Below are 144,179 nucleotides of genomic sequence, written 5' to 3'. Positions count from 1 at the left end.
GTGCCTACTTCAATATAATATTGCAAGGATAAATGAGATGACACATGTGAAAATGGCTGGAATGGTCTGAGACCTTGGGGGCACCCCTTACTTTGCCAGTTATGGGATAGAAAGTACTGGTACATGGACAATGCAACCTTGTATTTGTCAAACTTTTGGACAAATTAGGTTCATGGGTTCCTGTTGGACTCATCCAAGGCCAGTCTTTGGAATGTATGTGTATGTGTCCACATCGGCATGCTGTTTGGGAGAAAAAAAGATTAAATTGTGATACTTGGAGAAATGGTTAAGAGCATGAGTTCTGTAGACAGACTACATTGGTTTAACTCCTTGCTCTGCCTTGTACATGCTGTGTGGCCTTGGGCAAGTTCCCTAACCTCTCTGTGCTACAGTTTCCTTATCTGTAGAAGGGGAGAAATAACTTAGGGTTGTTGTGAAGAGTCATTGAGTTAATTCGTATAAAGTACTTAGTTGCAGCTATTTTTATTTTAACCTTATATTTGTGATTGAGCTGGAAAAAGAGCTCTCTTTGGCTTTTAGTCACCCAAGTCAACAGCTATGTTCTCCATTTTTTAGGATCAGCAGGACATGGCAGAGGAGAAAACTGGGACAATGAAAGTGACAGATTCCAGGGAGGCTTGTGCTCAAGGAGGTGCCAGGACAATGATCTGTGGTGGGCACAGGCAGTGGGATAGAAGCCAAGTGCCTGCAGAAGTACCACAAGAGTGGGGGAGAAAGCAATGGTATAGGGCAGCATCCAGGACCCGTGGGCTGGGGTCACTCTCTGCCTCCCACCGATGACTCAGGATTTGAGACTCGGGGTTTGGGAATATGGCAGGTTTCTAGGGTCACCCACATGGAGACGTATTTAGAAAGAGTGGAAGAAGATTGTAGCTCCTCCTTGATGTCTGTAGATGTGTTTAGGTCTCTTCCTAAAGCATTGTGCTCAGGGTACTGGCTAGTGGGGAAGGGAGAGGACTCCAGGGGGTGCATTTACCCAGGAGCTGGAGGAATGAAGCCACTAGAGCTCTTGGTGGTGACCTGGGTTAAAGGCTCCCAGGACAATTAGCAGGTGACAACCAGGGTTAAGACAAAGGAGAAGGGTGATTACATAAAGCTACCCCTGCAAAGCTCAAATCTGTGTTTATAGATTTACTGCAACTTAGACCATTAAATGTGTGGAGTTCTGGGAACTGGGGGCTTATTGTCAAGCTAAATTTATTAGAGATGATAACATGGAATGGAAACATGGAATATGCCATGTTTCATTCCCTGGACTCAGGAACCAGACTTCTGCTACTTCCTCACTGTGTAGTTTTGGAGAAAATTACTTCTCTTCTGATTCAGTTTCCTCATTGCTATGGGCTGAATTGTGTTCCCCAAAATTCATATGTTGAAGCTCTAACCATAGTACCTCTGAATATGACTATATTTGGAGATAGGGCCTTTACATAGATGATTCAATTAAAATGAGCCCATTAGAATAAGCCCTAATCCAATCTGACTGGTGCCCTTATAATATCAGGAAATTAAGTCACAGACATCAGGGATGTGCAGGCACAGAGGGAAGACCATGTGAAGAGGCAGCAAGTGGGCAGCCACCTGTAAGCCAAACAGAGAGTCCTAAGAGGAAACCAACCCTGTCAACATCTTGATCTTGGACTTCTAGCCTCAGAATTGTGAGAAAATTAATTTCTGTTGTTTAAGGTACCCAGTCTGTGTTGTTTTGTCATGGCAGTCCTAAGAAATTAATATACTTGTCTATAAAATGAAAGTTTAAAATAGTACCAACCTTGTGGGTTTGTTGTGAAGTTTAAATGAGATATTCCATGTAAGACACTTATTATCTTGCCAGGGATATCGTTAACACTCAATAAACGTAAGCATCACAAAAGGTGCATCTGCAAGTTCTGTTATATTGTGGGGGTTGGATGGGATGGGGAGAGGTTCTCCAAAATGCATAGGTGATGACTTAAGTGACACTTATCATGTACTAAGTGGTTATGATGTTTAGGGTCCTGTTTAGGAAGAAATTTGACTGCAAGCAACAGAAAAATAATACAATACTTAGATGAAATGTATTTCTCTCTCCCCTGCCAACTTCTGGAGGCAAAAAATCCAAGGCAGTTATGGTGCTCTATTATGTTAGGGACTTGAGCTCTTTCTATTTTGTTTAATTGTCATGTGTGGATTTCATTCACTGAGTCTCCTCATTGTTTAAGATGGCTGCAGGAGCTCCCACCATTGCATCCCAATTTTATACAAGACGAAGGATGAAAGGATAAAGTACAAACCCATGACTTCCCTGGTGGCACAGTGGTTAAGATTCCACCTGCCAATGCAGGGGACATGGGTTTGAGCCCTGGTCCCAGAAGATCCCACATGCCACAGAGCAACTAAGCCTGTGCGCCACAACTACTGAGCCTGCATGCCACAACTATTGAAGCCTATGCATCAGAACCCATGCTCTGCAACAAGAGGAGCCACCGCAATGAGAAGCCCACGTACCGCAATGAAGAGTAGCCCCTGCTCGCCACAACTAGAGAAAGCCCGCGTGCAGCAACAGACCCAACACAGCCATAAATAAACAAACAAACAAACAAATAAATAAATAAATTTAAAAAGAAAAAAAGAAGTGCAAACCCTCAACTTAAAGACACTTCAAGGAAATTACCCACACCTCTTCCACTTGCGTTTCTTTGGCCAGGACTTAGTCCCATGGCCACACTTAGCTGCCATGGAGACTGGGAAATATAATCTTTATTCATTCCAGACAGCAAAGAAGCCAGCTGAAAATCCAAGATTCTATTATGGAGGATAAAAAGGGGAAGAGATATTCAGTAACAAAAATTGATCTCTGTCACAATGGAATGTGTGTGTACTTATGAAACAGCCATCATTATTATGTTACCTATTTCGGATGAGGAAACTGAGGCTTGGTTTCTTCTTCAAGGGCCATAACAGCTAGGAAGTGGCCGGGGTTTGATCTGATCCCCAATATTTTTCTGCTACAATCTGTCCTCTTAACAAATAAGAGCGACTGCTTCTCACACAATCAAGGGTCCTCAAGGTGATGACAACAAGCTCCCAAAGCCCCACTGCCATCAGGTGGGAGATTATCAAGTTAGACGGCCATCACTTGTCAGACATGAAGAAGAACTTTCCACGTCTTACCACAATGATGCGTGGAAATTGGTCTTGAAGAAAAGTCTAACATCATCTTGCCCTTCCTGGGAGATGCTCAGAGATGGGCAAGAGAAAATTGCCTGGGATCTGGGAGGCCCTCTCCCCTGAAAGTTAGACTGCTAGTGAATCTGTGATTAGAAAGAAAGGGGCATATATACATGAAGAAAAAAATAATAATAATGATTGCTGGATCTGGTTATCTTAAAGGTTTCCAGGGAAAAATAAGTCTGACAGAAAAGCTGAAGGGGTAAATGTTAAATTGGAATAGGAAAAAAAAAAGGCTTTCACCAAAATGTCAGGGGAAAAAGAAATGCTGGGAAGTGAGGCCATTAACAAATGAACGCGGGGTAAAGTTGGCAACAGTTCTTCAATGGGAGAGCTCCTGGGCTACTTTTCTTGAATTGCTCATTTCTTTTGCTTTTTCTTCAGTTCATTTATAGGTGTCCATTACAGAACATCTACTCTCTTACAGGCAAATAGACTAACTGGAAAACATGAAAGAAATCTCACTCTGATGAATTAAGACAAGACTGCAGCTCCAGGCAGCCCAGGAGACTCTACGGGGTGTTGGGAGCGAGAGTCTCAGAAAAAGAAAATCTTGCCAACTCCAAAGCCATCAATGAGGGCAAAAAAACCACAACAGTGATGCATTGGACTAAGGGAGGATGGGTGGGGTGGAGGATGACTGAATCCAGACACTGTCAAGGTACACGGACAAGAAAGAACAACCAGAATCTTGCCGGAAAGCTAAGATCTTTGTTGGACTTTTGTTTTACGGTTTATTTTATTCTATTTTATTGAGGTATAGTTGATTTACAATGTTGTGTTAATTTCTGCTGTACAGCAAAGTTACACATATATGTATTCTTTTCATATCCTTTTCCATTATGGTTTATCACAGGATATTGAATATAGTTCCCTGTGCTATACAGTAGGACCTTGTTGTTTATCCATCCTACATATAATATCATTTGCGTCTACTAATCCCGGCCTCCCAATCCTTCCCTGCCCCCTCCCCCTTTCCCCTTGACAACCACAAGTCTGTTCTCTGTTTGTTGAGTCTGTTTCTGTTTCGTAGATACATTCATTTGCGTTGTATTTTAGATTCCACGTATAAGTGATATCATATGGCATTTGTTTTCTCTAAGGGGTTCTTTAAAAAGGCCCTGACTAGCATATTCTTTCATTGGCTCAGAGGAGAGAAAACAATGCTAGGACTCATGGAACAATGTCTCTCATATGCCAGGAATCCTTCAAACGGCTAGGTGGCCCCGATGTGGTCTGAGGGATAGAGAGCAGCCAGTACCCCACACGGATCTGTCTCTGGCCCTGCCCTAGTGTCTGATACCTTCTTGTGCTAACCCTCCTTTGGGGTAAAGTGTTGTTCATTCAAAGCGCCTGTTGAAAGGCAACGATTCCCCAGGAGGCTAAGCCATTAGCCCTGCGGGGCATTTAGCAGGCAACTGTTTCTGAGATTAGAGGGCTACAAAGGCCTGAAGTTGGGTGAGTTGACCTGATTGGAACAGGTCAAGAGGTTGGAGGGGTAAGGGAAGGGTCCTTACAGGGAGAAGCATTGAGCCCTTGAAATGGGAGGGACTGGAAGAGGGTGAGATCAGTTATAAATGGGAATATGTGGGGTTCCTAAAGGTTTCCTATTTCTCCCCACAAGTTCTACCAGGGTTAGAGCTGTTCTCATCTAAGGGCTCTTATTCTTCCTCAAGCCCACTTATGAATTCACCTTGGGGTAGCCCCTGGAGAGGAGATGCCTCGCTTTCTTTTAACTATTAAAACAATAAAATAACAGCACAATCATTAAGCATTGGTTCTTAATTGGGGAGGGAAGTGATCATTCAACTCCTCTGGGAATCTAATGTAAGTTATGCTTCCACTTCTCAAAAAATGCATTTTATGCACAGCCACACAAAATATTACATATTTTCACTTGATTTATGGACACTGTGGGAGCCCATCTCTGGATCCCATAAGAAGTATAGTCCCCTGGTTAAAATGCTCTGATTTATTTTTTAATAACTCTAACAGAGATTTCATTTTGGCACATTTCTTCTAAGTCTTCTTCCATATGCATGCATAACTGTTAGCATGCAATCATAATCTACGTACAATTTATGTGTTCTACTTTATAAAATCTAACATTATCTTGTAAACAATTTTCTGTGTTGCTATATAGTCTTCATAATTATAAATTGAATGAACGCATAATATTATATTGAATTGTGCAGCATACTTTTCTTAACTGTTCCTCAATGATTAGGTGTTTAAATGGCTTCTAATTTTGTAGTAGAGATAACGCTGCTTTGAATATCTTTATACATTTATCTTGCTTCTGTTGAATGTTTCCTTAAGACACATTCCTGGGAGTGGCTTTACCGAACCAAAGATTAAAAGCGTTTATACAGCTCTTGAAATATGATGTCACATTGGTTTCCAAAGGGGTTATAAATTTTGCTACTGCGAACAACATAGAAGTGTCCCGGTTTCACTATACCTTTTCCTATAATGGATATTTTTTGGGAAATTTTTTATTCTAATTTAATGTTTGTCATACCATCAAGGGGACAGCCTGATGTTAGGTTACCGAGGGGTGAAGAGGAGAATGAGAAGAATGGGTTGAGAGAGTGGGAAAAATCTGAGTCTATAATGGGAATGGGTAAAACTTCTCTATTTTTAAAAAGATCTGGATCCAGGCAGGAGGCGTGCCTTAAGGAGAACATCTACTCATTTAGGAAACAGTGTATCCCCTTCGCCTGCTTGTTCAATCCCTTCTCAGGCCTTCATTGTAAATTCCACCAGTCAGAATGGAAACTGGGAGCTGAGGTTCAGGCAGGACCAGCAGAATTACCCTGGGTCATTTTATAAGGCTACTGTGATACAGTCCATGTTAATGGTCTATCCTCATGGGTATGCCGTTCTCAAAAAATTGCCTTGTGCTCGATAGCAATGCTGTCCAATAGAAACATGCAAGCCACGGGTGGACTTTTCAATTTTCTAGTAGCCACATTAAAAAAAAGAAACAGGTGAAATTAACTTGAATAATATATTTTCTTTAACCCATCCTATCCAAAACACTATTGTTTCAACATGTAGTCGATGCAAAGATTAAGTGGATATTTTACATTCCTTTTTTTCATACTAAATCTTTGAAATCTGATGCATATCTTATACTTACAGTGCATCCCAGTTCCAACCAGCCACGTGTCCAGTCCTCACCACTGCACTTGATGCTGACCTGAGTGCGGCTCTGAGTCTCAGCCCATCATGGGTATGTGGGTTGCACCTTTTAATGTTCTGAGCTACTGGGAAATCAGAACCATGCTCTTTATTAGGAAGGAACACTTCATTAACAGTATAAAATATCCTGGATCAGAAAGCTCACAGTGGTTGTAGGGGAGACCCCAGGAAACACTGACCATGGACTGTGATACTGCAAAATATATAGACTCAGGTCCCACTTCAGACACTGAAACAGGATCTTTGGGGGTGTCTGGAAGTCTGTACTTCTAAAGCAGATTTTTAACTACAGATTTTAACATGATAATACATGGTGCCTGTTATTAATAGGAGGAAATAGAGTCCCAGAGAGAGTGAGTGACTCACACGTATTCTCACAGTTGAGGGTCAGCCAGCCCTTGAACCTCAATGCAAACCACCAGGCTCCTTTCTACACCACCAGCCCACCCCTGCCCCGCCCACTCTTCTGCCAGCACAGATCCTGCCAACAAGATACCTGCTGGCGTGTGACAGGCATCAGTGGTTTTCAGAACAGTCAAAATAACTTTCTGGGAAGGTAAAATATGTTTACCCAATTAACCCAAATAAGAGGAGGAAGAATGAATTTCTTCCTCTAATCTGGCTTTGTCTCCGGTTGAAATTGCTCTCTTGTCAAACAGTAATAAACAAATCACGTCATAAGATTAGTGGGCCAAAAATGACTCTCATGGCCTGTCTCAAACAAAATCTATAGCCTTAGCCCCTCTTCTTGTTTTCACTGTAGAAATACCCAGTTGTATACTTAGATCATAAGGTATAAATGCCTCAGAGAAGTTTCAGTAACAACCTAGCCAAATTGCCTCTTTAGCTAGGGCCATGTGGGAAAATGCTCTTCAGACCCAAGTGTGATAATGAAACAAGAATGGCCAGAACAGCAGGTCTGTAAACATCCTGAGGACAATGGGGAACAAACAGCTGGGTTGAGACCAAATCAGTTCAGGCAAATGTACTCATGCTTTTGATCCAAGTGCAAGATGAACGGATACAGGGGAGGCGGCAGCTGCAACACAGCTGGACTCGGGATACATGTGATAGCGTGACTCAAATCATGCTTGAAAAATTCATCCTACTGAGCTTGGACATGAACATGGCCACACGGGCCCCCAATCAGCTTACACACTGCAGCCAAGAGGGAGACAGAAATGCAACTAGGCTGATGAGAAGCATTAGCCCTCACTTTGGGTTGGACATGGCTGTCTTTCAGGGAAGGAACTGCCCAGGAAATGTACTATGTTTGGAAATGACCCTAAATTTAGAGTAATTTGAATGATGGACTGGCTTGGGTGGAGAGAGAGCTTGACTAAGAGATGCTTAAATGCATTCCCGAAGCATGTAAGGCATTTATGGGGGTCTCTATCCCAGGGTCTGAAGTGAAAGGTGATTCTGAGCCCTTCTATTGGTCCAGCACTTGGGGTTTGCAAAGAGCCTCACATTAACTTTCACTTCACAAATGAGGAAATGAGGCTCAGGGAGATTAAGTAAATACTGGATGTTGTGTTGGGGGGGTGATATGCACACTGTTATATATTCACCCCATGAATACACACACTGTATTATACACACAGTTGACCCTTGAACAACACAGGTTTGAACTATGCAAGTCCACTTGTATGTGTTTTCTTTCAATAAATATATTGGAAATTTTTTTGGAGATTTGTGAGAATTAGAACAAACTCACAGATGAAATGCATAGCCCAGAAGTATCAAAAAACTTTAAGAAAAAATTATGTCATGAATGCATAAAATAAATGTAGATATTAATCTATCCCTATGTAGGCATAAGGTGAGCGATATTTAATATAAAATGAATAACATTTTAGTTTCCTTACTGTTTTATAACTTTGCTTTCAAAGAATTACATATGCCTCTCTCTCTAGTAACTGAAGAAATTGCATATCAGCCTATCATCACAGGTAAATAGTTTTAAAAAAATGTAACAATGTTTTCAATACTATATTATGAATATGACTGTGATGCTGTATGCCATAAAAGTTTTATAGTGATTCATTCATTAGTATATAGGCTAGGCTACCATGAAGCAATCACATCGATTACATAGGCTACCATAAAACAATCATATTGCTGCTTCTTCGTTATCAGTGCATGAATGTTATACCTGTAAATATATATGAATTTCTTTCTCATATTATCTTTTTATTTTGATGAGTAGTGTTAATAATACATATGGCATCTACAGTGTTTTGTATCATATAGGACAATATTGATGCAGGTACTGATAGACAGACGATTCATCTTGTAAACGGTATCAAAAAGACAGTACAGCACTGAAAATGTATTTTCTCTGCCTTATGGTTCTCTTTATAACATTTTGCTTTCTCTAGCTTACTTTAAGAATAGGGTATACAATACGTATAACATACAAAATATGTGTTAACCGACTGTCTATGTTTTTGGGTAAGGCTTCCTGTCAACTGAAGGCTATTAGTAGTTAAGTTTGAGGGGAGTCAAGAGGTATACACAGACTTTTCAACTGCTTGGGGGGGGTTGGCGCCCCTAACCTCCACATTGTTCAAAGGTCAACTCTATTTATGCCTCCTACAGTATAGGACTATGTGCATACATGCTTATGTATAGTAGTATAGCATTCATTCAACAAATATTTATCAAACAATTACTACGTCCTAAGACCTGTGTAGCTGCTGTCTCAACAAGGGTAAGGGATACAGGTATGGCCGCAGCTCTCATGGAACTTGCGATCTAACTGGGAAGAAATCATGATATAAATAATCACAACTTAAATATATAATTAGAGTCTGGAGTAAATGCTCCAAATGAAAAGCACAGGGGTCCTGAGAATGTATCAGTATAAGAAGAGGGGTCTGGCCCCGCCTGAGGGAGGGGCCTTTGAGCTGAGATGTCAGGATGAGCAGGTGTTAACTACAGTCTCTACCCTGTGTCTGCTGAGGATGTGGAAATAAAAACCACCGGCTCTGGGGTTTCACCATGGATGAGGCAGGAGATTCTCCACAAAGTTCCAGTTTCGCAAAGCAAAATCATAATTCTTAGCCCAAATCAAAAGGTAGGGCTTCATGGAAAACGAGGTTAAAGCCCAATCAATTTACTAAACACTAAGAATGGGACGTACTATAAAAATGGAAATCTGTGTGCAGACAAGGCCTCCAACTTGTTTGCTGCCCTTAGAAGTTGCAAAAACTACTAGCAAGAAGCACAACGCTTAGTTCCGGTGCCCAGAGCTCTCCTAGTTTTGATGTGGTCTGTTCTCTCTTCTCTCCTTCCCTTCGTTTCTCTACTTGTCTCCTCTTCCCTCTACCTTCTTGTTCACTTTGATAGATTCATGTCAGCTAGTCTATTCAGCTTGACTATAAATAGCCATTTTTTCATATTAAATGCTTATCAGGCATTTCTAGGTTCCAAAATTTTAAAATGTGTATACAACATGGCAAAATTTTTATTTTATCACAAAAGCAAGTTTTATTTATATTTACACACGCACGCACACACACACACACAGTAAATTAAAAGGATTGTCTAGGTAGAGGCTAGAATCAAATAGTTTCTTAGTGTTCAGTGCTTCAGGCCACACAAATTCTAGTTAGCTCAGCCTGTTTCTAGATGGCTATCTAATTAACCTTGAGGGTCTTTTTAAGCAAATAGTAAAATCAACATACGATCACAGCTCTTTTCTCAAAAATAACAAGTTTGAATTCTTGTTGTAGTCTTCCTAAATTAAGAAGAGACTTCTTGCCCCTGGTTGCTCAAATGCAGCAGTTTCTAGAAGACAAGGATGCCAACAATCTGGCAGAGGCAGAAGGAAACAAACCAAACAAAACAGCCAGTGGAACCCAAGTGAAGTTTCAACACAGTGGTTGCCTTGGAACCCATTTAGAGGTTGACTTGCTCTTATTTCCCCAGCATTTCCTTGCTTAAGGACACTTGTACTCCAATTCCAGCAAACTCCAATAAAATCGAGATAAGATGCCCTGGAGGGTTGAAGGCAGGACTGTGGTGTGAGCAGGGTCACATCACATCATGGGAACTAATGAGATGGGATTTTACAGAGTTTGAGTGTTAGCTGTTTTTCACTTGCCAACAGTGGGATGTTTGTTCTAGTTGCTAAATAATTAAATAGGCAGTTTGTATTCATTTAACATACAGATTCTAGCCAATTCCTGCTGACAACTACCAAAATAACCCCACATTCCCTCACTCCGAATTGCTCAGAAAACTGTTTCCTGACTGCAGAGGCATCACTACAGAGCGAAACTCTCCTCCGAGCCTCCAAACACCCTTTTTCATCACTTCAAACAATAAATCAATTCACAGCCTGTGATCCAAAAACAATAGCCCAGGTTTATTGGATGAGGATCCTTCTCTGAGGCTCTTCCCACTACCAGCGCTGAGCTGTCATGAAACTGTGCTTGGCTGAGGACAGAAGAAAAAGTCGCCAAGTTTTCCTCATTTGTGCGTGTCCAGTAGAGAAAGTGGATGTTGACCTAATGGTTTAAAAGAGGAAAAAAAGGATGATAACTTGAAGCAGAAAGTAAGGAGTTTGGGAGAAGCAGACCAATTGGAGAGTCAGGAAAGGAAAATATTTAAATGCCACACTGGGTAGTCTGGGGAGCTTTGGAACAATCTATGGTAAAGTAAGGGCTGGTCCCCTGAGCGGGTAACGGGAGAGGGAAAAAACTGAGCCACCAAAGACAGCATCCTCTTCATTGGTGGAGGATGATGTTAAGGAACATTTATATATTATTAAGGCTTTTACCCTATCACATATGCAGAAAATATTATCAGAGGAGATACAGACCAGACCCCTCTTGAGGTTTCCTGGAGCTCATACATAGCGTTTGGGGTATTTAGGCAGTACGAATTAAAGAGAGGTCTTTAGTAGGGGAAGGATACTATTTGCCTTGTCCTTTTTGGCTACCCATCAGCCAGCAGCATGGCAATGTTGCTGGTACACCGCACTGTACCATCTTCCTCCTGATGCCCTCACTAAAATGTGCATCAAAGGACCACCCTGGGGGAAGAAGCAACCAAAGGTATGAAGCAGGAAGGAAGATTCTTTTCCTTCTCAGTCACCGCCTCCCTGACTCTTGAATGGTCTCTCTACTGTGCAATTTGCCTTTGAGTGATTCTCTCGACTGGTGGACACTATGAAGGCCTCTGTGTGGTCAATATTAAAACTAAGCATTGATGAGTCAAAATGGCTCCACTTTGGAACTGTTCAATTTCAGCAGCACCACAGAGATTGAAACTCGGGTAAAGAAAACTGTTCACACAAGTAAGAAGGAAGCAGCCTGTTAGGGTGGCATCCACATTTCATCTGGACTGTCTGAAGCAGGAGGTCCCTCTCCCTATTATCTGTGCATTTTCAGCCATCTGAACTCAGTTTCCTCATCTGTGAAGTGGGTCTGCCCCACTTGTCCTTGTCACTGCATTGTTCTGGGGGTAGAAATGGAAGAGCTCTGCCCTCTGTTATTCATCATTAGTCCTGTCCTGTTAATCAAGCTTGAGGCAACACAGAGTTCATTCTACCTCTTCCAGGGATGCAGAGCTATGGGTGCAAGCTCAGAAGTCGATGTTTTTTTAAGTTCTCACTCTGCCCCTCATTTTCCATTTGTATTATAAAGGAAGAAAGTTTTTAGTAAGATCTCCAAGGTTTCTTCCAACCTTAAAATAAAAATGCCAGCAGTCCATTGAAAAATGTCAGTCATGGAGTCTTGACCTCCTTTGGAATGAGAGGCAATGTCTAAGTAAACTTCAGCCTAATCTCTATAACTCAGCCACAGAAACAGGTATTCTGGGCTTGGATGTCTCAGGAGCTGAGGAAGAGATTTTGGCATATTTCTGAAGCATAATCAAATGGGTGTAGATAACAGAGAAGTGTGTCATCCCTGCTCATTATTTGGGGCCATATTCCTAGGAGGCTAATTCAACGATTTAACAGCCAAGAAACATTTTTGATCACAGGCTCAAGTCTCCCATCAGAAACCTGCTCCTGACATATCACCAAAGGTACTGTAATCCTTTCAATTCCCTGGATCATGAATCAAGTGACTGCTGTCAGAAGCAGTCAAGTTGCTGATTATAGATTTTCTGGAAGGGTCCCTCACCTCTCTCTGCACCTGGTTTCTTCTCTTCACCCCTTCTTGCCCCAGCCCCTGGGACCCTCTACAATCTTTATCACCCCTTTTCTCCCCTACTCCTTTCTCTCTGCTCCATTTTTTTCCTTCCTCAGCACCTCTGATGGCAGATACTATTTTCCATATTTCTAAGTTTCCACTGGGATTGACATAGTCAGCTTCATTCACACTGCCCTCCACTCTTCCTTCCCTGTCCCATTTCAATTCCTTCCCATGGAGGACAAGGGGACTGTGTCCAAACTGGGACCGAGTATAATCCACAAGGAACCTAATGATCCAAGCCCCATGCCCACAGTGCACTATATTCCAGTACAATATTCACCAGATCACAGGACCAAAGATCAAGGCCTTATTAAGATGGAAGATTGTGGCTCTCTGTGGAGAATTAGCCTCTGTCAATTGAATTCCTTGACATCCATAATACAGAACTGGATAATGGGCAAAGAAAAAAGGAAGATCACAAGTTGGAGGTTATGGGAAAGAAGGCAGAGAAAGAAACCAAGTTCATCTAAATACTGAGGGAGAGACAAAAAGCTAAATGAGATGGAGAAGCATTTTGTGGGAAGAGGGGCTGTTAGTGACTGGGAATGCAAAGTAATATGTGGTGCAAGAGACTCAGGGGAGAAAAAAGGGGAGATGAGTAGTGTTGCTCAGTTATAAGTTGGATCCTCATAACCTCTTTTTAAAGAGATACAATTTAGAGCCTGGTTTCCTTCTTGATTACTTTTGGCTGTTTGATCCATAAATCCTTGAATAAAAGTCTCTCTATAAACTGAGCCACGTGGGTCAAGGAGGCATACAGGCTACACACCGAAGTTCAGGTAAGTATAGGGACTTCGGAGTTGTCTTTGGATTAAGGTCAGACCACTGAAGTTTAGAAACAATGATATTTGCAGGAATTTCCCCTACAGTACTCTCTCATCAGACAGATTTTTCAAAGGGCAGTCATTTCAGCAGAATTGGAAAGAGATAAATGGCAGCCCCATGCATTTGATATTTGATACATTCTTCCTCCACTGAGAATCTAATGCTTTAGTTCCAGACTTACCTGAAGCCATCAGGAGACTCTCAAAGATGTAAAACTCCTGTGCTATGCTGAAAGGAAGTAGGTTTTAGAGTTAGAAGAATCGTCTCTCTCTGTAGTTCAAATGGCATTCAGAAATCCAATTAATGTTTGGTTTTTAAAGCAGAGTATGTAATTGTGTTCAATACTGCCAGCTGTTCAGTTTGATAATAAAATGGGCTACTCTAAAGATGGCTTATAGTCATTAGGGAAAGTCTCGCTCTGTAGGATAAACTTTCTCTTTGGAATAATAATATTTTATGTTTTTATAATGTCTTTCATCCAAGAATTTCAAAGCATTTTAAAAGTTTGGGGTGATGGGAAATGTAATGCTTCATAAGTTAAGCTACATATGTCAATACTTTGCCTGGGGACAGAAATTAATTATTCCATGGAAGTAATGTTGGTACCTAATTTTATTCCATTTATACTTTAAAGACATCATTATTATTAATTATGATAGCTATTATTTATTGAAATCAGAATGCTTATTCAGTTAGGCATTGTGTTGTTTTACATGTAGTATCTCATTTAATCTTCATATGGATCTAATTCTTAATCTAATGTCATTCTAATATGATTCTTTGAGAAAAGTACTACTTTTATCCTTCTTTCACAGATCATGTAAATTAGGTTCAGAGAGATTAAGTAACTTGTTCATTGTCATAAAGCTAGTAAAAATGATAGAGTCCTTTATTGAGTGAGGATCAGTTAGTAAACGTTCTGGTGGTCAGTTTCCTTTCCAAATGTCATTTGCATGGCATTTTATGATCATGAAGAGATGGTTTTCTTTTTTTTTTTTTTTTTTGCATTACGTGGGCTTCTCACTGCTGTGGCCTCTCCCGTTGCGGAGCACAGGCTCTGGACGCGCAGGCCCAGCAGCCATGGCTCACGGGCCTAGCCGCTCCGCGGCATGTGGGATCTTCCCAGACCGGGGCACGAACCCGTGTCCCCTGCATCGGCAGGCGGACTCTCAACCACTGCGCCACCAGGGAAGCCCGAGATGGTTTTCTTAATCCTGGAACAGTGTGGTTGCAATCTTTGCTGATCCTTGAATGTGTCAATGGTTTTGTTGTCCCTCGACATCTAAGTCCCTTACCACCTAGGTAAGTAGAGAAAACTCAAGGGTGATTTTAAAAATGTAGTAAATGACACCCATTCTCAACTGTCAGCCAGGTCTCTAGAATTACAATAATAGCACACACCATAACCAAAAACTTCAGGATTTAAAGATATAGGGCCATCAACTTTCCCCTGGATTGTTGCGACGTCCTCCCCGTAATTGGTCTCCCTGCTTTTACACTTGTCTTCTACAATCTAATTTTGATTGAGCATTTAGAATGATCACCTTAATGTGCAAAACCAAGTCAACTTCCCTGCTTCAAATCCTCCAATGGTTTCTCATCACATTTAGAATAAAACCCATGGCTAAATGCTCTCTGTGATCCAGCAAAACCTACCAATAATCTGATCTCAACTCAACATCTCTCTTTTCCTGGCTCACTCGATTCCAAGACGACTCACTCAGCCTTTTTCAGATCTTCAAGCACACCAAGTTTGTCCTGCCTAAGGGTCTTTACACATGCTGCCACCTCCAGCTGAAATCCCTTACCCCTCCTCTTCTTCCAGTTCCTCCCCCCTGTTTCTCAGGTCTCAAATGTTATAGTTGGTCTTCCAACATCCCTCCCCACCACCATACACACAGACACATACCACATCTAAATTACATCCTTGCTACACTTTCTCTTAATACCCTGTGTTTTCCCTTCAGTCCTCTTATTCATATGAATCATTTTCTATTTTTTTGAGTACTTCTTTGTCTAATGAGTGTCTCTCCAACTGGACTGTAATGTCCACGAGGGAAAATTCCTTATGTCTTTGATCACCATTGTATTCTCAGTGCCTGAGACCTTGTCTGAACATGTTAGGTAGCGATGAAATATTTGATTAGTTGAGTGACTCTTAAGTCTGATTCCTTCTCAACCACCTAATTGTTATGTGACCTTTGGAAATATATTCAACCTCTTCTCTAAGTCTCAATCTTTTCATCTGTGAATGGACTTCATAATAACCATGGTACAGGATCTGTAGAGAGAAGATATATGATAATGTATACAAAATGCTTCATAGATCATTAAACCGTATTATAAAATTTCAAACATTAGATCCAGCATCATCTCTCTGAAGCAAAGGGCATTCCCTCCAGTCTACCAAGCTAAACTTGCAGAAGAAGCAAATGTGGACAACACGTGGGCAATTTTTACAAGGCTTGTAACTGGGCTCCAGGGCACTCAGAGGTTCAGTAAGGAGAGAAAATGACCCAGCTCATGCCCCAAGGAATAAACTGGTCCCTTGACTGAGCCTACAGGCTCATGTTGCTGACTTAGGCTTCATAAACTCAACCACCTCCTGTCTGACCTTTTGTCCTCTTTCCTAACTGACTTCTCCTCCAAAGCACAAAGCCAAAGGGAAACCCACAGGGGCATGTGTATCGACAGAGCAAATGCCCTTGGAGGATCAGAGTGGCTGGTGATTAAGGGACAACAAAATTGAAAAGTTCTGCAGGTGCATGACACATATGGTTCTCATCTGTCCTTAAGGTAGACATCACTCTCTTAAATGCTTAGCGAAGGAAGGGCTGTGTCCAATGTAACCTAAAACTTTTCTCAGGGGCTTTGATGAAAGTCTTCTTCCTTTTTGTTGATCTAGATTTGAAAAAGCAGTAGTATCTGTTACTATGTTAGGGAAAATGTCAGGATGGCTAGAGGTCATCTTCTGTGGGAAGGATCAGAGTAGGTAGAAGTCACCTGTGGAGACCAAAATATAGGATATATGTTTTCCTTTGACTTCCTTCTTCTCAGCAGTGAGTAGACTGGTGACCTGGGCATCAGCATCCTTGGAACCTTCGAGAAGTTCTCTAATACCTTCCAGTATTTTGAGATGAACCGAGTGCCTCAGAACAGGCTAGATCCAGAGTTCTCCATTCCCCATGGTTTGGCTTCTGAAACAGGTGAGAAAATAATCCATAGTACAAGTGATATTCCAAATAGCTATTTGGGGTTCTTTTCTGGTATTGAAGAGGGGAAAGCTTGTGAAGAGCCTCACGGTCTCCTGGGCACTGGGAATCAACTCTTTCTTTTCTACCACCCTGAAACCTCATTCCAGGACCTCTCCTGACCCAGGCCCCCATCGTCTCTTGCCTGAGCCACTGCAACGGACTCCTAAGTGGGCTCCCTGCCTCTGGTCTGGCCTCTGCTCCATGCCACCCCCATCCATTCTCCACACTTCACACAGAGCAACCTTTCTGAAACTTACCCAATCACACGGCTCTCCTGCTTCAAGCACCTCTACTGTTCCCCATTGCTCTTGAGATAAAATCCACGCCATCACATGGCCTAAGAGGCCTGGCTACCTCGTCAGCATTATCTCTTGTTGATTCTTCCCTCCAATCACCCCCCACCTCTGCCTGACTCTATTCCCAGCCATGATTCCCTGCCCGCAGGTCCAAAACTGGCCGGGCTCTCTTTCAAGAGTCTGGGGCTTCACAGATGCTACCGTCCATGAATTATAAAGTCCATCTTCTCACTGCTGTTTATTCCATATGTTTTCCCTGAGCCCCTACGCTGCACCTAACACTGTGCTTGCTAATGAATAAGGCAAAATTCCTGCCTTGAGGAGATTGCAGGCCAGCAAGGCAGACAGGTGGGTAAACAAAGAATAGTTCAAATGTGATAGAGGGAAATAGGTACAAAATGACAGGAACCCAGAGGAAGGGGCCACTGAGTGGTCAAGGAAGAGTCAAGGAGAACTTCACAAGGAAACTATAAGAAGAAGAATACAAGTCATAATAACATGCATTTATTGAACATTTCTTTAGCTCTGTGCTAAGCGCTTTAGGAACATTATCAAATTTGTAAAACAGTCCAATGAGAAGGGCGCTTTTAGGAGGCAGGGGAACATAACTGTTTAAGCACATGAGCCAGACCTTGGCTCAAACGGTCTCTTTCATGTATCAGGTTTATGGCCTTTGGAGAGTTATTTAATGCCCAAAGCATTCCATCATCTTGAAGATGAAGATGATAATTTTAAAATAAATCAGTGTTGCCTGTGTGTATTAAGACAGAAGAATACATGTAAATAGCATGGTGCCTGGCACTAAGCGAGGGTCCATTAAAAGTTGGCTACTACTAATATCCTTCTTCTTGGTTTACAGAGAGTTTAAGTAATTTCCCAAGGTCACACAGCTAGTAAACACCGGAGCCAGGGTAAAAACCCAGAATCGTCAGACTCCAGAGTCCAGGCTCTAATCCAGGATGTTTCTCGTGAGCCTGAACAATGAGTAGAACTTTGGGATGAGTATTTGAAAGTACTTCTCAAACTAGGAGTCAGAAAGAAAAAAGAAAAGGTGGTGTTGACATGGCACCAGCTTGGGAACAAATACTTGGAACTGAAATCTGCAAAACGGTGTGTCCTGCTTAGAGAAGAATGTGCTGAGGCTGATCCAGCTCAGGTGGGCCCACACCTGCTGGGCAAGCAGTCCGAAGTTTACACTGGGCACAAGGCCAGCTGTGCGGGGCTTGGGCGGCCTCCAGGAACGCAGGACCAACTCTCTCTCTCTCTCTCCCTCTCTCTCTCCCTCCCTCCCTCCCTTTACCCAGGCTGCTGCTGCTAGGATCTACCTTAGTTCAAAACAGCTCCCTTCTTAAATACCAGGCTGGGCCTTTCCCTGCTACTCTGGCTATAAAAAGAGCTGGAGGGATGCACCAGTGAAACAGCAGAGCCAGGCATCCATTCCGCAAACTTTAATTGCTCCAAAGGAGCGGTTATGGTGTGTCTGTGTGAAAGACCCTAATTATCTGTTAACCCAATAAAACAAATTTCAGAGGGCCCACAAAGACCTATTACCCAAATGTGTAATCTGTGATTACAAATCATCCATTGGGCAATCAAGAGACATTTTAAGCCACTGTTTGAAAGTTATGCCCTTCCGTGGGAAAGGGTTTTCCTGAGGACTTTTATATTTGTTTTTAAACTGAAATATACATAAAAATTGATCATGGGTATAAGTTACCCATGGAACTCGCACATCAAGATGGAATATCTGAGCTCTGATGAGTTTATTGAAATAGATTATGACGTTGAGAACAGTCCCTGAATCATACTGAAAGCAATGGATTTGGGGCCTTGAAAGTTGAAACTGAGTCTGCACTAATAAAATTCTGGTTGTAATCCAAGAACTAGCTGCTTTCAGTGTGTCCCAGCCATGAAGCCAGAACATGCAGTCCAGGCAAAATGATCCTGGCTCTTGGGCTAGTAATACCCCTGTGAGGTGGTTTCATTCACATATTCATTCATTAGCCCAACAAATTGCTCCCACTGTATTGTGTATTGTGGTCCCATTCCATGCCAGACCCTACACCAGGTGAGGAGGATTAGATGGACGAGGTCCTGCTCCCATGGAGCTTATATTTGGAAGTCGGAAAGAAATAAGTAAATGGATAAGATAATTTCAGAGAATGGTGGTGGCTATTAAGAAACTAAAAAGGTGATGGGACAGTGACTACCCAGTAGGAGGCTGGAGAGGGCCTAATTTAGATCGAATAGAAGACCTCTTTGAGAATGTGATTTTTTTTTTTTTTTTTTTTGCGGTACGCGGGCCTCTCACTGTTGTGGCCTCTCCCGTTGCGGAGCACAGGCTCCGGACTCACAGGCTCAACGGCCATGGCCCACGGGCCCAGCCGCTCCGTGACACGTGGGATCCTCCCGGACCGGGGCACGAACCCGTGTCCCCTGCATCGGCAGGCGGACTCTCAACCACTGCACCACCAGGGAAGCCCTGAGAATGTGATTTTTTTAGCTGAAGACTAAGTGATGAGAAGGACCCAGTAACATGAAGATCAGCTGCGAGCTTGCCATGTGTGGGGAACAGAGGCCAATGTGGCTGGAGCATAGTGAGCAAAGTGGTACCAGACAGTAGGGAGGGGCAGGCAGGGACTAGCTCATCTGGGAACTTGTCATGGTAGGGAGTTTGTATTTCGTTCTTAATGCAGTGGGAAACTGTAGGAGTGTTCAAGTAAAGGGATGACATGAAAATATACATTTAAAAAGAACATTCTGGCTGCTGAGTGGATAATGGATTCTAGGAGAGCAAGAGTAGACAGGGAGACGGCTGAGAGACGATTGCAATCAATCATTATTTTGGCATCAGAGCCAACAAGACTTATTTTATATGGAAAATGAGGAAGGTGACAAATGGAGGCTAACTCCTGAGATTTTGATGTGAGCAATTGGGTGGGTGATGGAGGGAGTCACTGAAATAGGGGAAGATAGAGGAGGAGGAAGTTTCGGGGATGCAGTTTCAGGAATCAACAGTTCTGTTTTGGAAATGCGTTGTAGTGCCAGTTGGACTTCTAAATGAACATGGCAAGTTTCACTAAAGGACTTAGAGCCCAGACGAGAGGTCAAGGCTGGAGCTTTAGCATATTGAAAATTACCCCCATTTTAAGAAAACTGAGACTTAGGAAGGTTAAGGGACTTACCTAAGGCCATGTGGCTCATAAGTGTAACCTGTAAAGGCCCCTAGAATGTGGTCTCCTTCTGCCCCATCAGCCACATCCATGACTCCCTGGCCTGTGCTGTCAAACCTCTGGCCACATGGACTTTCACTCCATTTCTCAGAGGTATACAGCTCTTTCCTGCCTTGGAGCCTTATACACAATCTATCTTCTGCCTGGATGTTCTTCTAGTTTTCCATCTACATCTACCACAGTGTCACTTCTCAGGAAAGCTTTTTCTGACCCCCTGAGATAGATCATGTATTCCTAAAACATGCATGCATGGTTCCTTTTATGTGTTACATGTCATAATCAAATTTGAATATATATAATTATTTGATTAATGTCTGCTCATGTACTACAATACAGGCTTCATGAATGGTCTCTTACTACTGTATACCCAGAAACCTGGGTAATCAAGAAATATAAGTTGAAATTGATCATTGGTAAATAATGGTAATCAATAAATATGGGTGAAAGAATAAATAATTTTAAAAATTAATTGATGACTAGATAGATGGATGGTTTTATTATCTGGATAATGTTGGGGGAGTTATTTAGCTTATCTTCATCTTCTACCAGATGTATAAAATTAAAATGAGAAACAACAAGGAGCTACTGTATAGCACAGGGAACTATACTCAATATCTGGTAATAACCTATAATGGAAAAGAATCTGAAAAAGAATATATATATATACATATACATACATATACATATATATATGTATATATATGTATATGTATATATATATGTGTATATATATAAATAACTGGATCACTTTGCTGTACACCTGAAACTAGAAAACATGGTAAAAAAAATTAAGATGAAAACATCTTCTTTAACCTTTTGGGGATATTAAAAGGCTAAAGATAAAGTGCTTTGGTAGTTTAAAAATAAGAGCTATATAAATACAGAGTATTTTTAAATCTAGAGGAAATACCAAGACATCAATTACTTAATAGCCACTCTACATTACCAAACATTTTCTCAAAGTTGCAAACAAATCCATTTCTACAGATTCCCATTTCCCTTGCCTCTACTCCTTTGTTCATTCACTTAGGAAGGAGAAATACTTTTAGAAAATGTACCAACTAAGAGTGGCCAGGAACGTCCCAAGTAATCCTCTAATAACTGTAGAATTAATCTCCAGCCAGAGGTTAGAAAAGCTGACTGCATTTTTCTCTCCTGTTACTTTTTTCATTGATGTCCAAATGACCTGGGGCCCAATAAAGTTTTCATAGGGCATCCGTAGGCCATGAGAAATAAAGTGCCATTTATTTAATAAATGAAATGAATAGAAATAAAGAGCCAGTTGGAACCAGTCCAGCTACCCTGCTGGAAAGACCATGTGTAGCGGGAGAGGTCCTGAGAGTATGTGGAGAGTGAGAGAACGGCCCAGCCATCCCAGCATCTCATCAGAACCCAACCTTCCTGCTGTCCCTACCAAGTTACCAGAAATGTGAGAGAACAAAGTCTGGTGATTTCAGTCATCAACACCCCAGGACTACAGGCACAACTGACACTATATGTGAAACAAAAAGACTGCCAAGTCAGCCCCCAGAATCATGAGAAATTAAAAATTATTGTTGCTTTTACCCTCCAATTTGTGTAGTGATTTGTTAAGCATCAATAAATAGCAGAAATAGAAATTGCTACCGGCAATGGGATGCTCCATAACAAAAGCCTAAAATATGTGGCTTTGAAACCAAATGGCAGGTAGGTACCAGAAGAGCCTTGAGAATATTTTAGAAAAGGCTGGATGGACACTAAGAACAATTTTTACTGGAGCCTAGAGAAAAGGTGACCTGTGTTAAGCAGTTGCAGAAAGTTTGGCAAAACTCTCACCCCCGTCACAGGGAAGACAGAAAGGGTATGTAATTAGTTAGTAGTTGGTCAAGGAAATTTCCAGGCAGAATGTTAAAAAAAGTGTCAACTTGTTTTCATCAAGCTGCCAATGGTAACATAAGAAGAGAGGGTTTGGGGCTTCCCTGGTGGCGCAGTGGTTGAGAATCTGCCTGCTAATGCAGGGGACACGGGTTCGAGCCTTGGTATGGGAAAATCCCACATGCCACGGAGCAACTAGGCCCGTGAGCCACAACTACTGAGCCTGCGCGTCTGGAGCCTGTGCTCTGCAACAAGAGGCCGCCATAGTGAGAGGCGCCTGCGCACCGCGATGAAGAGTGGCCCCCGCTTGCCACAACTAGAGAAAGCCCTCGCACAGAAACGAAGACGCAACACAGCAAAAATAAATAAATTAAATTAATAAACTCCTACCCCCAACATCTTCTTAAAAAAAAAAAAAAAGAAGAGAGGGTTTAAAGAAGGAACTGTGCAGTTTTCAAGCAGAATTTAGAGGAAATACAGAGATCCAAAAATAGTTTTTCCAATCTGAAAAAGGTTCTGAGAAATTAAGAAATGTTCTCAAGGAAAGATCAAATCCAAGGCACTGACTCAGATCAAACGTGGGGTAAGACTTTTTTGTTAAGACTCTGAGGAAGATATAAGGTGGTCCCTCATAGATCCTCCCAGCTGGGGAAAAAAAGACTTCTATTCTTCAAGCACTGGGAAACAAAGGCAGGTTTTTGAGTGTGTAAATGGTGAGAAGAAAGAGATGCTTCATAGCAATTCCTCTGGCAGTGGAATGTAGGATGGAAAATCCTGAGAAATGAGGAGACCGAATAAGAAATAACCACCTTGGTGCTGGAGATTCCTTCTCAAAAACAGTTGCATGCTGTTTATAACTCTAAAAGAACATAGAAGATTCAGCACCTATTGTAGTGTCTAACACATAGTAGACATGCAAGAGATATTCATCAAATTGATGAATATATGAATTATTCAAAAATATTACACAATATTAACTGTGAAGGATAAATGGGGCTAGATTAACGCTCACAAAGACCCAGCTTCAAATCAGCTCATTGGATTAAGGTGATCCAACCCTAATCTAACTGCCTGCAGGAGCAAAAACAAACCTTCAAAATTTATAAAGCAAAATCTGACACAACTAAAAGAGGAAATGGAAAGATTCACAAAGACAGTGGGAGACTTTAACACATCTTCCTAGTTATTGATAAAATAAGCAGACAGAAATATTAATACAGATATAAAAGATTTGAACAACACTAATAAAATTGACCTAATTTATAAATATAACAGATATAAATATATAAGTGGATAATGCATCTAAGTTGACCCTTTGTATATATATACATACTCATCATATAAGCATACATATATGTACACTATACCCAATCATAGAATAAATGTATTTTTTAAATGCACATGGAATATTTATTTAATGTATCCAAATACTGAGCGACAAAGCAAAGTTCAAAAATTTCAAAGGATTGAAATCATATAAAGTATGCTCTCTGACGACAGAAGAATTAAGCTAGAGATCAATAACAAAAATATCCCCAAATGTTTGGAAATTAAGTGACTTGATTAGAAAAAGAAGAGCAAATTGAAACTCAAGAAAGTAGAAGAAAGGTAATAATAAAGACAAGAGCAGAAATTAATGGAAGAAAAACAATATATAATATGAAAGATTAAAAGTTGAATCTTCGAAAAGACTAAAAACTTTATAAACTTCTTGATAACTGATTAAGAAAACAAGAGATGATGCTCAAACAACCAATATCAAGAATGAAAAAGTGATTGTCACTTACATCTTACAGACACTGAAAATATAATAAAAGGATATTATGATCAATTTTTTGCCAATAAATTTAAAAATTTAGATAAATGACAAATAACTAGAAAAACAAAACCTACCCAAACTGATTCTGGAATAAATAGAAAAATCTAAACAATCCTGTGTCTGTTAAAGTCATTGACTCTGAAGTAAAAATCTTCCAGATGGCTTCACCAGTGAATACTTCCAAATATTTAAGATATTTAAGTAAGAAACAACATCAATCTTATATAAAATCTTCCTGAGAATAGAAAAAAAAGGGAGCATTTCCCAACTTGTTTTATTAGACCAACAAAACTTTGATAGTAAATCCTAATAAGCACATTGCAATGCAGGTCAGAGTGTTTCATAAACATAGATACAAAATCCCAAGACGATTATTAGCAAATTGAATATAAGAAGGAAAATACATCAGGACAAAGCTGGGTTCATTCCAAGAATGCAAAGTTGATTTAATATTTGATAATCAATAGATGCAATTTACTACATTAATAGAACAAAGGAAGAAATAATATAAATTATCTGAATAGAAGCAGAAAAAGCATTTCACGAAATTGAACACTAATACAAAATAAAAACCTCTTGCAAACTACAAATAGAAGTACACTTCCTTAATTCAGTGAAGGGTAGCTACAAAAATCCTACAGAAACTGTACCTTGAAATAAAGAGCAAGATAAGAATGCCCGCTTTATTACTTCAATTCAACATTATATTGAAGGTCCTAGCCAATATCATATAATAAATGCAATAATGTAATAAAAAGGAATAAAAGGTAAAAGAATTGAAAGACAAGAAATAAAACTGTCAGTTTTTATAGATGATGTGATTTGTATCCGTACCCAAGAAATCTTCATATAAATTATAAATAAGTTAGTTTAGTAAGATTGCTAAATATAATTATTTATATTCTTATATACCAGTCATAGTTAGCAAATAAAATTTTTTTCAAATATCATTTACAAAAGCATCAAAACAATCAAATACCTAGGACTAAATATAATAAAACTGTTGAAGATCTACATTCTAAAAATTATAAAATGTTCCTGAGAGAAATTTAAGAAATCCTAAATAAATTGAAGCATATGCCAATTTTCATGAACCAGAAGATCAATTTTATAAAGATGTAAATCTCCTCCAACTGATCTACAAGTTTAATGCAATGCCAATCTAAATTCCCATAGGTCATTTCCTTAAAAATTGATAAGCCAATTCTAAATTTTATATGAAAATACAAAAGGTCAAGAATAGCCCCTTGGGGCTTCCCTGGTGGTGCAGTGGTTGAGAGTCTGCCTGCCGATGCAGGGGACGTGGGTTCGTGCCCCGGTCCGGGATGATCCCACATGCCACGGAGCGGTTGGGCCCGTGAGCCATGGCTGCTGAGCCTGCGTGTCCGGAGCCTGTGCTCTGCAACGGGAGAGGCCACAGCGGTGAGAAGCCCGCCTACTGAAAAAAAAAAAAAAAAAAGAATAGCCCCTTGAAAAATTGGGAAGAAGATCAAATTTAGAAAACTTAGATTATCAGACATCCAGACTTACTCTGGTAATAGACTATGTAATGTTTGCACAAGGATATACAAATAAACTGAAGGAACATAATTGAGAGCACAGAAGTAGATCTATACATATATGGATAATTTATTGACAATAAAAGTGGCAAAGTAGAGCAGAGGGGAAGGCATTCTCTTTTCAGTAAAAGGAGGCAAGTCAATGAAATATCCATACAGAAGAAAATCCTGCTTGACTCTTACACCACATACAAAAATCAATTCCAGGTGGATTCTAGTTTTAATGTAAAAGGTAAAGCTTCTAGAAGATAAAATATGAAAATATTGTCATGGTCTTGAAAGAAGACACTATTTCTTAAACAAAACACCAAGAGTAATAACCATAAAGGAAAAAATTACTATATTAGACTACATTGTATCTCTGATTCATCAAAAGATATCATTAAGGGAGTGAGTGAAGAGGCCAGCCACCGAATAGAAGAAATTTGCAATATAGAAAACCAACAAACAACTTAGTCCAGACTATGCATAGACCTCCTACCAATCAATAAGAAAATCTCAGAATAAACGGTAGAACGATACACAAAAGACTTAGGAACCTTACAAAAGTCGATGACCAAATGGCCAGCAGGCCTAAGGAAAGGTCCTCAGTAGGGAAGATGCATATTGAATCCACAACGAGATTGTGTTATTAATGCACCAGATTGGCCAAGTCTTTAAACTATAGTCAGTAAATTCTAAGTGTTAGGTGAGGTGTGGGGCAATGGGAACTCTCACACACTGCTGGTGTGAGTGAAAATTAATATAACCTCTTTGCAAAAATGTTTGGCAATGTCTACTAAAGCTGAATGTATTCAAAGACTATGATGCAGAAATTGCACTCCTGGGAATGTGCCCAACAGAGGTACATGCTTAGTTTCAACAAACTATATGTTCAAACCTGTTCATGGCAGTACTATTCTTAATAGCCCCAAACCACCAACTCAATTTGTCAATCAATTGTAAAATGGATGTACTGTGTTTGTTTTTTTTGTTTGTTTGTTTTGTTTTTTGCGGTACGCGGGCTTCTCACCGCTGTGGCCTCTCCCGTTGTGGAGCACAGGCTCCGGACGCGCAGGCTCAGCGGCCATGGCTCACGGGCCCAGCCGCTCCGCGGCATGTGGGATCTTCCCAGACCGGGGCACGAACCCGCGTCCCCTGCATCGGCAGGCGGACTCGCAACCACTGCGCCACCAGGGAAGCCCAGATGTACTGTGTTGTATTTTAAAATGGAATATTATACAGCAACGTGGATGGACTTAGAGAATATCATACTAAGTGAAGTAAGCCTGACAGAGAAAGACAAATATCATATGATATCCCTTATATGTGGAATCTAAAATAATGATACAAATGAACTTATTTACAAAGCAGAAATAGAGTCATAGATGTAGAAAACAAATTTGTGGTTACCAGGGGGGAAAGGGAAGGAAGAGGGATAAATTGGGAGATTGGGATTGTATATGTCAATATATACTACTATATATAAAATAGATAACTAATAAAGACCTACTGTATAGCACAGGGAACTCTTCTCTGTAATGTCCTATATGGGAAAAGAATCTAAAAAAGAGTGGATATATGTATATGTATAACTGACTCACTTTGCTGTACAGGAGAAACTAACACAACATCATAAATCAGTTCTACTCCAATAAAAATTAAACAAAAAGTAAAATGGAATATTTTACAGCAGTGAAAATGAATGAACTACAACTATATCAATAATGTGGATGAATCTTACAAACATAATGTTGAGCCAAACAAAACATCAAAACATATATATGACTCCCTTTGTAAACATACGAAAATAGGCAAAACTAATCTATGATATGTGAAGTCAGGTTAGCAATTACCTTTTGGGAAGGGGGAGAGAGGAAGGAGTGACTGAAAGGAGACCCAGGATGGGGTTTGGGATGCTGCTAATGTTCCACTGTGATCTAGGTGGTGACTATATGGGTGCAATCACTTTGTGATCTCCAACTGAGCAGTCCATCGATTATTTGTGCACTTTTGTGTATGTATATTATGCTTCAACAAAAATGTTGCTTAAAAAGTTGCTTTGCCAACACAGGACAGATGGCTCTCCTCTGCCTTCAGATGTGCGTCTTGAGACAAGCATGACATCACTCAGTAGCAATCCAGCCTGGAATGCGACCATGAATCTAAACTTGGGGAAATGTCACTCAGACCCCAAATGAGGAACAATCTACTAAAAAGGGGGAGGGGCTTCCCTGGTGGCGCGGTGGTTGAGAGTCCGCCTGCAGATGCAGGGGACGTGGGTTCGTGCCCTGGTCCGGGAAGATCCCACATGCCGTGGAGCGGCTGGGCCCTTGAACCATGGACGCTGCGCCTGTGTGTCCGGAGCCTGTGCTCCGCAACGGGAGAGGCCACAGCAGTGAGAGGCCCGCGTACCGCAAAAAAAGAAAAAAAAAAAAGGTGTGGGGGGGAGGAAGGATCATATTATTAAAAAATATCAGTGTCATGCAAGACAAAGAAGGCTGTGGAAATGTTCCAGATCAAAGGAGACCAAGGAGACACAATGGCTAAATGCAATCCCTGATCCTACACAAAAGGAGTCCAATTATGAAAGGTATGAGGTCAACTGAGAGAGAGAGAGAAAGGGAGGGAAGGAAGGAGAGAGAGAAGAGCCAACAGATGGCAAATGGGGCAAATATTAACAACAGGTAAATCCAGGTCAAGGATATTAATTGTGTTTTATATACCATTCTTTTTTACTATATACTATTCTCTTTTTTTTTTTGGCTGCACCGCGTGGCATGCGGGATCTTAGTTCCCCGAACAGGGATCAAAACCGTGACCCCTACAGTGGAAGTGCCGGGTCCTAACCACTGGACTGCCAGGGAATTCCCTATATGCTATTCTTATTCTTGCATATTTTCTCCAAATTCAAAGTCGTTTCCAAATAAAAAGCTTTCAAAATACATTGGCTTATTGGACAACTTCACTGCACTGATGCTAGTTGACATGGTTTCTGAGTTTACAAGTATTATGAATAAATCAACGACTGAACATCCTGCACAGCCCATTCTATTCCATTCTATGTTACTGAGAAGTACGCCAATCCCAGCCATACAGCTAAAGTTAATGAAAAAATTGTCCCCAGTAACCCTGTCAGACTCCTGCCAGGAGAATTAGCAACGATTAGCGAGTCATTTTTAATATCCCTTAAGTCTGAGAAAATGTAATGTCTGGGACACTTGAGGAGCTTTTCACACCATTTATTGATTCAATTATTGAGCAGCTGCTATGTATGTGCCAAGCCCAGTTTTAGGCACCAAGTGTAGTGCTGAAAAGTAGAGAGAATATATGCTACCTGAAGTCCAAAAGGGAACCTAAGAAGGTAACAATATAAGAACAATAAAATGCAACCAGTATTTAATTTACAGATGCTTATTGACTGAATTCCAGCACAATGCAAAAGGTTCCAAATGACAATTAAATACAAAGACAGTAGTGTTCTAAAAGTTTTGTTTCCTTAACTCTTACGGATCCAGAATTACCGTGCTAAGGAAGCATGTGTGTTGTCATTGTTGCTTTCCACCAGTATGTTCAGAACTACCCCATCACCATAGCTTCCCATACCAAAGAGAACAGAAAGAATAGGAGCAATCATTTATTGAGCAACTATTATGGACCAGGTAGTTAAAACAGTATCCCGTGTTGTGAGATAAATTGTGTTCCCACCAAAAGATATGTTGAATTACTAACCCCTGAACTGTGAATGTGATTTTATTTGGAAAATAGGATCTTTGCAGACATAATCAAGCTAAGGTAAAGTCATACTGGATTAGGGTGGCCTCAACCCAGTGACTGGTGTTTTTTTTTTTTTTTTTTTTCCTGGATCTATACCCAGGAGTGGAATTGCTGGGTTATATGGTAGTTCAATTTATTTATTTATTTATTTATTTATTTATTTATTTATTTATTATTTTTTATATTTTATTATTATTATTTTTTACTAAACATCTTTATTGGAGTATAATTGCTTTACAATGGTGTGTTCGTTTCTGCTTTATAACAAAGTGAATCAGTTATACATATACATATGTTCCCATATCTCTTCCCTCTTGCATCTCCCTCCCTCCCACTCTCCCTATCCCACACCTCTAGGTGGTCACAAAGCACCGAGCTGATCTCCCTGTGCTATGCGGCTGCTTCCCACTAGCTATCTATTTTACGTTTGGTAGCGTATATATGTCCAGGTCACTCTCTCACTTTGTCCTAGCTTACCCTTCCCCCTCTCCATATCCTCAAGCCCATTCTCTAGTAGGTCTGTGTGACTGGTGTTTTTATAGGAGAAAGGAGGGGGAGATTGAACACAGAGACACAGAGACATACAGAAAGGGGAGAAGAGAATGCCATTTGATGTCAGAGGCAGAGATCAGAGTGACGCAGCTGCAGGCCAAAGAATGCCAAGGCTTGCTGGCAACCACTAGAAACTAGGAAGAGGCAAGGGAGAATTCTTCTTTGAGGCCTTCAGAGGGAGCCTGGCCTTGCCTACACCTTAATTTTTACCTTCAAACCTCTAGAACTGTGAGAGAATAATTTCTGTTATTTTAAGCCACCCGTTTGGTGGTACTTTGCTAATGCAGCCCTAGGAAACGAATACAACCCTGCTTTATAATTGAGGACACTGGAGCTCAAACATCTTATGCAAGTTGCTCAGGATCATACAACTAGTAATTAGAAGAAACAAAAGTCCAGGCAAAGCTGTCTGGCTTCCAAGTCCATCCTGTCAATTGCTATCTCCAACCTTTCCTACTCTCCTGAATCATATGTGTAATATAATCATACCTGTAATGTCTACTTTATATTGTCATTTGCATGATGATAGGCATCTCTTCCATGCCGTGCTCTGGGACAATGTCTTGGAGAAGACTAGTCTTTTCCTGCCTTCAGACTTGGACCGAAACTTATGCCACAGGCCCTCTTGGTTCTCCAGCCAGCCAAGTGTAGATCTTGGCACTTCTCAGCCTCCATAATCATGTGACTCAATTCTAGAATAGAATAGAATAGATAGACATCCTAACATCCTATTGGTTCTGTTTCTCTGGAGAACCCTAACATACCCACATACCCACCATTTGAATCAAGCTTCGGTGACTGCAGGGACTCTCTCTGGAAGGCAGCCAAAGTGGCATTGGCTGCTGTCCAGTGGAAGTGTCCAGTGAAAGGGATGGTAGCACAAGCACTAGCAATGTCAGTGTCCAGCTGCTGTCCCTTGCTCTTGTCACTTTTCCACACATGTCCTTGGCAATCCTGTGGGCTACCTAAGTTCCTTTCCATAAATTCCTTTTCTGATAAAATCGTCCAATCCGTCTCTGTTACTTACTGTTACTTACAAAGGGACTTGTAAATGTGTCTGATAAAACCCAGTCGTTTCCTGCTTATGCAGTTTCATCACATATCACCTCTCCATTAGGTCCCTACACGCCATCCCTCTGGGTCTTTTTCTCCAAACTCTTCCCACCTTGAGTCTTTGGTGCTCGCCTTTCCCTGGGTGTACATGGAGGCTCCTTCGTGTTATTAAAGATTCAGCTCAATGGATCCCTTTCAGGGAGAACTTTCCTGATTGTACGATTTAAAGCGAACACTTCCCCACCAAGATGCGTTTACTAATTACTCTATTTTATTTTCTATATTGCACTTGTCACGACCTACAAGTTTATTAGTCCTGCTTTTACTTGTTCATGTCTGCCTCACCCATTCGAATTTATCCCAGCAGAGCAGGGACCCCCCCTCCCTTCTGTCCTGTCAGTGCTGCCTCCTTAGAGCCTGGAATGGTGTTTGGCTCATGATCAACGTGCAGAAATCATTTGCAGAATAGAGAAAAGGGGGGCCCCTCAAGGGAGATGCCCAGGCCAGACTTCTCGGAGGGAAGGGGTCACTCTTCATGCTTGAGCATTAATTTCTGAGTGCAGTAAACTCGTGAATTTTGTCTTTCTGTGGAGCCAGGCTTTGTCCCCCTCAGGGTGTCAGCAGGGGTGGTTCTGTCCATGTCGATTGCTGCCATTTAAACCCTGAAAACTGCTAGAGTGTTTGACAGTAAAACGTTAGCAGGCCAAAAGCTGTGATCACCCCAAGCTACAAATGTCATCAAGAGAGCCCTGGCTGTGTTGGCAAGAAAGGGCACCCAGGGGTACTTTTCCCTGAGAAGCAACAATAACAATAATAAAAAAGATTTATTTCTTTGCTCTGGTCTCTCTTCATTCTATGTTGATGCCGCTTGCTAGAGGAAGAGGGATGGACGAAGAGCAGAGGAGGGTCTGGTTTTCCATGCTTTGGAGAATGTTTATAGGGCCAGCTGGGCTGGGATGGGTAGGGGCAGGAAGACCAGGGATACAGGGAGAGGGGTGGTGGGGAGAAAGGGAGGATGAAAAGAGCAGATATCAGAGGGCTGAAGGAGTTGAAGGGAAGGAGAGGAGGCAGCAGAGAGAAAAATAAGACAGAGGGAAAGAAAAGAGGATGGAGCAAGGGAAAAAGAGAAGGAAGGGAGGTGAAGGAGGAAAGAAAACGAAAGGGAGGGCTGGGGAAGGGAAGGCAAATTCAGGGAACTGTGGATCCTGGGCCAGGTATTTTTGTGGTTTTTTGTTTTGTTTTGTTTTGTTTGCGGTATGCGGGCCTCTCATTGCTGTGGCCTCTCCCGTTGCGGAGCACAGGCTCCAGGCGTGCAGGCTCAGCAGCCATGGCTCATGGACCCAGCCGCTCCGTGGCATGTGGGATCTTCCCGGACCGGGGCACGAACCCACGTCCCCTGCATCAGCAGGTGGACTCTCAACCACTGCGCCACCAGGGAAGCCCATGTTTGTTTGTTTTTGAATGCTGCTAAGAGCAAGTTCCCTCTGGGAGTTACTGAAAGGAACTCCTGTGTTTTTAATCTGGATCCCATCTTCCCCTCCTTTCTCTAATCTACCAACTCCTGTTCAATACCCACGGTCATTGGCACTGACCCACTGACTGCATGCCAAACATTGATTTGAGGACCTCGTGTTGACATTTAATCCTCATAGCAACTCTGTGAGGTGAAGTCAGTACTATTAGCCCCATTTTTTTTTCAGATGAGAAAACTGAGACACAGGGGGGTTATGTAACTTGCCAAAAGTCTCATGTCTGATGAACTGAAGGAGCTGGGATTCAATTCTAAGCAAATCCACCTTCTCAAACACCCCCTCATTCAGTACATATTTACTGAGGAGCTACTATATTTCACGCACCATAATTCCCCTTCCAATTCCCCAGGCAAAGCTAACTGAGCCCTTCTCTGTGCTCCCAAGGCACTGTGTGTACCCTGATCCCCTGGTAATGGGTTGTACACGTGTGATCCATCTCCTCCAGGAGCCCAGACGTTTCTTGAAGGCACCATCCATGCTTTGTTTATCTCTGTATGCCTGGCACCCAGTCCTGAGCCTCCTACGGGGGAGGTCCTCAGAAAATGTTTGTTGGATAATTGGGATTCCATGATTGATTAATTAATATCACCTGCTGTGACTTTGAAGCTAGTGACTCGGTTCTAGAATGGCAGGCTTCACTTGGCTAGTAGGGAAACGCCAAAGCAGCAGCTAAGGCAGCCAAGAGAGAAAGTGGACAGTTGCCTGTCTGAGTCCGGATTCATCTACTTCAAACCTGCGCAGCCCAAGGCAAGACTGGGGATGAGGGTGAGGCAAGCAAGGGAGAGTGATCGGATTGCCAAAGCCAGGCTAGGAGGCACTTTGCCAAAACTTATGTTTCCCAGGAAGCCGTGCACATCCCAGAGGGTTCAGTCCTGACATTGTGTGTCTGGGTTCTGAAGCCATGGCTGGGGCTGCACCTGTTATTTGCTCACATCTAAGAGAGGGTCTGGGTGGGACAACGCACAAGAGAAAAGTCATGGCCCGTTCTTAGCAGATTCTGCTGCATTCACAGAATCACAGACCCCAGAGATCAACCAAGCCAGTGGTTTTTACAACCTTTTTCTTGCTTTGGGTAGCAGACATCTTTCTTCTAACCAGATATACAGACCAGATAAACGTCAGGTAGTTCTGGTTAAACCAAGGGTGGGAACTCAAAGTCCCACCCACTCCCATCCTCCTGTTTACTGAGTATTTTGGAAATCGCTGATACATTGTGACCATCTCATTTCAAAGATGGTGAGTCCAAACACCCCCGCCGCCCCCCCACCCAGAGTTTAAACGACCCAGCAGAAGGCACCTGGGCGCCGAGCAACCTTTGGTGGGTTTGGGATTCGACAGATCTGAAGAAGTTTCCTCCATTATGTCCTGCTTCTTTTGTAATCAATACAAGTCCACTAAAAACAATGATGGGGATGGTGCCGTGTACTATCAAGCATGTTGTTGGCAGGGCATGCTCTGAAGCCCACAGCTGATGTGCTGCTGCTTGTTGGGACCAGCCGACAGACGGGTTAGACAAATAGTGAAGCCCTGAGTTATATTCTGTGCACTTGCAAAACACTTGACAGGTCAAAAAAACTCTTTTTCAGATGTGGCAGTATAATTCGTTAGAAGGTTAGTTTGTGTGACAGGCAGAAGCTGCTGGAAGAAAACATCCCCTCCATTTTGGAGCCTTCATTTTTTAAAGCCTAGGTTCATAGAAGGCATTATGCTAGGTTTTCCCTGAAAAGGTGGGGAGGCAAGCGGGGACCTGCCAGGGAGGCTGGGGACGTATGTGGGGAGACTGTCTGAGACCCACAGGGTGGAGGAAATGGAAAGCCAGGCCCTCCAGGTGTCTAGACCCTCAGCCAAGGCTGCTCCAGGAAGACCATGAATTGAGTACTGTCCTGCCGACACTTAACCTGGATTATCTCATTTAATTCTACAAACAGCCAGTGAGCTAGGAGCTGTTCCTATTTCTATTTAATAAATGAGACAACCGAGGCTCAGAGAAATTACATGACTCACCTGAAGTCTTAAAGCTAATAAATGGCAGAGCTGGGATTAACATTCAGGTCTTCTCAACTCCAAACACCAAATATTAATCACAATAATGTTCTTTTTACAATTTCCTTAATCTAAGGTGGAAGCTGATGGAATATCCCAAAGTATAATTCAGCAATGGTACAATATAGTCTCGTCCATGCACATAACATTCTTATGTTCATGGATAGAACTTGCATTTCATAGGGGAGGAGAGATGAACTGATTATTCTTTAGACAATTGTGCATAAGCATTGTTTCCATCAACTAGGATTTTGATGGATTCAGAATGGCAGGGAGTTGGAGGTTATACGGCCTGAAAGTACCTGGCATGCAGTTGTTTGCATCGTCGGTTAAGAGCGGGCTAAAGCTTTACTAATCGGCCCAAACGGGTAAGGATTGACATTCTTAGGGGTAGAGGACTTGCAATCATTGGAGAACAGTTCAAAGAGAAAGTGATAGCCCATTGTTGTCTGAGCAGTGAATATCTAATGTAACCCTGGTGTGGTCTGGCTTTATTTTAATCATAGGCAAATGAACTGTAGATGCATATGTGTAATTGGAAAATAACTCCTCTTCCAATTTCCTTTAGACATCTGAGAAAAGCTAATAATCTTCCTTTTAAAATTCACTGAATAAAAATCAATCCAGGCACACTAATATACCTTCTACTTTCTTAGCCTTTTTTACTTACTAAAGGATATTATACTTTCAGATTTAATTAACCTTTAATGAGCACATGCGCCTTACCTGGCACTGCTCTAGGCTTTCACATGTGGATCATCTTTATCTAATAAACGGACTAAAATCTATTATCACATACTTCCCCCTGACTCTGCTTTTAACCCAAACAAACAAATGCATTCCAACCTCTACATTTGTTAGAAGTGGGCCCCAAATATAAGGTCTTAAACTTCCAGTAGCTAGTGTGATGTTTCTTACCTGAAAATGCCAGGCTTTTGGTATGTCCATGCAATGCGAAATTATAAGTTTCATTTACGTGTAGTGATCTGGAGTGATAATCACGGTACAGTGGAAATTAAAAATGTAAGTTGCAGAATATATAAAAATCCCATTACTTTGAAGAACAAGAGATATATATATACAGAGAGAGAGATGATAGACAGATAGATGATAGAGGTAGAGATATATTTGTATGAAATAGAAAGTTATGAAGGAACCATATCAAAGTTTACATTGATTACCTAAGAGAGAGTAACAGTTAATTTGAAAACAACAGCCTTTGTACTACAGAAGACTGGAAAACTTGCAGACAAGGAAGGTGTACTTCCTCCAGTATCTTTCTGTTGAGTCAAAAGAGGAGTCTCTGTTTAATGGCTGGGAAATGCTCCCCAAGTGCCCTTGGACAGGAAATCTTCCAGCAAGAGAAGACATCATCGACCAGTCAACCACACAGAGTTTGGAAGGGATTTTTAAGCTGCTAAACTGCAGGAAACTTTCAGGGGATTCCCAAATGTGGTCTGTGATGGACTAGAGAGTCTGGGGGGTTGCTGTGGGAAAGGGAGGGTAAGAGCCTGCCAGGCAGGCCCCTGGGACCCCATTGCCACTGAACGTTTTTCTTACTGGGATTTCCATTTAACTGGTGATTCAGCAGCGACCCCAGCGAAAGAAATTGTAAATTTCTGATTCCATTGAGAAGGACTTTGGAGTCAAACAAAATTTGCTTACACTCCCTGAGTCTTAGTTTCCTCACTTGTGTAATGCAGATGAAGTCCTACCTCCTAGGGCTGTTGTGAGGATGAAATAATGCAAGTGAAGTGCTTAGTGCTTCATAAATGGTTATGTGAAAGGAAAAAGGCTCACCTGAGTGGTAAATAGAGGCATGAGCAGGGCAAGTGACAGGCTTGGAATACCTTCCATGGTATGATTATCTTCAACTTTTCCTGTCACCTTTAGACACTATTCATTTCAGAGACCTGGGTTATCCTGGACCTGTGGTTGTCACCCACACGTGCTGTGTGCACCTGGGGACTTCCGCCTTCACTGTCTGTTTAAAAAAGCCATCTCGTTTTGCAAGGTCAGATATCTAAGTCCTGGTCATCCTGGGAGGAGGGAAGGGCAATAGAGACCTACAAAGTCCAGTAAGTAAGTATCATGGTGGAGAAGACCCCTTCTTGTATGTGATGCCAGGAAAAAATGTGAAGCTTTTACTGAATGAGGCTAACCCAGGTAGTCTGACTTGATTATAATAGGACAATAGATGCAGTGTGACACAGTGTTTCAGAACCTAAACTCTGAAGCTAGACTCCCTGGATTCAAATCCTGCTTTGGCAATTTACTAGCTAATGACCTTGGTCAAGCTACTTGATCTCTCTATGCCTTCGTTTCGTTTCCCCATCTATAAAATATTACACATGGTCGTTGAGAGGATCAGATTAGTTAATGTACGTAAAGCACTTAGAGCATAACTAGAGCTATATAAGGGTGCTGTATGGGTTAGCACATATACTGCATTCCCCATACCAACGTCTAGGCAGACATAACTAATCAACAGCAGCATTCTTTTTCACTCAACCTGTTTGAGGTCCCTGTATCCTTCTCAACAGTTGCTCCAAGTAGTTGTTGATTGATAAGCTCACCAAATGAAAACTGTTTTCACATCCTAGTCAACTGGAATATTTGGATGTAAGCAGTGGAGAAAGTCAGTTTACCCATACCAGTTTTCTAGACCACACACTCCCCAAGGATAAAGCATACCCTGATTAGTGGTAAATGATGCCGTTTAAGGGCTGTTTGGCTCTTAGGCCCAGGAGCCTGTTGTGTCAACACAAGTGTTTTCAGCTGCCCTAGAATACATTCTGAGACAAGCAACCACGACAAGAGTGCTTGCCTGTCTTCATTACCTATAGAACAAGAGCAGCTGCTAAGCCACAGACCACAAAGAAAAAGGTCAGTCTCATAAAATACACCAGGGTCTTGCTGATGTGCCTGAAAAAGCGTGCACACTTCAAAGCCAACCACGGATGGACGGAGACATCTAGGCGAGCCACTTGAGAACATTTATTCCAATTAGGAGCCTTTACCTTGAGGACCCAGCCTTTGTGAGGTTAAACCCCTCCTTGAACCCACATCATAAAAGCTGCATTTAACCAACAAAAGTGGAATCAACAGTGAAGGAGACATATGGGCGACAGCTTGTTAATTTATAAGCAACAATAACAACTGTTGAAGCAAAGGCAAGGTGGTATTTTCACCTACACTCTCACTGATCTGCAATTCTTGACTTGCCCTCTTTCTCTAATGCCTCTCTCTGCACTTCAGACCCCAGCCCCTTCTGCAAACACAACATTTTGTTTTTCTCACAAGGCTCGTATGAACAAGACTGTTCTTTGAAATATAAAGGCAAAAATGTTCTTGAAGGATATGAGGAAGGTCCCATGGTACAAAAGGGAGGGGGCAGATCATGAACCTGGGAAATCAACAGATGATTCTGGAGCCTCACATTAACTTCGACTTCAACCACCATTCTCACCAACATTTAGAGGAGTTGGTAATAGGAAGCAAAATTGTTGATTTGTTTTCTCTACATTTTCTTGTATTTTCGAAGGTGAACTGAAATGGCTAAAACATCATCCAAAGCCCAGAGAAGGATAATAAGGAGCTTGCCTATATACCAACTAGTTTATAGTGATTAGAATTCAGAGATCAAACAAACTAGAGCTTGCCTCTCAACTCCACTGCTCATGGCTGTGAGGTTTAGGGCGAGACAGTGAGCCTCTCAGAGGCAGTTTTCTCACCTTGAGACAGAGATAAATCATACCTACCTCCTAGTGTTATTCTGAAGTTTAAATAAGGTAAAATATGTAAAACATCTGTTGGAGGACAGGGAGAACAAAAAATGCCCATCGAACTGAGAAATTATCTTGAGATCAAAAAGTGAGGCAGGCAGCTCCATTTAATCAACAGATCAGTTTATCATAGGGTAACTTACGGGGTGGATTGGGCGGACAATGATCTAGAAGTATGTACAGCTGCACTCCACACTGCCGAGGGGCCACTGGGATACTTTTATAGATAACCTAGGGTATGGGGGTACGTGCTTGGAAACAGAGAGTGCATTCCTAAGTCGAGATTTATGAGTGGGTAACTAGTCTCATGGGCGCCGGAATACATCAACAAAGGATTTCATCATGGTTTAGAGACTACCAGAGCATAGAGGCCACCTGGTTGTAATGATTATTAAACGATATCTATTAACTACAAAGCCCTTAACAATGAAGAAGTGATTTACCGCACTGCATAGTCCTGGGTAGCGACAGTGGAAGAACAGGAGGAACTGTGTAGGCCCAAGATGGCATCAGTAATGCTAACAGTCATACAACATCCCATGTAGGTCCAGGTAAAGAGTAGGCGTTCAACAATTGGTAGCCATCATCATTATCTTCATCACCATTGTCATCATCATCACTGATAATATCCAAACAAGGCAACCTATCAACTGTCACTGTTATTTATATGACCAAAACATCTAATCTAGAAAGATCCCAGAGACATAAATGACTGCGTGCATGTGCTGTGCCAAAAATGTGCTGTCATCTTACAAGGCAAGAGTTATTGAAAATTCATTCATTTAAATTATTTGAATACTCATTAACTGCAAACAAGCATGAGGTAAATTTTTGGGATAATGTTCTAAAACTGTATCATGGGGATGGTTGCACAGCTCTATAAATTTAATAAAATCACTGAATTATACACTTACAATGAGTGGATTTCATGGTATGTTAATTATACCTCAATAAAGGTGCTAAAAAATTGTCTCCCTAGGCAGGCGCTGAAGGGGGATTCAGATAACAGGAGGAACAGAAATTACCTTGCATGCAGCATAGAAAGACAAAAAGGAGGAAAATATGAAAGATTAAGAGACATGGAGGACAGAGTGAGGGGCTCTAAGATGCAATGAATTGGAATCCTAGACGGAGAACTGAAACAGGATGGGCAGAGGCAATTTTAAAAGGGCTAAGGATTTCCCAGCATCAGTGAAAAACACCAATCCATAGATTCAGAGTCCAAAGAATCTTGAATAAGATAAATAGAAAGAAATTCGAGCTTAGACATATAATAGTGAAACCAAAGACAGAATGTTAGAAGCAATAAAGAAAAAAAGATAACTATTTTCAAAAGAACAATAGACTGATCTCTGGCTTCTCAACAACAACAATGGAAACCAGAAGAAAGCATGGAAATAAGCATGCTGAAAAGTTGCCAATCTTGAGTTTTATACCAGTGAATATATCTTTCAAGAATGACGGTGAAGTAATTTAGACAGCAAAAACAAGATTTCCCACCTACAGACCTTCACTAAAATAAAGTTCCTCCTCTGTTTTTTACAATCACTGAAACTCTTCATTTCTTCCACATGCTGGACCTTGAATATTCCCAAAATCTAGACAAGGGTTATTAGATTTAGCAAACAAAATAGAGGACACCCAGTTTAAATTTAAATTTCAGATAAACAACAAATACATCTTTAGCATCTATGTGTCGCCAATATTGTATGGGACATTTAACTGGGTGTCCTCTGTTTTATCTGGCAACCCTAGTCTATTCAAGGGGAGAAATGTTAGAGACAGAATTGGAATCGTCTGTTTGTAGGTGATGGCCACATCCCAGGGATGAGATGAAACAGACTAGGGCTTGATGGGAGATGTCAGATGAAAAGACATGAAGGGCCAGACTCTGTGCAACTCTGACCTTTGAAGGGGTGATGGAGGAAAACAGAGAGGAGGAGAACCAGTGAGGGCAGGCCAGGGGGCAAGTTCCAAGGAGAAGCATAAAACTTCATTCATTCAACAAGTATTGAGTGTCTGCTACAGACCAGGTACTGTTCTAGGCACTGTTCTAAATAATCAAATAATTGAAAAGAGTGCTCTGAAATCGGCACAATGAAACGTAGTGTGATCATTTAAGGGTTACGGGTAAGTCTCTCCTTAGGCTAACTCCAATTGACAAGTACAGGCTTCCTGGAGAAAACTCATTTTCTTAGTTTTCAGAGAACCAGTTTCAGTGCTCTAGTGAGGATCAGGTCACCTGCCACAGTACAGAGAATTTTTGAGACACTTCTTTTATGGATTGAATAGTGTCCCACCAATTCATACTGAAGTCATAATGGTAACCTCCAGTACCTCAGAACTGACCTTATTGGAAGTAAGACCTTTGCAGACATAATTAGTTAAGATGAGGTCATACTAGAGTAGGGTGGGCCCTTAATCCAACATGACCACTGTCCTCATAAAAAGAGGGAATTTGGACACAGACACACACACAGAGGGAGAACACCACGTAAAGAAGGCAGAAATCTACAAGCCAAGGAACACCAAAGATTGCCAGCAAACCACTAGAAGCTAGGAGAGAGGCAAGGAACAGATTCTCTCACAACCCTCAGAGGGAACCAAACCTGCCAACACCCTGACCTTGGACTTCTAGCCTCCAGAACCGTGAGACAACAAAGGTCTGTTGTTTCAGCCTCCCAGTTTGTGGTACCTCATTACGGCAGCTCTAGCAGACTAATGCACTTCCCTTTACAAATGTTCACTTGAAGGCTGCCCAGCTGGTACTAGCCAGGCTGGTCCCAAGACCCCCTCCTGGGAGCAGGGAGGGGTTTCCTCATGGAGAGTTTGGCCCGGCTGATCACTCCCAAGGTCAAACCTGCAGTGGAGGTCTCCTGTCTTTTTCTTTTTTTTTTTTTTTGTATTGCTGACCTTCATTTTTTACCTATAGTGATCTTTTAAGAGAATAAATCAAAAAAAAACTTTACAGCAAATACTTTACATAAATATAAACATGCATGTCTACTTCATAATTAAGCAAAATAAACTTTCAGGCACAAGATTTGAATAATCATAAAGAATGAGACAATGAACCCAAGACAAAAATAACAGGAGCAAGAAAAAGACATTTCATAAGGCTTCCGTTGGTCTTGTCATCCAACCTACTGGTTAAGGCCTGAGTTTCATGAATCCTACCTTCCTCGCCAAATGGAAATATTCAATTTGGCTGTACCTAATGTACATCCACATAACAGACGGTTACTCTCTCAAAATAATGTAATAAATACATCACACGTACACACATCCTACTTCACCAGCCTCTCAAATAGGGAACTAATAAGGATTTTGGAATTTTCAAGTTTTCCTACCACTGAAGCACATACATGTTAATACCACACATAGAAAAAAAAATGGTTCTGCTACAGAAATGAGTGGCATCATGAGAAATCTCTAGTTTGTTAAGTTTCCCTAAATCACGTCTTTACTGTGGCTTGCTTGCCACGGCTCCTCAGGTGCTTCGAACTTAAGTCCTCACACCTCACCGGATGAACCACAGTGTGGCAGACGTTACACAGAACAAAGAAAAGGCCATTTTAACCATTTGGTTAGACTTCAAAACCACGAAAATCAGCATGGACAGCTTCCAGCTGTCTCCAAACACCTGGAATGTTTCCTCTACGTCTGCCCTCTGTGCTCCACTGGCTGGTTCTCTCTGCCCCCAGGGGCCTCCTGGCAGCCCCCACACCTCTCTCCACGCTGCATGAAGAAGAGAACAGAACTTCTGCCACTTTCCCTTCTCTAGCCTTCCCCAGCCACCCAAACCCTCCTTTTCTCTACTCCTCTTCTTGTTCCCACAAAGCAGCTCTGCATGCCTCAGTGAGGCTGCCCAAAAGAACTTTCCTAGTTCCCTTCTCTCTCCTCCCCAAAGCCTCACCCCTAGTGTGCAATGAAACTGCATTCCAAGGTCCCACCCACTCTGGGTAAATGTTGTATGTTTCCTGTCTTTTCTGAACCCATTTCCTCCCAGATGGCTCTCCCTTACTCCATGCTGATGGAATGTTTAATTATTCATTCAATAAGTATTAATTAATCACTCATGAACCACTGTGCTAGAAGCCTCAGCAGCATCTGAGAGATAACACCTGTGCCTCAAGAAATCCAAAACGTAGTGATCATTTAAGGGTGACGGGTAAGTCTCTCCTTAGGCTAACTCCAATTGACAAGTACAGGCTTCCTGGAGAAAGGTGAGACTTCTAAGGCATCTCCATGGGAAAGACTGCTGTGTTACATGAGTGATGTCTGCACGGACATGGATAGGGAGATGCCAGCCTGGGAAGACCAGGTACTTGCCACCACGGAGGTGCAGACTTCACATACCACTAAGCGAACTTGGGCAAGTCTTTACCTCCTGCAAACTCTTGAGCAATTTAACCTCTGGAGTGTCTAATTTTAACAAGTGAATGATAACCAGAGAAACTAGTGACCCACCACATATAGGTATTTTATGTTAATTAATTTTAACACTGACTATAGTACCGGCAGGGAGGAGATAACACAAACACCAAAATAATTACAGTACCAGGCAGAATAGATTGTTAAGAGCAATAAAAGTGATGGGTACCAAATGTCATGGGGATTCAAAGGCAACTTCCAATTGAGTTTATTTCCCTGGTCTTGAAGGGTGGGGGGCTTGTTGGGAGAGAAGAGACAACATAAAGTCAGAATGGATGGAAGCAGAAGAGTGGGGCCTATTTATGAGTCGAGGGTAACATGAGAGAAGCGTGGAGAGAAGGCTGGAGCAAGAATAGAGAGCCTTGAATTCCTGGCTAAAAAGTTGGGATTTTAATAAAACACAGAAATCTCCATAGCAAAGTCAATTTTCACCAGCCAACTAGTATGGTACTGTTTGCATTTTAGAGAAAGACAACAGCTAGAAGCGCTTTTTTTCTTTCTTTTTTTTTTTTTGCGGTACACGGGCCTCTCACTGTTGTGGCCTCTCCCGTTGCGGAGCACAGGCTCCGGATGCACAGGCTCAGCGGCCATGGCTCACGGGCCCAGCCGCTCCGCGGCATGTGGGATCTTCCCGGACCGGGGCATGAACCCGTGTCCCCTGCATTGGCAGTGGACTCTCAACCACTGAGCCACCAGGGAAGCCCTAGAAGCACATTTTTGACCGTAGAGTTCTATGCGGGGTAACCACTGGGTTACGTTGGTACAGGAGCATCTTCTTCCTTCCTAACGGCCTAATCAGCTATGACAAAGGTCACCATTTTTTAATGCTATTTATGTAATAGGCATATGAACAAGGTGGTCTGACAGCTTCATTTTAGTACATTGAGGCAGTTACCACGGTTTTGGAAAATGAGATTTCAGGAGTTCATCTGCCCAATGTCACAGAGCAGGTAAGGGGTCGAGACAAGGCTGGCACCTTTGAACCCAGTGACAGACTGGAGACCAAGCATCTACTTTGTGATTAAAAGCTGGGCCATTGAAGGTAACAGCTACACTAATAATATAAGGGCCAGGGACTGCTTCTAACTCTTGATTGCACACACATGAAAAAGTCTAAATGACAGTGAAACCATTCATAAAGGATTTCTTTGTTTTGTGGTCAGTTAGCATTCATTCCTGTCTGTAATAATATAATGGAAAATGCTTGACTGAAATGTGGGTGTTTTTCATTGGTTATTGATGTTTCTGGCCACACCATTCCCTCCTGATTTTAAAAGGCTTCCTCTTCATTACAGTTCACCTTTCACCCCTTTTCCCTCTCCTTCCAGGAGTTACTTCTGCAGGTGTAGATGCCATGTCAAAAAAGAAAATAAAACTGATGGTGTTTTGTGTGCTTAACTCATTTTTAATAGGATTTTGTGGTTTGGGGTGATTCTTTGTTTTAAGCTGGAATAACACTCAGGCTCTATGCAGGTTCCAATGGTCTGGACAGTCCCTGCTGATCACAAAGGTTGCTCCAGCCACAGGACATTACCGAATTAAAAGGCACAAATCACCTCCCTCCAAGCAAGTGACAGAACTTCACTTTGTTCCAGAAGCAAGTGAGAATAAAGATTAAAGGGTGGAGCATGAACATCTCAGAAGGGATATTAAAAATCCAAGCCAACAAGAATACAAACCACGTTCTTGGGATTCCTCAGGTCAACCTTGTGAATTACTTTACTGTTCATATTAATTTTTAGACAACCTCTTTTAGGAAGAAACATGCCAGTTATATTAGATTGAACCACATAAAATTGCTGCTAACCAGGATGGTCATTTCACATGAATCAACCTAATAATCATCATAGCAATGTGCAGTAATCTCAATGTGTTCTATATTTATTTCTCAATTTAAATGGAGACCTTGGGTTGTAGAGATAAAATGAGAAAATACAGCACATACAAATTCTTAACAGATGTCTGTTGAATCTTTAAGTATATAAATCCTAGCAATCTGGTAGCCTCGCATGTATCTTATGCATACTAGGTACAAACCATTCTAATGTCAGGGTGAATGCACTTTAACACTTTCAAGTTTAATTTCCCTGAGTCTGAAATAATTAAAAATTCCACTTGATTTATATATTTACACTTTTATTAGAATTCTTCAGAACTGCGAACAATTGGACAACATATCAGAGAAAAAACATATAGAACATCAACATCCTTTAAACTTGCACCGCTTACATATTTACACATAAAGTTACTTACTGTATATATAAAAAATATTTTCAAGGACTCATGGGCTTGGGAATATTCAAAAAAGACATTATTGCTACATTTCAATATTTACCAAAAAAAGCCACAAAATAATTTCAAACATTAAGCCACTGCCAAAGAAACATGGGATGTAAAAAAAAAAAAAATTATAAAAATATAAACTTTCAAGAATATCCAAGACAAAACTCTCAGTGAAGTGCCCCTGAAGTACCTAGACATCTACAATTAACAACTATTTTTCTTACTATAACCAAAGTCAATAGAAACACAAAGGAAATTTTCAAAGTATGGCAAACAGTGACAACTTCTTACGTGACAACAAAACGCCCCAACATGTTACCTTTGGAAAGGTGCGAGAGCATAGAACTCCAGTGCAAATGGTTACTTCCAGATAAATGGCCACAGTTCTCTAAATGAAAGCTAAGGGACCTAGGAGGAGAAAACCGTGAGGGCAGCATACCTGAATCTCATGAGACAACACACAAACCTTGCCATGTACCCATGGATCTCTTATAGTTGGGCAGGGAAAAAAAAAGGTAAACTCTAACAGTAATACCCAGGCTACAGCCTAAAGTGTAAAATTTAAATATGTTTCAGTGGGAAAGTAGCATTAATAAGGTCTAAGGAACAGGCAGAGTATGTTGAGTATAAATAACAGAGTGCCTTAAGTGCAGGTGGATTGCAAATAAACACTTCCTATATGCCTCTACATAAGCTTTTGGTAAGCTTCTCTACACAGCTAGGTGGAGTGAAATAAGAGCTGTGCTGAAGAAAGTCAAGTGACTTCTTGGGTACTGAAGGACCCTCTTGGGCTCAAGGCAAGACTACTCCCAAAATATCTGTCTACAAGCATACACACGTGTGCACACATACACACTTATATAAATACTGGCCCACTGTCTAGGACATGTCTGCGATGGATGCTGAATCTAAAGTTTATTTCCGGCTACAGAAGAATCCAACTGAGACAGTACTGTTTTGTCACTTCTGCCGGAGTCATGCAGTAAATCGGTCACTTTTTCAAATGGCATCGCATCCACTGAACACAATGCCATTCTGAAGCTGGTCAGCTTGTTCTGGACAATCTCTAGAGCAAGTTCATCGGCTACAAAGGAGACCTCTGTTAAGATTGTGCTTGGCAATTATGTATTTTCTTTAAAAAAGAAAAAAAAAAAAGCACTGTTTCCTTCAAACTTGTCTGGCTCTTCAGCTATTCCGACACACAGCAGACTCAAGCCAGAATCGTATCCAGAAACCACACCTTGTGGGTTTCCCCCATCAAATATGTGAATCTGTACAATTTACAGATGAGTATATACAAAATGCAGGCTGGGGAGGCCTTCTCTCCAATTCAGCTCCCTAATTGTGAACTCTATTTAGAAAACAGGTCAGGAGCACAAAGGCTCACACCCAGCTGTCTTTATTCATGCCTGGAAAGCATTTTTCCACGGCCTACGTCTCACTCCCAGCATGAAATACTAGATTTCTTGAGCCCAGATACTCATAGGCTTCTGCCCTTTGAATAACATTCTATTTTCCACATCAAGGGATGAGCTTTCGGCTTCTAATCTTGCTGTATCATCATATCATTACGGATGATTATGAGGAATGAAGGTGACTACTGCCATGTATTCTAATAAACTATCAACTATACTTTTCAGGCAGAAATTGGAGAAGCCCTGGGAAGGACTCAGGGTGTCTATAGCCCATCCCACCCACCCTTTCTCCAAGTCTGAAGTTATTCCATTAACGGGGGCTAGCTTGCAGTTGGGAACATATGCAGCTCAATGGTAGCTGATGACAGAAATCATCGGCCACTAAAGTGTGCTCATAAAGACAGGAGTACAGTGGGGTGTCCATTACCCTGGAGTAGGATTCGAGTCGAAGGAAAACAAAATAACCATTATGAAAACCAAAAGAATGGGGGCCGTTCCTGTCGGGGAGTCCCCTCCCCACCCCCAGATGCGCATTCTGCTTCAGACGTCTTCGTGGACAAGCAGAGGCTGCGTGGAGGATGTGCTGCTGCCCACCGAGTTGATCCGCACGGAACGGTCCACCGAGGGGGTCTCCCGATGGGGGCTGCAGTTCGCTAAGTTGGAATAAATCTGAGGAAAACAAGTCCGCAGTTAATATGCCAGTCCCCATAATGAGCACAGCAACAAAGGGGCACATCTGCAGCCTCAGAATCACAACTTATGAAGACTCCTAAAGCCAGGAGGTTTACAAGACCTTACAGCCAAGAACCAAATCATACTGACCAAAGACAAGCTTTGTTCTATCCCTCATTTTCCCCAAGGTCTGATTACCTAAGAAGTGATGGTGCGAAATGTGCTTTTCTGCTGGGACACATCTGGGAAAGAGAATGATGTAACTTTTATAAAAGGTGTATAAATCTCTACAGCCAACTCCAATCCAAAGGCTGATGTCAGTCACTAAGAAATCGGTGGTCCTTCCAGGGGTTTTCCATTGAGAACCAGGCTCTTGGGTGTGAAACGCTGTTTAATTCAAAATGTGCTTTGACACCCGGAAGAGCAAGCTTCAACCCAAAAGTATCAGTGGTATATGCTGAAGAAAAGACAGTTCCAAACACACAAACCAGAAAAAAAGCAGGTTAAAAAAAATCTGAGTCAAAGTAAGGATCACTCATTCTTCCTTAAAAGCCAAAGAAATGGTGGATTTGAGTTTTGACTTCCCCCCTCCTCAAATCACTGGAAGGGATCTCCCAACTTCAAACAACTTTTCATTCTCTATGGCTTGTGGCCATACAGCTATCTGCCACATTCTGGTTATGCTTTCTTGAGCAGAGGGTTTATTTTACTGCAGCAACAAGCTGTCTTTTCTCTGATTTTATTCTAGTGCACATCACCCCAACCCTCCAAAGGCTGAATAGCCTGACACGTGAGGCAGACCGCATGCCGACCCCATGACCAGCACTTGGGGTGGAAGAGGAAATGTGGCAAATCCTTATGGAAACATCTATGTCCACACTTCTGAGTGCCAAGCCCTCTACTCTTTCACCTCCTCATCTCATAGCCCTTGGCCCAGAATGGGGATTTGGGCAAAAAGAAACCGTTTCCACTGCTTTACTTTCCTACCCAAAGCCCAATTTACAGACTAAGCCAAGGAGAGAAGGGGTGGGTTGCTTAGTCCTTACCCCCAGAGCCTGAGAAGGACACGCTTGGAACCAAGAGAACGGAGGTCCTTTGCCTGGCTAGAGTGTACTCACGTGATTGGTGCTCTCTGAAATCTGCTTCTCAATCAGCTGCACAATCTGCTTAAATGTTGGCCTTTTCAGGGGATCAGCATCCCAGCAAGTCTTCATGATGTCATACCTGCAAAATGAGGGCCACATATCACTCCTCAATGCCCTTAACTGGTCCTCAGGTGCACGCCATGCAGCAATTTCAAAAATAATTCCAGGGCTTCCCTGGTGGCGCAGTGGTTGAGAGTCCGCCTGCCGATGCAGGGGACGCGAGTTCGTGCCCCGGTCCGGGAAGATCCCACATGCCGCGGAGCAGCTGGGCCCGTGAGCCATGGCCGCTGGGCCTGCGCGTCCGGAGCCTGTGCTCCGCAACGGGAGAGGCCACAACAGTGAGAGGCCCGCGTACCACAAAAAATAATAGTAATAATAATAATTCCAGGGCTACGCAACTGGACATAGTGAATGACATGGGCATAAAATAAAACTGTGTCTATGAGATGCTGCCAAAACTTTCTGTATATTTGGTGACAAGAATTATGAAAATCAGCTACAGAAATGCCATTTGACCAGGATGTCATAAAAAAGGAACCAAGCGACATTTCAAACTGTGCTAGTGAAAACCCTCAACATCTGAGCTTGTCTTTAAAAAGGAAAATAAAAGGGGAAACATTATCTGAAGGAAGACTGTCCGGGCCCTTACATTTCTGCAGGTGCGTGCTCAGGGCTGAGCATTCGGAAACCTTCCTTGATCATCTTGTAGAATTTAGAATCGACTGGCATTCCAGGGTAGGGGCTGCTTCCTGAGGCACAAACAGTTTGCAAATCAGTGTAACAATAAGCAAGCAGGACGCTGACAACACCTTAAAGAAGATGCTCTGAGTCTGATCAAGGAGGCTTTGGCAAGGCTCGTTTTACCTAAAGAGAACAGCTCCCACAGAAAAATCCCATAGGACCAGACATCACTTTCAAACGTGTACACACAGTTGAAAATGCTCTCTGGTGCCATCCACTTCACAGGTAGCCGAGCCTGCAATGGAAGCATAAGAGAGTCAACAATGGTAATTATGAAGCTCAAAAAAAAAAAAAACGGAACAGAACATATTCCTATAAATGTTGCTTCTGCTGAGAGGTGGAGGTGAGAACTTGACGGGCATCTCACGAAGGCCTTCCACCCACATAACCTCAGATGACCCCGACTGCCTCTGAAATAGGTGGATCACAAGTACAGCTGACCCTTGAACAACGAGGGTTTGAACTGCATGGGTCCACTTACACATGAATATTTTTCAATAATAAATGCTACACGGTCTGTGGTGAGTCGAATCCAAGGATGCAGAGGAACCGTGGATACGGAGGGCTGGCTCTAATTTATATTGAGATTCGCCCCTGCATTGTTCAACTGTATACTATCCCCATTTTCAAGATGGGGACATTGAGTCTGTACAGTGTGGTGGATAGGAGCACAGATGTCAGACACAGATACATGGGTTCTAACCCTGGCTCCACCACTGGCCTTGTGTAACACAGAGGTTAGTTACCACTGAACATTATTTACCCTTTTCCCTTAATAGAAACATGGCCTCCCACGGTAGGGACTGCATGGCCCAGCTCCTTCCCAGCTGCGTGCAGCCATGTGGCTCAGTTTTGGCCACTAAGGTATGTAAGTGTTGTGTGACAGCTTTAGGAAAACTTCCTTAAAATGAAGCTGGCATGTGCCCTGTGGCCTTTTCCTTCTTGTCTCTTCCTCCATTATCCTGCCTTCTGGATGTGTTGGCTGGCTCTCTCATGGCCATATCATGGACCATGAAGATAAGGGCTACACCAAGGATGGTAAAAAAAAAAAAAAAAAAAAAAAAAGAAAAGAAAAGAAAAGAAAGGTGGAGGAATTCACTCCCCTAGTACATCATGGAACCTCCATAGTAGCAGGCCCGGCCTGCTACTCCTATACTTGTTTTACTTTTTTTGGGGTGTTCTGTCATATGCAACCAAAACTATCCCTTACTAATACAGTGGGAAAGTCACTTATGCATCTATAATTAAGCCTCAGGATATTCTTCTGTAAAGCAAAAATAATACTTCAAATTCCATGAGTTGTCTTGTGGGTTAAATGAGATAATATGGGTACCAGTGCTTAGCTGGGTCCTGCTGACTCACTAGTGTGTGAAAACTTGCCCTGTACAAGCAAGCACGTGATAGAGAGTAGCGGATATGCTGACTATGACTATTCCAAGGTGGTGAGTGGCAGATTCGGGGTTGAAATTCAATGGCTGAACTTCACATCCTGAACTCCTCCCACTAACCTCGAGCCAAACTTTCTGTGACTATTCCTCTTAGAGACATTTCTGGATTCCTGGATCTTAATTTACCATAAAAAACGAAATCAATCCTTCGCTTAATCCATTTAGGATTGAAAACTGGGAAGACAATTTTTTCTGGTCTTAAAGTTATTTTAGTCCGTAGGAAAAAAAAGGCTTTCCAGTATCCCCTCCCAGATTTTGCGCTAAAGCTCTTATAGAGGCCCTTAACCTGAGATTTACAAGGTGTCTGGAATTCAGGGGCTTGTGAACTTGGAAGGGAAAAGATTATATTCTTGTGTTCACTAACTAAAGTTGAGCATTTCCTTAAATTATGAATGCAGGCAATAAAGCACCAGGTCTTAGCAGTGCCTGTGACTTTGTCACCAACAGTAACATAGATACCTTCATATTACAGTTTTATATTCATCACTTAGAAATTACAGTAGTTGTTAGACCCACAGTTAGAACATGTTGTTCTGTGTAACAAAGAAGCACGTGTAATGAATATCACAGAGGTACTTTTTAATATTTTAATAACTTCATTTCCATTTAACGGCTTTTCTCAGTATTCTATGTATTTTATGCATTTAAAACAGTGTTCTGACAAGGGATCCACAGGTGTCCCCAGACTATGATAGGGGCCACAGCACAAAAACGACCAAGAACGCGCGTGAAGAACTTTCAGAGAAACGGACACAACAAGGAGGTCTCAAATGACTATGATGTAAATTTGGGGCCAATAACATGTTGTGTGAGTTTCCCTGCTTTTAATTTTGTCCCATTAGGTCTCCTTACCCAGTAGCCTGGTGAAGAGTGATATCTGTGACTGGTTAGTTGAACTGGCTTAGCTGGAGTCCACAATCTGAAGCCTGGTGGGGCCTAACCACCTGACCCATCCTTGTTAATTCCAACTAAGGTCACTAGCCAAGAACGGGCTATTAAGAAGCTGCAGCATAACCACTGTCACGATTATTTAGATTCTAAATAAGACATCTAGCCAGAATAATAAGTGCCTCATATAAGTATTAGCCACAGTGTGCCTGGCACTATTCTAAACACTCTACTATGTATATTAACTCATTTAATCCTCACAACAACTTTATGAGGCAGGTGACAGTATTATTACCAAAAGGAGAAAAATCAAGGTTCAGAGGTGCTGGGGTGATCCTTGCCAAATATTACACAGTCACTAAATGATAGAACCAGGTTCGAACTCAGCAAGACTGGGTCCAGAACCCAGTAGCTTTTTGTCAATACTCAAAGGCCTGGATAGAGAGCCACCTTTCATTCTTCCTTCCAATAGTGTACCAGGACGGAGAGGACTTGGTGTTATTAACACTCCTAGCCTTAGTGAGTTACTAGAAACGCATGCGATCATCAGGAAGTAAATCCAGGAACATTTCTGCAAAGAAACAAGTCTAGTATAGCCCACCCACAGAGATGACATAGTGATGGAGAAGGAAATATTACATCATCATAAGGCACACAAGAGCTACCTCCAGGAATAGCTCTGGACTATAGGTATGGGCCTGGGAAAATAGATGTAGAAGAATATATGTTCAAGACTATTGGCTTCCCATACTAATGGGATATTCCTCTAGAAATCATAGGCTCTGGTTTCAGCCTCTACTGGCCTGTGTCATCTCAGACAAATATCACTAAAATACACTGTTTTTAGTTTCTCCAACTTTTAAAATGTGAAGACTTGCATTCTAATGCCAAGGGTTTGTCCTGATGATACAATGAAAATTGGCAATGAAAGCACTTTGAAATAAAATCACTATGTTCCGTAAGCCAATTATTCCTTATGAATGTCTTTAATAAGCTCTTGATTATAAGCTCTTGATTCAACATTCTATATACCTAACTCTGAACATTATCTTAGACTTTAGATTATCTTTTTCACATAGCATGTCAATCTCAAGATAAAATTCTCCTGCTGTGACCTTCAGGTCCACATTTGTTTCACTTGAACAAAATCAAGTTCATTGCTATTCTCAGGCTATAATGAAAATTAAGGCTATTTCTGTTTCCTTCACATGCTCCATAATTACACAATTTGAATTAGGAATTCTATTATCGGAATTTTGCTAAAGTACACTTAATTTGACTGCTAAAATGCATGGTACCGCAAAGGTAGGATGTGCATTATGAAAATCATCAAAAGCAATACTTAAGAAAACTTGAAACAAAAATCCTTCACTGGACTGTCAAGAGAGAGTGGGTACTCACGTTTCCTTTGACCACATAATTAGAATCACTCTTGATGTCTCTGGCTAGACCAAAATCACAAATCTTTGTGATTCGACCATGAGTAAGGAGGATATTTCTGGCTGCCAGGTCTCTATGAATACACTATTAGGAGAGTGGGAGACAAAAGAAAACCATTTACATTTATTTTAAACTTTTAAAGAGTGAAAGCTATGTTTAATACTAGAATGCTGCTTATGTCATACAGTGCCAATACTTTTGCTTTACGTTTAAACTATTCAATGCACCAAAAATAAATATCTAGATTACACTCTGAATGATGTTCAAATTTGTGTTTCACATTGTTAGGACCTTAATTACTATGATCACTTTCAAAACCAACTTGAATAAGTGCTTCTTTTTTTCCTTAGGACTACTTTCATTCATAGGAAAATACATTATAAATAGTCTCATCATTTTTTTAAACGGAAAACTCATTTTACATGCTTCTCTTTGAATGTTCTTTTAAAGAGTTTCTAAAATGTCTACAACTTCAATTTGATACCTCCTAAGGACAAAGGGAAGAGGCTCTTTATTTCAGCCATCCTATATCCTCTTTTAGTTTGGTAATCGTTTGGAAATGTCACCAATGATAACTTAAGGGTAGGTTCTGTAACCTCGTTCTATTCTGCTTGTTCCATTTCCTAAGGAATTCCTCTCACCCTTCCAGAGACCATGTTCCTTGTTTTGGTTCCATCATTCTCTTCCCACCCGCAACCTTCTGATCAAATGTTTAGTGCTCTCTCGATTCCTTACTCCCCTGCACTTTGTAAACCATACATGCAATATTTGAGGTCTAACTTCAAAAAGACCCAAGTATATGCTTCACCGAGCACAGCAGCTACATGAGGTACCACCTCCTTTGGCTGATAAAATAATTATCTGTTTTCTAAGAGCAGTTCCTATATCCTAAAAGCCAAGTTTTAAATGAATTCATTGCATATAAAAATATATTCATAGAAAGCTCATTTAGACAGGCTTGCACTTTAAAGCTTATAAATGAGAACATGAATTCCGAAGAGACAGCAGTTAGAACATGAAGAAACTGTATTTCCTCTGCTTTTGGTTACCACATTTCAAATGACACTCTGCCTTCTAACTATGGCTCTAAAATGCCCCTTGGGGGCCATGGGGGCAAGGAGAGGACTCTTCTGAGAATCACCCTCACTTACATTCTTCGAGGCGAGGAATGCCATGCCCTTTGCCACCTGGTAAGAAAAGCTCAGCAAGTCCTCCAGGTCTAGGGCCAACTCATCATCTTCCATGATGGCAGGAGTCACGTCTCTTTCTATGTATGAACCTGTTAGGAGGAGAAGGGATTTTCCTAGCAATTAAAACCTTCAAGATAAGGACAGTAAAAGACAGTGACAACAATACCTCCAAGGGCTGGTAATCAAGGAACTGATGTGAACTTGCAGGCAAATCACCTCCCCAATGTTAAGGACAGGTAGGTACTGAATCACAAAGCTAATATTCCCAATCCTGGGCTAAGTTACAGAATCTTCAGGGAAGAAGAACAGCAGATGAATACAAAAGGCTCATATTTTTATATGCAAAATATGTATTTGATATATTTTGATATGCATGTTATCATATATGCAGTAAAATGCTCAGATACAATAACACACGCTCTGACCCCAAATATCCACTTGCAACCCTTAACTGCCATTGATCACTGGCATTGCCACTGGATCGTACGGCAATGGATCCTAGGCCACTGGATCCTATCCTAAAGGAGAACTGGTCACTACAGGAATGGTGTTAGATTCCACAGTGGTATGAGAAACCCTCTGCCAATGAAGTTGTTTTTATTGCTTGATAGGTACCCACCTATTCTCGAAGATCTCCTTTTGTCTGCCTTGGTTGGTACAACATAAGAAACTCCGGGTTTCATGTCCATGTACTCATTAGTACTATCACTGCTGGGAGAGATGAAACATCCATCAAATCATGATTAAATAAAATGGGAAATAGGGGAGCACACAAGGGCCAGTCTCTATCTCCCCATCCCTTTTTGAACATAAGAGGCTGCTTTTATTTAAAGAAAGCACTGCCAAGTTTCAATAAGGAAAACCTTGTTCAGTAAGGTATGAGTTTTTAATATTCAACATTCGGGTCCAATCCCCAGGAATTAGATGGCCTTTTTTGTGCTCAATTGTAGATGGAACTCAGGTCAGAAATTTCCCATCTCTTGACACCAGGGATTTAATGAGAAGCAGAGAACCAAAACCATTATCCCACATTACTTCAAACTCTCTAAATTAGCCTCAAGAGAGAAGATGAAAGAGACAAAGAACCAGAGCTTCTGAGATGTGTTATTAGTGGGGGAAGACAGACAGAGATCCCTAACATATAGCAACTGATGGAAGAAGGTTTAAAAAAACCAAGTTTGGTTCAGATAAACACCAATAATTTGGATGATTTTCTGAACCATCTGGACCTCTTGAATCTGCAACATTTGGCTGGAGAGCCTTCAAGATTTCTAGTACTTCCTGCTTCTGATTAGCATAGAAACACCATGACAACAATCTCCTTCAGAGTGTGCTGGTGGTTCCAATCCCATATGGGATCCCAAAGCACAAAAACACTACACAGGACTGAACAATTTAGGCCATTACTTCAGAAAGTTAAAAAATATATAAGGGGCCAAGGTTTTAGAAATAAGGCAAAGTGGCTCATTTATTCATATAAAGAGGATGGACAAAGTGAGAGAGTGGCATGGACATATATACACTACCAAATGTAAAATAGACAGCTAGTGGGAAGCAGCCGCATAGCACAGGGAGATCAGCTCGGTGCTTTGTGACCACCTAGGGGGTGGGATAGGGAGGGTGGGAGGCAGGGAGACGCAAGAGGGAAGAGATATGGGAACATATGCATATGTATAACTGATTCACTTTGTTATAAAGCAGAAACGAACACACCATTGTAAAGCAATTATACTCCAATAAAGATGTAAAAAAAAAAAAAAGAGGATGTGCACTAGAGAAACTAACAAAAGATGGTTTGGTTTATACTGTATTTTACTTCCACTTGTCACTACTCAAAGTTTACAGGATTGAAAAAAAAATTAAAAAGCTTCACCTAGGATTTAAAACTTTAGCCAGAGGTATAGAAAAACACTTTAGGAGGTAACCGCCTATCAACAATATTTACCAAGGTCTCCTTGAGGGCCTGGGGTTAAGTTTAGGAGACAAGTCTTGCCTTCTCAAAATGTAGGGGATATAGTAAATAAAAAGGAAAGAGGAAACCCACCACACAACTGCAGAAATATAAAGTATAAGGGATTAGGCATGATTACTATGATTTCTGTTGGGCAGGGTAAATCTAGGAAATCTTAAATGGCAGATCTTAACAACACTTGGAAAGAAAAGGCAAGACATGGCACAGAATTCTATTCTGGTTGTAAACTACACCAATTCTCCTTAAAGGAACTTGAAGCCTTTGACACATCACTCAAATTCAGAATGGTATCAAGGATGAAAGAGATGAAAATGGGGCACAATTTTTAAAAATGTGCTGGAGTAGTTGTGCCTTTGAAAGCATGAGTTAAGAAAAGAAAGGGTAAGGTATACAGAAATAATTCAGAGGTAGATGGTGAGAAACTTATGGGCAGAGAGCTGTTTGGAGCTCTTTGCCATTCTGTTAAAGGTTTTAAAGGAATTTACTGTGACAATTTGGCAGCCTTTCCCACTTTCCCTATAAACAGTGTCTCACTGTAAAGATGCATACAGTACCTGGCTCAACAGTATAAAGAGAATGACACACAAGAACAGAACGATGGTAAGAGAAATAGGTACAGAATTCATTCAATTGAATAGAACTAAAGCTTAGAAAAACACTAAAGATGCATTTTTAAGAATCAACAAAAATTTAAGTTCAACACTATTTCAATCTTTAAAAACACCATTTGAACTTTCTAAGCCATTAATCACATTTAAATGATTCAATAATTCTGATTTTGTACCTCAAAGTACCTCAGGTTCACTTTTTTAAAGAATCAGCCTTGATTGTAAACCCTCATGACTCCATGAACTGCCTGCCAACAGCTATTTATGTAAATCAGTCTTACCAGGAAGACTCCTTTGAATGGAGAAGGTTTTTATAAAGCGCCGCTTCTGCGTGATCTTCCTGCTTTGAGCAAATAAATGAATCACGCTTTCTTCTCAAAAAATTCAGAAGATCACCGTAGCAACAATATTCTGTAATGACCAGGGTGGGCCCTACGAGCATTTAAGAAAAGGTTAGAAAAAGGTGAGATATACAGACCATCCAGCCTCCCATAAAAATGCCCAAGGGTGATCATGGCCATTCACACTCAGGTTCAAGGCTAAGCCTACTTAGTACAAGTACAATCCTATCTATTAACACTGCTTAGCAAAAAGCAGCAGAGTAACCTTTTTACCTGAATTTCTAAGTGATAAGGGGCCAGGCATGACTGCTGGTTTTAGACAGGAGTTATAGCTTTCACCGTTATATTATTATCAAGCTTCCTATATGAATCCTTTGATTCACTTCTGTTTACAATGGGGGCTTCACGCCTCTTGGTAATGTTATTATGGAAATGATGATGAGCACAAAAAACAACTGTGGCATAATAGGAAAACCAACCACCAGAACCACCAGCTGAGACTGGGAGGTGGGGGAAACCCTGAAATGACGGGGCATCACCTGTGTTCCAGGGCCTATCTGTCAAACTTTTTTTTTTTTTTTGGTGTTGTGAACGCCTAAAAAACTGTAGCTCTGAAGTTAACAGGCAACTAATTAACTCAGGCAGGAATCTCTCAGGAACAATTTGTGATGTGGTGAAGCAACATTTATGGGGGTTGTTTTAAGAAATTATATAAACCTGTCAACTTGACAGTGGATCTCTCCAGACCTTGAGGAATGGCTCATTTTACACATCTTTGTCGCTTCTGACCAAAATGCCTTCTGGCAACATCACAGAAAGGCTTGATGAGAGGACTAATGACTGCTTCCGAATTGGAAATTTCTTTTTTATAGAAGTGAAGTGTTTGCTCATTTGGTGTATATTTGAGGGCTGGAAGGCTTAGAGGCCTATTTTTAATGATGGTATGTACATGAACATTAACCCTTTAGTGGCTAAATGTCATCCAGCAAAATATAAAAGCTCACAAGGTAAAAGAAAAGCTTTCTGGAGGAGATGAGACATTCTCGAGATATTCAAGAGGTCAATGTCGGTGAGACATACACGACTGTAACTAGGGTATGTCCCGGCTGTCCTGCCTCATGATGATAAAACCTGAAATATACATTCTTAAGTACAATAGCTTGGGTGGTGGGGTGCAGGAATCCAGCAAGAGGTTAGCCGCCTGGGTCAAAATATTGCAAGGAGCTTATAATCAAGCATTGTCAAAAACCATATCAAAATCTCCCATCTTTTGATAATTTGACCCATAACAAGAGTCAGGTTGGCCATGGCCTTACCTCCAATGGTGCATGCTCCAAGAAGATTCACAATATTCACATGATTACCGAGGTAGCTTAAGACTTTGAGTTCAGACATTAGGGCTTCTCGTTCCGTTAAATGGGCACTTGCTAAAATTAAGAAACATCTTATTTTAGCAAAAAAACAAATCTGGGGGGGGGGGCTTGGGATGAACTGGGAGATTGGGATTAACACATATACACTAATATGTATAAAATAGATAACTAATGAGAACCTGCTGTATAGCACAGGGAACTCTACTTCTCTTCGTTATATGGTAGAAACACAACATTGTAAAACAACTATATCCCCCCCCCCCAAAAAAACAAAAAACAAAGCCAAAAAAAGACAAATCTGGGACATTGATGGTGAGCATGCACAGTAGCCTGCAGAAACTTACGTTTGAGCATTTTCACAGCAACAGTCATGGCCGCATCTGACTTAATTAGGCCGTATGCAGTGGCCTCAACAACTTTCCCAAAGGCGCCGGCACCCAAGGTTTTCCCTATAGAAAGGAAGACAAGGAAGTAAGTGGCAATGGTGTGGTGGAACTGAAGGACTATTTGTGTCATTTCAAAACCATAAAGGATTTCGGACAAATTTGTCTAGATACACTTCCTTAAAGTGTGCTTGATGCCAAATCTATGAAAGGTGGTGAAATCTCACAAAAAACACTTATTGTTTCAGGTGGAATAAAACAAAGGAAGCTACTGGGGTTCCCTAAGGTCACTGTTATGTGTACACAAAAAGGTTACGTGGAAAGCCCCTGTTGCATACTAACCAAAACTCAGCCTGTTTCTGGGAAACTCCCATTTGTGATCATAAGGAAGTTGCGTTGGGTCTATGTAAACATAATTGTTTCCATTTATCTCCTCAACAACCTTCCACTGTACTTCATACATGGGTTTCTGGTGGAGGGAGAAAGGGAAAGAGGCATCATCTTTTAATGGTTAATGGTTCAGCCATTACAGCGTTCAAGGCAGAGAACAAATAAATGGTTACCTGCAAATATTTGTATGTGAGAATCATCACGATGATACACATCATACCAGCTGCGATCACAAAACCAATCAGCAAAGGCGTGAACAGGGTATGGGCATGGATTTGTTCTAAAATGAAGGAGGAACGTGGAATCACAACCTGTTAGTGGGGTCAGATCTTCACCACGACCACCTTGACCCCAACTCGCCCACCTCCCACCTTACTGCCCATCACGGCAGAAGTCAAACCAGTTGCATCTGAGCTCCTTGCCTTGATTATTATCTTATTCTTGTTATTCAAAGGAATCTTTTAAAATAACAGCTTTAAACCAGATGACTGTGGAAAAGAAGTTGCGATTTCCATAGCACAAGAATAATGTTACGCTGTTTGTCAGTGAAAAGCGACATCTCAGTGAATTTTGCACTTCAAATTCCTGCCTTGAACTTTAAGGTGTTTCCTTTATGGATATTTTATAGTTTCTTCTTTATGTTTTCCTAATTTTCCAAATTTTCTACACTGAACATTGAGCTTCTTTCACAACAAAGAAAAACACTTTTAAAGTGTTCTTTTCACTGCACTACCCGAAAAAAAACCTATGCTGAAGAACAATGTAAGATTCTTCCTCTCGTTACTCAAAAACTGAACAGACACCACTTTACGGCACTCTGTCTTTGCCAACTCAAGAAACAAAAACCGGGCTTCCCTGGTGGCGCAGTGGTTGAGAGTCTGCCTGCCGATGCAAGGGACACGGGTTCGTGCCCCGGTCTGGGAAGATCCCACATGCCGCGGAGCGGCTGGGCCCGTGAGCCATGGCCGCTGAGCCTGCACGTCCGGAGCCTGTGCTCCGCAACGGGAGAGGCCACAACAGTGAGAGGCCCGCGTACCGCAAAAAAAAAAAAAAAAAAAAAAAAAAAAAGAAACAAAAACCGAGCCCTAAGAATGTAGGTGTCTAGTTCCTTTGTCTTCTGACTTCATACCAATTCATCAATTCGTCCACCTGGATCATTCAACTTATGTTAGGAGAGCTGGTCACTCATGAATCAAATTTTAAAGATGGTAAAGAAATAGCTCACTAACATGATTTCATAAAAGGTAATGTTAACTTTCTGATATGGTGTCTGGCAATCTGTTAAAAATAACTGATTTTAAATCGCAACAAATAATTTTTAATTGAATTTAAATCTTTAAATTGCCATGATTCTGTTTCTGTTTGGATATAAAGTAAGTCTAGTTCTCCTATTTTCTTTCTCTACCCCTTTCTAATGGAAACCGTTGGAAATACACAATTTTATATAGATACATATGCACGCACATACATACGTGCACGCACGCATAAAATACATATAGTACATGGTTACTGCACACATTTTATTAACAAAGTAGCACAGAATGAAACAGTAAGTTTGATGACAATCAAATGTGCAATGTGACTATTACCAGAAATGACATGGCCAGTGATGGAATGGACTTAAAATCATGATTGACATGGCAGGCAGAGCCTAAACATCCCCTTAAATTGGATTAAAAAGAAATATACCTTTGCTGTTACCTTTAAATGCAAAGTTAAAATAGGCAGAACTCTTGCCCACATCGTTGTAAGCCCTGCACTCCACCGTGCCATTGTGCTTAAAGGCGCTGTCATCAATGGAGCTGTAAACCACTAGTTTTCCAAACGGTGACACAGATGAGTTTTGGATCTGCACATCCACTGGCCCAACGGGTACAGAACATCTAGCAGGAAAAAAAAACAGCAGTGCAGACTTACTCTAGGAAAAAGAATCAATCGATCAAACACATTGGATGTGGCATACTTTTAAAACTAAGTCAGAGGTCTGTAATCAGACATTTCCTTTTACAACTGAAGAGTGTGATGACGGATGAGCACGTCTGTGGTACCATGAGCAAGAAAAGCACTTGGAAAAGAAGAAAGGTTTCAGAGTGAGAAGTGGGTTTGAAATCTGGGCCCAAACACCTATTCTGTTGACTTCCGACTGACTAGTACTTAAACCCTCCAAGACTCAGTTCCGACAGCTGTAAACTTGGGGTGGTAATACCCATCTTGGAGGGTTATCGAAAGGATCAGAGATGAATTCAATAAGACGGTTGGTTCATATCCTGGCACACAGTAGCCTTTTATAAATAAATGGTGAAAGAACGTATGAAGGATTGAAAAGGAAGAGCGTGGAGGAGGAAAGCAGTAAAGTCTATGAGGATGAAGACAGGGCCAGCCGCCAAACACCAGAAGTGAGGACCCTACGGCTCGAGGTACGATCACGCCGCTGGGCTGGACTCCAGGTGGCAAAGACTCAGATGACCCTATTTTAAATTATACCCCCCATATGCCTGGCAATTTTCTATTCCCTTACCTTGCTCTTTACTTTCCCCCTTAGCACTTAACACCTGCATATGGTAGTTATTTATTTCATCTTCTGCCCATCTCTGTCCATTAGAATATAAACTCACAAATGGGACTCAGGTGTTTTGTTCACTAGACCCATGTCTGGCCTACAGGGGGAACTCCATAAATATTTGCTCAACAGATGTCTAAAACTACTGTGGTTGCTTCCCCTGTGGGGTCTTGAACCCCCTATTACTCCCCAAAGAAAACACTCCACTAAAACTCAGCTGAGAACAACAATCCTATATAAACTCTTCCAACTTGGTGTTGATAAAAAAGGTCTATTCTGTGAAAAATGAAATTTCTATTATTATCCTGACTATTTAAATGATTGTGACGTTACACTGGCCTGAGTGTAAAATAGCATTTGATGGATAAAAACAGCAATGCTGACCCCATTTTCATCTTCAGGTAACGTGAAAGGACAATTTAAGGTTTAAGTGTGGATTGTGAGGGAGAGGAAGTACAATGCCAGATGTGCTCTGCTCAGGGCCTGGGCACCTCAATCAAGGAGAAAACCTTTTTAAAACACATAGTCCCAAACGCCGCATGTATGTGGTAATTGTGCGATCATTACTTTTTGGTAACGTGGCAATTAACTTCCGAGGTAATTTTTTTCGTGATAACTACAGCCACATTTCCCACACATATTACCTCCTGTGTATAGATTGGAAATCTAATTACTCTGTCCTGGAAAATTGCTTTATCTACCTGCAGGGTGGAAATTGCATGATAAATCCAAGAAGATAACCATCAAAATAGAGAAGTCATTCAGTAATCATGTTTCAGCAAACAAAATTCATGTCTACCAAGAAAAATATAGCAATTATGTCCTTTAAAAAGCCCCATGGATAGAAAAAAAATTAATCAAAACAAAGTTTGGTTTTTTTAAAATCTGAAAACATATTTGAAATTCAAGTGAATTGCAGTCCTTTCCTCATGCATGTTAAGTAGTACCCAAAATAATCATCTCACCTCTGCTCGGTTCCTGGACAAAAATACCAATCGATGGTGGGCTCTGGGAATCCTGCTGCTACACACTGCAGCATGCCATTCATGAGCCTGTCACGAGTCAGGATTTCTGGCTTTGCTGCAGGGAGAGAGAAGTGGCCTTATGTCAGACTGCTGGAAAACCTCACCAAGGCTCACTCCACTCTTTCTGAATCCTCAAAAACTTCCTCGAGGCCGAAGCGGACCCCCAGGAGCATGTTGTTCAAAGGGGAGAATCTGAACCAGTGAGTGGAAGGCACAGGGAAGGCAGATGTGAGGGTCTGACCAAGAAAGGCCTTCCCAGTTAGAGCTGCCCAGCCCCCGTGTGGACTGTCCATCCTGCGGATGCCAGGGTCTCCGAGATCTCCCTGTCCCGGGGATGGCTGAGGTTGCAAGACCACTGGGCAGGGTTTCTGTTTCCAGTGAGGGGGAACCTGAAAGATGGCATCTAATCAGGATTCTAGGATTCCCAACTATCTTAAAGGTGGAAATCCAGTTTAAAGGTTTCCTGCCATCAGGATTTCAAATGATTGAAACTTTCATAGGAATTTCAAGTTATTGCAGGAACTAGAACAGAAGAAATTAGGAGGAGTTATAGGAAAAGAGAAGTATCCCCCCCTCAGAAATTTCCCCTTTTTTTGGGTGGGGGTGTGGAAGGGGGTGGTGCAGATAAGGAGGTGAATCACCCTTTTACAGAGAAGCCAAAACGTAAGAGTAAAACCCAGTACGGGCTTTTAACTCCAAACTTTTATTTCAAATACAAAACAGGAACAGAAAATGAGAAGAGGAAACCAGTTCAAGAGTTTAATTTATACATATGTCTAAACCTGAGTATAATCACTGAAAAAGTAAACTGTATCAGCAGGAATGCTCTAATTTGACATTTCTGTGTAACTATAATAATCAACTGATGTTCAATCAAGGGTGCCCTAAAGCACTGAAAATTCTTGAGATTATTTCTAAAGTGAATGGAAGATGAATTTACATACAGTTGTTCTACTGGTAATATATCTGAAGGATTCTAACCCTTTGAGAATGAGTAAGCTCCACTGTAAGCACCTGATGGCAGGGATGGTGATGTGCCCATCCTGCATCCCTGGTACAGCATCGCATGTGCCGACGCCAAGCATGAGCACAGAGCTACAGGCGGCTGCGTGCGGCAGACAGACCTGCACCCCAGCTCCGACACTTAGAGGTTCTCTGCCTTCCACCAAGTCTCCTCGGGTGTCCAGTGGGAATAACAAGAGTACCCATTTCATAGGGATGCTGTGACAACTAAATGAGATGGCGCACACAAAGAACCAAGAATGATTCACAGAGACGAAACAATAAATGTATTAATTACTAATTTATTAGTTATTCAGTTATTCTTTTCTATTCAGAGTACCCACCCTCCTTGGTTAATCAAGTTTGCTACCAATTAGGTTAACTGTTTGCCACTCTAAATATTCTCTTCAATATCTAAAAACTGCTTCAAGATAGCATGATAACGTGTGTGTTTTAACCCGATGCATTGGGAATTTGACATTGATTATGTTGCAACTGATAGGAAAAATATACGTGGTCAGAGGAAAAGACTGACAGATCAGAAGCTTATTTCCTTGAAGGAAGGAAGTAGCTGATAAATGACATCTTTGTAGAACAACCTCTCAGCACCTCACCTCCTTGCAGGCAAATGGCTTGGCAGGGATCAGAGTGTCTGCATGCATGGCACACCCACCTGTCATTCAACCTGGCCCTGCTGATGCGCAGGCCATTTGGCTAATATACACAAAAGAGCAACACTCCAAAAGCAGTCTCAAGGTAGGGGCATCCTTGAGAGTTTGGATCCAATGCCAGCTTTCACAAATAGAGCAAGAAGACAAGCCATCGTCTTACGAAAGCATCCATCTGGCAAGTTTCATTTAATTATCACGGGCAACTGTGTGATCAGGCTGAAAAGTAGGACGTAACATAGAAAGCAGTGGAACTTTAGGAGAATGCTATTTGCTGAAGACTGCAGGCACCATACGGCAGGTCTCTCTGGACTCAATTCAAGTGTCATCTTCTTTTCCAAGCCATTCTCAACTCTCCAAAGCCAAGTTGGTTAGTTTCGCCTCCCTACTCCTGAAGCCCTTTAGAGCACCTGACGCGCTTATACAATATCCTGGTGTGCCTCCTCCTCCGTCACACTGTATGTTCTCAAGGGCAAAGACCATGTCTCACTGACTGTACCTCTGACTCCTAGCAGAGTCTGACCTATGGCAGACATACAGTAAGAGCTGTTGAATGATTAAGTCCCCCCAGAGGAACAAGTCCCTCATATTCCAAAGGAATTCAATTAGAGTCACAAAAAGGGACCTGGAAGAACAGCCTAATGGTGATTTTCCTGTGTAGGGGCAGGATTTACACTATTTTTGCAATAGTGGGCCATGACATAAGAAATCCACACATATACCTGGCTATGTGATTTATTTTTGCATACTGAGATTAATGAGAGGGGAAGGTCTACACGTAGATAGTAAAGATAACTGGATAGGACTCAAATGGGAATCAAGTTCATAAGACAGATCTCCTCGTACCAACCTTCCTTTTGTCATTCATTCTTCCTAACGCTACATGACAGATTTTTAGTGGAATTAAATATTACTCAGTATGGGGGAAAGGGCTGAAAGGATGCCTGATGATGTTCACAGTGGTTATCTCTGAGTAGCAGGGTTATGGATAGTTTCTAGTTCATTCTTTTGACTTAGTTTCTAATTTTTTTTTTTTTACAGTGAACACATAGCTAATAACAAACCTATAAGACATTTTTTAATTAAAAAAAATTGGGGGCTTCCCTGGTGGCGCAGTGGTTGAGAGTCCGCCTGCCGATGCAGGGGACACGGGTTTGTGCCCCGGTCCGGGAAGATCCCACATGCCACGGAGCGGCTGGGCCCGTGAGCCATGGCCGCTGAGCCTGCGTGTCCGGAGCCTGTGCTCCGCAATGGGAGAGGCCACAACAGTGAGAGGCTCACGTACCGCAAAAAAAAAAAAAAAAAAAAAAAAAATTGGAACAGCTGAAAATTACATAATCAATTGCATTTAGCTTTGGTTGCAAGTGCTCTAAGATCCAAGCCTTCTAGCATGACACCTGGTAGCAGTTATACAACGGCCAGGGCTGGCAAAAGGTACGCTCTGGCTGACCTACTTGTTCCTATGTGCTGGTTAATTAGGCAGATTTTTAAGCTACTATCCCAACCTAACCTAAGGCTAATAGAGCAGCTTTTGTCCTGTTAGACCTTAGGCTGGCAAACCAAGCTCAGAGGGCTCCTCAAACTTCAGTGTGCATTTGAAGCATGAGGAGATGAGGCTAAAATGCATATTCCTGGGCCCCATCTCCAGAGATTTAATAAGTTGAGTATCTGACCCAGCAAAGGGCTTTTTTAGAGAATCTTCAAGGGACCATCAGGGCCGGGACTAGAGTGAGGCAAGAAGAGCACCTAAGGCGAGGAATTTAAGAAGCTTCTCACCCTCTAGGTCTTGCAAATACAGGTTGGCACCCTGAGTGAGCACCTCCTTAAATTTGGCAACCTAGGCATCTCTCCTGCCTCATCCTAATTCCAGCCCTGTCCCTAATGTTGGTGACAAGAGACCTCATTGTGAAAAGGCTAAATTACACGAGTACAGTTTGGGCTGTACATGGCAAGTTGCACTACAAAAAATGTTTAATGCATAAAGAATGAGCTAGGTATAATTCTGATTCCTAAAAATGAAAATCTGGGCTCATCTGCATTTTGTAAGTGCCTCAACGCACCGTCTAAGGCATTAAATATACATTTTGCTTTTAAAGACACATAACTCCCTGCAATTCTCCAGGTTAAATCTGAGCAGTGTTTTCTTAGATATTCTGCAATCAGCAGTATACCAAATGACACATTCCTTAATTCCTCCCAAGTTGGAGGTTTAGATAAGCCTAAGAGGTGTATAAGCTATGTATTTCCTGTGGAGATAAAAATTAGCCTTGCCTCCTTTCAAAGCATTGTGGACCTCAGTCATCTGGCGTCTCCGACAACACTGATCAGCTCGTAGGCAGATTTCAGAGTGCTTATAACTCTTCTGAGAATTTATTGCTCATGCAATTAAAAATCCCAACCATGTGCTGACTTACCCCACAGATATGTGATCTTACAAAATATTCCTTTTCACCAACATCATGTCCATACGGAAGGCAAGAACAAATCGAATTTTAAAGAACACAGCACAGACAACAAGAGCTGGGGGGTGGGTGGGAGGAGGTGCACAGGTAACTGGTGGGGAAGCACTGAGTATAGTTCTTGGCTCCACTTAACTACCTCCACCAACTCCTGCTACAAATGTGCATCTGCCCACACTCTCTAATCAGCAAAGAACACAGACTTAAGTGTCCATACAACAAAAGACAAAATGAAGAGGGATCTTACGGGTGGGTATGTTTTTACAATTGTGGGTCCCATGATATTTAATGGCAATACAGCAATGCTTTGTAGCAATTTGTCACGATCATGGTTTGGGTCTGAGTCAAATCTACGTTCCTGCCATAATATCGTTATAATAAAGGAATATAAATCAACTCAAATAGAAGTATTAAAAAGCTCAGGTTAACTTTTACTTATAAAAGGAATATCATACTTTTTTAATACTTAAAAAAAAAAATCCCCAGAACAGACATTTTGAAAATACATTTTGGATACAAACAATTATACATAAAATGGATAAACAACAAGGTCCTATAAGGGAACTATATTCAATATCCTGTAATAAACCATAATGGAAAAGAATATGAAAAAGAATATATGTACTATATGTGTATGTACAACTCACTTTGCTGTACACCAGAAACACAACATTGTAAATCAACTATACTTCAAAAAAAAAAAAAATTAAAGAAAATACATTTTGTTTTATACATTCTTAAAGATATCCAGCAACTGGCGTATGGGTACTTTAATAGAAATTTGTTTAACAAATGAAACAAAACTTAACTATAGTGTCCTACATCCAGTTCTGTTTAGCAGAGTGTCTATCATTTAAAAAAAAAAATCATTCTCCTACTGAAGTGATGTCCTAAATGAAAGGTATGCAATTTTTTAATGTAAAAGGTGAAACAGCAAATATTTTACATTTTAGAGGCCATAGGTCTCTCACAAATACTCGATTCTGCCACAAACATAGCCATAGACATGTAAGCAAATGTGCAAGGCTGTGTTCCAATAAGATTTTATTCACGCACACTGAAATTTGACTTTTATTTTCACATCTCACAAATCTTTTGGTGTTTTTTTTTTCCAACCATTCCTACCACCCACCCGCCACCCCAAAGAAAGAAAGAAATTCTCAGCTTATGGGCCATTCAAAAACAGGATGCTTGTCAAATCTGGCCAGAGGGCTATAGTTTGCCAATCCTTATTCTAAACAGCCATCAAAAAAGATCTCCCTATCCTGAAAGTTAGCTTTAAAAAAAAAATGATGAAACAACTTGGAGAAAGTCTCAGCCAGAATCACTGTGCCCAATTTACAGGAGCACCATCACTGGGTGACCTAGACAGGGAGGGGGGATGTGTAATATATCACAATGCAACCCTCCCTACTGCCAAGGAGTGCAGGCATGTGATAAAGTGCTACTTTTCTACTCTGTATGAGTAGTGAACTCAATTTGCCACATAATTCAGAAGTGGAAGAGAAGGGTTACTGAAACAATGCCCATGGAAAGATTATGTACCTATTCTTGGATTAATTTAAATTTCTACTACATTATAGATGATGCTGTATACATTTGTAACTGAAGGGGGCTAATTTGATGTAAGAACACATGTGGCTCAATTGGGAAGGAAATTTCCATAGAGCAGAAGTTCCACTAATATGAAAGGGACTACTCATGTTATTTTCACAGAAGTATATCCCAAGTCCAGGGTCAATTCTAGCTGAAGCTTACATGGTTCCAAACCTAAACCTCTTCTCCTGCTTTTCCACCATAAACATGAAATAATGGCCAGACCACACCAACAAAGGGCCTAACGATCTAGATGGGTTTCCCTGTCCTCCAATTGGTTCAGCGATTAAACACATCTCCAAATTACCAACAGACCCCACCAGACCAACTTTCTAATGAGACATGAAAGAAAAATGATACCAACACATTTCCTAAATTTTTTTCAAAATATAAGAGAATCAAACTCTAAAGTAGTTTGCCATGATATTCCTTTTTTCTTCTAATTTAAATGTCTATAGCAATTCTTGCATCCACAGAGAGCCTCTTCATAAGGAGAAGGAGATATTAAAGTGCCACATCAGAAATAACACTCATGGGCTTCCCGGGTGGCTCAGTGGTTGAGAGTCTGCCTGCCAATGCAGGGGACACGGGTTCGTGCCCCGGTCCGGGAAGATCCCACATGCCACGGAGCGGCTGGGCCCGTGAGCCATGGCCACTGGGCCTGCGCGTCCGGAGCCTGTGCTCCGCAACGGGAGAGGCCACAACAGTGAGAGGCCCGCGTACCGCAAAACAAAAAAACGAAAAAAAAAAACTACATTCATAACTCCCAAGCAATTTAAGAACAAAAACTCATTTCAAGTTCAGGAAAAGAAAATAAAAACAGACTTCAGATACTGTCAAGTCTCAAATTACCTATAAAAAAATAATGTAGAAAGATAAGAAACTATTTTTATATAGATTAACAACTACCCATACTAAGAAGATCTGAAAATTATTCCTTAATTTGGAACTGTCCTGCAAGCCATCACAGTGTATCTTCCGTGACATATGTTCGAGACATAGGAGCATGAAAGATGACAGATGATAACCTTATCAACTTCCAGGCACTTAGCTGAGGTCGCTCATTTGAGATTAAACAAGATAATTATAAACTTTAAATAATCATTTGGTTGGTTTCTTTAAAAACTCAGTCACATCATTTCAGAGTCCCACCCTCACACACCACAATGTCTCAAAATGGTATCAAATACGGGTTAAAGAAATTATCAAATAGCCATGCAATGAGATTACCAAAGTAATACTGTAGAAGAAATATTATGGCATGGAAGATTGCTTACAGTGCATTCACTGCTCAGCACCAAAGCACACAAGGTTAGTTAGCAAAAGAACCTCATTCTTGTTTCACCCCCATAAAAAAAAAAAAAAAAGTTTTAAAAATGGTCTGTAAAGATATATATAAGAGATATATTAGCACTGGTAATCCATAACATGTAAATAAACTTCAAAAGGTACAATTAAAACTTGTTTCTTATTTTTGCCTATTTGTGTTTTCAAGTTATCCTATCCTTCACATAACATTTTTATAATAAGAAAAAATTGTTTAAAGCTAAAAACACATGTATACAAATGTTTGCACAAACCAGGCTACATTCCGGTTACTGTGGTAGCCTTACAGCAAACTCTCAAAAGTAAATAAATCAGAGAAAGGAGGTCTATTTAGCACTAGCTTTATTTAATGTTGAAGAATTCCAGTAATTTAGTATAGGAGTAGGTCTAATAGAATCTACCTAGTAGGAAAAAAGAAAAGAAAAAACAGAAAAACACTAAACAGCAAAGCTTCTCAAGTAAAACTTGATAAGTGTATTAGCAGTAAGTCTTAAAATTGTAGCCTCTACCGCAAGTATGGTTTGGACACCCAAATGTTTGGAAGGCCCTATCATCTTTAAAAAATGGAAATAGAAAGGCTAATAGGTTAAGAGGTAGGAAAACATTTCCACCTTCCCAAAAGGCAAAGTCCTAGTAACTTTGTTCTCTTGACTCATGAGGATCTGGAAAGGTGCCCCAAACCCCCAAACTGCCACAGCCACCCCGGGTATTATTTTACCCTGGATAAAGTCACTGAAACTTCCAGCCAGGTGGATGACCCAGATGGCTGGCTGGCTGGCTGGCAGACTGTCCAAAGCCATCTAGCTACACGGCTGTCCTGTTAGGTCTACCCTCACCTACGGCAAATGGTGGGCTGCGCATGTGCTTTATTTGCACAGTTGCACTTAGGGCGGCTTCTCCCTGGAAGAAGGATAGTTTAGCTATCCATAACTGGATTTAACTATGACCCAAAATAAAAAATACATAAAAAGCAGCTCAGATTCTGTAGATGTGGTCAAAGGGAAACACTCCCATGAAGAAGCCTCATTGTAGATGATTTATTACTTTGACTGATTTGGGTATATTGTATGATCTATAAATAATCGCTTACACCAGACAGGATGTTAATTATATGATGCCGTGGTTTAGAAATAATATATTATTTAGCATTTCCTTAAATTGTTTCAACCCCCTGTTAACACTCTGCCATAAATGGAGGGAAATCGGTGATTTTGAGAATTAATTTGGTGTAGAGTTCAGCCGTTGTTTGGATATCCAATCGAGCTTAACATTACCGGTGTTCCGTGTAATCCCAAAGATGAAAGGCAAGCGCTTTCATTCTCTAGACCTTACTTGTCCTCATGGCCTTTCTGTACCACCACCTGAGTACCACCATGCTCTCACTCAGCTGATAGGTCTGTCATTAAAGGATAGACCTTTGAGATTGGAGAGGGATCTATTTATGGCTCCCAGATATCATTTGCTACAAATTTTAAATTCATAATACTGATCTGGAAATGCTACCAGATAACATTTTATAATGTTATTAGTGTCATTTTAAGTTACTGGCCAATCAAAACCATAATGAGATATCTCCTCACACCTGTCGGTATGACTATTATTGAAAAGACAAGAAAACAAGTGTTGGTGACAATGTGGAGAAAGAGAACTCTTATATCCTGTTGGTGGGAACATAAATTGGTATAATCATTATGGAAAACAGTATGGACGTTTCTCGAGAAATTAAAAATAGAACTACCATGTGATCCATCAATCCTACTTCTGGGTATAAATTCAAAGGAAACAAAACTATTATCTCGAAGGATTATCAGTACTCCCACGTTCACCGCAGTAATATTCACAACAGCCGAGGTATGGAAACAACCTAAATTTCTTTCAGTGGATGAATGAATAAAGAAAATGTGGTGTGTGTGTGTGAGAGAGAGAGAGACAGGGGGGCCAAGTGGATAATCAGGGTTAAAATATGTGTTTGGCCTCTTATTTGCCCTGGATCTGATAAAAACCTTTACTGTATGCCATTTATTGTAACCAAAGAGACCGTAAGTTTCTAATCCATTATCACAGGCTACCTACAGAATCTTGGTGATGTCACTTTTTCTAAACATTTGCAGGAATTTTGCAAAGAGTAGTGCCTATTAAGAAAGCACTTTTGGGTAGTTTTATAGTTCTTAGAACTCTATTTTCCTCCCAATTTTGACCTGAAAGGGAAACAAATGGCCATTTTCACCTAAGATATCAAACTTCTTTTTAGAACTAAGAATCTGATTTCTGTATACACCTTCAATAAGCAATTCAAGAGTAATTGTAGTAATGAAAGTTCAATGCAAAGAATCACTGATTTTTTTGTTTCACTTTTTGGCCATTACAAACCACCTTTAATATCAGTGAGCCTACTTACCAGACCCATGTAAATCATGGCTTGTTAGAGAAGTTAAAAACAGTATTAAAACATTTTCAAGTTTAACATGTATACATATATTTTTCTCTTAAAGGCTCCACATAAGTGATTAGAACACAAACACACACACACACACACACACACACACGCACAATATCCTCAAATCTACATGTGGAATTTTCAAAACAAATGGATTCTTCAACCACCAAACATTTAACTATTCAAAATCAAGGATCTTCCTGAGCATTTCTCATAGCTGAATCTATTAAGCAATTATGCATCCCTGTCACTGAGTGAAAGTAGCCTGAATTCCTACACTAATAGCATGCATTTATTATTCTGATTTTTATTCATTCTAGTTCTTGCAGAGCACAATTCCTTTCACCCTTGGGGCTAAGCTTATTTACAGAATAAAATATGCAGTAGATCTACATATGTATTTGGCTCAGCTAAAATGGTATGTCAAAATAGACACAACTGGTCCAAGTTTAAATTTTAAAACTATTTTTAGCTTTTGATTTTAAATTTAACATTAAAAAAAAATCTTGCCCCATGATACATCAATTAGAATTTTTTTTCAATCCAAAAAATAAAGTTAACAAAGAAATTAGCTAACTATATCTGTGAAGAGCAATTGGGACATACTTCATAAGAAACAGATAAAAGATTCACACAAAAATGCTACCTCTGTCAAAGCATTTGGAGATCAAGAAATCCAGCATGTTAGGTTAAGTGAAATAAATGCCTTTATAGTCAGCTTAGTGTTTGTAATAAACTGACATCAATGAAGAGACTCCCTGAAGAGCTTAACCTACGAGGGCAGACACTACACACCCTCATCCGTGTGCCCAGTGCCATGAAGCAGGAGCTCAGTACGTGCTGGGAGGTATTTGCGACCCAGGCCCCAGAATATACAATAGAAAAGGCCTCCTGCACTAACAGAGAATCCAAGAAGGGATAATTTGGCACAGTTCAGGCCATTTCCTCTCTAGTTTCAAACAGGCGTGAATTCACCAGCAGAGGTCATTAACACCGATCCTATCGGATGGCAAATTAGGCTGGTAAGTAAAAAGGTAGCAATTTTGTCACCCTGAGAAAAGCAAGGGTGACTTCAGAGATGTCTTTCTAAGGTCAATGACTCATGACTGACTGGCAGACCACACACACTGGCAAATGGAAGCAGGAAAAAGGGGGAAAGAGACAGATCTTAATGCACCCTGGACCTTGAAGCCAGGGAAAGAGAAATGCAAACGACACAATTTTATAAAGTTCCCAACTACTATGCTTCTGAAAGTGAGGCCTGTCGAGTAGGCCATGTCCATGATCTACTGGTACTGGGGACCTAAGCATAGAAACTGAGACTAAGCAATTTGACTTAATTGTATCCGTTGAAATCTAATAATAAAAAAATCCATTCTTGGATTTTATATATCTTTGCTCTTTTCCATCTCACTTCTCTAGTGACTGGTTCTTTCTGTATTTTATAATAAGTATTGATCTAATACAATAAGAAGTATTGTATTTTATAAGAAATTAAAAATACAAAAGGTCCTTTACCACAGACAGTTTGAGAAGCACTGCACTAGAACACCCTAAATAAAGTTTTGTATGGACAGTATGGATATGACGCTTGCAAGGATATTGATTTACCTGCAATCATCTCTTCAATTACTTGAACAGTAAGCAGGTAGTTTTGCCCATGTGTAATACACTAAACTCTTCTGATTAACAACTGAATTAATCTAGAGATATTTGAATTGCAGGCCAATGAGATACCACATAATCAAAATTGTCCCCAGGAACTGAGATGTTAATTAACATGTTTCCCTTGGAAAAGGAGAGTTCTGTGGTCATACAAATGTGAGATATATGCTCATTCCCATGCCTCCTCCTGGGCAGGCAAAATACACGTTAGCATATGAAGGATGCTGAGAAGGTCTGTAGTTAAGAAAAATGTTTATGCAGATGTGATGCTCTTTATCTAAATACATGTTAACACCTTGTTCAGGAAACACGATTTTGGAAATGCTGGAATTGACAAAAGACTCCAGATTAGCAATCAAAAACCTGTCTTGAGTGTCACTTGCTAGCTGCTTCCTGTCTTCATTTGTAAAGGGATCACGCTCGCCACCCCACCACGCTAGTGAGTGGCAGCATCAGTGAAGTAATGATGGAAAATCACTCTATGCAGCAAGTAATAAGCTCCTGGAGGACAGGGAATTGGCTCCCATCGTGCAGCCCAACACACACAAAGTGTTACTAAGCTGTTCTCTAGGGAATGTGCCAGGTTGTCTCCTCACGCCCTCCCCCCCGCCATGCCCCGGATGGCTAATTCCGATGGTCATTTTGTGGGCCGGTCCCTTGGGATTCCATGTCTTTGGAGGCCTCCTGCCTCTGGTCCCCTGGCTGGTGTGGTGTGGCAGGCACCTGCCACCCTTCCTGGGAAATGCAGGGGGCCCCAGAGCAGAGCAGGCCTTACATTTGGCAAAAGTCCCAGCTGGTGAGCACAGCCCCAGGCATCAGCCTCTGTGCAGAGAAGCTGCCCCAAGACACTGTGGGATGTGGGCCACACAGGGCTCAGGTGTTCAGGTTCCCACGTCCACTGCCATCCTCCCACCCTAAACCACCTGTTCCCTTCTCCCACAGCCTCCACGCGATACGCAGTGGGGACCCACTGAGCTGAGCGATACTGCATTCATCTCACACAAAGAATACCCCAACATGGGCTTCCCTGGTGGAGCAGTGGTTGAGAGCCTGCCTGCTGGTGCAGGGGATATGGGTTCGTTCCCTGGTCCGGGAAGAACCCACAAGCCGCGGAGAGGCTGGGCCCGTGAGCCATGGCCGCTGGGCCTGCACTTTTGGAGCCTGTGCTCCGCAACGGGAGAGGCCACAGCAGTGAGAGGCCCGCGTACCGCAAAAAAAAAAAAAAAAAAAAAAGAATACCCCAACCCCGAAAGAGAAAGAGTTGTAACGAGATTTGTCAGGGCTTGATAGCACTTCTTTCCCACCTAATACCATAATCTAGCTCCTATTCAACCTCCGGCTCCCCATTTCAACAATCAGTAAGAATACATTCTCCCTCAAACTGTTTGCTATTTTTAACTTCTATGGCTCCTCTGTTGACTTCAAAGGCAGCACCCAGCATCTGAGTGCCAGCTACAAGGTCATGTGGTCAGTGAAATGTAGGACAAGGAATTGGTTTTTGTACACAGTCTTCCAACCACCAAACCACGAGGTCTTTGTTAAGGTCAAATTATCATGAAACGTTATTGACCCAGTACACAGTGAACTCAGTGCAGCAGCTGTTACAAACACTAGCCACAACTTAAAAGAATAAAAAAATAAAAAGATAAGGAACCATTCGTTCTACTCACTGTTCACGTAAACATTAAATGTCACGGAAGAATTCGCATCAGAATTGGACACGAGAAATGTGTAAGTGCCTCCTTCGGTCCCTTTTAATCTGGTTAGATGAAGTTCACTTACATATCTACAAAGAAAGGACAACCCATCAGTCACCTGTGGACAGCCGGCCTCGGAGCGTGTGGCTTTATCAGTTTCTACCTGGAAATACATGCTTATTTTGGAAATATATGCCCCACTTAATTCAGTATTAACAAGATCCACATTAACAAACAAGAACACACATATGTATTTCACTTGGGACAGATGCCTGGCGTGTGAGAATACAGAGTGGGGAAAGGCTCTCTCGGCATTAAGGCAACCTCACAGACATGGCAGCCTCTTCCTTCTCCCGAGCTGTCCCCACGGCCGCATCCTTCTCTGCCCTGTTCAGCCTCCCTCTCATCAGTGTCCTGAACTCGCCCGCCCTGCTTTAACAGCACCTGCCTGGCAAAACGCCAGGCTGGCAGGCATCTCCGTGTAGGTGTCTCCATGCAGATGCTTCAGGGTCACACGGCAAGGTCAATACCGCTGCCCTCACCTTCTTTCTTGTGACACCACCGTCTCCTGGCTTTCCTCCTACCCACCCCCCCCGGCCGCTGCTTCTTCCCAGTGTCCTCTGCAGCATGTGCTATTCGACCTTCTGTTTCACCGCAAGGACATCATAGATGGCTGTGATAACTGAGCACGCAGTACCACCATCGGGGGCATTACTGACACGGGCTCCAGCATGGACGGAGCGCCCTGGGCGCCCCTTGACCCCCACAACCGACTGGACACGCGGTGGCTGGTTCAGTCTCTCCTCTCACACTGCACGTGCTCCCTGGGCAATCCACGCTCCCCTGAACTTCTTACTGTCTGCTCACAAATCCTGACCTCTAGTCCAGACCTCCCTGTCCTATGCCTTCTTCCTCTACAGACCTATGCTCACATCCCACGCCCCCTAGTCCAGAATGCCCCTGGGACTGGACTGTGGCTCACCCACACCCTTTCTTCTGTCCTTTCCCCTCCCTCCCCTGTTCCCCCCAACTCCCCACCAGGTCTCTCTCTCCTTTAATGAAGACCCTGCCTGTGAATCCCTCCCGCAGGCGCTGCATCCAGGGAAGCTGACCTACGATACATTCTACCTGAACACCCCCGCTCCAGATCCCACAGTCAACCTCAAATTCAACAAACCCCAAGCTGAGCTCATTGCCTTTGCCCCCTCCCTCTCGAATAGTACTGCCTCTTACCATCCAACCTGGCTGCCACAACCAGACTCCTGAGAGCATCCTCAGCTCCTGCCTCTTTCCTAGCCCTTCGATCACCTTTAAGGAGGAAGCCTGGACACCTCCCAATCCATGCTCTTCCCTCCAACCTTTAGACCGAGGCCCAGGACAGCATCCTTTCTTATCCACACTCTTACAACAGCCAAGAGCTCCTGACTAGGACGAAATACTAACTCTATCTAGGCACCTACCTCTTATCAGCTGTGGGCTCTTGATCAAATTAACCCATCTAGGTCTCAGATTCCTCTTCTATAGAAAGAAGGGAAGTAAGAGTGCCTCCTCATCGGATTTGTGAGGACCAAAATTATTGAGTTAATGTACATGAGGGACTTTGAACAGCACATGGCAGGAAAAAAGCACACACAGCTTACATGAAGTGTCACTATTGCTACTGTTTTTATTGTAAGTGTTTTGAGGATCAAATGAGAGGTCTGGGGCTTCCCTGGTGGCACAGTGGTTAAGAATCTGCCTGCCAATGCAGGGGACATGGGTTCGAGCCCTGGTCCAGGAAGATCCCACATGCCACAGAGCAACTAAGCCCGTGCATCACAACTACTGAGCCTACGCTCTACAGCCCGCGAGCCACAACTACAGAGCCCATGTGACACAACTACTGAAGCCCATACGCCTAGAGCCCGTGCTCCTCAACAAGAGAAGCCACGACAATGAGAAGCCCATGCACCACAACAAAAAGTAGCCCCGGCTCACCGCAACTAGAGAAAGCCCACATGCAGCAACGAAGACCCAACACAGCCATAAATAAGTAAGTAAGTAAGTAAGTAAAAATTAAAAAAAGAGAGAGAGAGAGATGTCTGATGTAAAAGAAACTTGGGTTCCCCGCCTGGCCCAAAGATGCTTAATGATTTTTAGTTTTCTTACAGTTTTAAAAAAATGATTAAAGGCACTAACATTTCTCTTTCTCTGAAGAGAATTATTTAATGTGTCCTAGTATATGCTAGTCACTGCTATGAACTATCCTCAGAACTCTAGGAGAGAACTATCCTCCAATTTACAAACAAGAAAACTGACGCATGGACTTTTCTGTGTGCTCTAAACACACAGCAAAATGAAATGATGACGACTCAGGAAGCAGCCCCAAACTTCCTTCTGTATCAGCTGTCCTCTCATACATTGATGGGTCACAGAAATAGGATCCGGTAAGCCAAGGGGACGGGGTTGGGGGAACGTGTAATTCCCCAAACAAGGCCCTTTTCTTACCTGATGTTACTTTCATTCTCAGACTTGGGGTAATCTTCCCACTTGTCAGTGGAAGTTCTGTTCATATATATCCACTGTCGGTGTTCAGGTTTGGGATATGCCTCATACTCGACAACCAGATCCACATTCTCGCCATCGTTTACAAATACTGTTGTATTCATCATAGGGAAGATGTTAATGAATCCTTTATCTAATCACAGCAGAATGAGACAGAAAGAAACTGTTATCCCCAAAATGTTATCTTGACAAATAACAAAACTTCATCTTTGGATTATAAAGATATTGACTGATTTCCAGTATTAATTGGCAATGACAAGTAAGAGTTTTGACTAGCCATTTTACACTTTATTTTGCTCTTGGAGAATCATAGTCATAAAGTGAGAAAGGACACATGTTGGAAATGTTTATTCTCTTATCTCTGTCTCTTAAGCAAGTCTGTTAAAGATCTATCACCATCTTATAAGTCTTCTAGAACTACCAGTCCTGATGTTTATTAGGCTAAAAAGTATTTGGACTAAATAGTTAGCCCATACCCAGATCCAAGATAATTGTATGTGTGATAAGAAGATGTCATAAATCAAGAAGGGGAAGAGAGCCCCAATATTTAATAACAATGTTGCAAGAATGTCATTTAGTATTTAGAGAAAAATAAACTTAGATCTTCTTACCATATCATATATCACAAATGAATCTAAGACAGCATTTTAATCATTAAACCATATTTTTAACTACACAACGGAATTTACTTCTATCAAACTTTGTGGAGGGAGAGCAAGAGGAGTTTTCTAGGCTTTTTAGAAGCAACCAAAGAAATAAAAATCATAGAAGACAAATCTAAATACATAAACGTTTTCAAAAAATATCTATATATAGGAAAATTAATTAAGGTAATAGGAAAAAGAGGACATAAAAATATAGAAGGAAAAAGAAACTACTAATTTAAATAAGGCATTCCTTTTCACATATTAAAAGTAGCAAAACTTCAATAAAGCTGTTAAAAAATAATGTATATCCACTCTGGAAAAATAGCAAAACTAATCTGAAATAAACTCAATAATTTTGCAAGTGTAATTAAAGTAGCACTTTGGAAATGGGCACAACTCTTTTGGAAAGCATTTAGCAATACAGATTTTTAAAAATTATCTATTTTTCAATTTAATCCAGAGAACTCTTCTTAGTGAGGTAGATGGCTACGTGCAAAAAGAAGTGTTATTTACACTAGTCATAATAATTTTAAAAATGAGAAAATAGAGAACTGGCTAAGTAAATAAAGTAGCCCTTAGAAATTATTATATAATAATAACAATACAAGGAAGAGCTTGAAAAAGACCATCATAAAATAATTGCCAATATCATATTTATAGCCTCCATTTATGGAATGCTTACTATTAGAACTGCCTTAAGTTCTTTAGCATACACTTTATTTAATAATTATGACAAACATTTAACTTATAACAATACTGAAAGAGAACGCTTGTAACCGCTAATTATAGATGAAAAAGAAATCAAGTCCTGGAAAGCCATATAGCTGGCTACCCAAAGCAGAGCCTATATGTGAATACAGGTCTGTAAGAAGCCAAGGCTGGTCTCTTTACTGTTGCACAGCCTAGAGTCTCCACATACTTTAAGTGAGAAAAAGAGAGAACATAAAATTGTATGTATAATTAAAATCCTGTTGCATATCAAAATATAACCATATACCAAATCCTAAAAAAGGTTATATCAAGTTTGTGGAATTATGGAAGAGTTTTAATCTTCTATTTATTTTTCAAAATTTGAAAATTAAGTATAACGTTTTATATTGTCATTTAACCAAACAGTTCCATTGTCTTTGGCACTGTTTGGTTAAATATATTGATAGCCCCCATGAGGTTGACATTAGAGTATTTGACTCTCCTTTAGTTTCCTACAGATTCAGAATAAAAAAATGGAGTCAAACTGTCCTTTGTATCAATGGAAAAGATATTTTTCAGGTGAAAATCAAAAATCATCCAAATGAAATTAAAACGCCACTTTGTTCTAATACCCGAATCATAAATGGTACACCCCTGCCATTCTTTAAGCTAATTTAGATTAATTTTGAGGAAATAAATGTTTTGTCTGAATGTCACATTAAATTTTCAGGTACTCAAGGTCATAAATTCAAAGATATCACACAATGCAAAATATTCAAACACCACAGACAACAATATTTCCACTGATTTCTCTCCCTATCATCACGTACAAAATACTAAAGTTCTCCTGAGTTATCTATAGTCCAGTTTGCTCAATATAGTTTTATGTCCTATAATAGGACACAGCTTCAAATTCATGAAGTGTAAGAATTATTAGACTCAAAGAACCCCACCTGGGTTGTTACAGAGGATGCTTTAAGAAATTGATGAGACATTAACATTTAATCAAGTGCAAACACTGTGCCGGGCACATCTGCAAAATATATGGCCTTTCTCCCTCCACAGCCTTGGGAGTTAGAGGCTATGTTTCTTGGAAGAGGAAATGCAGGCAGAGTTAAAGTGGGGTGCATTTGAAAGTTAAGTGGCAGAGCTCCGACTCAAAACCAGGTTGGGGCCACCCGGAAGCCTTGTGTTTTGCGCTACTCCACACTGTGTCCAAATCCTACTCCCAGCCCCTAAAGAAATTAGTTTTCTCTTTGTCTCTTACTGTTCGTCCCATCCCGACCCACTCCTGAAATAGTACAAAGCCAGATTCAGGTTTCACGGCCTCAAGTCTTTCCAGTTATACAGCTATATTCTTGGAAATTGATGAATGGATTTTAAAAATCTGATTACATACAACAATAAGCTCCAAACATCCTTACTAATTGCTTTCTGGAGCTGAAGCTGATATATCAACATGCTCCCTAATCAACTTAGCAAATTAGCACTTATGGAGTTTAATATTTTAAAAGCATAGCCTTTTATTCAAATTAATAAATGGTTCACAATCACGTTTAGGGACAGAGTAGTACCCTTCCTCTGGGCTGGCTCTGTAATTGCAAGTAAAGTGTCTTTTTCACGTTCAGTCTGGTGAGATGCTTTCCGTTACAACATGGGCAGAAACGCCAAAATCATATGAGATTATTGTGGGATAAATCGCAGACCTCTAGCACTGTTACATAAATTATTGAAGAAATATGGGGGAAAGGAGAGAAATGAAAACAAATATCACATCATTTTATTATTGCTCATGATGAATTTCACCACCCTACAAGTACTTAAAGTCAAGCGCTGAGAATATGGTTGCATTAAAAAGACAAGAAAATAGATTAAATGCAAACAGTACTCAAAAGACAAGAAAAGTGTAAACAAAGTAATTTTAAAATTATTATTATTTTCAGTAATTCAAAATACCACACTCTGATCTCATTAAGTAGATGCTTGGGAAATAAATATTCAGTAAGATCTAAAGCACGGAAGATTAAACCAGTTGTGTATGCCAAATAATGATGGGGTTAGGGCACAGATTACCATGTTTCAGTTTATGCTCTGTAGAATCAATGACCCATGCCTGGTGGGCTGCCTTCCTGAAGGTTTATGCTACAGCCTATAAGGCTGGAGGACAGGGTGAGGTCAGGGGTGTACTAGGGAGGAGAAGCCAATTCAGTCCTTCCTGCTACAAACGGTGACTAGAGCCCATGAATCATAAAACGATAAACCAAAAGGCTGAGGAACCTCACCAAAAGATTCAGAGAAATACATTAAGCTCTAAGCATATGCCTTCCTCCACAGAGAAGTCTCCATCCATTTCCAAACTCAAGTCATTCAGCAAGGACTAGAGTTTCTGGAAAGGCTCAATCTACATTGTATTTGTTGAGGTAGAGGAGGTAAGCAGAGAATGACATGTTCAAATAGCTTCACAGTTACAACTTTCCACCTCCCTCTATTAAACTGGTAGAATTTGCTTTTGTGCTCTAGTTGGAAGAGGCTACAAAGATCATTTTCTTTCATATATTCATCCATTCATTCAGTAATAATAAAAACCCTAAGAATCTGTTCAACATTCCATTAACGTAAAAAGGAAACTATCTAGTAATTTCTTCATTCACTATGCCAGTAATTTATCCATTCCCAGAGATATTTACCTACTACTTCTAAGGTTGTTGTGACATTTGCTGATCCAAAAGTATTATTGGCATAACACATGAACACACCAGAATCATTAACTCTTGCTGAGCTGATAGTCAATCTTTCCTGACGAAGAAAATTGAAGTCACCCTGATGCCAGCTATTCCTCTTCACCTGTTCTTTAGTCTGCTGGTTTCAGAAGGGAAGGGAAAAAAATCAAAGATTACCATAAAATTTATATTCAGGATCTTTCCTAGATAAATTAAAAATAGCAGCAATTAACTTCTCCGTATTAGCATTCATTATCACTACTTAAGTAAGTATAATAAAACACCATGACAAGTCTGTCATTGGAACACTTCATATTACAGGATTATATTGAAAGATAGTCATTACTAATGATTGTAAAAACATGAAAATTCATTTCTTAATAACCACAGCGTACGTAATTCCAAATTCTCTGCAGTGCTAAATATTTTCTAACAGTTCCAAAATTTAAAAGTTCTTATATAAGAAATAATACAGGATACTGATATTTATATCCTATCAATATTTTCTGTTGTATATATTTTTTTCTATTCTACATCCCATTGATTGAAAGAAAACACATCACTAGTAACAATCGTTCTATTTTATTAACATTTATATTATTTTCATGAATAAAAATAGACTTACAGTGTCTAAGACTAACTCGAAAATTCATCCTATAGTTCTTACCCAGCAGAATTTTGGCAAGTATTAAAGGGAGTTCCAAAGTATATAAGACATATAAGACAAAATCCCAAATTATTTACACATGAGCTGAAGAGAAAAGGTTGTGCATTTACTCTTGTGATATCACCACGCCACTGTTAATATTTATCTGCAGATAAGACATGGAGACAGTTCTTGTATGGAAAACGTCATGGGGAAACAACCATAATATAAACTATAACCACTCTCTGAAAAGATTAAAAGGAATAGCATACAGCTTTCTGCATCTTCCAAATTTTCTGTAACATGAACACATTCCTATTACAATGGGGGAAGGGAAGCAACTAAAAAAGAAAATAAACAGGAGCTGATATTGACATGGAACAAGATCAAGGGTGATTCCCTGGCCAGGCTATGGTGAACCTATTAGCATTAGACCATTCTTACAGTACTGTAAATCTGAACAGTCCTTCTGGAAAGCAACTTGGAAGCATGTTCAGACCACTGAGCAACTCCAGCAAATTTATCTCAAGGAAACAAGAAAACAAAAAACAAGAAAACAAAAGCTCCAAGATATTTACTATGGTGAAAAATTGGAGATGACCTAAATGTATACCAGGTATCAAAATTATGAATACGTGAAAATAAGAAAAATGCTACTTTTATGTAAAAAGCATAAAATGAGTGTACCTTAAGACAGCAACCATGTGTTAGTACATATGCATGAGGGGAGAGAGAAAATAAACATGAAAAAAAATGTAGGCAATATAGCATTTATAAGGACTAACCACTTGAGACTACTGAGCACTTGAAATGTAGTAGGTCCAAATTGAGTTGTGTTGTAAATATAAAATATGTCCCAGATTTTAAAGACTTAATATGAAAAAAGTAGTGTAAAATATCCCATCAATAATTTTTATGTTATGAATTTGGTAAAGTAGCAGGATACAAAATTAATGCATAGAAATCTCTAGCATTCCTATACACTAATGATGAAAAAATCTGAAAGTGAAATTAAGAAAACACTCCCATTTACCACTGCAACAAAAAGAATAAAATATCTAGGAATAAACCTACCTAAGGAGACAAAAGACCTGTATGCAGAAAATTATAAGACAATGATGAAAGAAATTAAAGATGATACAAACAGATGGAGAGATATACCATGTTCTTGGATTGGAAGAATCAACATTGTGAAAATGACTCTACTACCCAAAGTAATCTACAGATTCAATGCAATCCCTATCAAACTACCACTGGCATTTTTCACAGAACTAGAACAAAAAATTTCAAAATTTGTATGGAAACACAAAAGACCCCGAATAGCCAAAGCAATCTTGAGAAAAAAAAATGGAGCTGGAGGAATCAGGCTCCCTGACTTCAGACTATACTACCAAGCTATGGTAATCAAGACAGTATGGTACTGGCACAAAAACAGAAATACAGATCAATGGAACAGGATAGAAAGCCCAGAGATAAACCCATGCACATATGGTCACTTTATCTTTGATAAAGGAGGGAAGAATATACAGTGGAGAAAAGAGAGCCTCTTCAATAAGTGATGCTGGGAAAACTGGACAGGTACATGTAAAAGTATGAGATTAGAGCACTCCCTAACACCATACACAAAAATAAGCTCAAAATGGATTAAAGACCTAAATGTAAGGCCAGACACTATCAGACTCTTAGAGGAAAACATAGGCAGAACACTCTATGACATAAATCACACGAAGATCCTTTTTGACCCACCTCCTAGAGTAATGGAAATAGAAACAAAAATAAACAAATGGGACCTAATGAAACTTAAAAGCTTTTGCACAGCAAAGGAAACCATAAACAAGACCAAAAGACAACCCTTAGAATGGGAGAAAATATTTGCAAATGAAGCAACTGACAAAGGATTAATCTCAAAAATTTACAAACAGCTCATGCAGCTCAATATCAAAATAACAAACAACCCAATCCAAAAATGGGCAGAAGACCTAAATAGACATTTCTCCAAAGAAGATATATACAGATTGCCAACAAACACATGAAAGAATGCTCAACATCATAAATCATTAGAGAAATGCAAATCAAAACTACAGTGAGATATCATCTCACACCAGTCAGAATGGCCATCATCAAAAGTTCTACAAACAATAAATGCTGGAGAGGGTGCGAAGAAAAGGGAACACTCTTGCACTGTTGGTGGGAATGTAAATTGATGCAGCCACTACGGAGAACAGTATGGAGGTTCCTTAAAAAACTAAAAATAGAACTACCATATGACCCAGCAATCCCACTACTGGGCATATATACCCTGAGAAAACCATAATTCAAAAAGAGTCATGTACCACAATGTTCACTGCAGCTCTATTTACAATAGCCAGGACATGGAAGGAACCTAAGTGTCCATCGACAGATGAATGGATAAAGAAGATGTGGCACATATATACAATGGAATATTAGCCATAAAAAGAAACGAAACTGAGTTATTTGTAGTGAGGTGGATGGACCTAGAGTCTGTCATACAGAGTGAAGTAAGTCAGAAAGAGAAGAACAAATACTGTATGCTAACACATATATACGGAATCTAAGAAAAAAAACATGGTCATGAAGAACCTAGGGGCAAGACGGGAATAAAGATGCAGACCTACTAGAGAATGGACTTGAGGATACAGGGAGGGGGAAGGGTAAGCTGGGACAAAGTGAGAGAGTGGCATGGACATATATACACTACCAAATGTAAAATAGATAGCTAGTGGGAAGCAGCCGCATAGCACAGGGAGATCAGCTCGGTGCTTTGTGACCACCTAGAGGGATGGGATAGGGAGGGTGGGAGGGAGGGAGACACAAGAGGGAAGAGATATGGGAACATATGTATATGTATAACTGATTCACTTTGTTATAAGGCAGAAACTAACACACCATTGTAAAGCAATTATACTCCAATATAGATGTTAAAAAAATTTTTAATGTTAATTATATGATAAAATATTTTTGATATATTGGGTTAAATAAAATACATTAAAATCAATTTTACTTTTTTTTTAACTCTGTCATGTGCCTACTAGAAAATTTTAAATTACATAGGAGGCTCACATTATATTTCTACTGCACAGTGTTGCTAATGTACAGTGTTAGAATTATAGCTATTTCTTTTTTTCTCATGTTATTATATTTTTGGAAATTTTTTCACTAAGATAAGCATACATAAAAGCTGACTGCCAAAGTTGAATGTTTTGGAATTAAAAAGAAGAGAAACCTGCTTGGTTAACTAACTGTGAGATCTTGGCCAAGTCAAGGATGCCACTATGGTCTCAGCTTTTGTTTCTAAAAGGCAATGAGAGAATAATCTTTAAAGGCCTTTCCGGTTTGGAGCACTATGTCGATTTGAAGATAATCCCTTCTAAGAGATTCTTCTAATAATTGGCAGAAAGCTGACATTTTCCTGCCTAAGAGTAATTGTTAAGAAGAGACAAAGGGGAAGTGACATTTTTCTCTGGCCTCTTCCAGTCCATCGTACAGACTTCTCCTCAGCAAAGGCAGAGTGACAATGGACAGGTCACAGACTATATTCTAGATTCCCGGTATCTTCCTTCTAGTTCCTGCAAGAGCCCAGTAGTCCCTGTTTAGGGAGCTAAACAGGACAATGAATACATTGGTGCTAGAAGGAATAGTTTGTTAATAATTGATACAACATCAACACCCAAACCCGAAGGCCATAATTTAGGATACTGTCAAAGATCATAATAAAAGCAAGCAAAAATATGAGGGTTTAGAAGCCTTAGAAAAGCTAACCAAGATTCACAGTGTTGAATAAACTCCAAGACTCTCTTACGTTTTAAAACAAACAGCTGCAAAAATACTACAAGAGTTGTTTTACCCTAAATTTCATTGTGAGTTAAACTTATTCTAAATGATCCAGATCAAATACTATGGATTTTTAAAGAATTTGATAGTGCTATTAACAGTGCTAGGTATTCCAAATTAAGCCAAAGGATATCAATAAAAGATTCATGGATGAACCCTGGCATACAGCCATGAGCCCCATCTGCCAGTCACACATTACATATTGTTTGCACGTGATTTGCTTTTCCTTAACCCTTGGAGGTGCTCACTGCGATTTCCCCAGAGAGTTCCCAACACTGCAGGCTTATCTACCAGCGCCAGTGGATTAATTGGGACTGGCATGCAGGACTCCTGGGAAAAAGTGGTTCAGAACACAACTGCCTGGGGCAATTTAATTTTCATCTCAAAAAGGCTAATTTTCAAGTTATTGTAGAGGCTCAGTTACACACACCGTAAATTGTTCTCTCATCTGAAATCAAGGATCATAGAAAGGCAATTAATATGGGACTGTGTTCTATAAGGTTAGTCAAAAATTCATATGTAAGCTATTGGTTTTATGATAGGACTTGTTTCTCTGACCCACTGGTTCCATTCTCCTGTTAATGGCAGGCTTCACTTAGCAAGGTATCATCCATCACAGGTCTACATGAACGCCATTATAATGGTTTGCATTTTGCTAATCACCATAGTTACTTGTTTAGCAAAGGATTCTCTAAACAGGCATGAAATTGCCAATGTTGGATACAGAGCATGAGGTGGAAGAAGAGGAAGAGGAGGATGAAAAGACAGTATTTCCTTTCTTCCAATGTAATACGCATGTGTGTACTAAAGAAAAACTACCACGATAGCAAATTAACTAGTTGGCCAAGATCATTCAAACAAAAATTATTAAAAACTCAGTCAATGGGAATCTTAAGGTAAAATATTAGGGAAACTGGACATTTTAAAGACCTTGTTATTAATATGAGTATTAGAGAGGGAGAAAAACCTTCAAATATAACTGGCTAAAATTTATTTAATTTTAAGATATGCCTAACACGGTATCTGACATACAGTAGACATTCAATATGCATTTGTTAAATGAATGATAACCTAAACGTGTCCAAATGTTTCAGATTGATGACAAACATTTTATTAATAGCGACTAAAACAAATAGAAAACCATTAGCAACCTGATCTCGGGTAAGCAGCCTCAAAGGAGGAAATCAGATCCATACAAAAAGAAATCTCTCAAATGGATAGCTCTCTCTGTGGCAGAGGGAAGGGCTTCTTGGCTAACATCTGAGACCATTGATTTATGTTTTAAATATGGAAGGAAAAAAACTGGCAACTTTCCCCAATATTTTAAATAATCTGGCCTGAATAGTTGCCATAGTAGCTTTAAAAATCAAGGTAGTTACTCACTGAACCATTAATTTTTTCCCCCCACGGAAGTCATTCAAAGAAACAGCATGGAGTAATAACAAGTCTGAAGTTTTCTCTACGACTTTCTCAAAATAAATGTACAAAATGACATTTCTTTGTTACTCATAATGAATGTACACATCTACATATGGTGCAATGAAATGGGTAAATACACATCTGTACACACTCCAGACAGTTCCACCTCTGACAGACACACCAGCTGAGCCATCCCCAGGACAATTAACAGACTTTTCTAGAATATGTAAAAGAATGTATGTATGTGTGTATAACTGAATCACTTTGCTGTACAGCAGAAATTAACACCACATTGTAAATCAACTCTACTTCAAGAAAATAAATTTTTAAAAAAATAGACTCTTTTAAAGAAAAACCTTCAACTCTCCCACGAATGATACATTGAGGCCAATGGAGAAAACAATCCACTCACCTGGCTGTTTTCCCTTATCCACATTGAGTCCACAGAGCTAGACACGTCTTTTATCAAGCACATCACTGCAAATTCTTCCCCTTCCCTGAGAAGATAGCTGGCTTTGGACACAGACACAACAGGCACAGCTCTGATGGCTAGAATAAAACGAAACGTGGCCCTCAAATAACTGGCTGTAGTATAGCATAACGTTTTAACTTACCATTTTTCCTCAGCTGTGCCCAGCTCACTTTGTGGTCTTTTAAATAAGATATAAAGTATGGTACTAACCGATCTGTATTACTTGTATATTTGAAGACATCAGCAATTAAATCGGACATCCCTCAAGTAACTTCATTAACACCAAGTGAAAAAGATAGACTGTCTACTTTGAGATTATAATAATCCTGAGCAATGCTATTTTGAAATAGGTAGAAGCCCTGGCATAGTGAAGCTGCCTTCATCTTTATTTGACTTGCTGGTTTCATGAGAATGTGACCACCAACTAATTATATTCTTTTAACCAAACAGGCATCTTTCCCATGTGATGTAAAAATAACGTCTTATTTCTTAAAATCACAGGTTTTCAATAATCAAACTTTCCTTAATTCCAAAGAGCATCCTTTTCCAAAAGCCTTAATAAAAATTACTCAATAGCTAAATGCCAACTGGCATTGAGTTAGATGACCTCTGAAATACAAAAATCTGGGCATCTTCCAGCTATCAAAATATTCTACATAATGCCACATTAATAACAAGGTCCAAAGTCAGCTGGTACTTTCCTCCTCAGATTGTGAATAGTTTGAGAAAGTATTAAAATTAAATAGCTGAGGGCTTCCCTGGTGGCACAGTGGTTGAGAGTCCACCTGCCGATGCAGGGGACGCAGGTTCGTGCCCCAGTCCGGGAAGATCCCACATGCCGCGGAGCGGCTGGGCCCGTGAGCCATGGCCGCTGGGCCTGCGCGTCTGGAGCCTGTGCTCTGCAACGGGAGAGACCACAACAGTGAGAGGCCCGCGTACCGAAAGAAAAAAAAAAATTAAATAGCTGAGGAGGAAGTCAATTTATAGATCAATAGTAAATCAAGGAATGAAAAATCTGTATGCTGATCTTTTCAGTGTAACTAAGGCTTCCCAATGAGTTTCTCTTGGAAGGAACAGTTTGTGCAATTATGAAACTTTGGGATGTCCTGATGTCAGTAGGTTTAAAGACTGTCCCCAGGACCACCTGAATGCCCATCCCTGGTAGACACACCCAGCTGGAGGTGGTCATGGACCCAACACACGGGATGGAGACTGTGAAATAAGATATTCACAAGCAGCCGGCATTATTTTGAGGCTGGGGGAAACGATCCGAGAAGCTACCTGAGTGACATACTAAGTTGGACCAGTGAGAAGAGAGAAGTCTTCTTTTAGATCAAAGGATGCTCCAACTCCCAGAAGAAAGCAAACAAGGGCCCGTACCTGCCCTCACTTTCAGGGTGAATTTCTTCGACAGCACGGACTTGCCCTTCTGGTTCGCCGAGCAGTGTAGACAGAGCCGATGATACTCGCGCTTCACGTTTCTGATAGTGATGCCGGCCTTGGGGTCAGCGACAAATGTCAAGTCCTTGGGAAGAGGTTTCCCCTCGCACCCCGTGAGGGAGTAATTGGTCACCTCTGGGTCTGTCAGAGGACAGCGGACCAGTGTGTCGTTGCCTTCCTTCCCGTACAAGGGAAGCTCAACCAGGAAAAGCTTCTCAGGATCTACAGCATATCAACAACCAGTAGTTTGAATGGCTGGTCACAGACACTGAAAACATTTTATAAAAATCTAAAACATTGCCGCTCATAACAACAATCCCTAATGGCCCAAATGGCTGCTGACTTTATTCTTTGCAAACAAAAGTAGAATTTATCTGAATCATACTAATAAGGAAGAGTTAGCACTTAGTAAACACTTCCCATGTGTCAGGCACTAAGCCTGGACCATTACATACTTCTCACTCTCATTTAATCCTCAATACACCCCTATGCGACAGGCGCTATCATTATCACCATTTTATCGATAAACTGAAGTCTCAAAAACAGTAACTCTCCTTAAGTGACACAGGCCAGAAATGGCAAGACAGAACTCAAAGCCAGGTCTGACTGATACAACAATTTGAACTCTTAAAGCTCTGGGAATATTTTATTGTAATAATTACTTTTTTTCTACAGCAGGTAACACTCCAAAGAAACTGGGCCAAGAATAAGCCAGCCTGATGGTATCTAATAGGGTGGGAAAAAGTGGAATTATACCTTGTTCAGGACTTTCCCACCTACTGTCCAATCTGGAATTTGTTTTGATCTTATCTAATTGACACAACTTCTACTTTTGCATGAGCCTTTATCACTTTTTTGAAAAGTGTCCAAATATACTTCCATGTTGTACCAGTTTCCGAATTAATCGTATGTTTTTTTAAAAATCTATTTAACAAGTAAGAAGACCTATTTAGTTCAGAAAGGTGAAATAATTTCCCTCTGGTGATACAATAACTTGCCTCATTTGTCCCCAAGTGTGCTTGACTTCAAAGTCAAATATGTACACTACACCTCCAAGACTAAGGGAGAGGCATGGGAAAGAGTCTATGAATAGAAGAACATAGAGGTTTAGAGGGAGGCAAAATGACCACGATCTAGGAGACATGTGAGGGTATTCAATGAGAGGAAAGGGAAAAAAATAAGAAATGTTTAAAAAGGGGACTAGCCCATGTTATCAGTACTCAAGATGTGCTAAGAAGAAAGGAATATGGGAACCTCATGGGTCAGCCTGAAGCTTGGATGATAATCAGTAGTTACAGTGCAGAGTACATCAATGTGGAGAATGAGCTGGAGGGGTCCAGATGTTTTTCCTTATAAAGTGAGAGAATTACCAGCATCTCCATTGTTTGTAACAACACGGGTTTCAGAAAGTTCCTAAGAACAACCAGGTGAACACCCTGAGCACAGGGACTTTCCACACAATTCTTTCTTCATTAAGATAAATTTCAATCAGCTTATAAGTAACACTAGAGTACAATTAAGACGGAAAATGAACAAAACTGAATCATCATAAAATTGTCATTTAGTGTTTTCATTCCTACAAAACCCTAACCCCTCTGCGTGGGCCTCTTTCCAGAGTTCCCAATCTCCAGGATCCTCCAGATTCTGAATAGAATCTAGAAAACTATCAGGAAGCCACACAGTATAAATAACATGTGGGCCTCTCTCTATTCATATTCCTTGAAAGATATGTATAAATAGAACTTCTAGAAATCAAATAAATTGATATGCAAACGGGGAGCTTATGAGTTTCAGAAATGCTATGGCAAATACTTGATTGTCCAAACCAGGATACTTGTGACTGAAAGGGGTACTCTTAATAATTATGCCAGGACACCAGGCATGGACTGGGAAAGCCTCCGGTCGACTGGGACCTCATATAAGCAAATACAAACCTCATTCTGTATACACAATATGCTGCCGCCTCTACTGCGTAAAGATAACACAGATACAGGGTTGGGCCAACAGATTACACTTAAAATGTTTTTTAATTGTCCTTTCCATCTGTAAATCGGATGTTCCACAAAAATCAATGACACAATTGAAATATACTTATCATATAATTTTGACCAATTTTCAAAGAGTTTTCCAAAACAAATTATGCACCTCCCAGCCTTACTAAGTTATTCTGCAAACAAATTATCTCATAATGCCTGAAATATGGTTCGAGGCTATAGCTGGTTAATTTTCCATCTATTCTTTCTAAGTCACTTGAGTCATAGTTCCTACAGCAATGCCCCAATTTCCTTCATTGCTGTTTAAGACAAATTACTTAAGCATCCAAACATCTTAAATTGGTAATAATTAAGTATAGTTCTAAGTTATTGGGGATGACTTCCCCCATCAAGAAAATCTGTGAGCTCTGTGAGACTGATTTGGCTAATGCAGCAGTTTCCCTATTCATTCAGCTGTCTACCCATCCTATTAATAAGCAGAATGATACTTCATTACTACCTGGAAATTACAGAGTACCTTCTTGAATGTAAAAGAACAGAACATGGTTGCCTCAACAATTATGGAACCATACCCGGAGGCTAGCTGTGGCTTTTCAACGCATCTTTCTTTGCAGCGACCCACCCAGGAAAGAGTAAAAGATAAACTAAGGAGAGGCAGCGTCAGTTTCACGGCAACCTTCTGTACAGAGAACATGAGAGTCAATTTTACTAACCCTTGACAGAACTAGAATTTGCACAATTTTGTCTCCCTGATAACAATTACATAAGGAAGACAGAGCAGGCGATCTTATCCAAGTGTTGCCATAAGGAACTGTGACTCTAGGGGTGGCTCAGATCCACAATCTAGGATAAGTTTATTCGGTCCTCTTCCACAATACCATGCATGAGGTTGCAAGGACGACCCCAGGCCAGAAACAAACCCAGGACTAGAACTGAAACTATTTCTCCTCCTATAATGTGGGTATGTGTCTTAAGCTTTAAATGCTTCAGTTTTTACATCAGCAAAAAGAGACTCCTCTGTTATCCCTGCCCCTAGCCCCCTAGGAAATCTCCTCCTGACAAGGATATTAAAAGCACAAACACAGATGAATCACTGCATTCATCACATGAGATGAGGTACAGAAATCCAACCATCACATTTTCCTTTTGTTTCTAAGAGGTCACAATTTTTTAAATGAATGAGCTGACTTCTATTAAGAACCTAGGAAGGACAGGGGGTGCTTAGCCAACTGAGTTATTTTTCTGGAATTTACTCCCTAAAAGTGGGTCAATTCATTTGAAGCTTTGGTCTGTTTAGGCCTTTAGAGGCCTTTAGTTCCCTGAAATGTTTTTACTAAGTGGGAGTATCTGGAATCTCAAGGCATTAAAATGCCACCTTCCCAAAGGGCCTAATTTATTCTCAGGGTTTACTCACATCACCAGGACAAATGGGCTAAACCATATTGTAATCTCATTAGGAAGAGTATCACAGCCTTGCAGACCTTCAGCTGGAGTCATACCCAAAGCCACTATGTATCAAAAGACGGGGGAAACTAACAATAAAAATTTTTGATTTATGCTTCCTAGACCCAGCCAGTAATATTTTATCCATGACTCAGCCATCTATATGTCATCCCTAATTAAGGACAGGATATAAAGTTGTCTAAGTATAGCATCAAAGAAAGCTGAGCATTTACCTCTAACAAACACATAAATGGAACCGCTCAAGCCGCCTTCATTGGTGCACGTGTAATTGCCTGTATTTGTGGCCTCTGCTTTCTTGGTGATCCATTCTGGGTATGTTTTCTCTCTCAACTGACCGAGAATCTCAAACGTCCACTTGACAAATCCTGGGTCGGTGCATAACAGCCTAATCTCATCGCCGACACTGACAATTAACTCTGATTTTGCTGGATGAATGGATGGTGGAGACAGTTCCCCTGGACTCACAGATGGTTGAGAAGAGCCTGCCAAGAAAAATGAAAATCGTGTTGAATGTGATCTTTTTCTTAGGCGAGATAAGGATTTCTTCCAATATTGATTTCCATCTTCTGTGTACTCGACAATAAAAATAGGACAAAGCTGCCCAGCTATTTATGGGCAGAGAGTGCTTTTTAAAGTTTTTCAAGTTCATCTAGAAAATTAAGTTATTTTCTGCAACCCTCAATTAATCCTGAGGGTCACCCTTGGTATGCAAGCCAAGACTTGCTGGATGCCATGGACTTCTCTGAGTTAAACACACAGCGGGGTCAAGTTTCCACTCTGAACATGGGCCATTGCAATGATACTGACATGCTGACACCCAGTCTAGAAACAACAAAAACAAAATCTTACACTATTAAAAAAAAACTACTGGGCTGTCACTCTTTAAGCAAAACGTACATGATCATGATTAACTTGGCTTTTTCTTAAAACTTTGTGAATTCAGTTACTTCTATGCAATTCTCCGTATATGGTGATGGTCATCAAAAAAGGACTATCTATAAGTTTCAAATAATAAGGCAGAAAATGAAAATCTTATTTTAATGATCAGATCATGAGATTTCCTGGCCTACGTTGGGTTGCAGCCTGATCAACCTAATGCCTAGAGAGGTTTCCTACATAGGAAACTAGTTTAAAGATATAAACTATAGACTCTGAATATGAAACTTGAACCTTAGAAAATTCACAGCAGCCAATTCATTCATTCATTTGTGTACGCATGCATCTGTAGCATGAAGGCAAGTATCTGTTCATTACTTGTGATCTACAAAAGCACTGTTAGGTGCTGGGAGAAAATCCACATAAATAGGACACACAGTCCTTACACTCCAGAGCTTAAAGTACACAGTGTTCAATGTCAGAATAATGAAACAAAGATACAAGGTTTAGCTTTAGGCTAAAGAAAAAGAAGTGGGCTGGATTTTCACAATATCAGAAGAGAAAGAAAAGACAGACATGTACCAGAGATATATGCCACGGAGACACTCATGCACAGTGAGATACCAGAGGTCAACTGGATTCACGGAAACCAGTGAAAAGCTCTGGTCCTCAAGTAGGCAGAAGCCACAGAACCCACAGCAAGGATCTGAGACAAAAAGAGGAAGATCTGAGACTGCCAGAGGAAGAGCACATTAGTGGCTAGAGTGCCATGAAAAATACAAAAGGTTGACTCACATATGACCTGGGTGAGATGGGCTGGGGCACCAGGATAACAGAGCCCCCTGGGGGGCTTTCAGCTACTTCTGCAGGATCATGGGGGGAATGGTTCATGTGCCTGGGATTTGTGCCCCCTGCACACATACAAGGTCAGAGACAGAACTGACGTGGGTTAATGAAGAGCAAAAGCCATCCAAGCCAGGTAGAGGAAGGGGCGGCAGCAGGAGTAGGCCATACCAGGAGCCTCTCCACAAGTTCAGGACAGAGATGGAGATAGAAAGGGAGGGTCAGGGCTTCCCTGGTGGTGCAGTGGTTGAGAGTCCGCCTGCCGATGCAGGGGACACGGGTTTGTGCCCCGGTCCGGGAAGATCCCACATGCCGCGGAGCGGCTGGGCCCGTGAGCCATGGCTGCTGAGCCTGCGCGTCCGGAGCCTGTGCTCCACAACGGGAGGCCACAACAGTGAGAGGCCCGCGTACCGCAAAAAAAAAAAAAAAAAAAGAAAAAAGAAAAGAAGAAGAAAGCGAGGGTCAGAAAGGGACAGGGAAGGGAGAAGCAAGAGACCTGCTCCCAGGTGCTACCTGGGCGGTAGATGGACTTCTCACCTGACGACTGGAAATTCCGATGGTGGAAGAAGAGTAATACCTGTGAAGTTAAAAGACAGGAACAAATAATCCAAGGAAAGGGTTTGTAGACAAAAGAGGAACACAATGAGTACCGATCTTACCAGCTAAGAGGGGGTAGGAAAGAGTCAAAAGAGATTTTTGAAAATGAGACCACCGGAAAGGAAGGGGAGAGGCTAAAGAGTCAAGGCAGGCAACACACAAAACGTTTCAAAGAGAAGGTGGGTGGGTCCCAGGGCAGATGCTGAGCAAGATCAAAGGGAACGAACCAAGCCTCCCCAGACTTGGTTAGAAAGACACCACAGAAAATCCAATTTCAGTTGAGTGGGAATTTCTGCTGGCTTCAAGGTTAAAGGCTGCAAGTGTAGACCTCTTCTTAGAGAGCTGTGGCAGGAGAAACCACAGAAGAAATAGGTCTGTAGTCAAACAAGGTTAAAAGTTAAAAAAAAAAAAAAAAAAAAAAATAGGAGGCCTGCTGGCATTTGAAGATAGAAGAAACAGAATCCATGGAGAGAGACAAACCAAAGGTGCTCTAAAGAAGGGATGAAGTTGCCCCCTGAAGGTGTGTATAAATGACCAGTCTCAGTTTCACTTTGTTACTCAGACAAATATTTCATCTGGGCACCTTCCAACCATGGCATCAACTGTAGCTCCATGATGTCATGCAAAGTACACCCCCAGATCAGAAGATGCTCAGCAACCTTGATTCACAGAAGATTAACAGTAAGTTCAATCATAATCATCAAATGTTACTGAGCACCCAATATCAAAAAAACAAAAAACCCAATCCAAAACTGGGCAGAAGACCTAAATAGACATTTCTCCAAAGAAGATATACAGATTGCCAACAAACACATGAAAGAATGCTCAACATCACTAATCATGAGAGAAATGTAAATCAAAACTACAATGAGGTATCACTTCACACCAGTCAGAATGGCCATCATCAAAAAATCTAGAAACAATACATGCTGGAGAGGGTGTGGAGAAAAAGGGGCCCTCTTGCACTGTTGGTGGGAATGTAAATGGATACAGCCACTATGGAGAACAGTATGGAGGTTCCTTAAAAAACTAAAAATAGAATTAGCATATGACCCAGCAATCCCACTACCAGGCATATACCCCGAGAAACCATAATTCAAAAAGAGTCATGTACCACAATGTTCATTGCAGCTCTATTTACAATAGCCAGGACATGGAAGCAACCTCAGTGTCCATTGACAGATGAATGGATAAAGAAGATGTGGCACATATATACAATGGAATATTACTCAGCCATGAAAAGAAATGAAATTGAGTTATTTGTAGTGAGGTGGACAGACCTAGAGTCTGTCATACAGAGTGAAGTTAAGTCAGAAAGAGAAAAACAAATACTGTATGCTAACGCATATATATGGAATCTAAAAAAAAAAAAAAAAAAAAAAGGTTCTGAAGAACCCAGGGGCAGGACAGGAGTAAAGACACAGACGTAGAGAATGGACTTGAGGACACGGGGAGGGGAAAGGGTAAGCTGGGATGAAGTGAGAGAGTGGCATGGACTTATATACACTACCCAATGTAAAATAGATAGCTAGTGGGAAGCAGCCGCATAGCACAGGGAGATCAGCTCGGTGCTTTGTGACCACTTAGAGGGCTGGGATAGGGAGAGTGGGAGGGAGACGCAAGAGGGAGGAGATATGGGGATATATGTACACGTTTAGCTGACTCACTTTGTTATACAGCAGAAACTAACACATTGTAAAGCAATTATACTCCAATGAAGATGTTAAAAAAAAATGTTACTGAGCACCAACAGTATGAGAAGTGCTATGGACGAGACTGTGTGTGCCCACTAGACTGAGCATCTAAATGGAGGAGCCAGAATGTGGGAATGAAGTGGTTAGGATTATTCTTAAAGTCATACAGTGCATTAAATAATGAAAATGGGCACAGCGGTAAATGGAGACGCTATTATTTCAATTATTTATCCCCTTTAAAAAAGGAATACTTCCGGGGATTCCCTGGCAGTCCAGTGGTTAAGACTTGGTGCTTTCCCTGCTGTGGGCCTGGGTTCAATCCCTGGTCGGGGAACTAAGATTCCACAAGCCATGTGGCACGGCCAAAAAAATAAAAAAGGAGTACTTCCTAGTCCATATGAGTGACGTTGACAGTAAACTGAATCCAAAAGTTCTCAAGAATTTATATTGCAATATATTTCAATCAATTCAATCTTCTCATGAGTGGGTCTTAAGGGCATATGCAGATACTACAACCTGGTTGAATAAATACTGTTGACTTCTGGAGACCTGCCACCCCAACGTAGGCAAGGTTTAGCTGTGTGACCTAAGGCAGGCCACTAGGGCTTTCTGTGCCCAAGTTTCCACATCTGGAAAATGATGATAGAAATACCCTCATTTCACAGAGTTCTAATGCAAATCAAATGCGATAAATACACGCAAAGAGCTTAACACAGCACTGCAGTTTGTAATAAATGGTAGCTATTACAGTGAAGCAGTAAAGCATCCTAGATAAGAGCTTGACTCGTTTTTTTTTGAGGTTTCTAAATTTTTTTAAAATTTATTTTATTGAAGTATAGTTGATTTACAATGTTGTGTTAATTTCTGCTATAAGCAAAGTGATTCAGGTATACACATATATATTCTTTCTCATATTCTTTTCCATTATGGTTTATCACAGGACGTTGAAATTATAGTTCCCTGTGTTATATGGTAGGACCTTGTTGTTTATCCATCCTATATATAATAGGTTGCATCTGCTAATCCCAAACTCCCACTCCATCCCTTGCCCTTGGCCATCACAAGTCTGTTCTCCATGTCTGTGAGTCAGTTTCTGTTTTGTAGATGAGTTCATTTGTGTCATACTTTAGATTCCACATATAAGTGATATCATATGGTATTTGTCTTTCTCGTTCTCACTTACTTCAGTTTGTATGATAATCTCTAGAGATAAGACTGTACAGATTTGCATCCTGGCTCTCTCTGCCACTTACTAAGTGTGTGATCCTTAGGCAAGTTACCAATCATCTCTGCCTCGGTTTCCTCATCTTGAAAGTAGGCGTAGTAACAGCACCTGTTCATAAAGCTGTTATGTAAAGCACTCAGAACTGTGCTCAGGCACATAGAAAACACATAATAAATACGAGACACAATTATTCTAAAAACAGAATCTCTTATCTTCCCTCCAATCCATCCTGACTTACTTCCTATGGATGTGAATGGGTCCAAACAGATTTCTGCCTGACTTTGCCCTCCTTGGCAGTAAAATCATAGCAATCTTTCCCCAGCCTCTGCCACACATCCTTGTACGCCTTTCCACTCCTGCTGTCCTGCCCCAGACTAGCCATTTACAATGTCATGGAGAGAACATCCTCTCCTGAAAGATCTCCATGCCTCCAGCCTCCACTCACCCCACCCCCAAATCATCCAACATCATAACCCTGAGACCCATCAGCCTAAAACACCACTTTTTCAACAACCCCACTCCCAGCCTCAAAACCCCTAACAGAGGCAGCAGCAGCTAACACTGACATCATGGGCGGCTTACAAAGCATTTTCACGGGATTAATTTCTAGCTGTTTCCTCTGGACCCAACCTGCCTCTCCAGTCAGACAGACCCTTAAGCTAAGGATGCTGCAAACACTCTTCAGTCCTTGCTATGCCCATCTCTCTGCCCATGTCCCCAGGACACAGCTACTCCACCAATTCACCTCTTTGTCATATGGAAAGCCCAGTCTTCATGGCTGTTGTTCCCTAACCACTCCAGGTCGTGATCACCTGTCCCCACTAAATCCCTCTAACATGTTCAGCCCCATCACCCATTTGGCTTCTACTGTTGTACCATAGTGGTCTACATCTATATCTCACCTTCTCTACCTACTGCAAGGTCTTAGGGCCCTCAGGGTAAGGATCCTAAATTGTACTTTTTTCCCTAGCATAGTCATAAAAAAGATTCCCTTCAATCTCTGAACATATAAAAGATTGGAGGAAGGACAGGTTCCAAAACACCCAGCTCCTGTAACAGATGTTAACAGTCTTCCGACCTATCCCCCAAAGAGCACAACTGTCTATTCTGCTGCTCCACTAAGAAAAGGGAGCGGCTTAATTCATCCATTAAAACTACTATGGATACCTCCAAATTTGATATCATTAGTTTGCACTTTACTTCTAGAGTTTTAAAAAATAAAGTTTTTAAACCCAGAAACATTCAGGGTTTTATTTTCAAAATAAATGATAAGTTCAACCCTCAAACTCATACTATAAAATGAAAATAGAGCTTATATCAGAGTGGGACTGTGGATATTATTCTCTTGTCTCCAAACTATAATGCTCTCACAAGAAAAAAAAAAACTAGAGATTCCTGTTAAAAGATATATATGTGTGTGTGTATGTATATATACATACACACAGACATATATACACACATACTTATATTATATTTAAAAATCAATACCGGGGGCTTCCCTGGTGGCGCAGTGGTTGGGAGTCCACCAGCCAATGTGGGGGGCATGGGTTCGTGCCCTGGTCCGGGAGGATTCCGCGTGCCGTGGAGCGTCTGGGCCCATGGGCCATGGCCGCTGGGCCTGAGCGTCTGGGGCCTGTGCTCCGCGGCAGGAGAGGCCGCGGCAGTGGGGGGCCCGTGTACCGCAAAAAAAAAAAAAAAAAATCAATACCAATAATTTATTCCAACTGACCTCTGAAATTGCTCTGGAATCACACAGTTTGAAATATATCTGGTACATAGCAAGTTCTCAACAAACGTTTGTTGAAATGGGTTTTATCTATATCAGGACCCTTTGCATTTGAACATATACTTCCCTAATTATGTTTGGCTAATAAAAATATCAAGAGTTGCTTTCTGTTTCCTGAACACATGTTAATTAATGAGCCCCACAAAAAATGATAGATGGCAAAATCCACCATTCTGGGCACCAAGTACTATAATGAATGATGGGTCTGGGCTAGGAACTCCAGGACCTATTCAGCAAATACTTATCCCAGGTACCTTGCTAAGAGCTGGACCTAGGAAACAGTCCTTGCTCTCAAGAAGCACAAATAAGGGAGGAAAAGGGCACTTATGAACAGTCAATAATGCAAGATTTTAACAATAGTTCAAGATAAATACCAAAATACCCTCTGTAACCTCCTTCTAGTGTAAAATTCAACCATACCCAAAAGAATTGAAATCAGGATGCAAACAGATACTTGCACACCAACGTTCATAGCTGCATTATTCACAATAGCCAGAAGGTGGAAAAACCCAGTTGTCCATCAACAGATGAATGGATAAACAAAATGTGGTATATACATAAAACAAAATATTATTCAGCCATAAAAAGGAATGAAATTCTGACATATGCTACAACATGGATGAACTTTGAAAACATTATGCTAAGTGAAATAAGCCAGACACAAAAGGATAAATATTGTATGATTCCATTTACATGAGGTATCAAGAATAGGCAAATTCAGAGACAAAAAGTAGAATAGAGGCTACCAAGGGCTAGGAAGAGGGAGGAATGGAGGGTTATTGTTTAATGGGTTTCTGTTCGGGATGATTAAAAAAAAGTCCTGGAAATGGATATGGTGATGGTTGCACAACATTGTGAATGTACTTTAATGGCACTGAATTAGACACTTTTAAATGATACGCTTTATATTATGTATATTTTACCACAATTTTTTTAAAAACTAAAGTTTTAAAAAAATCAGTAATTCTTCAAGGCCCAGGGGAAGCCTCAAATTTTCTCAGCTACCTTGACTCTTTCTTATCTGACAACTCTGACCTCTAGTAGTAGCCTCTGTGGGTCCCCCAAGTTTATCTTAAATCACAACGTTAACAAATTAATCACTGTTATTATTTTTATTTGTTCCACACAGCTGTGTTTGAGGGCTTGAACACCAGCTCTCTTTCTTCCCAGCTCTCTACTACCTTATACACAGTAGCCATTCAGAGCAGAAGCCTCTTTTAGCGCTCTGGGCTGAATAAGCTAGAAATTTTAAACCACACTGACTACTGCCCAAGAGACTTGAACGCTCAAGGCTACTAGAGTTCTTCTCCTGTACATCTTTGCTTTTCTCCTCACACCATCTGAGTCCTTTGGTTTTATTCTCAAACCTGTTTATGGAAGTGGGACTTGATATTATATTATATATAAGTACATGTTATGAAAATTGATGAAATATATGAGTGTGTGTGAGTGTGTGTGTGTGTTTGGGGAAAGCTGTTGATTCTCTGATAACTAAGAAACACTCTATAAGGTGGCTCAACTGAAAAAACCCTACAGGTACTTCAGGTTAAATGTGGGTGAAACATGAGAAGATTGGGGGAGGGTCTCCACTTCACAAACATGGGGGGATTCTGCATTCTGACTCTCTCACAGGCACTACGTTTAAAGAAACTGAAATTAGAAACTGCAGGCCTTATATTGTGGGTGTGGTGTATGGGGAAGACAGGAGCTCAGACTGCCTGAGAACTCCCACCAGTCAACCCAAACTCAAAGTCAACCAAAACTCAAAGAAAAAGTTCCATTTCTCCATCAAAAAGAACAAAGCCACCCATCTTTCTTTTCTTAAGTGAAATAAACCATTCAAGGTAGACCTGTATTTTTTGTGATCTGTGGCTTAAAAGACTCGAGTCCAGAGTGGGCTTCTACAGTACAAGCTTCTTAATGACCTGTGTAAGTCGAGGTGACTGGCTTGAGCACAGGGTGCTCCCCAATCACCTTCAGTAGTGGTTGGACCATGTCAACTGTTAATCAATCTGAAGTCTCAACTCTCCTCCTAAGGTCTTTCTTTATACCCTTCACAAATGTCTAAAGCTGCAAAGACTGAATTTATAGCTGGGGTTAAAAGTAAGGAAGTCATTTCAAAACCTTCTCCTCTTTGGACACAAATATAAGGAACCAGGCAAAATAATGGCAGGGAAGAAAACCCACATAGAGAGGCCTATTCTAGTTTTGGGGAAGTAGAGCTGTGAATAAGGCAAAGCTCAAAGCTCCATCGCAGTTCAGCTCCTCTCTGGTTCACATACTGTTCAACCACAATTCGTAATAAAAGGGCTAATGATTTGTATATCCTACTGTTTCTGACACACTTCTATATTCCCATAGGAGTAAACTGGATAAAAATCAAGATGGAAGGATCATAGTAATTGCCCACAACACCCATAAGGCTTTAAAAACAAGTAGATGATACTGGAAATAGAATAAAGCTGGGGTGGGGGGGTATGAGCTCAGTGAAAACCACACAAGTCCTTAAAAATGCTCTTGCCCAGCGACAGAGAGAGTGTGAATCCACTCTGGATCCCCACGCAAATTGGAGGAAGCCACGCCATGGAGGATCCAGCATGGCCCCCATTCCACTGTGGTGAGGCCATGCCACCAGAACCATTAAGAAATCTTTCATGTCAACATGCATCTATTGCATAATTATTACCATGTTAGTGAACTAGATGCTGATGGGGAACTCAGCCTTGTGTAGGAGACAAATCTAATACAAATGAAACAAAAATACTGAGAGGTCACAAACAGGTCCCAAGACTCAAAGGAAGCAGCTATCATTCTGCCCAAAAGGACCATGAAAAGCTCCAGGGGGAGGGGCCATGAGAGCTGAGCCAGGAAGTCTTTGTCTGTGTGTTTACATGTGCCCGTGTTTGTATGTGTATTCGAGAAAAAGCTCATCCTATGAGGACCCCATCCCACTCCCCCCACCCCCCAAACTGTGAGCTCTCAGAATCCAAAGCAAGGTCTGTAGCCATCACTAGCCTCAAAGCCTCACAGGGCATCAGGAATACAGCATGTGCTCACTAAGTGCACAGCGAAGGAATGACTACATATAGGAAATGCAGAGGTGCAGGATATGGGAAGACAATCTGAGACATCATCTTACAGAGCAGTGCTTTCCTCATCTAGGGTGTTTGCTAACAGTCTTCTTTTTTTTTTTTTTTCTTTTTTTGCGGTACGCGGGCCTCTCACTGTTGTGGCCTCTCCCATTGCGGAACACAGGCTCCGGATGCACAGGCTCAGCAGCCATGGCTCATGGGCCCAGCCGCTCTGTGCAGCATGTGGGATCTTCCTGGACCGGGGCACGAACCCACATCCCCTGCTTCGGCAGGCGGACTCTCAACCATTGCGCCACCAGGGAAGCCCGCTAACAGTCTTCTTGAAGGTCAATTTCACTCAGTGACAAATAACAGTAAACATCCTTTTATATTATAATACATAGCATAAAATAGAAAGAAAAAAATCAAACGCATTTTTTTCAGGGGGAAAACATGAGCTTTCAAAGAAATTGAACTGCCTCACGACTTCATACTCACAAACACACCACCCAAATCCCGACCACCTCCAACCTTTAAAAGCACCTCCACGGACAAGTTTGAGAACAGTCCTAAATGGATCACTTGAATTCCAATTCACAATTGAACACTGTCCAGAGGATTTTCTGGGTAACAGAAAAGTTGAGATATATCTTTAATCTTATAACATAGAGATTTAAAGTACTCAACTGAGCAGAACTCACTGCTAAAATCTACTCAGGTTTAGACATAAGATAAACAATAGGTAATTGACACAGTCTCCTCACCATCCTTTAAGTCTCTCACTGTAATACCCCCCTAAGTTCGGGGCCTGAAAAAAACAATTCCTTGGTACAATGCAAATTTGTATTTAGCTTTTAAAAATAAAATTTCTCTCTGCATGCCAGGTCTTGGTACTACATTAGGTCCAGGATATTTAGTGATTATACAAAATCTGTTTCCATATTCGAGACAGCTTAGGGTTTCAAGCAATGGCAATAGACCATTATAAAATGATAAGCCATTTGAAAGTCAGTTTAAAATCACAAAATATCAATAACAAAGACATCCCGCAGCACGGTTTTTTTTTAAAAAGCAGCTCCTTAAGCATAGTTCAATGTTGGTGTAAAGATTATGAACTAATTGATAGAAGGGAACCGAAAGATAGAGAAAGAAAAACTGGAGCATTAGTCATTAGTGACAAAGAGAGAGGGCTCAGTAACAAAGCCAGCACTTCAGAAACATGTCTTCATGAATGCAATGGTAATTGAGCTCCTACCATTTGGCCTGGGTGGGGCCTGGGGCCTGGGAGGACCAGGAATACAGAGCAGGGCATGACAGCCCAGTGGGGAAGCTGAACTCACACACATAGTGACGATATAATGAAGCAAGGGCAGACAAAAAGGGCAACGGAGCGTGTGGGCAAGAAGAGGGGCAAGGGACTTCCCTGGTGGTGCAGTGGTTAAGAATCCCCCCGCCAATGCAGGGGACATGGGTTGGAGCCCTGGTCCGGGAAGATCCCACATGCCATGGAGCAACTAAGCCCGTGAGCCAAAACTACTGAGCTTGCGCTCTAGAGCCCACAAGCCACAACTACTTAGCCCTTGTGCCACAACTACTGAAGCCCACGTGCCTAGAGCCCATGCTCTGCAACAAGAGAAACCACCGCAATGAGAAGCCCGCGCACCGCAACAAAGAGTAGCCCCTGCTCACCTCAATTAGAGAAAGCCTGTGTGCAGCAACGAAGACCCAACGCAGCCAAAAATAAATAAATTAAAAAGAAAAAAAAAAGAGGGGTCAGAAAGGATTCCTAGAGCTCAGATTAAAAAATGTGTGTGACCTGGCCAGACTGCAGGCGCAGATGGTCTATCGAGTGGGGGAACCACAGGAGCAAATGTCACAGAACTAGCAAGACTCATGCTTAGAAGTCAGGTGTCACTCAAAATCCCTGCAGCATCAAGGTGTGAGGCCAGAGACCCAGTAGGGTCTTTGTCATGGTAAGGAGGTGAGCCTGCCCAGATGGGGAGCTATTGGTGTGTGTCTTGGGGGGACCCCTCTGGGAGCAGTGAAGGACAGTACTGACAGAACAGGACTAGAGACAAGGACAGTGAGGAGACTAGGTCCAGACAGGAGCTGATGAGAACATAAGCCAGAGGTATGGGACGGACAGGAGAGGTGGGTGTTTACCGGGTGAGTACGGGGCCTCCGCATGGGTGGATCTAGGCAGTAAGGAAGCAAGAGGAAGGAAAGAAGACACCCCTGTTTTGGGCTTACACCTACGAGAGGATGGGATGCCAACAGACTGCAGGGGGAAAAAACTGATGTAGAGGCATTTGGATCAGCAGGTGGCAGCTGGAAGGTTCTGCAAATTGATGGGGGCGGGGACAGCAGGGGAGGTCAGGGCCACAGACATAGTCACCAGCACACAGGGGGTGGTATCCCGGGGTGCCCATAAAATCACCCAGGGAGGGTGCGGAGAGTGCAAAGAACAGAGGGGCCGAGAAGGAAATGACAAGGCCCAAGGTGGCTACAGTAGGGTGGAGATGGTGATGACTCGACTGGTAAGAGAGAACCAGGAAATTCCAGGCTAGAGGGTGCGGAGGGACTTCTAGAAGGATGCTAGAATCTTGGAGGACATGGCAGCAGGCAGGGCAACAGAAATGGACAGAGAACCAGCCCTAAAGTCTTCAGCACAAGGGATTGGTCCCTGGCAGTAGGGAGGAGGGACGGAGAGTCATGGAACTTATATCACTCATTTGCAACCCTGGTTGCACACCAGAACCCCATCCTGCTAGAATCTCTGACAGTACTGCAGGCCTGGGATGTGCGAGAAGAGGAGCCTTGACCGCACGTCAAGGAGAGGAGGGGGAGGAAGGGAGGGAGGAGGGGGGGAAGAGGAGGAGGGAGGACTCCTGAAGTCAGTGAGCAGGAAGGCAATGGCTGATGGGGAAATGGAAGACATGGAAGCTGCCAGAGGTCTCGCATGAAAAGGTGGGGGGGATGAGTATCCAAGGGGGCAGGCAGCCAGGGAGAACAGCAAAGGAAGGAAGGAAGGAATGGGATTCAGGGACACAGAGGAGTGACTAACAGAGAAGACCACGACACAGACTGGCTGGGCTGGAGAGGCCTAGGCGGCTACTGCCTGACCTCAAGGGCTGATGAATGTGGCCATGAGGTGACTGAGGCGGGGTAAAAACACTATTTTTAAGCCCCTCTTTCTTTGAACACGCTCTTCTCAGAAAAACATCTGTGGCACAAAGGAGCCGTGCTACCACATGTGGGTCCCACATTCTCATGGGCGTCTGAGCAAGAGTGATTCACCAGGCTCCCTGCTGCTAGAAAGGGATGCCCCAGTGCAAACAGGGGTGCCCCTCTCTAGAGAGGCAGGGTTGGGCCACATCACCCCAACTCCCACCCCACACTGGCTCACCTTTCTGCAGGCTTTCAGCCGGGGTGGGTTCACCTGTGGTTTGGGCCCTTCCGGCCTCTGCTCCTGAGAGCGGTTTCCTCCTGGGGGCCGAGTCAGCTCCTCTATTTTCTGCCTTAACCACATGGACAAACCCAGCACTAATAAGTCACCTGTGTTGATCACACCTTTCCTGTAACATGTGTATTTTCTGCTTTTCTGGCTGTTACCATGATCCCTGGGCCAATCACGCAGGCCTCGTTCTCTGCTATTAAAGCATGTCCCCACGCAGATCCCTCAACGATGGCCAACGATGGCCAACTGGGAGCTACCTTGTACTTGAACCCTCAACTCCTTCTTTTCCATCAACTCACCATTCACAAGCATGCCATCTGGGGGCAAGAGAAGCTGCCCTCAGGCTGCTTTTGCCGTTTGAAAAGCATACCCAAGATCAAGGAGATGTTAGATGTTCTGCATTCTTCTAAGGAAACTTACTAAGAGGACTCAGCAGCAAGGACTCAGGCTTCCAATAAATGCCTTCTAAAGGTACGACATCTGTCAAAGCTTTTCTCAGGTTGGAGGCACGAGCAAAATTACTGTTTGGTGTCTGCTAAGATATTTAATATTTGTACGTTTTAGATAAAATGTGTAACTATGTATTTTTGCTCTGAAGCAGTTAGTGAAGGAAAAATGTAATGGTGGGGACATAGAGAAATTCTGGATTCTAAATTGTGGGCAAGTCCCTTAGGTTCGAGGCGTCTGTTTCCTCTTCTGAAAAACTAAAAAGAGGCCATCAAAAGCCCTAAGATTCTAGGATCTGTAATCAAATAGTTAGGCCATAGTAGGGTCAAAATAAAGAAACCCTTTATTTAAAAAAAAAAAAAACTGGCTGGACATAAAAAGTACTCAACCATTTATGGCAATAATGAATAGCAGTGATTCTCTTATGATATAAATAATATAACTAATCACCTGCTTTGTTTTTAAACCACTGTTTGAACACAGAATTAAATAAGGGCCTAAACATGGAACTTGATTCCTGGCTCTTACATCTTATAAAGTGAACAGTAAGTGTGGAGATGCATGTATCACCCATTCGACAATGAAAGGAGGATCCTTCTCAGCTTACTGTATTGCAAAACTTCTTCTAGACACGCATACATCCCCAGCAACAAAGGCTTACATAGGGTTACTTAATATATTTCCTACTCAGTCACCCTAAGAAAAATACAACCCGATGTTTGAAGGAGCAGAACTCCCCCCACCTCTTTTTTTTTTTTTGAGGTACGCAGGCCTCTCACTGTTGTGGCCTCTCCCATTGCGGAGCACAGGCTCCGGACGCACGGGCTCAGCGGCCATGGCTCACGGGCCCAGCCGCTCCGTGGCATGTGGGATCTTCCCGGACCGGGGCACGAACCCGTGTCCCCTGCATTGGCAGGCGGACTCTCAACCACTGCGCCACCAGGGAAACCCCAGGACTTCCCCTTTTGATCTCAAAGATACGCATGGCCATTATGAAGTGGGTCTTTGGGGAGTCAGATGAGGTCTGGATTTGACAAGCATAATGTATGAGGATCCATCCCTGCAGCAGAAAAGAGGAACATCCTAATTTCCAGTGGGTTTTTCCTGATAGCTCAGTGCAGCTCCTGTTGTAAATATGTAGATTTCCACGTTTTGAATTCTGTAAAGCACTTAATGAAATAAGCAGCAGATAAGAAGCAGAAGGACTCAAATCCAATAAACAACAGAACAAGACCCTTACCATCTGTGAAGCTGGGGTGGGGAAGCTCCTGACTGCTTTCAACATTAATTTCCTTGACTTGAAGAACAATAAAGAGCCAAGTGAGGGCTTCCCTGGTGGCGCAGTGGTTGAGAGTCCGCCTGCCGATGCAGGGGACACGGGTTCGTGCCCCGGTCTGGGAAGATCCCACATGCCGCGGAGCAGCTAGGCCCATGAGCCATGGTCACTGAGCCTGTGCTCCGCAACGGGAGAGGCCACAACAGTTAGAGGCCCGCGTACCGAGGGAAAAAAAAAAAGGAACCAAGTGAAAAGGAACATGGCAAGAAGAGCATGGAAGGTCGGCCACGCTAGTCAAAGGCCAGCTTCACCCCAGACCTACCAAGTACCAAGGAAAACAGACGTGTGCGCGTCTCACCTCCAAGCAGACCTCCTGGCTGCACGCTCTACAGAGGGCAACAGCTAGACCCTTGAAAGGACCTGCAGAAGGACCTGTCAGGTGTAAACTGCCTTCATCTTAGCGCTGTCCTGGACATGTGTGGTGGAGTGTGGGCCTGTAATCACTATGCCATTTCCTCCAACCAAGAAATTGACAATTCCTCAACATGCCAATTCCCAGGCTCAGGAGGGGAAGTGAGTTTGTGTTAGCAGCAAATGAAAACTTTAAGAAATAAAAATATGTGACACCCATAAGCTCTGGTTCTAATTCTATAGCATTTCATTCTAATGACATCGAGTGTAATACCAATAAGCAAGGGATTGTCTGGTCAATATTTTTACACTCATGAACATAAATATATGCCAACTGGGGCATTTAAAAACATTTTTTGGTGGTAAAATATACATAACATAAAATCATGTTAAACATTTTTAATTATACAAATTTTGAGTGGCAATAAATACATTCACAATGTAGTGCAACCATCACTACTATCCACCCCCAGAGCTTTTTCATCATCCCAAAGTGAAACTCTGTACCTATTCAAGAATAACTCCCCATTCCACCATCACCTCCTCACCTCAGCCCCTGGTGACCATCATTCTACTTTCTGTCTCAATAATCTGACCGCTCTAGGGACCACGTGTAAGTGGGACCATACAATACTTACCTTTTTGTGTCTCGCTTATTTAACTCAGCCTAACGTCTCCAAAGTTCATCTGTGTTGTTAGCATGGGTCAGAATTTCCTTTTTTAAGGCTGAATAGTATTCCACTGTATGTAAATATCATATTTTAGTTTATCCATTTATCCTGACATTTGAAGTGTTTTCCTGAGGCAGTTTTTAAACTCTGCCTTCAAATGTGACCTACATTTTTGAAAGGCCTCTTTGCTTTTCTAGTTCTGAAAGATGCTTGGAATAATACTTGGCTTAAATAGATATTTAAGCTAATTTTCACCATAATGGGTAAATCAATACATTTTACTAGTGATTATATACTAAATTCTGCTTTTAATAGACCTGTCAGTTAAGGGAAATTGTACCTTCCCCTGCATCCCATACATGGAACAGAGAGAATGTTTTTTCCTTCTGTTCCACTTTCAAAATGTCATTCTATAGCCACTGGGCTGGTTTAAAACAAAGGAAGTAAAAACAAAAGTATTAATTAAAAAAAAAAAAAAGCAATTTTATCTGAAGCAGTTGACAGAGAAAAGGTTACCAGCACTGGTAACTGTCTTGAAAAGAGACATGAATTAGCAGGGGCCAAACAGTTCAGCTGCAGCCCTGGATAACAAGCTGGGGCAAGTCCCTGGTCTCCCACTTTTTCACAAAACAGGTAGAAACATACAGGGAGCCCCCTGTTATTTGCCTGTGTTACCCTGCCATAGAAGAGGTTCTGTCTGTTAGGTGCTGGAGAGAGCCAATTTCCAGAAAGGGAGTTGGATGGGTTTTAGCGTCTGAATTAAATTTAAAGGACTGGGACTAGGGCTGAGGGCAAAAGTGAGCTGAGTGTCCCTCTTTGGAGCCAGGCCCCAGCCTAGAGGCCAGGGGGAAGACCACACAGGTGGGGGGCAGAAGAAGGAACTCAGCCTGGGTGGCCTCAGTGTTCTCATCAAACCCAAGGCTGAGGCTCAAATGGGTTTTCAGGGGAGCATGTTAGCAATTTACTCTTAAATGGATCAGAAAAGCCAATATGTATATTACATGGACAAAGTAAATGTGGTGAAATGTTAATTGCAGAGTCTAAGTGAAGGGTATCCTGAAGTTCTTTGTAGTCATCTTGCAATTTCTGTACCTTTATTCAGCAATATTTTAAAGTCTAGAAGCAAGCTCAGAGACTGGAGATTGATGGTGCTTTTCTGAGCTTGGATGAGCACAGGAAGCAACAGGAATACAATGGAAAAGGTGTACGTTTTGCAGATTCCAAACTGAGCGATGTGAAACTTTGTGAAACTTTGGGGAAGTTACCTGACCTCTCCAAGCCTCAGAGTTTTGTTTTGTTTTGTTTTTGCGGTACGCGGGCCTCTCACTGTTGTGGCCTCTCCGGTTGCGGAACACAGGCTCCGGACGCGCAGGTTCAGCGGCCATGGCTCACGGGCCTAGCCACTCCGTGGCATGTGGGATCTTCCCAGACCGGGGCACGAACCCGTGTCCCCTGCATCGGCAGGCAGACTCTCAACCATTGCACCACCAGGGAAGCTCAAGCCTCAGAGTTTTGACATCTATAAATTGGGGGTGAGATACATCAGGATTCATACATTATCTCCAAATCCTATACCTACCTTATGTTCAATAAATGGTTGCAAGTGAGAAACAGTGTTTATGATGTTTGTTCCAAAACTTACTGTGTTTATTATGTTTCACTAAATCTAACAGGAGTTTACACTGGGTATAAGAGAGTATGCTGAGGGGCTTCCGGGGCTTCCCTGGTGGCACAGTGGTTAAGAATCCGCCTGCCGATGCAGGGGACACGGGTTCGAGCCCCGCTCCGGGAAGATCCCACATGCCACGGAGCAACTAAGCCCGTGCACCACAACTACTGAGCCTGCGCTCTGGAGCCCGCGAGCCACACTACTGAGCCCACGTGCCACAACTACTGAAGCCTGCGCACCTAGAGCCGGTGCTCCGCAACAAGAGAAGCCACCGCAATGAGAAACCCACACACCGCAACGAAGAGCAGCCTCCGCTCGCCACAACTAGAGAAAGCCCGCGTGCAGCAACGAAAACCCAACGCGGCCAAAAATAAATACATTAAAAAAAAAAATTGGAAGAGAGTATGCTGAGCCCCAAATGTAAAACAAAAACAATCAATTAACTGGCAAATAGCAGATTATCAGTTTCTCTATCAAAAGCAAGATTCCCGCAAGCCACTCTAGATCTTTTTTTTTTTTTTTAGGCTCCGGACGCATAGGCTCAGCGGCCATGGCTCACGGGCCCAGCCGCTCCGCGGCATGTGGGATCCTCCCAGACCGGGGCACGAACCCGTGTCCTCTGCATCGGCAGGCGGACTCTCAACCACTGCGCCACCAGGGAAGCCCCACTCTAGATCTTAAATCTCCATCTTTAAAAAGAATTTGAGCCCTTGCTCTCAGTACGTGTACTTTTATAAATTACACCCATGTGTGCCATTGCCAGCCCTTCCATGAGTTATCAATGTAAGACTTACTTAGTTTCTGACTGGAGGTAAAATGCCCCCCACCTTGAAGCTGTTGCCTCTGGGAGTAACTCCCATGCTGTCACCTTCTAGAATACGAATAAAAACCCCTGGCTTTACCCAGTTCAAGACAAATTGACCAAAATGAGGCAAAGGAGCGCATCTTTGTTCTTCCACCAAATAGACCTGAAAGTGGGTGGGGAGAAAGAAGCTGCCCCAAAACCATCTTCTAGGAGCAGAGCGGGCAGCTCTTCCAGGAAGCCCTGAGGGGACTGGGGACAACAGTCATTTCCCTGGAAACTTCGCAAGTGCCACCTTTACCACTCGGGCTGCTGGCTTCTGGCCTGGGTATTATGAACATCTCCAAGGTCAGAGGATTTCCCTCCTTTCCCATATCCGTGGAAGCATAATACTCAAGAACTTCTTCTGGGTGGTCCACAGGCCAGACCCCAAATTAGAACCAAATCATGAGATTCTGCTGCCACTGTGCAAGGGACTCACCTTTCCAGCAGAAGGATTAGATGATGGTGACAAATACGCTCTTGTAAATAGAATTCATTAGGTGACACCTCCATCAAAATTGCATACATTCACCAGCCGCATGTCCTAGGGATAAAAATGGGACTGCCCCTCCCCCCCACATTCATTCATTCAGCTAAAAATGTTTCTTGAATGCTGCCATGGGCTGGGCCCTTGGGCAGCAGGGAAACAAGGCAGGGTCTCTCGTGGAATTTATATGAATTTATATTTAGCTCCACGGGTAAGCTGTAAACCAATCATTATACAATTTTATAATTACAATGTGCAGAGTGTGGAGAAGGGGCGCTGTACACAAGGGGCGCTGACCTGACCTACCCTGGGGGGTCAGAAAGGACTGCAAAGGAAACATGCGAGCTGGGGTCTGAGGTGCACTAAGAGACCAGGGAGAAACACAGTGCCCCTGGCAGTGGGCAGAGGGGCAGGGTGGCTCCTGCAGCTCCAAGGAACAAGGACATCTTTAAGGAGTGAAGAAAGCACGGACAGCAAAGGATGAGGCAGGTAATCTGCAAAATGGAGATCAAGAGGAGGCACTGGAGGCGTGGGATGGGATCTACAAGGACAGACTTTATTCCAGGAACACTGGGAAGTCTCTGAAAGGTTTTAATCAGAGAGGGACACGATCTCATTTATTCCTTTAAAATATCACCCTTTGGGCCTCCCTGGTGGCGCAGTGGTTGAGAGTCCGCCTGCCGATGCAGGGGATACGGGTTCGTGCCCCGGTCCGGGAGGATCCCATATGCCGCGGAGCGGCTGGGCCCGTGAGCCATGGCCGCTGAGCCTGCGCATCCGGAGCCTGTGCTCCGCAACGGGAGAGGCCACAACAGTGAGAGGCCCGCGTACCGCAAAAAAAAAAATAAAAAAAATAAAAAAAAATAAAATAAAATAAAATATCACCCTTCCCCCTGGTACACGCATGTTTTCTGAAGGCCCCTTGCAGCCTCTGCGGGGCACTGTCCCACAGTGCTGCAATTGTCTGCCTTCCTGTCTGGACCAACTGAAACTCCTATCTATCTTTTTAGTGCCACAGAAAGAGAACTGAGAATTGCACCCTCGCCTGACATTCAAGAGGTCACACGGGGCCTCCCTGGTGGCGCAGTGGTTGAGAGTCTGCCTGCCGATGCAGGGGACACGGGTTTGTGCCCCGGTCCGGGAAGATCCCACATGCCGCAGAGCGGCTGGGCCCGTGAGCCGTGGCCACTGAGCCTTCACGTCCGGAGCCTGTGTTCCGCAACGGGAGAGGCCACAACAGTGAGAGGCCCATGTACCGCCAAAAAAAAAAAAAAAGAGGTCACACGAACTTTAGTACTTTTTTTTAACGATCACTGCCCAACGCTGTGACAAAACCCAATCATTTTTGCATTGAAGACTGGTGGTTCTCAAACTTTAGTCTGTACCAGGATCACCTGGACAGCTTGGTAAAAGGGACCGCTGGGCCCTCGTCCCCTGGTCTGGAGGGGACGGGAGAGTGTGCATTCCTGACAAGCCCCAGGTGATCCTGCTGCTTTCCAGTCCAGGACCACACGTAGAGGACCAGTTATCCCCTCCCCCGCAAGGCAGGCAGCTATCAGGAGAAACCCGTGGCATTAATGCAGCAAAAAAAAAATTTTTTTTTACCAGAATCTGTATCTTGGAATTCAAAGCAAACCTCAAAACAGATTTTCTTGAGTGAGCAAATCTGCCTGGCTTTTACACCTAGAAATCGGCCTCACACTGGGTCCCCCTGACAAGCTTTGGCAGCCACTCGGGCACAGATTTTTCGAATCCCCAAGCTTGAGAAGTGGGAAATGTTGCAGAATTCACCAGTCACAGCTACAGGACTCTGGAATAGTGACACCGGGTGGCAAATACAACTTCTGTAGCACATCAGACCTCAATCTGGTGCATGACATCCGAGGGCCCTGAGCCCATGTCCACAGCCCATGCTAACCCAGTGATGGCCTCTGGGCTCTCATCTGCAGTGGGGGAGAAACAGAGAAAAGAGCACAGGCTTCTCCTTGGACTGTATGTGGTCCTGCAGCAGCCCTATCAAATGCCAGGCATTTCTTGGTGAGTAGTCAGATACTATTCACCAATTTTCTAAATTGCTGATCAGATAATTGCTGCAATCGTAAATTCTGCAGCCATTCTACATTTGAATACACAAAATAAAAAATAATTAGACCAAAACAATCACATTGGTCTAAAAGCACACTAATGGACAAAATTCGTTTATTCAAATTTGTTGCCACATTCATCAAAACACTTGGCTGGTCAATTTGCTTAATGAGTGTTGACTTTTCCCTTAATTTTTCTTGGGTGACATTCACTTCAAGCGATACATTAAGCCTGCTACCCGTCTGCAAAGAATTCTTAATGACCAGCCCCATTTTGAAATGATTTCTTCTCAATCTCTGTAGAAAACCAGAGGGAATGTCTGAAAATGATCTTACTCTATTTTCCAGAATAATAAAAAAAAAGTTTCCAATATACCCATTGAGAAAGTTTTACTTCTTCCTTCTATGGCTTTAGAACAATGGCTATCCCTAAATACAGGAGAAATAAAGGGCCAATTCTAAAACTGTCACCTTTTAGTATGTAACTTAAATCAATGGCCAACTGGAGGAAACTCAAGTTGGAGGAAGGAAATTTAGTATTTTTGGAAATCTAAATTAATATTATGTCAAGTCCTGGCAGAATTTTTTTTTTCAAATGACTATAATTAGAGATATGCAAATTCTTCACTGGGGGAAAAAAAGGCTGAAAGAGAAAAATGCACCTAATTAAGTAATGATTTTATCTTTATTAGATGGTATTAAAAGTGTAAATGTGGTTTAATCCTTTTAAAACTATAAAATAGCATTATCTCCTTCAGAACTCAAGGAATATCAAACGAAACAAACAATGGCAAAAGTGTGTCACTCTTTACAACTTTTCCTCAGATATGGGCTTCCTGGTACTCAGATGATTTCAACTATTACATTTTGTCATAAACAATAAGCTTAGAGTGGGATGAATTGGGAGATTGGGATTGACATATATATGATAATATGTATAAAATAGGTAACTAATAAGAACCTGCTGTATAAAAATTAATAAAATTCAAAAACAAAACAAAACAGTAAGCTTAGAATACAGCTTAGGTAGCCCATAAAGTGGCCAGTTTTCATATAGTTAAAACCATTAAGTTTTCTCTCTACTTTCTTATATTTTGGAAGAAAATTATTTTTAAAGGCAGGTACTACTGATTTAATGTTTCAAGACTTTGCTACTTTCGTCCTGACTTGGTAGACCCAAAGGTCTACAAATTTTATGTTAAAATGTCCATATAGATTCTGGCAAGATGGTGGTGGAAGCATAATTATTGAATATCCCCAACTCACCCTAACCATAAAAACAGACAAATAGAGCAGAACCAAAAACCCTATGGATAGCATCTACAACAAAACCAGGTGATAAGGTATCCCCTACCCACAAAACCAGGTGATAAGGTATATCCCCCTCCTATGTATGAAGGAGATGGGGACAAACTACCAACAGCTTCAAGAACTGCCGTTAGGTTCGCACTGCAATGATCAGAGGGCCATTCTGGGGACACCCACAGAAGCTGGCAGAGGACTCTGCAGGTTCCAACTTCCCTAGGAAGTACAGAGGGGATTGTGACCCATGTATTTCTAATGGGCTGGAATGTTCTGGGGTGAGAGAGGTCTGATCCCTATGAACTAACAAACTAGGTCAAAGCCCCACACTGAGGAGAAACTGCTAAGGATGAATCTAAGATGAGTTAAATAGGCAAAGGAAAGGAAAGGTTCAGATAAGTAGGGGCTGAGAACAGAGACCAAAAAAAAGTAAGATCTTAGGTGTAGAAAAGTAAAGACCATTTTTTTCACCACTTTGTGAAAACAATGTTAAGTGGGTACTCTAGAACTGTGAAGCTAGAAAAGCTATAATGGCTCTACTAAGAGTATACGAAAACTCATAGCGAACAACAGAAAAGAATAGCAGTTGAATTCCAAATATGTTATTTAAAGAAAAAATAAGGAACAGAATGACATCCCTAGTATAGAAAATAGAATCATGCCAGAAAGACACAAAACAAATGAAAACTATAACCTAATATTTCAAAAATGAGCTAAAAGAAATTAAACAAAAAGAAGCTATAAAGAATAGCCTAAATCAGAATTTTTAAAACTCAGAAATGAGCTGATTGAATATACATATGTAATTGAATCACTTTGCTGTACACCAGAAACTAACACAACCTTGTAAATCAACTATACTTCAATTAAAAAAAAAAAAAAGAAATGAACTGGAGAAAAGGAAGATTTGAAAATGGAGGTAAAGAACTAAGAATTAGAAATGAAGGAAAAAAATCATTTCAGAAATAAAGGTAAATAAAAAAAACACAAGAGGAAATAAAATGAATAATGTCTCAAAAGAAGGAGAAGATGGAAATGAGAAAAAATTTTTAATTCAAATGAATTATGAGACATTAAAAGGATTTGAGAGAAAATGATCAATATAAAAAGACAGGCAAAGAAGATCTAACATACACACACTGGGAGTTCCAAAAGCCAAGAAGAAGAATAGAACAAACAGCAAAAGCTACACTACAAGAAAGTTTGAAATTACAGTCAGCCCCTCTGTGTCTGCAGGTTCCACAACCACAATACAGAGAGCCGGCTGTACTGTGCCATTTTATATAAGGAACTTGAGCATCCAGGATTTTGGTAGCCATGGAGGTCCTGGAACCAACCCCTTGCAGATATGGGAGGATACTGTACTTACTAAAGTAGCACAGTATGTCCCTGAAAAAATCAACCCAGAGCATCTAACACTATAGAACTACTGGACTTCAAAGAATAAAGGCAAAAAACAGGCCTTAGGGTATCTAGGCAAACATACCAAGTTAAATATGAGGGAAAGAAAATGAGATTGCCAGCAGACTTTGACAACACTTTATGGCAAAAGACAATATAGTAAAATATTAAAGATCCTTGAGCAAAGAAAAGATGAGCCAAGTAAGTATAAAAGTAAGTATAAAAGCGAAGGCTACAGACAAGCTGTTGTGAACATAATTCAGGAAACACTTCCCATGAATGCTTCCTGAGGTATCTGTTAGAGGATGAGCTTCAGAAAACCAAAATGTCAGAAAAGACAGAACATAAGAACTAGTGGCAAGCATTAAAAATATATTTACTTGTGGAACTAAGATTAAATGGTGGTAACAAAGGAGACAGCAGAGTATGTGATTGCTGTATATTCTGATAAAGTAGTTTTGGTGCAGTTATCAGAAAAATTAGGGGAGGGAGAGTATCTGCAAAGTAGAATATGCTTGCTGATTGCCTTAGAGTAAAAGGATATTACTTCAAATCCCAAGTAGGGGAGAAAAGGGAGAGGAAAGGACAGGCTACTAGCTAATTTAAATTGTTACTCACAGAAGGAAACCAATAGAAAACAGAGCCCCAAAAAGAGCGAACCAAGGGTATCATATAAAGGTATAAGTATAAAGGCAACCATTAGAACAGAAAACACAAATCTTTTTAAGTACCCAACGGTATATCCAAAAAAGGGAAAGAAAATAGAATAATAGAGGAACACACCATCTATTAAGTCATCTTACTAAAAAAGAAATCAAACCTGAGTATGATCACACCTCTAAATGACCAATTTACAGGAAATTCAGGGAACAGAGAACATGTTAAACAGCACCACAGGAATGCAGGCAGCAGCATTTGGACTGTGGATAACTGTACAGGACTAATCCTCAGTTTTCTTCAACAAACATTGGGGAATAGAACCTATAAATAAGAAATGACTTAAAAGGCCATATCAACAAACTGCCATATATGGCTCTTGCTTAGAGTCTATCAAATATTTATATATTCGTATATGTCTTTATATTTATTTTCAATAAGGGAAATGTGAATCTTGGTTACTCAATGACACTGGAATTTTATTGCTTTGGAAGGCTGTGACATTGGCATCATCATTATGTTTAGGGAAGGGAACCTTTCTATTTTAGAGCTACATACTGAAAATGTTCACAGATGCAATTCTATGATGCTAATGTTTCAAAATAATGGGAGGGTGGAGGGAATTCCCTGGTGGTACAGTGGTTAGGACATGGGCCTTCACTGCTGTGGACCCGGGTTCGTTCCCTGGTCGGGGAACTAAGATCCCACAAGCCACGTGGGGCGGCCAAAAAAAATGGGAGGATGAAGTGGGTAGAGGTAAAGCAGAAAGACTGGTGTTGATCCAACTGCTGAAGCTGGATGATAGGTATATGAGGGTTCGTTCACTATTCTCCGTGTGTGAGATGGTCCCATGATAAATATATATATACTTACATTTCTATGTATTTTAAAGTTATTTTTTTTGTGTGTGTGTGTTACACGGGCCTCTCACTGTTGTGGCCTCTCCCATTGCGGAGCACAGGCTCCGGACACGCAGGCTCAGTGGCCATGACTCACGGGCCCAGCCGCTCCGTGGCATGTGGGATCCTCCCGGACCGGGGCACGAACCCGTGTCCCCTGCATCGGCAGGCAGACTCTCAACCACTGCGCCACCAGGGAAGCCCAAAGTTACATATTTTTTAAAGTTAACGTGAGATTCAATTCCTCCATCTTGAAATAAAATGGCTAATAGGTTTTCAAATAACCCAGCCTAGAAGTCATAGGACACCCCCCTTTTTCTTTAAATTCTTTCCTAGTCAACTGATAGCAAACTTAAACAGGGTCTATTTAAATTTAGGCCCTGAAATTCTCACCCAAAACAATAGGTGCTAACCAAGGATGATGATACCAGATAAAAATAATTCTCTGGCTTAGAAACACTATAGTCTTTCGTCAAATCTAAACCAAGTGCTTTAAGGCAACTGATTTCATAATTACTTAAGCATCCACACTTGTATACCTAAAGCTGTTGGTTTCATCGAAATTGTTAACTGACATGGTACCAAGCACCTGAGTATCTACCTTAATGCCTTCAATCACAGCTGTGGTCAGTGGATGCCTTCCTGCCCATAACTCAAGAGGGTACCACTTTCTGTCCCTGGACAGTGTTTATCTTGGATTCCTTCCTGAGGATCAACACTAACAATATTAAAGGCAGCACGAGTCCTACTCCATGCCCAAGACTTGACAGAGAAGGAACTTTCCAGTTCTGGGCACCAACAGTGTCAATTCTCATCTGGGGGAGTCCCTGATTTGAAGCTGGAGGGCTTATCACTTCATGGAACTCTGAAAGGCCACCCTAGGGCTAAAATGCAAAGTCAGATGAAGTCACCCTGTCACCTCACCCAGGCTGGCTGCAGCAACACGGGAGTTGACACGCCATGCCCAGTATAACAGACGGTGGCTAAATGGCGCTATGTCAGACTCAAAAGTGCCATTAGTTAAATACAGGTATTATTAAAAACTGAAGGTGGTCAGATTTCGACAAGAAAAAGATGAAAGAATTTAAAAAGGAGGTGCAGGGGCTCCCCTGGTGGCGCAGTGGTTGAGAGTCCGCCTGCTGATGCAGGGGACACGGGTTCGTGCCCCGGTCCGGGAAGATCCCACATGCCGCGGAGCGGCTGGGCCCGTGAGCCATGGCCGCTGAGCCTGCATATCTGGAGCCTGTGCTCCGCAACGGGAGAGGCCACAACAGTGAGAGGCCCGCGTACCGGAAAGAAAAAATAAATAAATAAAGGAGGTGCAGAGCCTCCAGTCCTTGGAGCCGTACTGGAGAGCATTCAGCCTGGACCCCTGAAGCATCCTCTCTCAGCTGTGAAAAAGCATTCTGGTCCATTCTGGGAAAAATGGTTCCAAAGCCACAGACGGACGATGCACTTGGCACATTCAAGGCTCCACAAAGTCCTGAAAGTGAAGACGCCTATCTGTGTTCCCCCGGCACTGCAGACATTTCTGCCACCCCCTTCGGTACATCCTTCATCAGTACATCCTCATACCTGCTGGAGAGGCTGAAGTTACAAAGACTGGAGCCGTGACAAGCTGGAAGACTGGCCTGTGATGCTCAGCCCTTCCAAGGGCACTGACGGGGCAGACAGGACTCAAGTGACAAACATCTCACAAAGCTCCTCCTGAGTCGGCCCCAACCCAGGCCCTTCCCCAACCCACCCCTACCTAACTTCATTTTTGCCTCCCCTGGTCCCTCCTTCCCTGTGAACCCCATCCCCCAACCCTCTGAGAAACCTTGCCTTTCCCTGCTTCCTTCCTTAATTGACCATAATAAGAAACTGAAATAAATCTAAATGAAGGTGTTTTCTCTGAGAGACTCTAGACTTTTTCTTCCTTCTGGGCTCTTTGTGGACCTGGACTCATGAAAGAAAAAGAATTCACTAGAACATAAGCCCCAAGAGGACAAGGATTTTTGCCTGGTGTGTTTACAGCTATACCACTTGCCCCCCTACTGCGTCAGTAATTATTTGTGAACAAATCTATAAATTCCTGGTACGTGTAGGGTCCGTTTAAAAGATACTGAAGGGACTAACAGAATGAAACTGTAAATCTTAAGCACTACAGCTTTATGCCCAGAGTTGCTGTTCCAAGTTTTCCGAATGGAGAGACAAGCCATCTGCACCTGCCTTGGATTTGTCCTCACCTGATGGCATGCCGCTCACTACCTGAGCTCTTTCGGCATCCTGGCCAGCTTCTTCTTAGAAGGCAGTCATTCTGAAACGAAGGTGATCATTTAAAATACTATCCCTTGAAAAGACTGGAATGGAAATTAGGCTACACATTCAGATCTCCTAAAAAATTCATAAACCCTTCTACATATGCTAGTTTATTTTAAAAAGCTGGAAAGGGGGGTTCTTTTTCATGAAAGTGATACATTTTGCTTGAGCTAGAAACTTGTCTACTATTTCCCTGTAGTAAATATACTGACTATACTAAAATAAGGAGAAAAACCTTTAAACATCCCAATTAACTGTTTTCAAGTGGTGATTCTAAAGACATATTTTTGGAGTAAGAATCCTGGTTTGACTTAACAATGACGAAAAGCCGAAAGACCAGTCCGTGCAGTTTTACCAGACCATTCCTTGAAATGAAAATCTTCCATCAGCCGTTAAAAAAGAAATCTACATTGTGGAAATTAGGATGGAAATGCATTTTAACATTTATAAACTTAAAAACTTATCACTTTATAACGGACCCATAGTCTTTCCAAGTAGTATAACTTTCAATTTTTTAAACAATAGTTTTGGTTTTTTTAAGCATGCACTAGCCAAGCAGAGTAACAGCCAAATGCCACACAAAATCGCTAGTAAATGTTTTCCTCAGAAGCCACATCTACATTAGATCCCTTTCTATAAATAATTCCTTCCACTAAAAAGAGACACCAAATAATTTCCAAAGTTCTTTGTGACAACGTCACCTTTGTTCTAACCCTGCAAAGCAATTCCTCTGCTAACGAGTCTGCATAGGCCATCACATTTAAATTACTGGCAGCCCTGATTGTTTTCAAGAATTTTATAACACCTTTTGAAATAACGTGAGTCACCTGGGATAAACCCAAATGAAGTGGGATGTTTTGCCTCACTGAAGAACTTAGAGACACAAGGAAAAAAGTAAGGATTTCTCCTCTTCATTTTCCCTATTATTTTTTAATCCATTAGGTCAAGAACAAGGCATTCTTGGAAAGTACCATCACTCACACTTTTTCCTTAAGTGATAGATTTCTGCCCGCCACAAACAGGCACCTCCTCCCCAAGGCTCACTGCTTTGGGAAGGGCAGTGACCAGCACCCCTCATTACCTTTTAATTACCTTCTAAATGCAGGGCTAGGGAACCTACAGCAGAATCCCAAGATGGCCTAAGCCAGTCAGGACTCTTATCAGGCTTGGGGGTTTCATTTGTTGCCAGGTTGCTTGGTTGGTTGGTTGAATAAGTGAATTTATGCAGACGGTTACATTCCTGACTTATCTTTTTTTTTTTTTGCGGTACGCGGGCCTCTCACTGCTGCGGCCTCTCCCGTTGCGGAGCACAGGCTGCAGACGTGCAGGCCCAGCGGCCGTGGCTCACGGGCCCAGCCACTCCGCGGGCATGTGGGATCTTCCCGGACCGGGACACAAACCCGCATCCCCTGCATCGGCAGGCGGACCCTCAACCACTGCGCCACCAGGGAAGCCCCCTGACTTATCATTTTAATAAATATTTAAAATTTGTTAAGAAGCAGAGACTCAAAGACCATCTCTTGCTACTATCAGATGTTGAGCCTACAAAATCTGTGATCTTGGCTGGGGGCGGGTAGGGGGGAGTAGGAGGTAAGGGAGGGTAATTAGCCCTGGACTTAAAAGCAACTCAAAGTACACATCCGTGGACCTGCTCTGGATTTGCACTGTGCATACAATATATGTAATATCATGCAAAAGTGAGACCTACTAAAAAAAAAAAGTGAGACCTATACTCTTCCATTTTTTAAAGTTATTTCTCTGAGTAAGCACCTACTTGACCAGATTACACATACAAAAATCTCATCACATATGGTACCGCAGGAGACACTGCAGTTACTGAAGAAAAATCCAGGTGCCCTAAAAATTATCCTATCTCATCTTCTGCTCGTCTCCACAGAGCTTTTTTTCTATGGGAATCTTTCAGCTAACTGTAAACCTCTACTTCTGCTGTTCACACCTTGACCAATTCCTGCCCCATTCTTCAAGATTTAACTCAGGTCCCAGATCTTCCTTGGAATCAGCCATTCTACTCAAGAAATGATGCTCATTCCTCCAACCCAATGCAAATGAATATGTGTCCTGGCTTCTGGACCAGCACCAGTATTTAAATCTTATTACAAATCTTACTATGTTAGCATCTACACCAAGCATTTATGTTTCCACAGATCCCAGGCTCCTTGAAGGCAGGGATCACATCTCAGAAATCATCATGCATGTTGACATGACAAGTGAAATGATGTAATCAACCAGAGACTGCCCAATTGCAATTTCATTTCTACCACCTTCCCCTGCTAGACCACTGGCTGATCTAACGTGCCACCGAGCCATGACCACGAAATGACCAAAGGGAAGGGACAGGTGGGAAGGGAAGTGAGGGTGCTGGGTAAACCCCAGACTGAACAGTCCATCCCTGAGTAATCAAGGGAAAAGGACTTCCTTCATCCTTACAGATCTGTCAGCCTACATGCAGCATGGCTGGCTGTGTCTCAGAATCAACAGTCAGTCGGGTGATCACAGAGCACAATCATTCTTAGGTTAGGGCTAATTATGGTCGATTATAGATTTCTCTAGACCTCGAACTTCCTTGTTTTTCTTATTTTGGCACTCAGCTTAAGCTATCGTGCACTGCACAATTCATCCTGTGGTTAGATCCACTGTCCCTAACTCCAATAGATCGATCAATAACCCCTTTTTAGGTGTGAGTTCTTTATTGGCTATTTTCAATATTACCAAAAACTGTGAGGATCGTGTTAGAGTCTACCCAGAATTTATAAGAAACAGTCCACCCCACAGCCGAGGCAGTGAAGAGAGAAAAACAGCTGGTTATTTTATTTAGAAAGATTTCAGCTGGGCCCTTAAAAGGTCATCAAGCCAACTGAGGTGGGCAGGACCTAACTATTTCAGAATGACAATTACTTTTGGCTTTTCTCATACCTATAGCCAAGGCCCTATAACTCTGGTAACACAATAAAGCCTTTTCCAACCCTTCCAATCAAAGAATTTTCCCTAAAAAAAAAAAAAAAAAAAACCTCAATTTTTTTCTGGGGCAATTGCAACTATTCTCATTTTGTCCCATTCTTCACTCACATACTACAAATATTTGAAGACTGTCATTCACTAAACCTTCCTTTACCTTATCTTCTCCAGGCTTCAAAATTCCAATTCTTTAAGTTGCCTTCAAAGGGCCTATTTCCCAAAGCTTTAATCAACTCTACGACCTCTTCTGTGCCTAAAACATCCATTTTGTTCTCTGAGAAAACCAATAAACATATTTTTAAAATAGTCTAATGCAGAGACTAAATGAAGAATTATCTTCCTGCCATCGATTTCTTTTCATGAAAATTTACTTTTCGTGACACGATGGGTACACAACACACAATTCTTTATAATCCCCAAATCCTACTGTAATACTATAGAGCCATGGTCTGTGACCTTTGGGGTTTAGTTTTTTACATGGACCTGACCCTAAGAAGATTTTCATTTATATCTATCATCGTGTCTGTGAAATTAAGTGTCAAGTCAATGCAGCCTGTAAATAATCAATAAACAAACATAGCGGAGTCCAGCATCATATGCCCTCTTTCAAACGGGCCCCTCTTCTTGGCTTTATTTCTGTGAACTCCATAGCACCCCCAGATCTCCGTTACCACACCCACAATAATTTCTGTTCCCCTTCCCCACAATCTCGTCAGTGCCTGGCACATCCAAGATGCCTGTAAATTTGCCAAGCAAAGTAACTAAGTCTGCCACCTTTATCTTCCTCATGTCTCTTAAGTGTTCCCCCTTCTTTCCAGAGCATGCACCCCAACACGCAAGCACTCACTCCTTCATCCAGAGACCACCTAACCATCTAAAGAGTATGACCGATGGTCCCTCTGCCCAGCTTCCCATCAACACATAGCTCTCAGCCGTGGGCCTAACCATCCTAACAGAGGCCCCTCAGAAACTCTCCCTTAGATATCTGTACACCCATGTTCATAACAGCATTCGTCACAATAGCCAAAAGGGGCAAGCAACACAAGTGCTCATCGATGGATGAATGGAGAAAAAAATGTGGTCAGTACATACATATACATAGACATACACTGCCTTCCTTAAAAAGGAAGGAAATTCTGACATGCGCTGTAACACAGATAAACCTTGAGGACAGTATGCTAAATGAAATAAGCCAGTCACAAAGACAAATACTGAATGAGGTCCCTAGAGTGTCAAACTCATACAGACAGAAAGTAGAATAATGGTTGTCAGGGGCTCAGGGAGTGTTTCACGGGTAGAGGGTTTTGGTTTTGCAAGATGTAAGTGTGCTGGATACGGGTTACACAACAACGTGCATGTAATTAACACCACTGAACTGTACACCAAAAAAATGGTTAAGATGGTAAATTTTATGTTACGTGCATTTTATTAAAATTTAAACACACACACACCCCTCCCTTAGTTTTGGCTGCCCACAGCAAGGGGATGTCCAAGTTTTTGGAGCAGGTTGGGGAGTGTGCTTAACAGGACAGAATAGTAGAGCGAACAGCCCTGGACTAGCAAGCAAAGCTGGGAGGGCCACTACTGGGTCAAGTCTACCGTAGCCTTGACTTCAAAGTTTTTTTCAGAATCTGGACCAAACTCAACACTAAATATACCCTCCCCCTCCAGTGCTCCTTGAGGCTAATCAGAGACCACCTTTCCAGCCTCTTCGCCTCCAATTCTCTACCCCGAGTCCTAACACCAACTGAAAGATTTGAAAATCTTCAAATAAGATCTTCATTTCTTGCTCCCTGTTTCAGGAGCTTTTTCCAACACAAGCCTCCACTACAGACACTCTACCCTCTTTTCAAGTTTAGAAATTAATGTCAAATATTATCTCCCACATGGACTGATCCCTGATCTCTATCACATGCCCACCAAGACGGAAACTCCTCTCCTGGGAAATATTGCCTGGGCACTTTGCACTTCTTACGACACCAATTCTCTCTTTGAATTGTTGGCTCTGCTCTTACTCTGTTCCTACCCCACCCCCAGAGCCCACACGTATAGTCCCTACAAGGCCCAAGGCATAGGGATTGATCATCCCTTGTTAAACTGAATCTGAAATGTTGACTCAGGATTCACTAGTTCAAAGCTCTGTACAAGTGCTGGAGAACAAGAGAGAAGTTACCAGTATTGCCTGAGCACTGCTGTGTGTCCAGCCCAGGGCAACGGACAAGCTCAGCTTGGTCCCTCACAGCTAGGGAAGGGCCTCATATAGTCACGGAAAAGCTCCTCCCTTCTCAAGGTGCTTTCAATGCCACTTTACAAGGCAATAGGGTTCATGGACCCTCTGTGAGCTACACTTACTTATTCATTGAGAAATTGAGCCATTTACAGAACTTTCCCCTCCTAAACTTTTATCCAGAAAGCTATATTCCCTTTGGTGGAAAGCAGCCTGTGAATAAGGTTAAACAAAGAACCAGGGAGAGAAGTATGCAGTAATACTAACTGCGAACCTTTTAAAAACACTAGACATTGAATGGATAAGCTTCATCTTAATACTAAAAGAAACCCCTCTATACAATCTGGTTTAAAACCATTTCCAAATTTCTTTCCTAAGAGACAAATACTGAAAAAGAAACATAAAATCAGCCTGGTGGTGGAGTCCCCGTGCCTTCCCTGTAAGGGACGCTATGCAAAGTGTGTTTCGTGCATGATCTAATTTACTCCTTTCAGTAGGCCTATGCCATCATCCCCATTTTACAGATGAGGAATTGAAGCTTAAGCAGAGGTGACCTGGGTCTCATCCCAGGTCACAGAGCTGGCAAGAGGCCAAGCTGGACAAACTTGTCAACTTCAGAGCCCAAATTCTTAACTCTGATGCCTCATGCCCTGAATAACAATTTAGCTTAAACTTTAAAGTTTGCAAAAGCCTTAAAAACCTAACTGTCAGAAAGGTATGCAGCAGAAAATAGCTAACCAACGCATTTCATAACCAAAATGTAAGCATTAAGGCTAAAGCATAAGATGAATGGAAAAATTAGAAGGTATGAATGTTTTCACTAGAGAAATCTTCTGGGGGATGTATGTATACATATAGCTGGTTCACTTTGTTATACAGCAGAAACTAATACAACATTGTAAAGCAATTATACTCCAATAGAGATGTTAAAAAAAAAATCTTCTGGGTTTTTCTCCCCCCCTGGGGGAAAAAATAGTCCAAGATCTGTTCACTCTTTAACACTAGTGATTCCCAACTGTTATGTCAAAAGCTATGTAAAACTCAAGACAAAAATTAAAGTTTATTTCATTTTAAAAGCTGTCAAGTTAGTACCTATTGGTATCTGCGTGCAAGGATTATAAAGAGAAATAGTCAGATTCTACATACTCATGGAATTTCTTCATTTGTTAGGTGCCTATGCCACCCCAGACCCTGTGCCAAGTATCTTTACAAGAACCTGTTTCTAATCTTTAGAGTAATCATATTAGAGAAGGCATTATTCCCATTTTAGGGACAGCAATAATTCCTAATTTACAGATAATAAATATGTACAGAGCTTGACATGTGTTGAGCTTGTACCATGAGCGTGCCAGGCAGTACCATTCTAAAAACTTTATATGTAGCCACACATTTACTGGCACAGAGAGGTTAAGTAATTTCCCCAAAGCCACACAGCTAAAACTAGGATGAAAGAGTGAAGCTCAGCAAGGGTAAGCAATTTGTTCCAAGGTCACAAAGCTGTCAGTCACGGAGCCAGCAGACTAATACAAGGCTGTTTTCATTCCTTAGGCCTGTGCTCCTTCCACTAGGTACCTGCGTGGTCCCACCTGTGCTCACCGGGACCCAAGGCTAAATGCCTAAAAGCCCAACTGGCAGTATAGAGTGGTACTGTCTAGAGCAATGGAAAGAGTAGAGGTCCCATCTAAAGACGGGGAGCTTTCGATTCTTCGAGAGAATAAAGAAACCTACATCTTGATATAAATTCTCCATATTTTAAATACTGCCCCAATGTTTTCTAAAAAAGCATCATGTGGGCCAAATGAAACACATCCAAGCAAGGGCTATGAGTTTGCAGTTAAGAGTCTGAAGTCAAAAGATGGGCTGTCTCGGGTCCAAAATGTCAGAGACTTGAGCTGCCAGGCTAGGCTTCCTCACAAGTCCTCTCTGCTTTCAAGACAAAGATTTACACTGGATTCGGCCTAGATTCAAACTTTTACCTCTGGTGACTCCCTTGTAGGCCCTCTTCACTCTGGATTTGCAGCCACGAAAATATCCAAGTTACAGAGACTGCAGGTGAAATTTTGCATGCTTAGGATTTCTTCAAACGTCCTTCAGTCCCCTTTTTTAAAAAGTTACCATATGTGAATGAAGCAACATTAAGCACTTCCTTAGCCTATCAGCTGTTAAACTAAATTCATTCTGGAGAAAATTCCACTGCAGCCTTGACCACTGCCTTTGAGGGGTCCCTGCACTGCAGTCCAGCTTCAAGAATTCCCGCTCAGGACACCGCGGCTCATTTCCTGGTGTCCTTCTTTAATCAGCTCGGGGAGACTTGAGGAAATGAGTCAAAATCCTCAGGGCAACTTCTAAGGGCTGTCAACAACAGCAGCAAAATCTATCACAACAACATCTGTACGTAAACGTGCTCCAAGGGAAGCCCACAAAATAACTTGGCACATTTCTGATGAGCATTTGTTTTGGAAAAAGAAAGGCTTTGAGTGCTGAGATGCCATTATATCTCACTGTGCTCGTCCAGGGTAAACAGCCAATGATGTTACCCATCCCTGGGGCTTTTCTCTCTCACAAGTACCCCACAAGTATATAATGCTAAGACCACTTTTAGTTTTTTGCAGTGGGGATGGAAAAAATTTTCAACTAACTTGCACCATCATTTTAGAGACAGTGCATCTTCATTTTGGAGAGACTCTACCTGGAATAGGACAGCTAGCACCTAAAGCCCTCATACCCAGCGTCAAATGCCTACATACCCCTCAGGGAAGCTATCACTGAATGACTCCCCCTTCAATGAATACTTCCCTCAAATTGAGAACACTAACTCAGACATTGTATGACAGGAAATCTAGGTCTTTTTCACCAACACTGGGAAAGTAATGATCTTGGCCATCCTATATTCCCAGAACCTCCAACAATGCCTGGCATATGATATAGAAGAGTTTCAAATAAATCTCACTTTACAACTGATTCTGAGAAATCATGTGATTGGATATACAGCTGGGCATATGGGGCCAACCTCAGGCTTCACCCCTGATTATTCTGGGAACTGGCTTAGCCTCAGCCAGTTTCTCCAGCTTTAATGGTAGGGATGGTAACAAGACTACCTCCAGGGCTTGTTGAGAGGACTGGAAATTGCAGGCAAAGGCCCCAGCACTGGGTCTGGCACTAACGTGAAATTGGAGGCACCCTAGAAAACATGTTGCAATAGCACAGCATGAATGGTTTATAAAGTCTGAAGAAAAAATGTGTGGATGGGTGGGAAACACCAGAAAGGGGATAAATGAATTATCTGGGTTCCCTTTTATAAGACCATCATGTTATTTCCAGCACGATAGTAATTCAGAATGTTATGTGTCCAGCTGCTGGGGGTGACTCTAGCCTCACACCTGCAGGAACGAGGGGAGGGTATGATTCACTATTCACTGCAGGTTCATCCTGCTGGGCACAGGAGTTGTAAACACTGGGGCGGGGCGGACGTGGTGATGATGGAGGGTCCTGCAGAGTTGGCACCTCCTAGGCCTCAAAGGCAAACCGTAGGGGAGCATGTGTGGACTGGAGAGAACACACATCTCCCTGCTTTAACCAGAGGCAGACCAGTAGGACACCACCAAGCGGTCGCTGTGACCAGGAGGCAGTGGAATTTCAAGGAGGCAGGAAGGATTCAGGGAAAGAGCTCAGAAGAAGTGTAGAGTCTATGCTCATAACACTGGAAGAGGAGAATTGGGGACCCAAAGGATCCTTCATGGTGCAGACCCCTTGCTGCCCTGTTGAGGACCCCGGGCTCCCACAAATTTAAGAGACTGGCACAACGGCACACAGCCAATAGAAGCTGAGAAAAGGAGAACCAGAAAGGCAGCACAAGCCTTTGTCACTACACCACACTGCCCCCCAGGAGCCAGACCTTAAAATCCCCTTTGCCAAAAAAATCTGTTGGATGGAGCCGGCTAATTATGAGGAATAAGGGAGCAATTGATTCATTTAATTTAAAAAATGGGAAACAGTATGTGTGGTCTACCTTTCTTGTGCGCCCGTCAGGTCCAGTGTACACCCCTTCACTGAAATTAAAATGTCAAGGCCAAAAGATGGAAAGGACCAAAGGTCTAATTTGAAACTTAGGCAGTCAAATCCGCCACGGGAATCCGGACACTCATTCAAGATCCCTCCTACCTCTCTTCCCCCACAGGAAAGCCCTCACAATGCCTTATAACACCGGGAAGGGGAAGGCTGCATCTTAAGACTTTATGGGAAAACTGATCAGCAGTAGATAGAGTCCCACAATAGTTCACAGCGATGCTTCCTTTGGAGCCCTTGAATTCCACTTCAGACTCACTTTCTATCCTTACATCATCAAGTTAGCCTTAAAGGTTAAAAAAAAAAAAAAAAATGACCTGGGAAAAAGCAGGGCTTCAGGGGTTAGCCGGGCGACCTGCACTTGCTTGCGCACCAGCGACGCCCAGAACAAAAAGAGAAGGAGCAGGAATCTGAGGGCTTCCAGGAGCCTGCAAATCCTCCGCCACCTGAAGACCCAAGTTCCCGCACAGATATAACCGATTTTCATAGCAGCTTTAAGATGTAAGTAAGATTTGCAGAAAGTTCCACTCCATCTCCCACCCCTCACCTCAGGCAGCCCTTCAGTAGAGATATCATATGGGAGCGGGTGTTGCGAATCTCAAAATTCCCAAAGGAAACAGGGACCTGCGATTACAGGTCGCAGACACCGTGTAGAGGGGCTTGCAGAGCCCTGCCAGCCTGGCCGGGTACTCCGGCCGTGCGTGGGTGGCTGCTGGGGTCAGGAACCGCACTGTCCCGGCGCACCGTCCCCGCCTCCCCCGGGAGCAGGCAGCAAACGCAGCCCTCAGCCGCTCCGAGGCGCGTTGCAGGAAAGAAACAGCACCCGGCAGAAAGGGGTGAGCCTCGGGCAAGGAATCTACAAAAGCAAAAAGTCTGCAACCTAGCGGCTGCTTTCCACACGCCCTACCCAAGTTGTCTCTGGAGCCGCACCTCCAGGTTCGCGGCCACAGAGCCGCACGCGGCACGCTCCCCGTGCAAAAGGCATAACCCGAGGACCCGGGGACAACGCAGCCTTCGACTCGGGTCCAGGATGGCGCCTGGAGCAGAAGAGGCAGAGGGTCCGTCCCCTGCTCTGGGGCACAAAGAGCGCCGCGGTTTGGAAAGCTGCCGCCGCAGAGCAAAGAAAAGGCTCTCCTCCAATTTCGCCCTCCGCGCGGCTGAGAACCTGCGGGCCGGTCCTCCGGTGCGCCGGTCACACACGCACAACTTTTAACAAAAGGAAGCAGCGGTCGCGCCTCGCCCGGCGGAGATTAACGCGCTGGATGCGAACCCCCTCGCCGCCCGCCTCTGCGCCCGCTCACCCTCCGCACAAAAGCATCCCCAAACTCGCACGCAACCCGCTGCCCTCAGCCTCACCTCGCTCAGCCTAAGCCCCCCTCGCCGCCCCCATTCCCGGAAGACCCCCAGCTCAGCGCGCCCACCACCAACGACAGGGGGCTCCCTGCGCAGGTGAGCAGGGCAGGGCGCAGGAGAGTACCAGGGCCGCCCCGAATCTTCCCGGAGGCTGAAATGCCCCGGCACCAGAGGGCCGGCAACCACCTCTCCCGACACACCCCAACGTGTTCGGACCCTAGTGGGGCACAGGGTAAGCCGGGGGACGCGGTCCGGGTGCCCGCAGCGCCCTCCCACCTGTCTGGACGCGGAGCAGGAGCACCAGGACGAAGAGGAAATCCCAGGCGCCGCGAGCGCCTCTCATCGCGGTGGCTGCGCTGAGAGCGGAGCTCCGTTCCCCGTTCCTGCTCTCGCCCAAGTGCACTGAGCGCGGCAAAGCCGGGCCCCCAGAGCTGCGAGCGCCGAGCAGCGGCCCCTCCTCCCAGCGCCCTCCCACTGCGTGCCGGCCACGCCCCTTCTCCGCGCCCCTCCTCGCCTCCCCTCCCTCCCTCCCCCACTCCAGGGTCTTGCTCCCTGGCTGTGGCGTCTGACCCCTGAGCCTTCGACGAGCTTATCCCAGGGGACCGAGCCCGCGGGTAGGGAGCGAGCACACCGGCCCTCGCCGCCCGCTCCTGACCCCAGAGCCCCTTCATCTCTCCACCTCTTCTCTCCTGTGATATGATAGGGCTGCCAGAGGCGGTTCCCGGACGAGAGTGGCGCTGCCCGCGCGCTTTGTGAAGCTGGGCACCACGCGCACATCAGGGGACCGGCCCGCCACCTGGCAGGTGCTCCCCAGACAATAAAGGTCCGCCTCCGCCCCTCGAGCACGCTCCCGAGGGAGGAGGCTGGACGCCGCTAGTGGTGGAAGGTGGTGCGGGGGACAGGAACGGGGCGGGGGTGGGGGCGATGGGATTGGGCCCCGACCTTCTTCTCTATTCCTGTTATTCGAGGGGGATCAAGCGTGGCGCCAGGCGCCGCGGTGAAAAGCTGAGCCCAGGCGTAGGTAATTATTAATGCTCTGTTTCTCCACCTGCTCCTCAACCTGTAAGATCACAGTTGGCTTCTATTGGTCGGCGTGGCCTCTGCCCAACAAGCCCCTGCTGAGACCTTTCTGGAGACTGGGGCTTTGGGGTGGGAAGGGGCCTTGAGAAGTTTACCCTGGGAGCCCGAGTTTTTAAATCCATTTGCGCCAAAGTCGTTGTTCTAGAAGCCCTCTGGGCGCCTTTTTTTTTTTTTTTCTGTAGGGTTTCTCTGCCTCTCTATCAGACGACAGTTACAGGGGTGGGGATTCTTGTGTTCTTCTTAGCTGCCCTAGCCTGTACCAAGGCAAAACAATAGTAAAATGAACCTCTTAAGCCAAGTTTCACGGCCTAGGAAGTGCTTTACCCAAGGAAACAACAGTATCTGTATAGGGTTTTATAGTTCCTCCTTAGGCTGAACGCTATTTCATGCTCACAGTAACAGCTCTGTGAGGTCGTGGAACAGATATGTATATTATTTCAATTCTAAAAGTAGCCCAATATCACACAGCTAAAAGAGGGGAGACCCAGTCATTATAAGACTGACAGGTATGATGAGCTTTCTCTGTGCATTCTAATAAATCAGTAAACACCTCTCCAGAAAGCTTCAGAATGGAAAGGAAATGGGAAGTGCCCATAAGAAAAAGCTATGGAATAATTTAGATACACCTAGACTCTTCTCTAAAGTAGCAGCCAAAATTTATAATTAACCAATTCTCTGCCACCCCCTTTATTTAATATTGAAAGCTCACCTGTTCGATGTTGATAGGACCTAAATTGGTTTAAGAAAAGTGACTTTTAAAGCTAATCACTTGGACTTCCCTGGTGGCGCAGTGGTTAAGAATCCGCCTGCCAATTCAGGGGAGGTAGGGGTTCGAGCCCTGGCCCGGGAAAATCCCACATGCCGCGGAGCAACTAAGCCCATGCGCCACAACTACTGAGCCTGCGCTCTAGAGCCCACTAACCACAACTACTGAAGCACGCATGCCTTAGAGCCCCTGCTCTGCAACAAGAGAAGCCACCACAATGAGAAGCCTGCGCACCACAAGAAGAGTAGCCCCCGCTTGCTGCAACTAGAAAGCCTGCACACAGCCATGAAGACCCAACGCAGCCAAAAATAAATAAATAAAATAATTTTTTTAAAAAAGCTAATCACTTAAAAATTATCACTACTTCATCAATATATATGATCGCCTCTCTTTAAATGTTTTTATTTATTCATTCAGTAAGCATCTAAGTGTCTACTGTGAACAAGGACGGGCTAGGCACTGGGAGGACCATTGTTCATAGACAGGTGTGGGTCCTGCTGCAATCCTTACAGTCAAGTGTGGGAACCCACACCCTCATGTCCTAGCAAATGGTTTAAGGCACACAGCTGTGGGAGAACTGAAATTCAAAGGGCTCTGTGCTCAGGGCCATCAGACCACATCTTCTTCTTAAAATGACAGAGATAAAAGCTACCACTCAAAGCAATCATAAGTTTCTAGGATCTTGATTTATTTCTAAAATCATTTGTAGTGGGGAAAAAAATCACTATGTGTTAAAAATATCAACATTTTGCCTGAAAGAGAAAATTTACAATTTTCTTCTTCAATCAACTGGTATTGAAGAGGATAACAAGTCTTCAGAAGAGTGGCTGAAAAGAGACCCTATTGCAATTTAATTCTAGGCAGGAAAAGTCTATCAGAAAAAAATAAATAAAAAACAATAGGGAATTATACAATGCTGGACTATCATTCATGTTCACCATTCAAAAACACCTATGAGCACCTAGATAGGCATACGCTACAAAAATCAGTAAGACAGAGTCTCTACCTAGAGGGATTCTTGTTCCAGGAGGAAAAACAGGTACCCAAATAAGAAACTAAAATATCTGTTAACAGGGCTCGTATTCAGCCTGTACACACCCAGGCTGGCCATATCAGTTGGTAGAATATTGAAATCTTTCTGTACTGATTGGAAAAAAACCTACCTCCCTAAACACCTTAGTACCCTCTTACTCCAACTCCTCCCTTGAGATACCCCAAATCTCCCCAGATCCAGCAATTAAAGGTTTAAGGCCAGACACAACAGAGAGCTTCCAGTCCTTGTGCCTTTAGGGTTATTAGCTATTTTTAATAGTACCCCCTGCCAGCTATGTACTAAAAGGAGGCATATAGAAGGTGCTATGAGTGAACTTCCAGGGGAATAAACTATACTTTAGATCATGTCCAGTAGAAACATTTACAATAATGGAAATGTTTTATATCTCAGGTGGGATTTGTGGGACCAGTTCTGTACTCTGTTTTGTGATTAGCCCTGGACCTTTTCATGGATTATACTTTATGTATTTTTATTGTTTTCGTAATTGTATTAATGAGAACTCTTGATTGCAACTTGTAGAAGTTGCAAACGAGTTTATGCAAACAAAGAAACCTAAAATGTATTAGCCCAGATAACTGGAAAGTCAAGGGGTGATAATGTCCCAGACTTTCCTAGATCTAAGAGCTCAAAGTCATCAGACTTGAAGGTGGGGTGTGTGCATGTGAACACACATGCATTCTTTTTCATCTCCATCCTTCAGCAATACTTTCCTGTATTGCTTCCCTGACCTCATATGCAGCTCTAGACTTACAGCTCATTAGTACCAATGCAAGCACAGCTTTTCTGCCCTCAGGAACATCTCCTGCAGAAGTACTGATTTGACTTAAGTCACATGCCCATCTAGAACCAGTCACTGAAGCCAAACAGATGGAACATGAGGATGGGCCAGGCCTGGGTCACATGCCCATCCCTGGAGCTAGGGTTGGGGGCCCACTTCATCCACATCACAAGGGAATGGGGAGGACTGTGTTCTCAAAGAAAAACCGAGGTCCTCTCAACAGAAGAAGGAGGAATGATGCTACACAAAGAGAACCAAAAATGTTCAGTATAGTCTCACACGGCCCAAATCTGTAATTTGAAGATTTTTTTCTATTTCTGATTGTAAAAGTAAAAGATGCTTATGGTAGAAAATTTAGAAAATACCAAAAATTATAATGAACAAAACAAAACAAAAATCACCCAAGGTATAATTACTGAAGAGTTCATTTTGATGTTTCTTTTCTTTTTTTTTTTTAACAGAGCCAAGCAAAGAAATTCTTTCTTTCTTTCTTTGGCTATGTTGGGTCTTCGTTGCTGCTCACGGGCCCTTTCTAGTTGCGGCGAGTGAGGGCCACTCTTCATTGCGGTGCACAGAAGCATGGGTTCTAGGCACTCGGGCCTCAGCAGCTGTGGCACGTGAGCTCAGTAGCCGTGGCTCAAGGGCTCCAGAATGCAGTTCCAGTAGTTGTGGCGCACGGGTGCATCATGTGGGAGCCTCCCAGACCAGGGCTCAAACCCCTGTCCCTGCATTGGCAGGCAGACTCCCAGCCACTGCGCCACCAGGGAAGTCCCTGGTGTGTTTCTTTCAAATCTTTTTGCTCTGCCTATTCTAAGGGTTTTTTTTTTTTATTATATGATTTGATTTTACAATATTTGCTAATTTTCTTTCTAGCTTTTTCACTAATCATAACACAAGCGTTGTCCCAGATCATTAAAAATTCTTTGGAAACATACCATATAATGGTAATATAATGTTCAGTCAGTCCTATTTATATACCATAATTCTGGATGTTTAATCATTTCTCTATTTTTTTCCAGTTTTCTTCATCATAAATTACTTGGTGATGAAGATCTTGGTGAATAAAACTTCCCTGCCTCCTATTAATTATTTAGGATAGATTCCTAGAGGTGGAATTGCTACATCGAGGGAATAATCCTTTTCAAGTTTGCTCCTTAATAGACCTTGTTTTCCCAGTAACGATTTGAAAGTCTTTTGCCCATCAAATGGGAGAAATGAGTATATGATCCTTACTAGTGGACTCTGTACTAATGATAACCCTCACAGTTTGTGAGGATGAAAAAAGATAATGTATGTTCTTAGTTCAAGCTTTCACTCAGTATTGACTGAACACCTTCTATGTGCCAGATGTGCTCTATTTGGTGCTGGGAACACAGAGTTAGACAAGACAGAGATGCTGTGCTCATGGGATGTGCAGAGGAAGAAGAGAGACACATAAGGGGAAGATGAAATGGTTACAGGTGCTCTAACAGAGCTCTGCACAGGGTGATGTTTGAACACAGAAGAGCACCTCGATCATGTTGTACAGTGGCCTCATGAAGCTCCCCCAAAGAGATGGCAGATTCTGAGGCATCCAGAGGAGAGGAAGGCAAAACAGGGAGAGGTAGGAAGCACACACGCTAAGGGCTAGAGGCAAGAACCAGCGTGAGGCATATGAACCACAAGTAGTGCAGCAGGGCCTCACAGGGAGGGAAGAGTTGAGACGGAGATAAACAAGAGCTATTCATGCCAGGAATCATGAGCTTCATCCTCTGATGAAGGGTCAAGCTATGAAGAGTCACTAAAGGAGTTTACTCTGGGGCCAGATGTGATAAGGTTAACATTTTGAAAAGATAGTGGGAAGACTCAGTGAAGGGTGTATGGAAAGGGCCCAAGACTTGAGACAATAGGAGCTTAATGTGGTGGTCCACAGGAGGAGTGGTAAACTGGATTAAGTTTGTGGAGGTGAGAATGGTGAGACGGGGTGAAAAAGAGAGATGCTGAGCAGACCTGTAGGCCTTGGTCCCCAACAGTACTGTGGAAGGTGAGTGGAAAGAGGGACCGATTTCTGATGTCAGCTCCAACATGCTTCCTTTCAGCAAGACACAGAAGCAGGTTTTTACTTTTTTTTTTTTTTTTTTTTTTTTTTTTGCGGTACGCGGGCTTCTCACTGCTGTGGCCTCTCCCGCTGCGGAGCACAGGCTCCGGACGCGCAGGCCCAGCGGCCATGGCTCACAGGCCCAGCCGCTCCGCAGCATGTGGGATCCTCCTGGACCGGGGCACGAACCCGCGTCCCCTGCATCGGCAGGCAGACTCTTAACCACTGCGCCACCAGGGAAGCCCCAGAAGCAGGTTTTTTAATGGAAAGTGAAGGATGTGGAGTTGAGCCTGGTGGGTCTGAGGTGCTCGTGGATATCATGCAAGCTAGACACCCAGGCCTGGAGCTCAGCACAGGCCAGGCCATAGGGAGGTGGCTGCAGCCAAGGGTTTGGATGAGGTCACCCCAGATGGAGTGTCCCCCTTGAGGAAAACAGAGGCTGATGTCAGCACCTAGGGAAACACCCACATTTAAGGGACAAGCAGAAGAAGAGGATCCCACAAAGGATCCGGATAAGCAAGGGTCAGAAAGGCAAACACAGAGGGGGCTGTGGTACAAGAAGTTTTCAGGAGAGTGGGAGTGTTCAGGTGTTGCCTATCTCTTAGGGAGGTCAAATAAGATAAAGACAGAAAAGCATCATTTGGTTTGTAATCATAATAAGAACTGGCAACGCCTAGCCAGTTCCAAATTATTTACATAAACTAGCCCATTTCATCCTCACAATAACTACCAGGTAGGTACTCTTGGTCTCCCCTACTTTATAGCTGAGGAAACTGAAGCTCAAGGAAGTTAAGTAACTTGCACTAAACTTACACCAGGATTGAAACCCTTGGAGGCTGACTCCATAGCTCCTGTACTTAATTCCTGTGATAACTCACCTCCCTAGTTAACCTAGAGGTCATTGGTGACTAAATCTATACTCTCACACTCAGATACACACCCAGACACACAGACAGAGTTCATGACGCCAGAATTCAGGTTGCAGAGGGTTGAGCAATACATTAGAGGTGAAGAGATGGATCCAAGATTTATTGCTTGGTACGTTTTCAAGAAATTGAATGGTATAAAAAAGGAGGGGGGCTTCCCTGGTGGCGCAGTGGTTGAGAGTTCCCCTGCCGATGCGGGGGACACGGGTTTGTGCCCCGGTCCGGGAAGATCCCACATACCGCGGAGCGGCTGGGCCCGTGAGCCATGGCCGCTGAGCCTGCGCGTCCGGAGCCTGTGCTCCGCAGCGACAGAGGCCACAACAGTGAGAGACCCGCGTACCGCAAAAAAAAAAAAAAAAAAAAAAAAGGAGGAGATGGGCCAAGGGATCAAAGGGAGATTGGGAAGCCTTGAGCAGTTTGTAGGCTGAGGTGAAAACACCAGAAGAGGGAGATTTGGAAGATCCAGCTGGTGGGGGAGGATGATTGAGAAGGGGAGATGAAAACAGAATCTAGGGAATTCCCTGGTGGTCCAGTGGTCAGGACTCAGTGCTTTCACTGTCTTCCGGGTTAGATCCCTGGTTGGGAACTAAGATCCCGAAACCGGGCAGCGTGGCAAAAACAAAAAAACAAAACAAAAAAACCAGAATCTGAAGTCAAGATGGAGGAATTAACATCAGAAAACAGAAGGGAGGAGTCCGGTGAGAAATGGAAAAAGTTGCAGGGGGGTGGGAGGTGTCAATTTTAAAATCCTAGAGTCATTTATATGTAAATATAAATATATACATATTCATATATTTTAGTACTTACAATTGCTCCTCCTGGGGCACTGTACAAAAATGAATAAACAGAAAACAACTCAATAGGGCCTCTTATCTAAATCCATGCTACTTCCCAGAATTAGGAGTATTTCTAAACTTCAGAGTTACATTTGTGTTCCATAAATCCCCACAGCACATTGTTCAGGCATCTCTTAAAGTCATATATCTTTCATTGCCTTTTATTAGAATTATTCGTAACCTTGTCACAGCTTCTCTCCACTAAATAAGACATTCTTTGAGGAAACTGTGCTGTAATTCAACTGTGGATCTCACTGAAGGGCTTGCCCAAAACGAAGACATGATGCATACAGTAGTCACCGAATGTCTGCAAGATGGAATTATGGATGAACTACGTAACTGGGTGCCTTTTCCTATAATTTTTATTTTACCAGGGCTTATTCAGCGTCCATGAAATCCAGCTTCTTTTTCTGGAATTATTATTGTCATAAATTTGTATAATCCAAATCTGTCTTAATCTCATACTGAGTGCCATGATCTTTTCACCTTTTGACGTTTTCCTTAGGATCTGATAAAGAAGTCACATTGCAGGAGTAACGAAGGAAGAAAAACTTGCTTTACGATTAAAAGTATTAAATGGTCAAGAAAATACTGGGAGGAAAAACGTATTTAACACACACAAAAAAGAGTACATGTAAATAAGGTCTCCTGATTGGTGAGGGAGGGAGGAAGCAGAATTGTTTACTTACAGTTCTTGAAATTTGCAACTAAATAATCTCAGATTAGGGACCCACCCCTCATTCTTTTTTTTTTAATTGAAGTATAGTTAATTTATAATATTGTGTTAGTTTCAAGTATACAGCAAAGTGATATATATTCTTTTTCAGATTCTTTTCCATTATATATTATTACAAGATATTGAGTATAGTTCCCTGTGCTACACAGTAAGTCCTTTGTTGTTTACCTATTTTATATATAGTAGTGTGTATGTGTTAATCCCAAACTCCCCTCATTCTTTTTTTTTTTGTCCCTGCCACACAGCATGCGGGATCTTAGTTCCCAACCAGGGTTCGAACCCATGTCCCCAGCAGTGGAAGTGCAGAGTCTTAACCACTGGACCGCCAGGGAAGTCCCCTCATTCTTGATTGATAGGAACTATTTCCACAATTGAAGGGATAGTAATGCGAGCATGGCCCTTGTTACACCAGTGCTGTAGCAGAAACCATTTCCAGTGACAGAAGTAGCTCTGCTCGTGGCTTGTCCTCAGGCCTTCAGTGGTTAAAGTGTCCGTGGAGATGGGGGTATATACAGGACAGGAAGGGGTAGGGACGAGCATGAGGAAGGGGTCTGAGACACTTTGGGGAGTGAAAGGGGACAACAGACATAAACCAAACCCTCCAGGATGAATGGTTATCCTGAGCATAAAGATTATACCAAGCTCTTGGCAGCCACCTCATTTCAATTAGGAATCAGATCTCTTCTACCCCTTGGGCCCTTTAAGACAGAAACGCCTTGGACATGTGTCTGCAGGGATTGAGTCCTTCAGCCCTCAGCTTGAAGGAGGTGTGAACCCAGAGAGAGGGAGAGAGAGAGAGAGAGGATGCAAGTTCAAAAGCACTTGCAAATTGTGATTGAAAAAGTCAATTAATTTTTTTTAATAACTTTATTTATTTTATTTATTTATTTTTGGCTGCATTGGGTCTTCGTTGCGGTGCGCAGGCTTCTCATTGCAGTGGCTTCTCTTGTTGCAGAGCACAGGCTCTAGGCGCACAGGCTTCAGTAGTTGTGGCTCGTGGGCTCTAGAGCGCAGGCTCAGTAGCTGTGGTGCACGGGCTCAGTTGCTCCGCGGCATGTGGGTTCTTCCTGGACCAGGGCTCGAACCTGTGTCCCCTGCATTGGCATGTGGATTCTTAACCACTACACCACCAGGGAAGCCCCTAAAGTCAATTAATTTTCATTGACTTGCACATTAAAAAAAAATCAGTCCTGGCCAAAATCATCATCATCATCATCATCCTCATCCTCATACATAATAATTATTATTGTGTATTATAATTATTCATGCCATAATAACCAGAACTGCCCACCTTTCTACTATAAAATGCCTTTAAGACTTATTAATGGGTCATAACCATTTCAGGATATAATAATAATAGATAATGTTTATTGAGTAATTACGATGTTTCGTGTGCCGATTGAAGTGTTTGTCTGTATTAACACATTTCTTTTCCAAACAGCCCTTAGAGGTCAGTCTATCATTCACCCCATTTTACAGATGAGAGGAAGGCACCGATAGGTCAAGTGACTTAGTTACAGTCACCTGATTAGTAAGTGGTGGAGGTAAGCTTGAACCCAGGCAGCCAATGAGCAAATATCCATCCTGTGCTGCTTCCCTCTGCACACAGTGCATGTTTGTTTCACTTTGATAATAGGTTTTCAACTTCATCCTCAACTGTTCAGAACCAAAGGGTGGGGATTGTTTCTCACCATCTCTGTGTCTTCCACAGTGTCTTGTACTTGTTGAAAGTTCAAAACTTGCTTGCTGCAAACTAACTATTTAAAAAATGTGCGTTAAATGGGGCAAGCAATTTGAACACTGACAGGTTGTTTGATGAGATTATTGTTATTTTTAAGGTAATAGCATTGTGCTAATATTAAAAATAGAGTCCTGAGACTTCCCTGGTGGTCCAGTGGCTAAGACTCCGCTCTCCCAATGCAGGGGCCCCAGGGTTTGATCCCTGGTCAGGGAGCTAGATCCCACATGCATGCTGCAACCAAGACCCAGTGCAGCCAAATAAATAAAAATTTAAAAAAAAGTTTTTTTTAAATAGAGTCCTTACTCAGCCATAAAAAAAAATGAAATATTGCCATCTGCAACAACATGGTTGGACCTAGAGAATATTATGCTTGGTGAAATAACTCAGAGAAAGACAAATACGATATGACATCACTTATATTTGAAATCTAAAAAATAATACAAATAAATCTATATGCAAAACAGAAAAGGACTCACAGACATAGAAAACAAACTTATGGCTACCAAAGGGGAAAAGGAGGTGTGATAAATTAGGGATATGGGACTAACAGATACAAACTACTATACTTAAAATAGATAAGCAACAAAGATTTATTGAATAGCACAGGGAATTATAACAAACATCTTGTAATAACATTTAATGGAATATAACTGCAAAAAAAAAAAAAAAAAGAAACCCCAAATCACTATGCTGTACACAATATTGTAAATCAACTATACTTCAATAAATATTTTTTAAAATTGGGACTTCCCCTGCCAATGCAGGGGACACGGGTTTGAGTCCTGGTCTGGGAAGATCCCACATGCCACGGAGCAACTGAGCCCATGCGCCACAACCACTGAGCCCACGTGCCACCCACGCGCCTAGAGCCCGTGCTCCACAAAAAGAGAAGCCACCACAATGAGAAGCCACTCAAGGCAACGAAGAGTAGCCCCCGCTCGCCACAACTAGAGAAAGCCTGTGCGCAGCAATGAAGACCCAACGCAGCCAAAAATAAATAAATAAGTAAATAAATGTATTCAAAATATATTTTTAAAAAATTGAGTCCTTATAGTTTAGATATATACTAAACTATTTATCATGAAATGTATGACGTCTGAGATTCCCTTCAAAATTACCCAGTGGGGACTGGGAGGTGGGGAGTGGATGGGAATACAGACAAAGCCAGATTGGCCAACTAGCTGATGATTGTTGTTGTTGTTGTTGTTTTTTCTTTTTCTGATGATTGTTGAAGCTGGGTAGTAGGGCCCCTGCGGCCCATTATACTATTGTAGATGTTTAACTTTCTCCACAATAAACAGGTTTTTTTAAAAAGTTGTTTGCCGTATTTAACCAAATGGGAAAAACCATGGGAATGGCTGAGGGCAGCGGGCAGCAAGATTAACGCCTCCACAGGCTCATCAGCAAGCTATTTTTTTTTAACATCTTTATTGGAGTATAATTGCTTTACAATGGTGTGTTAGTTTCTGCTTATAACAAAGTGAATCAGTTATACATATACTTATGTTCCCATATCTCTTCCCTCTTGTGTCTCCCTCCCTCCACCCTCCCTATCCCCCTGCCAGGTGGTCACAAAGCACCAAGCTGATCTCTGGCTGCTTCCCACTAGCTATCTATTTTACGTTTGGTAGTGTATATATGTCCATGCCACTCTCTCACTTTGTCACAGCTTACCCTTCCCCCTCCCCGTATCCTCAAGTCCATGCTCTATTAGGTCTGTGTCTTTATTCCCATCTTACTCCTAGGTACTTCATGACCTTTTTTTTTTCTTAGATTCCATATATATGTGTTAGTATACAGTATTTGTTTTTCTCTTTCTGACTTACTTCACTCTGTATGACAGACTCTATGTCCATCTACCTCACTACAAATAACTCAATTTCGTTTCTTTTTATGGCTGAGTAATATTCCATTGTATATATGTGCCACATCTTTATCCATTCATCTGTTGATGGACACTTAGGTTGCTTCCATGTCCTGGCTATTGTAAATAGAGCTACAATGAACATTTTGGTACATGACTCTTTTTGAGTTATGGTTTTCTCAGGGTATATGCCCAGTAGTGGGATTGCTGGGTTGTATGGTAGTTCTATTTGTGGATTTTTAAGGAACCTCCATACTGTTCTCCATAGTGGCTGTATCAATTTACATTCCCACCAACAGTGCAAGAGTGTTCCCTTTTCTCCACACCCTCTCCAGCATTTATTGTTTCTAGATTTTTTGATGATGGCCATTCTGACCAGTGTGAGATGATATCTCACTGTAGTTTTGATTTGCATTTCTCTAATGATTTATGATGTTGAGCATTCTTTCAT

At 42.1% G+C, this 144,179-nt stretch overlaps 1 protein-coding gene across 8 annotated transcripts; it reads right to left on the bottom strand.

Annotated features, from left to right (window-relative positions):
- Positions 1–46,877: 46,877 nt before the first annotated feature.
- KIT (KIT proto-oncogene, receptor tyrosine kinase) lies at positions 46,878–132,264 on the bottom strand (the record flags this gene model as incomplete). Of its 8 annotated transcripts, none has more annotated exons than XM_079698341.1 (21): positions 46,878–47,006; positions 48,128–48,233; positions 48,804–48,903; positions 49,019–49,130; positions 52,633–52,755; positions 53,823–53,950; positions 54,481–54,572; positions 56,723–56,873; positions 58,099–58,209; positions 58,500–58,604; positions 58,881–59,007; positions 59,102–59,208; positions 60,618–60,811; positions 62,454–62,568; positions 75,337–75,452; positions 77,851–78,040; positions 81,932–82,103; positions 88,294–88,430; positions 89,734–90,015; positions 93,464–93,733; positions 132,147–132,264. In XM_079698341.1, 21 exons carry the CDS (start codon positions 132,211–132,213, stop codon positions 46,878–46,880), a joined length of 2,934 nt encoding a protein of 977 aa, XP_079554467.1. The 8 variants fall into 8 exon arrangements, with proteins under 8 accessions (XP_079554467.1, XP_079554460.1, XP_079554463.1 ...); XM_079698334.1 differs by having other exon boundaries at positions 54,481–54,569; positions 132,147–132,213; XM_079698337.1 differs by having other exon boundaries at positions 60,630–60,811; positions 132,147–132,213.
- Between the last annotated feature and the right edge of the window lie 11,915 nt (positions 132,265–144,179).

This window comes from Hyperoodon ampullatus, assembly GCF_949752795.1.
Source record: "Hyperoodon ampullatus genome assembly, chromosome: 1".
NCBI lineage: Eukaryota > Metazoa > Chordata > Mammalia > Artiodactyla > Ziphiidae > Hyperoodon > Hyperoodon ampullatus.
This window is presented reverse-complemented; position numbering and strand designations above follow the sequence as displayed.